The sequence below is a fragment of the Lithobates pipiens genome, unplaced genomic scaffold (genome assembly GCF_037356315.1).
Source record: "Lithobates pipiens isolate NorthernLeopardFrog02 unplaced genomic scaffold, aLitPip1_a1.2 Scaffold_35, whole genome shotgun sequence".
NCBI classification, from domain to species: domain Eukaryota; kingdom Metazoa; phylum Chordata; class Amphibia; order Anura; family Ranidae; genus Lithobates; species Lithobates pipiens.
The window spans coordinates 17,445,580-17,547,032 of record NW_027507811.1 but is presented as its reverse complement, the minus strand read 5'-3'; the positions used below and the strand labels follow the sequence as shown (position 1 = coordinate 17,547,032).

At 45.7% G+C, this 101,453-nt stretch overlaps 1 protein-coding gene and 1 pseudogene across 1 annotated transcript; both read right to left on the bottom strand.

Moving 5' to 3' along the window:
* Positions 1 to 11,923: 11,923 nt before the first annotated feature.
* LOC143955175 (uncharacterized) lies at positions 11,924 to 86,666 on the bottom strand. The gene is given in 19 exon segments (XM_077465267.1): positions 11,924 to 15,481; positions 31,254 to 31,395; positions 31,745 to 31,888; positions 32,011 to 32,108; positions 32,225 to 32,350; positions 37,376 to 37,516; positions 39,495 to 40,517; positions 53,140 to 54,441; positions 58,671 to 58,812; positions 59,147 to 59,290; positions 59,411 to 59,508; positions 59,625 to 59,750; positions 69,993 to 70,052; positions 70,159 to 71,880; positions 82,560 to 82,701; positions 83,036 to 83,110; positions 83,223 to 83,366; positions 83,489 to 83,586; positions 83,703 to 86,666. Coding segments are annotated over 19 exon segments (6,954 nt in total). The 5' UTR covers positions 83,737 to 86,666; the 3' UTR covers positions 11,924 to 14,288.
* A 4,816-nt stretch (positions 86,667 to 91,482) lies between these two features.
* Positions 91,483 to 100,513, bottom strand: LOC143955844 (uncharacterized; annotated as a pseudogene).
* Positions 100,514 to 101,453: the final 940 nt, after the last annotated feature.

The following is a 101,453-nucleotide window of genomic DNA, read 5'->3' as shown; positions in this document are numbered from 1 at the left end:
CCATATGTATTTTCATAAAGGTGGACACTTAATTTTAGAAAGAGATAGATAGCCATTTGATATAACGTCAAATGAATTTGGCTTAATAAGGAGACAGCTGGTTAGAAGTTTAGCAAAATGATGGAGACAATTTAGTATAGTTTATAGAAATGGTTTATAGCCTAAAGCAGTGATGGTAAACCTTGGCACCCCAGATGTTTTGGAACTACATTTCCAAGAGTGGATAAGCATCATGGGAAATGTAGTTCCAAACCATCTGAGGTGCCAAGGTTCACCATCACCGGCCTAAAGCATCGTTTAGGTCCAGGATATTTTAAAGCAGATAATACATGGATCCAGCTAACCTTTCGCTGCAAAGGGATCTTATCATAGTCTCCATACCTTTCATTTGGTGGAACATGTTCCAATGCATAAAACTGCATTTTGGAACAGTCAAAGCCATGATAAAGACCCATGTGTGGGCTTATTGGTGGTGTTTCCAATAGCTTTTTAGATACTAAAGATACATGATCCCGCATTCGGTGGCAAATTGGTCTATTTGTTTTCCCCACATAGTATGAACCACATCTGCAGAGCATAATATACACCACTCCAATAGATTGACACGTTTGCAAATACATGTGCGGAGAACAGCATATTACCCTCCCCAATGGCCGTATATTCAAACATCGATTTTTGGCCACGTGTGGCAGGATCTCAGAGAGCTTCCTGTTGCAACGTGGCATGTGCCAGGGATGCCCCCTCTCCCCTTCCCTTTTTTCCCGGGTGCTGGAGCCGCTGGCCATTTTGCTCAGGGCTTCCCAGCAGGTGGTGGGGATGTGGGTTGGCCCCTTGGAGGAAAAGGTATCACTATACGCAGATGAAACCCTGCTATATATATTTTTTTTATACTATTTTTTTTTTCCAGAATCCACTTTATACAAAATCACATACAATAAAAATTCAAGTTTAACACTGTTAATAACCAATCAGGTAAGCAACCATTCACCAATTTCCCTACTCTCCCGCCCTTTCCCACCCATCCCCCCTCCCTTGCCCTATTTGGCTATTGCTTTAGGGATTATCATTTAATTCAAAACATTCATTTTTTGTAACCATGAGTTCCATATTTTAGTAAACTTGCGATAATTTCCTTGTTTGGTTAAAACTTCTTTTTTCCAGCCGTACTACTTCATTCATTGTTTTCTCCCAATCCTCCGGCATTGGAGGGGTCGTGGACTGCCATTTTTGTGACACTAATTTACTTGCCGATGCTGATACAGGCATCTTACTATTGCTGTTGATAGGGTTGAAATAATGACTTAGAGTTCTACTTAAATTGTTTGTGCTTTTTCTTACCTGTGTACGTATCAATCTGTATCTAGATGGAAATTTGGAACTGCTGAATAATCATTACGTGTTCACTGATAAGAAACTCTTTGTACCTTAACCTCATCTGGTAATGCCGATAAGATAACTGCTTGTAGAGCTGCCTATAAAAGGCTTTTGAAAGAAGTAAAGGGCGCGGTCCTTCATTTGCTCCAGACGGTGACACAGACATATCTGACTCCGTGTCATTATTCTTATAGAAGCAATAATTTGACAAAGCAATATAAACTTAAAGCAACTTATTTAAGAGTTGCACCTAACACTGTCATTACGCCCGCTGGGCATGCCTCCTTTCTGACATATCCCAGCACACATGTTCTGGGTTCCAGTTCAAGGTTTACATTGAATGTAGCATTAATTATCTTTACTATCACAGTTCAATATCGATGTAACTTTGGACATCTCCAGAACATGTGTACTAGGTCCCCCGTCTCGGTGCATCTGGTGCACTTGTCGTCCAAGCGGCGGCCGAGCGTGTGCATTTTCTTGGGAGTATAATAAGTTCTATATAGAAGGAACAGATGGGATACTTTTTGCGAAGGGGAAACCGATACTAATGGTACGAGCCCATTGTTCTGCTGTTATTTCTCCCATATCCTCTTCCCATTTCATTTTTTTTTTTAATGCAGACTTTCATTGTTTTCTTTTTTCCACGTTAATTGCGAATAAGCCAGGGATATCAGTCCCTTATTGGAGTCAGCTCAGATAATGCTTTGGAGAAGGGGAATATTGCACCGATCGAGGGTGCTATTATTAAACTGTTTACCCAGCACATGTCTTATCTGTAAGTAACTATAAAACACCCTATTTGGTATATTATATTCCTGCTTCAACTCTGTACATGACTTTAAACTATTTCCTTCATAAAATTGGGTTACCTGGCATACTCCATGTTTTTCCCATTCCTTGTTCTTTTCGATTTTAAGGAGTTCTTGCCCCATACACACTATCAGATTATCTGCTGAGTTTTTCCTTCAGATTTACCAAAACCATGTAGTAGAAGGGCCTGCCTGATTGCAGACACATTGAAACTCCTAAGGTTTGTCCTCATATTATATGGTTTTGGTAAATCTGAAGGAAAAACTCAGCAGATAATCTGATAGTGTGTATGGGGCTTTAGTCTCTTGGCTATTTGCCATATTTTTGTCATCAATTTTGAAGTTGGTCATCTACAGTCCAAAGATCGTGCTTCTAATGCCTCTACTATAGAGCTATGTGGGGAGTCCAGCATCAGAAACTTATTGCTCACCTTCCCCCCTCCTACTGTAGCACATCCCCCTAAATGTTGCAACTGAGCAGCCAAGTAGTAGATATATGGTCGGGGGATGGCTAAACCTCCCTCACTTATTGGGCTTTGCATGGATCTTAAGCTGATCCTAGGCTGGCCTTTCTTTCAGATTAGTTCCCTAAAAAGAGTTTGTATTTTTTAAACCATTTCTTCTCAATTAAGATTGGGGAATTGTGAACTAAGTATATTAATTGTGGCATCCAGATCATCTTAATTAAATTGGCTCGTCCAGCTACTGATAAAGGAAGCCTCCACCAAATATCACATTTCTGTTTAATTTTTTGAAGTAGGGGAACTAGGTTATCCACAATGTATTGGTTCGGGTATCTTGAAATAACTATCCCAAGGTATTTCATTTTGTCAACTATTTTTAACTGGGGTATTCCTATTGGAATGGAATTCATTGGTGAATTGATTGGCATGAGGGATGACTTCTCCCAATTAATTACCAGACCCGAGAATCTACCAAACTCGCTCAATATGCGCATTACCTCGGTTAGTGACCCTTCAATATCCCTCAGGAAGAACAGGACGTCATCCGCGTACAGAACCATCCTCTCCTCCCCACACTTCCTTTGGAATCCATGCAACTCCGTTGAAGACCTTACTGTACACGCCAGGGGTTTCATCGCTAATGCGAACAGTAAAGGTGACAACGGGCACCCCTGCCTCGTCCCTCGTCCTAGCGGAATCTTTTCCAAGTACTCATTGTTTATTTTTAACTTAGCGGTTGGATGTTTATATAAAATTTTTAATAATTGAATAAATTGCTTGCCAAAGCTGAACCCTTTCAGGACCCACTAGAGATAGCCCCACTCGAGGCTATCAAACGCCTTGGCTGAATCCAAGGACAAGACAGCTCTTGAGTCAGCGACCTCTATCGGGACCTGAAGGTTCGCGTAGACCCTTCTGATGTTAACACTAGTAGATCTTCCCGGGACAAACTCCGATTGATCCTCATGAATAAGTTTTGATGTACATTTGTTCAACCTGGTTGCTAACACCTTTGCCACTATTTTAATATCAGAACACAATAGAGAGATTGGTCTGTACGCAGATGCTTCCAGGGGATCTCCCCCCTCCTTCTGTAGAACTATGATGGTAGCCTCCAACATTGATAATGGCAGTCTCCCCTCCTTGTTTGCCCCTCTTACTATCTTTAGGAGTTCTAGGAGCAAGACCCCCCAAATTTTTTGTACATTTTCGATGGCAGCCCACCAGGGCCCACAGATTTACCATTGGCCGTGCCTGCTACTGCCCATGTCAATTCCTCCAGCTCTATTGGGGAGTCAAGCATGTTCCTATCGTTCTCCAAGAGAGCGGGTAATTTTATTTTCCCCAGGAACCTCTCCATCTCTCCACCATCTAAATCTTGTCGTGAGTTATACAATTCTCCACAGAACTCTGAAAATGTATCCATAATCAACCCGAGGTCAGATTTAACTTCTCCTCGTAGGGTCCTAAACAGAGGTATACCAGCGGAGGTGGAGTTAGTCCTCACCAAAAGTGCCAGTAAGCGGCCCATTTTTTTCCCCTTCTCCAAAGGAATTCTGTCTCCAAAATAATCTCTTATTTTCAGCATTTCTTATTATGCCCTTCCTATATTCCTGCTGCCTATCCAGCCATATTTTTTGACTCTCTGGGGTTGGATTTAGTACATACTGTCTCTCTAGTTCCCTCACTTCCTTTCTTAAATTTTCTTCCCACATCTTAGATTTCTTCTTGATTCTTGCAACCTGTTCTATCAGCAGTCCCCTAAGAAAAGCCCCCCATTGAGCCTTGACTCCTTCTGTCTCCTGTGCTGCTTGTCTGGGACTTAACTTGCGATGTTTGTTTAGCTGGTGATTGGTTTGGGGTATGTGCATATTTCTCTAGTTTAGCTGCCGCAGCTGCCTGGCCCCCTTTTTCCTTTGCTAAACAAGCGTTTTGAGAGGCTAAGTTCTCCTGATGCTGCGACTCATCTCCTTTTACCCCTTTGTCATGGCCAGTATACTAAGCGTTGTCCAGCTGATTGTAGATAGGATAACCAAGTGTACAGAGTGGCAAGAGCTGAGCAGTTTCCTCCTTCCTCCTCCCTTAGTATACCTCGTAATGCACAAATATTGGGATTTACTTTAGTCCTTCTGCCTTTTGCCTGCGTGACCTGCGAAGCCCCCTTATAGCATTTACAGTGCGATATACTCTATCAATTTTTTTTTCTCCCATACTGTGACTCCCTTCCTTTGCTAAGCCACTGGGCTCCAAAATGCAGAAGCAATTGCCTCATATTTGTGCTGTCAGCTGTGATATTCAGCCTCAGTCTACCGGTCTGCAGAGAGCCTCCCAGGTTCATTTCACCGCCGTCACTGCTCCTCTCACTGCGTTCTCTGCTTACAGCAGCCGCAGCTCCCGCTCTCTGTCCTCCTCCTCGCGCGGGGCTGGGCCAGGGTGGTTTCCACTGAGACTGGATGCCGACAAGCCACTCGGCTTCCCCTTGATTCAGCGGCCACTCGGCGCCCAGCTAAACCCTGGTAAGAGACACGGGGGAGACAAGGGTGAGCACGGTCAGGCTTCAGCAGGCACAAGGGGGCTTCAGCAGGCACACGGGGGTATAAAGCACGCACTTATGGGCCAATATTCGGCCACTGTTAAGCTGGCATAGGATCCTTTGCGGGGAGCCGGAGGGAGTTTAACCTTCATCCACTCACACTCCCATCGCACTCTCGTCCGGCCACGCCCCCCAACCTGCTATATTTACATGACATGGATTCTTCCTTGAGGGCCTCATTGGTCCTCTTTGATGAATTTGATCTCTTTTCTGGGGTCCGAATTAAGTGGTCCAAGTCTTTCCCTTAGACCCTATGTCACAAGCTACTGTAGCTCATACTCCTCTACAATGGGTAGATAGCTTTAAATATCTTGGTGTTCATATTCAATACGATCCAAATAAATTCTATGACCTTAATATACATCCTGTGCTGGTGCAACTGAGGGCTAGGTGCGACTCCTGGGGTCTCTTCCACTGAATCTGCTTGGACGCATCAATCTTATAAAAATGGTATTCCTCCCTAAGTTTACTGTTCTATTTAAGAATGCTCCAGTTTGGTTACTGGGTTCTTTTTTTCCGGGACCCTAACAGATGCATCGGGGCCTTTATCTGGGGGGGTTCTACTCCTCGTTTGGCATGAGCCACCTTGTCTTCTGGTGCGGTGTGGGGGGCTGGCATTGCCCAATTTCCAGGTATACTGTTGGGCGGCCATATAGGTCTGGGTCCACTGGTGGTTCGTCTGCTCCAGAGCCAACGTGGCTGTGTGCCTGGAGGTGGCCTTACTGGGCTCCCTCAATTATTTGGGGAACTTGGTGTACCGTGGAACTGGGGCCTACGTCAGCCTGCCGCACCCGACTAGGACAACTCTCAGAGTATGGCTGGTAACTAGGAAGAGGTTGCACAGGCAGAATTCCTGGATGCCCTTTCAACCGCTATGGGGTAACCCTAATCTTCCACACTTTCAGTCCATTCCAAACCCACAAGTCTGAGCAAAACAGGGTATCAAAACCCTTAGGCCGCGTACACACGCGCGGACTGTTCGCCCAACTTTGTCCGTCAAACAGTCCGCTCAAAATTAGCATGGACGGACATGGCCACACACGACGGACGAACAGTTTGCTGAAACCGTGCGCGATGACGTGAACGGCACGTATGATGGGACGAAAAATACGACGTCCTATACACTGCATTATAACTTTCGGCGTGTAAATCCTTTCTGAGCATGCGCGGAACTTAGTTTGACGAACAAGCCTACACACGAGCGGACTGTTCGCTGAAACAAGGTTTCAGCGGACAGTTTTTCGGAAATTCCGTAAAACCTTGTTCGTCAAACTGTCCGCTGAAACTGTCCGCTGAAAGCCCACACACGAGCGGACTGTCCGCCCAAACACTGTTCAGCGGACAAAGTTGGGCGAACAGTCCGCGCGTGTGTACGCGGCCTTAGGGATATTAGGCCGGCAGGGACGTTACTCAGATACGGGGACCTAGTGGCCAGGTTTCACCTACCTAGATGGATGTACTTCCACTACTGCCAGCTGCACCATGCTGCTAGGGCACAATTTCCTGGACCTATTGTCATGGCCATGGATCCCATAGAGGAACTCCTGGCCCAGGAGTCCCTGGCTAAACCCCTCTCTTCCCTCTATATGTCACTACTTAGCTTGGAACCCCCTAAGATGGAGAGGCTCTGGGAGGTCTGGAAAATGGATATCCCTACATTGGAGAGAAAGGAATGGAATGAATGTTTCGAGGACAGTCTGGTGCTGGTCTTCTCCTCTAGGGATAAACTTTTCAAACCAAGTTCCTACATACGGTATATTATACTCCTCAGAGATTGCACAGACTGTACCCCCAAAGGGATCCCTTATGTAAAAGAAGGGCAACAAAGCTAATAAAGGGTCTGGAGGATATTAGTTATGAGGAAAGGCTGCGAGCTCTGAACTTATTCTCTCTGGAGAGGAGACGCTTGAGAGGGGATATGATTTCAATATACAAAATACCGTACTGGTGACCCCACAATAGGAATAAAACTTTTTTGCAGAAGAGACTTTAACGAGACTCATGGCCACTCATTAAAATTAGAAGAAAAGAGGTTTAACCTTAAACTATGTAGAGGGTTCTTTACTGTAAGAGCGGCAGGGATGTGGAATTCCCTTCCACAGGCGGTGGTCTCAGCGGACAGCATCGATAGTTTCAAGAAATGATTGGATAAGCACCTGAACGACCCCAACATACAGGGATATACAATGTAATACTGACATATAATCACACACATAGGTTGGACTTGATGGACTTTTTTCCAACCTCACCTACTATGTAACAGATGTCAGCTGGGAATTGATTTCTAATTCCATATGTTTTGGAGCTGCCCCAAGGTGGCGCGGTTTTGGGCGGCAGTTTTCAAGGTTATTAACCACTTGCCGACCGCCTCACGCCGATGTACGTCGGCAGAATGGCACGGGCAGGCATAAGCACGTACATGTACGTGATTTGCCTCCCGCGGGTCGGGGGCCCGATCGGGCCCCCGCCCGGTGCCTGCGGCGGTCGGTTTTCGTTCGGGAGCGATCCCGGACGAGGGGACGGCCATTCATTCATGGCCACCCCCTCGCGATCGCTCCCGACGAATGGAAATCCCCGGTGACATCACTTCCTCTCCTGTAATGTAAACACAGGAGAGGAAGTGATGTATTCTCTCCTCCGTGTCGGTATTTTTCGTTCCGACACGGAGGAGAGCGGATCAGTGAGTTGCACCAACACATCCCACACACAGTAGAACATGCCAGGCACACTCACACCCCCCCTTTACCCCCCGATCACCCCCCCAATTACCCCTGCCCCCCCAGTCACAGTGACACCAATGTCATTTTTTTTTTTTTTTTTTTGCATTGGTGTCATTTGTGACTGTAATAACTGTTAGGGCAGTTAGGGTTAGCCCCCTTTAGTTCTAATGTACCCCCCTAACCCCCCCAATAAAGGTTTAACCCCGTGATCACCCCCCGTCGCCAGTGTCACTAAGGCTGGGTTCACATTGCAGCGGTTTATGAGAACGAATGTGATTCGCACCGCACTGCAGTGCAAATCACATCCGATCTCTGTGCGATTCGAGTTCAGCCATTCGCCGCACCCGCCGCACCCGCCACACCCGCCGCACCCGCCGCAAATTCGCACGGGACCCTTTTTTTGGCCCGCAGCAGAATCGGATCGCATGGGTGTTCACACCATGCGATCCGAGTTTGCAGATCGCACTGCGATATGCGAACTGATCTGGGGGTGTCAGTAACATTTCACTGACACTCCCAGCAGTTCGCATAGGGCAGTGTGAACTGCCGCCGGGAGGCATGCGATGCGGGAACCCGCCGCGGATTCGCGGCGTTTCCGCATCGCTCCAGTGTGAACCCAGCCTAATAAGCGATCATTTTTCTGATCGCCGTATTAGTGTCACAGGTGACGCTAGTTAGGCAGGTAGGTATTTAGGTTCGCCGCAGCTTTTTATAGCGCTAGGGACCCCCATATACTACCGCATAAAGCCCCCTGATTGCCCCCTAGTTAACCCTTTCACCAGTGATCACCATATAACTGTTACAGGTGACGCTGGTTGGTTAGTTATTTTTTTATAGTTTCAGGGCACCCGCCATTTATTACCTAATAAAGGTTTAACCCCCTGATCACCCGGCAGGTGTCATTTGTGACTAATAACTGTTAGGGCAGTTAGGGTTAGCCCCCTTTAGTTCTAAGGTACCCCCCTAACCCCCCCAATAAAGGTTTAACCCCGTGATCACCCCCCGTCGCCAGTGTCACTAAGGCTGGGTTCACATTGCAGCGGTTTATGAGAACGGATGTGATTCGCACCGCACTGCAGTGCAAATCACATCCGATCTCTGTGCGATTCGAGTTCAGCTATACAGATAGTATGGCTGAATTCGTGTCGCACCCGCCGCACCCGCCGCAAACTCGCACGGGACCCTTTTTTTGGTCCGCAGCAGAATCGGATCGCATGGGTGTTCACACCATGCGATCCAAGTTTGCAGATCGCACTGCGATATGCGAACTGATCTGGGGGTGTCATTAACATTTCACTGACACTCCCAGCAGTTCGCATAGGGCAGTGTGAACTGCCGCCGGGAGGCATGCGATGCGGGAACCCGCCGCGCATTCGTGGCGTTCCCGCATCGCTCCAGTGTGAACCCAGCCTAATAAGCGATCGTTTTTCTGATCGCTGTATTAGTGTCACAGGTGACGCTAGTTAGGCAGGTAGGTATTTAGGTTCGCCGCAGCTTTTTATAGCGCCAGGGACCCCCATATACTACCGCATAAAGCCCCCTGATTGCCCCCTAGTTAACCCTTTCACCAGTGATCACCATATAACTGTTACAGGTGACGCTGGTTGGTTAGTTATTTTTTTATAGTTTCAGGGCACCCGCCATTTATTACCTAGTCTCACTAGTGTACCCCTAAATTTAGGGGTGTCTACTTTCTAAAATGGGGTCATTTGGGGGGGGGGGTTTGTGCCATCTTGGCATTTTATGGCCTTCAAAACTGTAACGCCCTTAGAAAGCCTGAAGGCGGTGCTTGGTTTTTGGGGCCCCGTACGCGGCTAGGCTCCCAAAAAGTCCCACATATGTGGTATCCCCGTACTCAGGAGAAGCAGCAGAATTTATTTTGGGGTGTCATTTCACATATGCCCATGGCATGCGTGAGCAATATATCATTTAGTGACAACTTTGTGAAAAAAAAAAAAAGTTTGTAATTTTCCCGCAACTTGTGGCAAAATATAAAATATTCCATGGACTCAACATGCCTCTCAGCAAATAGCTTGGGGTGTCTACTTTCTAAAATGGGGTCATTTGTGGGGGTTTTGTGCCATCTTGGCATTTTATGGCCTTCAAAACTGTAATAGGTAGTGAGAAGTGAACTCAAAAAATTACGCCCTTAGAAAGCCTGAAGGCGGTGCTTGGTTTTCGGGGCCCCGTACGCGGCTAGGCTCCCAAAAAGTCCCACATATGTGGTATCCCCGTACTCAGGAGAAGCAGCAGAATTTATTTTGGGGTGTCATTTCACATATGCCCATGGCATGCATGAGCAATATATCATTTAGTGACAACTTTGTGAAAAAAAAAAAAAAAAAAAAAAGTTTGTAATTTTCCCGCAACTTGTGGCAAAATATAAAATATTCCATGGACTCAACATGCCTCTCAGCAAATAGCTTGGGGTGTCTACTTTCTAAAATGGGGTCATTTGTGGGGGTTTTGTGCCATCTTGGCATTTTATGGCCTTCAAAACTGTAATAGGTAGTGAGGCGTGAAATCAAAAATTTACGCCCTTAGAAAGCCTGAAGGCGGTGCTTGGTTTTCGGGGCCCTGTACGCGGCTAGGCTCCCAAAAAGTCCCACATATGTGGTATCCCCGTACTCAGGAGAAGCAGCAGAATTTATTTTGGGGTGTCATTTCACATACGCCCATAGCATGTGTGAGCAATATATCATTTAGTGACAACTTTGTGTAAAAAAAAAAAAAAAATTTTTTTTTTGTCATTATTCAATCGCTTGAGGCAAAAAAATAAAATATTCAATGGGCTCAACATGCCTCTTATCAATTTCCTTAGGGGGTCTACTTTCCAAAATGGGGTCATTTGGGGGGGGTTTTGTACTGCCCTGTCATTTTAGCACCTCAAGAAATGAGATAGGCAGTCGTAAACTAAAAGCTGCGTAAATTCCAGAAAACGTACCTTAGTTTGTAGATGTGACAACTTTTGCGCAAACCAATAAATATACAATTATTGACTTTTTTTTTACCAAAGACATGTGGCTGAATACATTTTGGCCTAAATGTATGACTAAAATTGAGTTTATTGGATTTTTCTAATAACAAAAAGTAGAAAATATCATTTTTTTTCAAAATTTGCGGTCTTTTTACGTTTATATCGCAAAAAATAAAAATCGCAGAGGCAATCAAATACCATCAAAAGAAAGCTCTATTTGTGGGAAGAAAAGGACGCAAATTTTGTTTGGGTACAACATTGCATGACCGCGCAATTACCAGTTAAAGCAGCGCAGTGCCAAAGTGTAAAAAGACCTCTGGTCATTTACCAGCAAAATGGTCCGGTCTGAAAGTGGTTAAGGAGCGCCTTCAGCTGTCTTTGGTAATGTCTCCTGAACTGGCTCTGCTTGGTATACAAGAAGATGACCAGAGGCCCCGCTATACTAAACTACTGATATATTATCTTTTGTATTATGCCAAAAAATAAATCTTACTTAAGTGGACCTCCACATCACCTCCAACAGTGACTTTCTGTGAGAATTCCATTAATAGTGCCTTACTGTTGTACAAGCTGACCTATATGAACAGGAAATGCCCCAAAAAGTTTGACGGTATTCGTGGCTTACTAGCACCAATATAGGTATGTGGGTTATCCTTCCCCCCTATTTTTCCCCTCCCCCTATACCTCTCCTCCTACCTTTCCCCTCCCCACCATTCCCCCCTCATGGACCTACCTCCCCATCCTTCCCTTACCCTCCCTATCAGCCTCCATTGGGTGTTTCAGATTTGCAGATAAAAAACAAGTAATAACGGCTGGGAATTTCACAATTATCGTTGCCTAACTGACCAATCGGCTTCCTATATTGTTTATATTCTTTGCTCTACTATTTGTAATATGTATGCACAGACCTGTATGTACTATGAAAATTAGCAACCCCTTGTTGTATCATACTTGTCTTTTCCATAATAAAACATTTTCAACCGTGAAAAAAAAAAATCACACCTTTAATGTAATAGAAAAAACAAGTACAGATCAGAAACATAGTCAAAACATAAGCCAGGGTTAGGAAGCCAAAACCAGTAATCAGATGAGCAGGTAATCAGGAAGCCAGAGATCAGCGTAGTCGGAAGCCAAAGATCAGGAACCAGAAGGGATGTCAGCCAGGCAAAGTCTTTAACAGGAACTCAGCAGAGACACTCAGGATATGTTAAATGAGGTGAAGGCATGAAAGACATGAACAAGGCAGTTTAAATTGCCAGAAGGGGCTGGCTGTAGGCTGGACTGTTTAGGCAGGTAATGGTAACCAGGTGAGACACTGTGGTAACAATGAGTGGCTGGTAATTAACCGACAGCTGAGCAGCCTTGAGCACTGAGAAGAGCTTCTAGAAGCCCAGCCCTGACAAAGGGAAGGTCTACCTTAGAAAGAATGGGAGGATGTACTGGCCCCTTTCCTGACTGCAGATCCTCAACTGGCGAATTGTGATTTGGTCTCAGAGTCAGCATGGAACTATACTAGGGTTGTCTCCTCATCCCTTTAAACCTGAACACATATGAATTACACAGGTTCTGAGGCTAATTTAATGCAAATAATGGCTGTACACACGACTGGACTTTTAGGTCTGACGGAACGAATCCGTCGGATATTACGATCGTATATGGGCTCCAGTGGACTTTTTTTTCCCAAAAGTCTGACGGACCTAGAAATAAAACATGTTTCAAATCTTTCCGACGGACTCCAGTCCGGGTTGAAAAATCTGTTGGTCTGTATGCTAGTCAGATGGATGAAAACCGACGCTAGGGAAGCTATTGGCTACTGGAACTTCCTTGTTCTAGTCTGGTCGTACGTCATCACGTTCAAATGGTGTGCTTGTGTGTGGCCAAGTCCGTTCCTTCGGAGAGTCCTTTGGAACTCTGCCGAATGTCCATCGAGAAGACCATCGGACCTAGTCCGTCAAAAAGTCAGTCGTGTGTACGCGGCATTAGGCCCCGAGTTTAATTACCTCCTTAATCAGCCACAGAACATGTGTCATTAATATGTGTTCCGTTTTAAAGGGATGAGGTGACAACCCTAGATTATACATTGGTAAAGGCAGAAATACTAGTCAGGCTGGGAGTGAGTGTTGCTTTGAGGACGAGCCGAGTTCATGGCTGGGGCTTTGACAGGGATAAGCCTGCCTGTGTGCAGCTGTATCATCTAATGCAGGGGGTCTCCAAACTTTTCAAAGGGCCAGTTTTATTGTCCTACAGACTTTAGGGGGCCGGATTGTGGCCGGCAGGAGTAGAAAATGTCCCAGGCCCAGCATCAGTGAGAATAAATATGAACTCGGGGGTTGGTGGTCAATAAGAGGAGGAGGAGTACTGCCCCTATTAGTAGGAGGAATAGAATCCCATGATTGGTATTGGTGGAATAAATACTGCCCCATTGTTGGTGTCAGTGGGAGGAACAGTCCCCCTAGGGCTGGAGAAAGGCTATCAAAGGGCCATATTTGTCCCTCGAGCCACAGATTGGAGGCACCTGTTCCAGGAGGTCAGGACTCTGGGTAGGCCAGTCAAGTTCCTCCACCCCAAACTTGCTCATCCATGTCTTTATGGACCTTACTTTGTGCACTGGTCCAAATCATTTGGTGGAGGGGGGATTATGGTGTTTGGTTGTTCTTCAGGGGTTGAGCTTAGACCCTTAGTTCCAGTGAAGGAAACTCTTAAGACATCAGCCTATCAAAACATTTTGGACAATTTCATGCTCCCAACGTTGTGGGAACAGTTTGGGGATGGCCCCTTCTTGTTCCAATATGACTGCCCACCAGTGCACAAAGCAAAGTCCATAAAGACATGGATGAGCGAGTTTGGGGTGGAGGAACTTGTCTGGCCTGTGCAGAGTCCTGACCTAGACCTAATAGAACACTTTGGGATGAATTAGAGCGGAGATTGCGAGCCAGGCCTTCTCGCCCAACATCAGAGCCTGACCTCACAAATGCTCTTCTGGAAGAATGGTCAAACATTCCCATAGACACTCCTAAACCTTGTGGACGGCCTTCCCTGAAGAGTTGAAGCTGTTATAGCTGCAAAGGGAGGGCCAACTCAATATTGAACAGACATCCACCAGCCTCTCTGACCAGCTGCTTAATAAACAAGTACCCGCCCTCTACTATTAACCCGCTCCTAAACCTGCACAAGGCTGACTCGTCTACAACAGAGCTCTTCATACTATGACCCTCCAGATGTTCAGGAACTACAATTCCCACCATGCCTAGTCATGTCTGTACATGTCAGAGTATTACAATGCCTCATGGGACGTGTAGTTCTGCAACAGCTGGAGGACCGAAGTGTGGAGATCCCTGATCTACAACATCAATAAGGAAGCTCACTCCTATGAATTCTCTGGTGTTGCAAAAGGTTTCCTTTCCTAGTGAAAGATTTCCCGCACTCTGAACATGAATAAGGATGCTCACCTGTGTGAATTCTCTGATGTGTAACAAGGGCTGCTTTTTGAGTGAAAGATTTCCCGCACTCTAAACATGAATATGGACGCTCAGCTGTGTGAATTCTTTGATGTTTAACAAGGTTTCCTTTTTCAGGGAAAGATTTCCCGCACTCTGAACATGAATAAGGACGTTCGCCTGTGTGAATTCTAAAATGTTTAACAAGGAATCCTTTCTGATTGAAAGATTTCCCGCACTCTGAACATGAATAAGGACGCTCACCTGTGTGAAGTCTAAAATGTTTAACAAGGAATCCTTTCTGATTGAAAGATTTCCCGCACTCTGAACATGAATAAGGACGCTCACCTGTGTGAATTCTCTGATGTGTAACAAGGGTTCCTTTGCCAATGAAAGATTTCCCACACTCTGAACATGAATAAGGACGCTCGCCTGTGTGAATTCTCTGATGTGTAACAAGGGATGCTTTATGACTGAAAGATTTCCCGCACTCTGAACAAGGGAAAGGACGCTCACTCGTGTGAACGATCTGGTGCTGAATAAGGATTCTTTTCAGAGCGAAAGATTTCCCGCACTCTGAACATGAATAAGGACGCTCACCTGTGTGAATTTTCTGATGTGTAAAAAGGTCTGCTTTGCTAGTGAAAGATTTCCCGCATTCTAAACATGAATAAGGACGCTCACCTGTGTGAATTCTCTGATGTGTAACAAGGAGTACTTTTTGAGTGAAAGATTTCCCGCACTCTGAACATGAATAAGGACGCTCGCCTGTGTGAATTTTCTGGTGTCTAGTAAGTGCTCCCTTCTGAGTGAATGATTTCCCGCACTCTGAACATGAGAATAGATTGTCACCTCGGTGATCTGTTGATGGATCTGCAGTGTGAGATCTTACATGGATATTTCCAATCATAGTATGTGATTGATGAGAAGATTCCCCCTGATCAGAGGGATCCATTGATGTCTCCGGACAGGAAGGTCTGTGATGTATATTTTGTGTATTTGGATTTCCTCCTGGAGGATCCTGTGTGATGACATTATCTTCTGACTTACAATCAGCAGATAATAGAAGACGTCTCTCCGAGGAATTCCTGACATCACATCCATCTGTTGGAAAGAAGTAAAAAAATAGAATAAATCTCAGTAGATGATAAATAAGTGGAGTTTTGGCTCCTCCTCCCCGTCGGTGGAATAAGTGGAAATGCCGATCTCACAGCTGGGCTCCTGTTCTCCCTCCAAAATCAACCAGAAAAGTCTTCACACCGAGTCCATATATCATCTGCTAATTCTATAATAATAAATAGCTATGACTGAGGCTTCATTATCCAAAACGCGTGGATTGTTACTACATCGGATTGGCCGGATTTTATATTATGAAGAGTTTGCAGATCATATATGGACTCCCCCATCAGCGTGGAGACAAGCTAAGCTGTTAGTGCAATGGTTTATTAAAGGGTTAGATCACCTCTACAGAAAAACTGTAAAGCTTCACAAACACCAGATCCCCTCCCTGGACTCTGCTGTACATATGATGGCTCTGACCAATCAGAATCCATCTGGTCCATCCTGGCAGCTCAGTATGGAGAAGACAGAGCAGTGGGCTATTTCATATCCCCTGACCATTGGAGTAGTGAGAGAGTCCTGATAGCAGAGAATGGCTGACGGTAAGTACAGTGAGGACCGGGGGTGGGGGGGGGGGGGGGGGTGGGGTGAAGGGGGTCCGGTGTTAGGTCACCTTTACAGTTTTTCTATATTAGGAAAACGAACCCTTTAATGTGACTTTAGGGGTCTGTTTGACCAGTGATGTCTCATCTGCCTTCCATTGAAGGTAATGAAGTACATATTGTGCTCCATTCACTTTCTCCAACCACAGCAACCCGGGAAAGTGACAGCCGGACCCGGAAGTGACGTCATCCACATACAGTGTATCTGGAAATTATTCACAGTGCTTCACTTTTTCCACATTTTGTTGTTATGTTACAGGCTTATTTCAAAATGGATTACATTCATTAATTCCTCAAAATTCTTCAAACAATCCCCCAGAAAGACAACGTGAAAGAAATTTGTTTGAAATCTTTGCAGATTTATTAAAAATAAAGAACAAAAAAAATCCCATGTACATAAGTATCACAGCCTTTGCTCAATACTTTGGTAGAAATTACAGCCTCAAGACTTTGAGTATGAGTCTACAAGTTTGGCACACCTATTTCTTTATCGTACATCACAGGACACAGGGAAGCCATAGTAATTACTATGTGGGTTATACTCCACCTATAGGTGAATGGACACTGGTGCACTCAAAAGACAGGAAGTCCCCCTCTATATAACCCCTCCCATACTGGGAGTTCCTCCGTTTTTTCGACAGTGTCTAAGGTGTTGGTCACAGTTAATGAAGTGCTAAGAAGAGTTCTGTGCTCAGAAGACTGGACAACTGTAACGCACTTCTTATTGGGATTCCTAGAAAGAGTCTACAGAGGCTTCAGTACATCCAAAACTCTGCAGCACAGATCCTGATGAGAGTGCAGAAACAGGAGCACATTACCCCTATTCACCACTCACTCCACTGGCTTCCAGTCTCCGCCAGGATTGAGGATAAGGTTTCCCTCCTCACACACCAATGCCCTTCTCAAACCACAAAACCCAATACGTTCCCTCCTCAATAGTGATGGACGAACTTCCAGCGGGACGTTTCGCGAACGCGGCCAATAGTTCGCGAACCGTAACGTTCGCGGCGGGCCCCATTGACTTCAATGGGAGGCGAACTTCGCAAACCTACAGGTCAAATTTGCAGCCACAAAATAATTAATAGCTGTGCAAACATAGTCCCACCACATGGCCAATGACATAACACATGTATGAGGTGAATCTGGGATCGACAACTACAAGCCTTCTTTTTTTATATGGGAAATTGTTGTGACAATTCAGGACTGTGGAGCGCATGAAGGCAATGGAGGAGAGGGAAGGTCAGGCACCAGGATAGGCAAAGAAGAGGGTGCAGGAGATGATCACCAGCAGCGTGACATACAGCAATGACACCTGCATCGTGAGAGTCATCTGACAACAGCACCGTGATAGAGAGCACTGACATCAGCAGCGAGACATAAAGCACTAACACCTGCACCGTGATAGAGTCATCTGACACCAGCACCGTGATAAAGAGCACTGACATCAGCAGCGTGACATACAGCAATGACACCTGCACCGTGATAAAGTCATCTGACAACAGCACCGTGATAGAGAACACTGACATCAGCAGCGTGACATAAAGCACTCACACCAGCACCGTGATATACAGCACTGACAGCAGCACCGTGATAGAGAGCACTGACATCAGCAGCGTGACATAAAGCACTCACACCAGCACCGTGATATACAGCACTGACAGCAGCACCGTGACAGAGAGCACTGACATCAGCACCGTGATATACAGCACTGACACCTGCACCGTAAGCAGCCCCAGGAGGAAGTCAGCATAGCACAGGGATGGTGGGAGCCCCTCATAATGAGCATAGCACAGGGATGGTGGGAGCCCTTCATAATGAGCATAGCACAGGGATGGTGGGAGCCCCTTATAATAAGCAGCCCCAGGAGTAAGTCAGCACAGCACAGGGATGGTGGGAGCCCCTCATAATGAGCATAGCACAGGGATGGTGGGAGCCCCTCATAATAAGCAGCCCCAGGAGGATGTCAGCATAGCACAGGGATGGTGGGAGCCCCTCATAAAAAGCAGCCCCAGGAGTAAGTCAGCACAGCACAGGGATGGTGGGAGCCCCTCATAATGAGCATAGCACAGGGATGGTGGGAGCACCTCAAAATATGCACAGCAGAGGTACAGCCCCAGGAGGAAGTCAGCACAGCACAGGGATGGTGGGAGCCCCTCATAGTATGCACAGCAGAGGTACAGCCCCAGGAGGAAGTCAGCACAGCACAGGGATGGTGGGAGCCCCTCATAATAAGCAGCCCCAGGAGGAAGTCAGCACAGCACAGGAATGGTGGGAGCCCCTCATAATAAGCAGCCCCAGTAGAAATATGACACCGCTCAACCTCTTCAAAGAGGAGGGTACGGGCATATAGTACGGTGTGCTTTTTTTGGACAAGGAAGTGAGCCAAATGAAGAAAGAAGGTCTCTGTGCTCAATTAAAAAAATTGTTTATAGACATATACATGGTCTACTGGTCACATGTGTTGAATTCACTGTCGTGAGCTAGGCGAGTACGCTTATCGGTCACGATCCCCCCTGCTGCGCTGAACGCCCTTTCGGACAGGACACTGCATGAGGGGCAAGCCAACAGTTCGATTGCAAATTGGGCAAGCTCTGGCCAGAGGTCAAGCCTGCCCACCCAGTAGTCCAGGGGTTCATCACTCCTCAGAGCGTCCACATCGGTCGTTAACCCGATGTAGTCGGACACCTGACGGTCTAGGCGTTCCCTGATGCTGGATCCGGATGACACCTGTCGATGGGTCGTCTGAAAGAATGACCTCATATCCGAAGTCACCAACACATCTTCAAACCGGCCTCTTCTTCCAGGCGCTGTTGGATTGGTACCCGCAACTCCTTCAATGGGGTTGGGAATTGCTCCTCTGCCAGCGCATGCAAAAGCAGAATGCAGCATTTCTCAAAGCAAGGCCTGGAAGTGCTGCATTCTGACAGCCCTCTGTGACGGCGGTAACATTTCCGCCATTTTGTGTTTGTACCGGGGGTCTAAGTACGTTGCCACCCAGTACTGGTCCTTGACCCTTATGCTTTTTATAGGGGGGTCCCTATTAAAAACACTGGAGCATGAAGGCCCCCATTTGCACTAAAGTGGAAGCGGTGTGGTGGCCTGGCTCCTGCTCATCATCCAGGATAATGTCATCCTCTTCATTCTCCTCTCCCCATACACGCACAACAGGGATCCCAGAAAGGTTTAAAGCATGCTCTTCTTGCTCCTCCTCATCCGCCCCGGCACCATCCTCCTCTGACTCCTCTTCAGACTCCTGTTGTTGACTTGTCTCAGATAGAGTAGCCCCCCCTGGGAATTCATCCAGCATTGCGACTTCCATCATCTTCCCGCTCCTGCTCCTCCACAGCTTGATCAATGACACGACGCAATGCACGCTCCATAAAGAAGGCATAAAGGTACCATGTCACTGGTGGCGCCATGGCTGCGACTGACCAGTTTGGGGATATCCTCAAATGGGCGCAGAAGTCTGCATGCGTCGCGCATGAGCAGCCACTGGCGCAGTGAAAAAAAACCCAGTTCCCCAGAACCGGTTCTGCCGCAGAGTTCATACAGGTAGACGTTAACTGCACGCTTCTGCTGGAGCAGCCCATCAAGCATATAGAAGGTTGAGTTCCATCGCGTCGGGCAATCACAAATAAGACGTCTGACCGGCAGATTGTGTCACCACTGAATGTCAGCAAGGCGAGCCATGGCCGTGTAAGATCTTCTGAAATGGGCCGAGATTTTCCTTGCCTGCCGCAAGATGTCCTGAACCCCAGGGTATTTGACAACGAATCGCTGCACGACCAAGTTTAAGACATGTGCCATGCATGGCACGTGCGTGATTTTGCCCTGTTTCAATGCGCTAAGCAGATTGGCACCGTTGTCACACACCACTTTACCAACTGTCAAATTGAGCGGTGTTAGCCACTGATCTGCCTGTGAACGCAAAGCTGAAAGGAGTGCCGGGCCAGTGTGGCTCTTGGCTTCCAGGCACAACAGACGCAGCACGGCATGGCAACGTCTCACCTGGCATGTCGAATAGGTTCTGGGGAGCTTGGGCGGTGCAGCGGAGCAGCAGAAAAGGAGGAGTCAGCCGAGGAGGAGAGGGAGGAGGATGGAGTAGGAGGAGGAGAAGAAGAGTCAGGCCTACATGCAATCCGTGGCGGTAAAACCAAATCTACACGGGTGCCACGGGTTACATGCTTGATGGCCGTCAGAAGGTTCACCCAGTGGGCAGTAAAAGTGATATACCTTCTCTGCCCGTGTTTGCTAGACCACGTGTCTGTGGTCAGATGTATCTTGGCACCGACACTGTGTGCCAGAGATACATTCACTTGCCGCTGAACATGGCCATATAGCTCTGGGATGCCCTTCTCTGAGAAATACTTCCTTCCTGGGACCTTCCATTGGCGTGTTCCAATGGCCACAAATTTGCGAAAGGCCTCCGAGTCCACCAGTTTATATGGCAGTAGTTGGCGGGCTATGAGTTCTGACAAGCCAGCCGTCAACCGTTGGGCAAGAGGGTTATCCGGCGTCATAATTTTTTTACGCTCGAACATTAGGCCCACGGAAGCCTGCCTTTTTGCAGAAAAACGTGAGCTTGGCGTGATGGAAGGTGGAGTGGAGGACAATTGTGAGGAGAGAAGAGAAGGAGAAGTAGAAGACGAGGCTGGACGGTGAGAGCCTGCAGTGTGGCTTTGTGTGTTCCGTTGCTCCCACTGGGCTCGGTGATGGCTGCTCATGTGCCTTCTTAAGGCGGTCGTCCCTAGGTGAGTGTTGGGCTTACCGTGACTAATGCGTTGACTGCAAAGATTGCAGATGGCAACGCTATTTTCAGCAGCGGACACGTTAAAAAAAGCCCACACTGCGGAGCCATGTACCGGTGTCCTGGGAGCGCCAGATGTGACCGTACATGGTCGATGACTCGCTCCTGATACATTTGCAGTCTGCTTTGTCCCTCCTGTGCAATGTAAGTTATTCCTGCTTCTCCTCCCTATCTGCTGGTCCATATTTCCCTCTGAACTCCCCTCCTCTTCCTCTCTTGTGGGCACCCACGTGACATCACTAGACACGTCATCATCAACGTCACCTTCCCCACCGCTATAAGTAGAGATCTCGGAGTAGGCAGCAACACCGGGGACCAACCTCCTCATTGGGCTGATCTGGGTACTGTCGTCAGACTGCTGAGTAGTGGTAGTTGCTACCTCCTCTTCCTGATCCAATACCAAGAGTGGCTGCGCATCAGAAAATGTCTTCTTGATATGGATCGGAAAATAATTCCTGTGACTCAAGCGGAAGGTATGTGGTGGTGGTGGTGTTGTTGGTGGTAGTGTCTTTGGGGGTGCACATAGCAGAGAGTGAAGAAGAGGGTGCAGATCGAGAGGATGAGGAGGGTGCAGAAGAGTAAGGCTGAGCGAGCCACTCAACCAAGTCTGGTGCGTCCTTTAAAGTAATTGAACGTACCTTCTGCAACTTCCCACTTTGGCTCAAGCCTGTTGCTCCTGCCCTACCCCTACCACCCCTGCGGAAGGGCCTGCCTCTTCCTCTGCCTGTCATTTTTTAAATGACCCTGTGACAAAACTCTTAGTCCCTATACCGATGAAGGACTGCTGCAGTATAGGGCAGCGGTCAGCAGTAGTGCACCTCAACCCTATGTACTGTGGACCTATACCAGTCCTTATAGAATGGCAGACTGTACCTCACTCAACCCTATGTACTGTAGCACCCTAGACAGACCAAGTTACCAGTCCTTATAAGGACTTTTGTGGACCAAGTAGGTTGTGTGTGAGTGATTAGCAGACTGTATGTCAGTCCTTATACCAATGAAGGACTGCTGCAGTATAGGGCAGCGGTCAGCAGTAGTGCACCTCAACCCTATGTATTGTGGACCTATACCAGTCCTTATAGAATAGCAGACTGTACCTCACTCAACCCTATGTACTATAGCACCCTACACCAGGTTATTACCAGTCCTTATAAGGAACTTTCTGGAACAATTAGGTTGTGTGTGAGTGATTAGCAGACTGCAGCAGAAGGGCAGCAGTCAAGTATAATATTCTTTCTATATTTGGAAGAAAGAATATTATACGTGTACAAGCCTATTACCATACCAGTCCTGAAAAGAACCTTTGTGAAACTAATAGTAACAGCTACTGATTAAACTGACCCTCACTGCCTCACACTGCTTCCTGCCTGTCCCTATATAAACTGACAAAACAGAGGCTACTGGAACAATAACTGGAATAGCACTTTTGTGGACCTGATAGTAACAGCTAATGATGATGACTAAACTGATTGTCCCTACAGCAGACACACCGTCCTGTCCCTTTCTCTAAACTGACAAAAGACACTCAGGCTGCTGCAACAATCAGTAGCACAGCAAACCTATATACACCTAACACCTATACCAGTCCTGAAAATAACTTTTGTGTACCAAATAGCTAGCGATTTATCTCTCCCTGCTCCACACAGCAATCTTTCCCTATAGTGACAGAAGAAAGAATGTAAAATAGCCGCCGGATCGGGTGTATTTATAAGTTAGGGGGAATGTCCAAGTGTCCATGTGCTGTAATGTCTCAATTGGCTGTCCTGTACCCCATGATGGATGTGTCATCAGGTCAAAGTTCTTTTACACAGTAAAAACACGGAAGTCCGCTGGGCGAACGGCGGCAATAGTCCGCCGATCGGGCGGACCGCAAACAGCCTGTCAGGGAAATAGCCGCAATCTCACGAGGTACGTTCGTGTTAACGCGCGTCGGCGCCTACGTAAGCGCAAAGTAGTTTCCAGACGAATGACCGACGCGACGTCTAACCGGGCGTGCATACGCAGTGATGCCACGAATACACAACGTACTCGACGTAGACGTACGATCGCTTCGACGCGCTCGCGACGTGACCCGGTCATCTCGCCCATTTAAACGATCGCCTGACACTCCTGCATTGCTGGATTATCGTCAGCTCTTCTGTGAACCTGTACCCGTGCTTCCTGTTATCTGATCTCCAGTGTACCGACCCGGCTTGTTTGACCTGTTCCTGTTGTTCTCCTGGCTCTGACTCCTGGCTTATACCCGACGTTCCTGATCTGCTTCCTGCACCTGATCCCGGCCTGTTTGACCATTCTCTGGACTTCCGCTGCCTACTCTCGGACTTCCTTGCACAGTTGCCCATCTAGGCTTGCTTACCCAGTACCTGGCCTCTACTACTGCTACCTGGCAACCTGTGCTACTGTGGGCACTGCATCCCTGTGTCAACTTCAGGGTTGTGCTGCGCTCGGCCGCAAGGGGAGCCCTCTCAGCATTTCGGCCTCACTCCTGACCGTGACAGTATAATCCAGCCATGTGAGAGGTCGACAGAGGTGTCTCCCCATTGGAGGCCGTCTTACAAGAACTTACGGCCCTTACTCCAGCCATTCAGGAGCTCCGAGAGAAATATCACCGGCTGAAGGAACGCCTTCAACACCCGCTTGAACCATCCACCCTCTCTGGCCAAGTTCCTGCTTCTACAATCTCAGCCGCCCCAGAACCACGAGTCCCGGCCCCGGAACGCTTCTTCGGGGACCGAAGAAAATTCAGATCCTTCAGAAACTCATGTTTCCTCTACTTCTCCCTGCAACCTCAGACCTTTTCTTCAGAAGCAACCAAGGTGGGGTTCACCATTTCATTACTGAGGGACGATCCCCAGACGTGGGCCCATGGCCTGCTGGAGCAACGCAGTCCTTGCATGGATACTTTGGACCTGTTCTTTGAAGCCATGGCCCGCTTGTATGACGACCCTCTCCGGACAGCTACAGCCGAAGCAACTCTGTACACCCTTCGCCAGGGTGGGCGACCTGCAGAGGACTATTCAGTAGAATTCCGTACCTGGAGCTCTGACTCCGGCTGGAACGAAGCAGCACTAAAATTTCAGTATCGTATGGGGTTGTCCGAAGCCCTTAAGGACGAGTTGGCCAGATTGAAGATTCCCACCACTCTTGAGGACCTCATCTTACTCGCCATCCAGCTCGACAGGCGTCTACGGGAACGTCAGTCCGAACGCTCTCAGACTACTTGCTCCATCCAGGCCCCACCTTCGGCTCATCCAGCAGTAGCCCCCGTTCTGAGGGGCATTCCCCGTCCCGCTTTAACCTCCGAAGAGAGACTCTTCAGCCGTCAGGCACACCTCTGCTTTTACTGTGGGAAATCGGGACATTTCATTAACAACTGCTCCACAAGGCCGAGTAAGCCAGTCCCAAGCACCCCATCTCATCTTCAGGTAGCAAAGTCAGCTTCTGCCCACATCACTCTTCCAGTCACATTGATGGTGGCGGGCAGCAGGATCCCTCTACAAGCAATTATTGACTCTGGAGCCTGTAGTTGCTTCCTGGACTTAACCTTGGCTAGGAGTCTGGCTCTCCCACTGAACCTTAAGGAACAGAGACTGACCGTTCGTTTAGCCGATGGCTCCTTACCTAGTTCAGGTCATGTCACCAAGGAAACTAGTCCCATCCTGACGATCACTGATTCGGGTCACCAGGAATTCCTAAAGTTCGATGTTCTAAGCTCCCCGATGTTTCCTGTTATCCTGGGGATCCCTTGGCTACAGGCTCACAACCCTCAGATCGACTGGCCCACAAGGGTGGTTTCCTTCACATCTGCCTACTGCCTGCAGCACTGCCTAGATTCCGTCCCTCGCAACCTGCCCAGTTGTTTGACTGTACAACCTGCACCCAGTCCGGCTCCTCACATACCAACAGCCTACCTGGAATTCAGAGACGTGTTTGACAAGAAGAAAGCCGATATCCTACCTCCACACCGCCCCTATGACTGCCCCATTGAATTGTTACCCGGGGCCCCCATTCCTTTTGGTCGGATATTTCCCCTTTCGGAGACTGAGCTGGAGGCTCTGAGACAATACATCGATGAAAACCTGGCCAAAGGATTCATTCGTCCCTCTTCATCCCCTGCCGGAGCAGGTATCTTCTTTGTGGAGAAAAAAGATAAGACCCTAAGGCCATGTGTGGACTATCGGGAATTAAATAATATTACCCTCAAAAAACGTTATCCTCTTCCGCTTATCCCTGAACTCCTCCAGAGGTTCCATACCTCACGTATCTTTACAAAACTTGATCTACGTGGGGCTTATAATCTTGTCCGTATCAGGGAAGGGGACGAGTGGAAGACCGCCTTCAGAACAAGATTTGGTCACTTTGAGTATTTAGTCATGCCCTTTGGACTATGTAACGCCCCGGCAACCTTCCAGCATTTCATTAATGATATCTTTTGGGAGCACCTTGACCACTTTGTTGTCGCCTACCTTGACGACATTCTGATTTTTTCAACCTCACTAGAGCTTCACAGGGTACATGTTAGGAAAGTACTTGGTATTCTTAGAACTCACGGGTTATATGCCAAAGCTGAGAAGTGTGATTTTGAGAAGGAATCTATCCATTTCTTGGGACTCATTATTTCCACAGGTGGAATTGCCATGGACCCGCAGAAAGTAAAATCTATCCTGGATTGGCCCGCTCCTTCTGACAAAAAGGGTGTACAGAGGTTTATCGGGTTCGCAAACCTTTACCGAAGGTTCATACGGGGATTCTCCACCATCGTAGCCCCTATCACCTCGACCACTCGCCAGCACACCAAGTTCCACTGGCCCCCAGCAGCTCAGTCCGCCTTTGATCAGCTCAAGATCCTTTTTACCTCTGCGCCCATCCTGCAGCATCCAGATCCCGCCTTGCCCTTCGTGTTAGAAGTTGATGCCTCGGAGGTGGCCACCGGGGCGATCTTATCCCAACGCCAAGGTCCCAAAGCTTTACTGCATCCTGTAGCTTTTTTCTCTCGGAAGATGAGCCCCCCAGAGAAGAACTATGATGTAGGGGACCGGGAACTCCTAGCGATCAAAACCGCCCTTGAAGAATGGAGGTACCTCCTGGAAGGTGCCGCTCACCCTATTCTAATTTTCACGGACCATAAGAACTTGGAGTATCTCCGTACGGCCAGACGTCTGAGACCCCGACAGGCCCGGTGGGCCTTGTTCTTTTCAAGATTCAATTTTCACATCACCTATCGCCCAGGATCCAAGAACAGCAAAGCAGATGCTTTATCCAGGATGTTTCCTGATACCCCAGAAGGAGCCCCACCCGGTACAATTTTGTCCCCCCAAAATTTCCTGTTGTTACAACCAGACCTAAGGTCTTCTATTGAACTGGCTACTAGGCAGTGTACAGAGGCCGAAGTTTCTTCCCTGAAGAGCCAAGGAGGGCTTCTATGGCGCCAGGACAAGATTTTTGTTCCCCAGCAGGCCAGGTTACTGGTGTTGAAGACCTTCCATGACCACCAACTTGCAGGCCACTTTGGAGTGCGGAAGACGACGGACCTTGTACGGCGGTCCCTATGGTGGCCTACCCTGGGAGCGGACTGTAAGGTATACGTGGATTCCTGCACCATCTGCCAGCGCAACAAGGGATCTAACACCAGACCCTGGGGTTTGTTAAGGCCACTGCCAGTCCCGGAGAAACCATGGAAAGAAATTTCCATGGATTTTATTGTGGAACTACCTCCCTCTGAAGGATTTACGGCCATCTTGGTGGTCGTGGACCGCCTGTCCAAGATGGCGCATTTCTTGCCGCTAAAAGGGACCCCTTCTGCCCTAGATACGGCAAAAACTTTTATTAAGGAGATTGTCCGGTTACACGGGGTACCTGATAGCATTGTATCAGACAGAGGGGTACAATTCACCTCCAAATTCTGGAAAGAACTGTGTAAATTGCTCTCAATTAAGATATGTTTGTCATCTGCCTATCACCCACAAAGTAACGGACAAACCGAGAGGACCAATCAAACCTTAGAGCAATACCTGCGATGCTTCTGCTCCTTCTCCCAGGATGATTGGGTTTTCTTGTTACCTTGTGCGGAATTTGCTTATAATAACTCTGTACACGCCTCCACCAACCAGTCACCCTTCTGGGCAAACTACGGATTCCACCCTTCATTCCTGCCTAACACTATTCCTGAATCGTCTGTCCCAGCTGTCCAAGACCGAGTAAATCTCATCCACTCAAACTATCAAGTACTACAAGATACCATGAGAAGGGCCCAGGAGGAATACAAGAAGCAGTATGATAAGAGGAAGAGAGTCAACCCTACCTTCAAGACAGGGGACAAGGTGTGGCTTTCAGCAGCAAATCTCAAACTGCCTTGTCCTTCCCGGAAACTGGGACCTAAATTTCTGGGTCCTTTTGAGATCAAACGGGAGATTAATCCTGTAGCCTTTGAACTTGTCTTGCCCGAATCGTTTAAAATCCACCCTATATTTCATGTCTCCCTCCTTAAACCTGTTACCTTTAGTCCATTTTCAGGAAGAGAAGAAATGCCCCCGCCTCCAGTTCAGGTTGGTGAAGAAACCGAGTACGAAGTTGAGTCCATCCTCGACTGTCGTCGGAGAGGTAGGACCATCCAGTTTTTAATTAAATGGAAGGGGTATTCTGCTGAGGAGAACTCGTGGGAACCTGCCAATCATGTACATGCTCCTAAACTTTTACGTAGGTTCCGCAGCCGGTATCCTGAAAAATGGGCTCGGTTGGGCATCCGGAGGCTGCCCCTTGGGGGGGGGCACTGTCAGGGAAATAGCCGCAATCTCACGAGGTACGTTCGTGTTAACGCGCGTCGGCGCCTACGTAAGCGCAAAGTAGTTTCCAGACGAACGACCGACGCGACGTCTAACCGGGCGTGCATACGCAGTGATGCCACGAATACACAACGTACTCGACGTAGACGTACGATCGCTTCGACGCGCTCGCGACGTGACCCGGTCATCTCGCCCATTTAAACGATCGCCTGACACTCCTGCATTGCTGGATTATCGTCAGCTCTTCTGTGAACCTGTACCCGTGCTTCCTGTTATCTGATCTCCAGTGTACCGACCCGGCTTGTTTGACCTGTTCCTGTTGTTCTCCTGGCTCTGACTCCTGGCTTATACCCGACGTTCCTGATCTGCTTCCTGCACCTGATCCCGGCCTGTTTGACCATTCTCTGGACTTCCGCTGCCTACTCTCGGACTTCCTTGCACAGTTGCCCATCTAGGCTTGCTTACCCAGTACCTGGCCTCTACTACTGCTACCTGGCAACCTGTGCTACTGTGGGCACTGCATCCCTGTGTCAACTTCAGGGTTGTGCTGCGCTCGGCCGCAAGGGGAGCCCTCTCAGCATTTCGGCCTCACTCCTGACCGTGACACAGCCGAAATTCGACACGAAACGACCGCCGGGCGAACCGTTCAGCCATCACTACTCCTCAATCCACTGACTGTTTTAAAAAAGGTCTTAAGACATTTCTTTTTAGTAAAACCTTTTGCCTCTTTTAGATGTTTTGTTTAATTGTATAAACTACTATTTTTTCTGTTTCTTTTAATCTGGTCATCTTGTTTAGGGGTTGGTTGCTGGGAGGTGTCTACACTCATGACCCTGTCCCAGCTACACTTTGTGATACATATCAATATCTCTGCCTCTCTACTGTTTATAGACGGCAGATATCCATTTTAGTGATCAGCGTGATATTTGCTTCAAAACAAGTCCACACATGACAGGTTTCCCATTTCAGGGTTACCTAGGAGGAATAAGGGGTCCCAGTAATTTCCCATATGACCTGATATAGGGGTGTCTGGACTTGAAACGTTACAAATTATCTGAGGAAACTAAATATGTCCATATTATGGCTGTGCTATTATTACTTTGGAAGTTATGAAACATGCTGAAGTTTCAGAACTATACTAATCTGTCTGCACTCTATGTGGTTTGAGGTATTTACGACACGTATCTGTTGGTTCTCTGAATGGAGAGGGTGACAGTTGTATGACAGGCCTGAATATCCTGCCAGGCAACCTGAGCCTTGTTTACGGACCTAGCCTGGTTCTGCTTCCTCTGCTGAGATAACCTTTCTTTCCTTTTGAAAAGCTTTGGATTCCTAAGACAAGGGAGGAGGGAGTTCAGATTCTTCTGTAATGTTACAAGGTTAGCCAAGCTGTCATGGCTGCGTTCCAAACAACATGGCAACTAGTTACAACATTTCCTGTCCCGTACATGATATCGTTACACTCTGGAGCTGGTTTTCTTCAAGGATGTCTCTGTACATTGCTGCATTCATCTTTTTCTCGATCCTGACTAGTCTCCCAGCCACCACCATGCTTCACTGTAGGGATGGTATTGGCCAGGTGGTAAGCGGTGCCTGATTTCCTCCAGACATGACGCTTGCCATTTAGGCCAAAGAGTTCAATATCAATCATTTATTTTCTCATGGTCAGAGTCCTTCAGGTGCCTTTTAGCAAACACCACGCTGGCTGTCATGTGCCGTTTACTGAGGAGTGGTTTCCATCTGGCCATTCTACCATACAGGCCTGACTGGTGGAGTGCTGCAGAGATGGTTGTTCTCCTCTCTCCACAGAGAAATGCTGTAGCTCTGTCAGAGTGACCATCGGGTTCTTGGTCACCTCCTTGATTAAGGCCCGTCTCCCCCGATCGCTCAGCTTGGTGATCCGCTCTAGGAAGAGTCCTGGTGGTTCCAAATATTTTCAATTTACAGATGATGGAGGCCGCTGTGCTCATTGGGACCTTCAATGCTGCAGAAATGTTTCTGTACCCTTCCCCACATTTGTGCCTCGATACAATCCTGTCTCGGAAGTCTACAGACAATTCCTTGGACTTCATGGCTTGGTTTGTGCTCTGACATGCACTGTTAACTGTAGGAACTTATATAGATAGGTTTGTGCCTTTCCAAATCATGATTTCAAACAAACTTCTTTCACGTTGTAATTTTGAAGAAGATAATGAATTTAATCAATTTTTGATTAAGGCTGTGACATAACAAAATGTGAAAAAAGTGAAGGGCTCTGAATATTTTCCAGATGCACTGTAGCTTCCAGGTTCTTATTAGGGAAGGGAGATCAGTAAATTAACATTCAATCACTCCCCTCTATGTGGTGATACCCACTATTGAGGTCCTGGACCCACAAGTGGGGTGAAACATGGCAGGGGTGCACGTGGGGAGAGAGGTGGTGTGGAAGTTATACAGCCACCTGATCACTTCCTCCTGACCGACAACAGTCGGCTTGTCAGTGCCTAAAATCTGCTGCCGATGTATATCATATATTAGTGGCAAAGAAATGGTTAAAGAAGGTGGTACTCTGTATATACACCTAAATACACTGGTGTACCACTATCTGTGACAAATAAACTATTCATAGATATTAAATATTGTAAAGCTCTGCACTCCAATAAATGGAATACATAGAAAAGGTGGTAGGGAGATTTCACTCACTTATACCGGAACATAAGGAAATTAATCTGATAGAAAATATGCAATCATGTGAAGCGTCCAGTACAAGAAGCATGTGTTCAGTGAAAAATTACATGGGCAGATCAATACTCCAGATGTGCCAACTCCAGTGCACCACCAATGAGGTCATACACACTTACAGGTACTGACAATTGCATTTCCTCTCTCTAATAACAATGTACCAGATTTGGCTGTGTGGCGTTGTTCATAACTTTTTATAGCTTAGTTACATCCCAGTAAATAGCATCAAAAGTCCAGTCCTTGGAACCAGTGCTGGGACAAGGTCAACCAGTGCCCAGGGCAAAGATGCCAAACTGCACCCACTCCTCATTCATGATGTGCAAGTTTAGGGAATCCTACACCGATCAGTCACTCCCTTGTCTAAATCACTGTCACTATCACTACTCCTATCAGCCTTATAATATAAGGAAGGTGCCCCCATCCCTACAGTAAACCATTGTGCCCAGGGCAGCTACACCACCTGCCCACCCCTTGTCCCGACCCTTCTTGGAACCCATCCAGGGGTCCCGCAAAGGGGAAACTCCACCACAAAGTTCAGTTCAACTCTTTATAGTTTCCTTACTGAACACCTCCCATACAGGAAGAGACCACGAGGTCCGATCCGGTTCAGAATCAGGAAGTGACACATGCAGGGGAAGGAACATCACAGCACCAAGTATTAACTCTTACCACACCACACATTAACCCTTTAGTAGGCAAAAACATATTTTACCTTTTAGAACCTGCCTATAGGATGATGTGAAGATCTCATAATTATCCAACATTTTTTTTTACACTACAATCCTTATACTTAGAAGTAAAATGAGACTTTGACCTGTTTTTTTTCCACAATGTCTGTTACCTACCTGTGTCAAAAGGTAGAGAAATGTCCTTCTGTTCACTTTTCATAATCATCCCAACCTCCTCCGTGAATGGCTGATCACCCCCCACATACGTCTCTACTTCTTCTTCTTTAACCTCAGCTTTTATATTAATCCGTTCTTCACCCTACACCAAAAATAATAGAAAACATCTATTAAAGTCAACTCAAGGCAGACATCAAGGACACAAATGACACGTCATTCAGTATGTACCCTCTGTTGGAAGAACACAAGGATGAAGAGGACCAGCGATGTGTCTGGGCTTAAGACCCACAGAGGAAAGGAATGTATATTAAAAAATAAAAATGGGGGGTGAAAAACGTAGGGCGTTCAAAGTAGCGATAAATGGGGATGGGGGGGGGGGGGGTAACAAAGGCTGCACTTCAGATGTTGAAGTAAAACAAGAGACTACACAGAAGAACGTCATCTCATGGCTTAGAATATATATTTAGGTCTAGATGCCCAGCCCCACCTACCTGATGATGGTGGGGGATGGTGTGATCTTCCTGTGTGGAAACCCGGGAATACAGAGGACCTCCCTCCTCCATAGACTGCGGATCCCCGGACTTCTCTTCTTTTTCTACTTGAACCTTAACTTTGATGTCTTTCAGTTGTTCACCCTAAACCCCAAATATGATAAAATGGATTTATAAAAGGAAACAAGAGATTAAATAAAAGAATGTTATTTTGAAGCGTATAATTGTATAACATATTTGAGTTCTAATTGCTCAGCCCCACCTACCTGATGATGGTGGGGGATGGTGTGACCTTCCTGTGTGGAATCCCGGGAATACAGAGGACGGGGACATCTCTCTGGTGGGTTCCCATTACTGGATCCATCTGTAGGAAACACACACACTGACTGAATACATTGTTTCTATGTGTTTATCAGATGATGGGGGATCTAGGTGGAGCCTCCGTACTGCTCTCTCCTTTACAATAAAGTCTCCTCTTACCCGGTGATGTGAGGGGCGGCTGAGTCTCCATCATGACGTCCTTGTAGAGATCCTTGTGTCCTTCTAAATAGATTAATATTAGTACTTCCTCTGCTGTCAGTTCCAACAATGTTTTCTTTTTACTTCCTCACAACTCACCCCTCACCCAGGACGTCCTTTTTAGACCCCTACATCACTTCCTGTGCATCTATCACTTCCTGTCTACACCTGACATCACTTCCTTTCCAGCTATGTTTTCACTTCCTGTGTCTGTACAATCACACTCTTCCTGTCTCTGTGTTCCACTCAATATAACAGGAAAAGATCTCCATCTCTATATTTATTATGTGTCTGTTCTACAATCCAGCAACTCCAGATGCATAGTTGGATAAATAGCTCAATATTCACAATGTATTTGGTTTATAATTCAGAGGCTCTGGGTGGACAGATTTTTTGGTCTATAACCCCCTTTATGCCTAAGCCTTTTCTTTTGTTGCTTACAAGTTAAAATCAGTAATTGTTGCTAGAAAATTACTTATAAACCCCAAATATATATATATATATTTAGCAGAGAACCTAGAGTAGGGATGAGCCTGTTGTTGGAGACGAACACAAGTTCGACTCCAGCATTGGGTGTTCCCTCGTTCATCAAATTGTGGATTTTATGGGGTGTTCGTGGCAAATTTGAGTGCCACGGAACACCCCATAATGTACTGCGAGATCGCAGTGCATTGACATCTGATGATTGTCCAAAGCATGCACCTGACCTGCATGCTTTGGCCAATCACAGCAAGCTCTGCTGCGAGAGTCATATCTGGCCAAAGGCAGGGTGCCTTTGGCCAATCATGGCTCAGGTGGACTAAGTACATACCCCACACTATGTTATACAGTGCCTTGCAAAAGTATTCGGCCCCCTTGAACTTTTCAACCTTTTGCCACATTTCAGGCTTCAAACATAAAGATATAAAATTTTTATTTTTTGTGAAGAATCACCAACAAGTGGGACACAATTGTGAAGTGGAACGAAATCTATTGGATTTTTGAAACTTTTTTAACTAATAAAAAAATGAAAAGTGGGGCGTGCAAAATTATTCGGCCCCCTTGCGTTAATACTTTGTAGAGCCACCTTTTGCTGCGATTACAGCTGCAAGTCGCTTGAGGTATGTCTCTATCAGTTTTGCACATCGAGAGACTGAAATTCTTGCCCATTCTTCCTTGCAAAACAGCTCGAGCTCAGTGAGGTTGGATGGAGAGCGTTTGTGAACAGCAGTTTCAGCTCTTTCCACAGATTCTCGATTGGATTCAGGTCTGGGCTTTGACTTGGCCATTCTAACACCTGGATACGTTTATTTGTGAACCATTCCTTTGTAGATTTTGCTTTATGTTTGGGATCATTGTCTTGTTGGAAGATAAATCTCCGTCCCAGTTTCAGATCTTTTGCAGACTCCAACAGGTTTTCATCCAGAATGGTCCTGTATTTGGCCTCAATTTAACCATCTTCCCTGTCCCTGCTGAAGAAAAGCAGGCCCAAACCATGATGCTGCCACCACCATGTTTGACAGTGGGGGATGGTGTGTTGAGGGTGATGAGCTGTGTTGCTTTTACGCCAAACATATCGTTTTGCATTGTGGGCAAAAAGTTGGATTTTGGTTTCATCTGACCAGAGCACCTTCTTCCACATGTTTGGTGTGTCTCCCAGGTGGCTTGTGGCAAACTTTAGACTTTTTATGGATATCTTTGAGAAATGGCTTTCTTCTTGCCACTCTTCCATAAAGGCCAGATTTGTGCAGTGTACGACTGATTGTTGTCCTATGGACAGACTCTCCCACCTCAGCTGTAGTTCTCTGCAGTTCATCCAGAGTGATCATGGGCCTCTTGGCTGCATCTCTGATCAGTCTTCTCCTTGTCTGAGCTGAAAGTTTAGAGGGACGGCCAGGTCTTGGTAGATTTGCAGTGGTCTGATAATCCTTCCATTTCAAATTGATCACTTGCACAGTGCTCCTTGGGATGTTTAAAGCTTGGGAAATCTTTTTGTATCCAAATCCGGCTTTAAACTTCTCCACAACAGTATTACGGACCTGCCTGTTGTGTTCCTTGGTCTTCATGATATTCTCTGCACTTTTAACAGAACCCTGAGACTATCACAGAGCAGGTGCATTTATACAGAGACTTGATTACACACAGGTGGGTTCTATTTATCACCATCAGTCATTTAGGACAACGTTGGATCATTCAGAGATCCTCGCTGAACTTCTGGAGTGAGTTTGCTGCACTGAAAGTAAAGGGGCCGAATAATTTTGCACGCACCACTTTTCAGTTTTTTATTTGCTAAAAAAGTTTAAAATATCCAATAGATTTCGTTCCACTTCACAATTGTGTCCCACTTGTTGGTGATTCTTCACAAAAAATAAAAACTTTATAACTTTATGTTTGAAGCCTGAAATGTGGCAAAAGGTTGAAAAGTTCAAGGGGGCCGAATACTTTCGCAAGGCACTGTATAGTGGCCATGTATAGTGTGTGGATGAAGGTAGATTGAGCTACATTGGGCAGGCAGGTTAGTTAGTGGTGCGCAGCCAGTGTATTATATATATATATATATATATATATAAATACACCCCTCACATTTTTGTAAATATTTTATTCTATCTTTTTATGTGACAACACTGAAGAAATTACACTTTGCTACAATGTAAAGTAGTGAGAGTACAGCTTGTATAACACTGTAAATGTGCCATCCATTAAAAATAACTCAACACACAGCCATTAATGTCTAAATCCCTGGCAACAAAAGTGAGCACATGCCTAAGTGAAAATGCCCAAATTGGGCCCAATTTGCCATTTTCCCTCCCCGGGTGTCATGTGACTCATTAGTGTTACAAGGTCTCAGGTGTGAATGGGGAGCAGGTGTGTTAAATTTGGTGTTATCGCTCTCATATTGGTCACTGGCAGTTCAACATGGCACCTCATGGCAAAGAACTCTCTGAGGATCTGAAAAAAAGAATTTTTGCTCTACATAAAGATTGCGAAGACCCTGAAACTGAGCTGCAGCAAGCTGACCAAGACAGAGGTTTAACAGGACAGGTTTCACTCAGAACAGGCCTCACCATGGTCCACCAAAGAAGTTGAGGTCACGTGCTCAGCGTCATATCCAGAGGTTGTCTTTGGGAAATAGACATATGAGTGCTGCCAGCATTGCTGCAGAGGTTGTAGGGGTGGGGGGTCAGCCTGTCAGTGCTCAGACCATCAAATTAGTCTGCATGGCTGTCATCCCAGAAGGAAGCCTCTTCTAATGAGGATGCACAAGAAAGCCCACAAACAGTTTGCTGAAGACAATCAGACTAAGGACGTGGATTACTGGAACCATGTCCTGTGGTCTGATGAGACCAAGATATGCTTATTTGGTTCAGATGGTGTCACGTTTGTGTTGCGGCAACCAGGTGAGGAGTACAAAGACAAGTGTGTCTTGCCTACAGTCAAGCATGGTGGTGGGAGTGGAATGGTCTGGGGCTGCATGAGTGCTGTCAGCACTGGGGAGCTACAGATCATTGAGGGAACCATGAATGCCAACATGTACTGTGACATACTGAAGCAGAGCATGATCCCCTCCCTTCAGAGACTGGGCCGCAGGGCAGTATTCCAACATGATAATGACCCCAAACACACCTCCAAGATGACCACTGCCTTGCTAAAGAAGCTGAGGGTAAAGGAGATGGACTGGCCAAGCATGTCTCCAGACCTAAACCCTATTGATCATCTGTGGGGCATTCTCAAATAGAAGGTGGAGGAGCAAAAGGACTCTAACATCCACCAGCTCCGTGATGTTATCATGGAGGAGTGGAACAGGACTTCAGTGGCAACCTATATAGCTCTGGTGAACTCCATGCCCAAGAGGGTTAAGGCAGTGCTGGAAAATAATGGTGGCCACACAAAATATTGACAATTTGTACATTTTTACTTAGGGGTGTACTCACTTTTGTTGCCAGCGGTTTAGACATTAATGGTTGTGTGTTGAGTTATTTTGAGAGGACGGCAAATTTACACTGTTATACAAGCTGTACACTCACTACTTTACATTGTAGACAAGTGTCATTTCTTCAGTGTTGTCACATGAAAAGAGAGAAGAAAATATTTACAAAAATGTGAGGGGTGTACTTTTTGGGAGATACTGTATTTATATATATATTGTTGTGGAAATGTTATTAAGATGTATTTAATATGTAATGTCACAGTGTCTCCCAGTGTTGGTTCTCCTGCAGTGGACTGGGGCAGACTGACTCTGGGTGAGACCTGTTTTGGTAGTGGAAAGCTTCTTGAGGATGCAGAGAAGTGTTTGCAGAGTGGGGATATGTCCGCCAGTGAAGGGCCCCTGTGCAATGCACAGACGATCCTCTGGGGGGAGGTGTTCACTCTGCAAAGACATTATCGGTTATGGGGGATGTACGCTCGTGTGTCTCTGTGTGTCTGATCAACACGTAGGGAGGCTATGGCGTGTTCCTGCAGATAATCTTCCATCCTCAGGAATGGTATTATAATCCGGGTATGTGTTGTTCTCTGAATAATGCAGAATAAAGGTTCACGCCAATGGTGAAAATGGCAGTCTTTGAGTGCGTTATGGTCGGGGACAGCATCCATGATTTCAAGGCCAGCCATGCGGCTTCCTTTGTCTTACTGAAGAGCATGGGTTACATGAAAGGGCACTTTATTAGGAGACATGGATTACACACCGTGTATAGTGGAAGTTCCGTGACAATGTATATACTCTGCATTTAGTATAGACTAGGTATTCAGTGTAGACGCTATATTCAGTCAGTGCAGGCAGTGTAGTCTATATAACACAGTGTATTGAAGTGGTTAAGGGAACCAAGTTTTAAAAAAAACTGTCACGGGGTCCCCCCAAAATACATACCATTCAGGCCTGGTATGGATTTTAAGGGGAACCCTGCGCCAATTTTTTTTTAAATTGGGGTCTCCCCAAAACCCATACCAGGCCCTTATCCGAGCAAGCAGCCTGGCAGGCCAGGAAAGGGGAGGTTGACGAGAAAGCCCCCCCCCCCCACCTGAACCATACCAGGCCATTTGCCCTCAACATGGGAAGGGTGCATTGGGGTCCCCCCAAAGCACCTTGTCCCCATGTTGATGTTAATTGTCCTCAGCAAGAGACAAACTGCTTACTGGTTGAACAGACAGTGGGGTTTACAGAAGGCAGTGACCCATCAGGCTGGGAGGGTGGGAAATGGCTCCGGTGTGAAGCAGTGTAGTGGACCATGTTTAAGATGACAGCCACAGATAATGTTGAAGCTTCTTTGGCAATATCTGAGTGGATTGCAACAAGAGTGTCAGGAACCATGAATCAGACTGAGACAGGAAATGCAGTAGAAAAAAAAAAATCACACCTTTAATGTAATAGAAAAAAATAGTACAGATCAGGAACATAATAAAAACACAAGCCAGGGTTCGGAAGCCAAAACTGGTAATCAGGAAGCCAGAGATCAGCGTAGTCGGAAGCCAAAGATCAAGAACCAGTCAGGACGTCAGCCGGGCAAAGTCTTTAACTCAGGATATGTTGATGAAGGTGAAGGCATGAAAGACATGAACAAGGCAGTTTAAATAGCCAGACGGGGCTGGCTGTAGGCTGGACTGATTAGGCAGGTAATGGTAACCAGCTGAGCCACTGTGAAAGCAATGAGTGGCTGGTAATTAACCGACAGCTGAGCAGCCTTGAGCACTGAGAAGAGCTTCTAGAAGCCCAGCCCTGACAAAGGGAAGGTCTGCCTGAGAAAGAATGGGAGGATGTACTGGCCCCTTTCCTGACTGCAGATCCTCAACTGGTGAATTGTGATTTGGTCTCAGAGTCAGCATGGGACTATACTAGGTTTGTCACCTCATCCCTTTAAACCTGAACACATATGAATTACACAGGTTCTGAGGCTAATTTAATGCAAATAAGGCACCAAAAGAACATGTGTCATTAATATGTGTTCCGTTTTAAAGGGATGAGGTGACAACCCTAGATTATACATTGGTAAAGGCAGAAATACGAGTCAGGCTGGGAGTGAGTGTTGCTTTGAGGGTGAGCCGAGTTCATGGCTGGGGCTTTGACAGGGCTAAGCCTGTCTGTGTGCAGCTGTATCATCTAATGCAGGGGGGTCTCCAAACTTTTCAAATAAAGGACCAGTTTTATTGTCCTACAGACTTTAGGGGGGCCGGATTGTGGCCGGCAGGAGCAGAAAATGTCCCAGGCCCGGCATCAGTGAGAATAAATATGGCCTCAGGGTTGGTGGTCAATAGGAGGAGGAGTACTGCCCCTATTAGTAGGAGGAATAGAATCCCATGATTGGTATTGGTGGAAGAAATAGTGCCCCATTGTTGGTGTCAGTGGGATGAACAGTCCCCCTAGGGCTGGAGAAAGGCTATCAAAGGGACGCATTTGTCCCTCGAGCCACAGTTTGGAGGCAACTGTTCCAGGAGGTCAGGACTCTGTGCAGGCCAGTCAAGTTCCTCCACCCGAAACTTGCTCATCCATGTCTTTATGGACCTTGCTTTGGTCCAAATCATTTGGTGGCGGGGGGATTATGGTGTTTGGTTGTTTTTCAGGGGTTGGGCTTGGACCCTTAGTTCTAGTGAAGGAAACCCTTAAGAGACCCTTAACAGCCTACCAAGACATTTTGGACAATTTCATGCTCCCAACATTGTGGGAAGAGTTTGGGGATGGCCCCTTCCTGTTCCAACAAGACTGCCCACCAGTGCACAAAGCAATGTCCATAAAGACATGGATGAGTGAGTTTGGGGTGGAGGAACTTGACTGGCCTGTGCAGAGTCCTGACCTCAACCCAACAGAACACCTTTGGGATGAATTAGAGCGGGGATTGCGAACCAGGCCTTCTCACCCAACATCAGTGCCTGACCTCACAAATGCTCTTCTGGAAGAATGGTCAAACATTCCCATAGACACTCCTAAACCTTGTGGACGGCCTTCCCAGAAGAGGTGAAGCTGTTATAGCTGCAAAGGGAGGGCCAACTCAATATTGAACAGACATCCACCAGCCTCTCTGACCAGCTGCTTAATAAACAAGTACCCGCCCTCTACTATTAACCCGCTCCTAAACCTGCACCAGGCTGACTCGTCTACAACAGAGCTCTTCATACTATGACCCTCCAGATGTTCAGGAACTACAATTCCCACCATGCCTAGTCATGTCTGTGAATGTCAGAATATTACAATGCCTCATGGGACGTGTAGTTCTGCAACAGCTGGAGGGCCGAAGTGTGGAGATCCCTGATCTACAACATCAATAAGGAAGATCACTCCTATGAATTCTCTGGTGTTGCAAAAGGTTTCCTTTCCTAGTGAAAGATTTCCCGCACTCTGAGCATGAATAAGGACGCTCATCTATGTGAATTCTCTGATGTATAACAAGATGTCCTTTCTGAGTGAAAGATTTCCCGCACTCTGAACATGAATAAGGACGCTCACCTGTGTGAATTCTGTGATGTTTAACAAGGCCTGCTTTGACAGTGAAAGATTTCCCACACTCTGAACACGAATAAGGACGCTCACCCGTGTGAATTCTCTGGTGTTCAACAAGTGCTGCTTTCCGAGTGAAAGATTTCCCACACTCTGAACAAGGGAAAGGAAGCTCACTTGTGTGAACTCTCTGGTGCCAAATTAATTGTCCTTTCCGAGTGAAAGATTTCCCGCAGCCTGAACATGAATAAGGACACTTGCCTGTGTGAATTCTCAGATGTGTAACAAGAGGTCCTTTATATTTGAAAGATTTCCCGCACTCGGAACATGAATAAGGACGCTCACCTGTGTGAATTCTAAGATGTGTAACAAGAAGTCCTTTATGATTGAAAGATTTCCCGCACTCTGAACATGAATAAGGACGCTCATCTGTGTGAATTCTCTGATGTTTACCAAGGTCTGCTTTGTCAGTGAAAGATTTCCCACACTCTGTACATGAATAAGGACGCTCACCTGTGTGAATTCTCTGGTGTACAGCAAGTGCTCCTTTCTGAGTAAAAGATTTCCCGCACTCAGCACATGAATAAGGACGCTCACCTGTGTGAATTCTCTGGTGCTGAATAAGTTTTCCTTTCCGAGTGAAAGATTTCCCGCACTCTGAGCATGAATAAGGACGCTCGCCTGTGTGAATTCTCTGGTGCTGAATAAGTTTTCCTTTCCGAGTAAAAGATTTCCCGCACTCTGCACATGAATAAGGACGCTCGCCTGTGTGAATTCTAAAATGATTAACAAGGTTTACTTTTTGAATGAAAGATTTCCCGCACTCTGAACATGAATAAGGACGCTCACCTGTGTGAATTCTAAAATGATTAACAAGGTCTACTTTTTGAGTGAATGATTTCCCGCACTCTGAACAAGGGAAATGACGGTCACTCATGTGAATTCTCTGGTGCTGAATTAGTTTTCCTTTCCGAGTGAAAGATTTCCCGCACTCTGAACATGAGAATAGATTGTCACCTCGGTGATCTCCTTCATGGGGTGAGGAAGTTTCCTCGGGATTAGAAGGATCTGTTGATGGATCTGCAGTGTGAGATCTTACATGGATATTTCCAATCATAGTATGTGATTGATGAGAAGATTCCCCCTGATCAGAGGGATCCATTGATGTCTCCGGACAGGAAGGTCTGTGATGTATATTTTGTGTATTTGGATTTCCTCCTGGAGGATCCTGTGTGATGACATTATCTTCTGACTTACAATCAGCAGATAATAGAAGACGTCTCTCCGAGGAATTCCTGACATCACATCCATCTGTTGGAAAGAAGTAAAAAAATAGAATAAATCTCAGTAGATGACAAATAAGTGGAGTTTTGGCTCCTCCTCCCCGTCGGTGGAATAAGTGGAAATGCCGATCTCACAGCTGGGCTCCTGTTCTCCCTCCAAAATCAACCAGAAAAGTCTTCACACCGAGTCCATATATCATCTGCTAATTCTATAATAATAAATAGCTATGACTGAGGCTTCATTATCCAAAACGCGTTAGTGGATTGTTACTACATCGGATTGGCCGGATTTTATATTATGAAGAGTTTGCAGGTCATATATGGACTCCAAGCTGAGTCAGCAAGAAAAAAAACGTCACTTTGGTCTAACAGTCACTTTCACAGAGCTCTGGCATGGAACCGGGTACAACTGTAACATCAAAATATGGAGAAATAATCTTCCTCCAAGATTTACAATGCTGGTGTCCTGGGGTGGCTCCATCCCTCCCCCATCCGTGTGGAGACAACCTAAGCTGTTGCAATGGTTTATTAAAGGGTTAGATCACCTCTACAGAAGAACTGTAAAGCTGAACTAACACCAGATCCCTCCTGGACCCCGCTTTACATGTGATGGGTCTGACCAATCAGAATGCATCTGGTCCATCCTGGCAGCTCAGTATGGAGAAGACAGAGCAGTGGGGTATTTCATATCCCCTGCAATGGTTTATTAAAGGGTTAGATCACCTCTACAGAAGAACTGTAAAGCTGAACCAACACCAGATGTTATATATACACAAAACTGGGATATAGATATAATATATATAAAATATATATATATATATATATATATATATATATATATATATATATATATATATATATTTTTTTTTTTATATTTAATGGATGCAATGGAGGTGATTATAGAGTTAATTGATAGACATTTTATTTCATATGTTTTGATATCTTGCTTAGCAGCCTTGACCACATTCACTATATGTCTGCAAGCTCACCCCACCCTACTACTAACCCGAACCGCAAGAATTGAAAAGAAGGCCTGCACCTGTTTCTACATGCAAGGAAAGAACAGCAAAGTTTCAGAAACAAGAATTTCCCTACATAGCCATGAGCAGCTGCTTTTCCCTATATAGACGTAATCTAGCTAAAGCTTATATCTTGTCATATTTAGTCAAAACACGTTGTTTGTGGTTGATCTACGCTTGCCTCGTTAGATAGCGAAATATCCGGCTATCCAGTATATAAAATGGTAGTACCAGGAAATAAAATCAGTAGTGACTTATATACCGACTCGTAGCCGGTCTCAGTGATTTGTATTGCATCCTTGTGTGCACACATCAAAGACTAATTTGGCCAGGGGGGCAGATATTAATTCATCAGACAGTTCAGTTCTGATGCAAAACATACATACATATATATGTAGTGCCGGTACTCCTGATGAGTACGTGCTATGTCTGTAAATTTAATTTTTCCCCCCCAAGACTGTAGTTGAGTCTTGGGGTTAATTGTGCGAAATTGTGGTTTAGCTGGGCTGGGCTAAGGTTCTGCCTGGTCATAGGTGGGGGTTTGCACCTGGGAGAGGCATTAGAACGCAGTCTGGTTGGACTCATTGGGTACCAATCTCTCTCTCTCTCTCTCGAGCCAATCAGTGGGCACGTTTGTCTCACTGCGTAATCCGAGAGAGGGTACTTAAGGTTCTGAAGTCACGTGGTTCTGGGTTTCCGGTCCAGAAGTTGTTGCTGGTCCTCCTGACTAGCCATGGCCTGCTGTGCGGATCCATTAGTTTCCGAGCCTCCGAAGTGGCTAGTCCGAGGCACAGTAACTGGGGAGGAGGATTCTAAGGTGTTCCAGTGCCGTATCGGGTTTGAAGAGGCCCAGCAACTCTACATGCAACCAGGGGAGGACTCTTCAGTAAGAGGGCCACGCATGAGGCTATACAAAAGAAAAAAGGGGAAAAAAACTGCGCTAAGGTAAAAGAAATATATGACAATGTGTATAAAAAATATGTGTAAAAAAATTTGAAATATTTGTGAAATAAAGATATTCAGCTGCGGCTCAACTGTGTCACATAAATACAGGATGGATAAAACAAAAGAATCATAAGCCGCGCTAAACAAATGCTAGCAACTAAAAAGGCAATGTGTAATAATATTAGAATGAATATTATACAGGGTATGGCAACCCTATATATATATACGTGATGCAAAGCACACATGTGTAGATATTTCAAAACCCAAAATCTAGCTAGTATGATTTAGCATATACAATAAGGTTTCCTAGCATAAACCTCTAAAAACATAAAAAATTAAAGAAAAACATAAACACCCAGTGTGCAAATAATAAGTCCGTGCATAAGAGCCACCAAAATAGTTGACGTAGAGCTGTACATAGAAATCTTCTATAGATAAACCACAATATTCATAGAGGTTCACTGTTAGATCCAAACTGGAAAACGTTGTGTTCAATCCACCACCAACATATGGTCAGGTTTACTGCTTACCAGATAGGTATGACCCCCCCCCACTACAGAGGGTCACACAAGGCTTATGGAGTTAGACGCCACTTCTAGCCAAGGAGGGGTTCCTCGATATCCTCCTGATTCCACTGCTCCAAAGGATCTTGAAAAGGGGACTCACTCCCAGATACTTCACTTTGAGGTCCAGAGGAAGAACTCAAAGGTAGGGGCAAGGTATATAAAAGAAAATAAGCCTTAAGTCCATGGCGCCGGCCGGACGCACACAGACAGACCCGTTCTCCTGGGACCTGTCACAAACACGAGGTGATAAGTAGCGTACCGTTCAGCCCATGCATGAGGCTGGCTGCTCGGTAAGAGCCTGGAAGCTGAGCTGTTATGGACACTAATTGAATCCGCATTTCTTACGATATTGCCGGACCGGCTGCAAGATACCAGTACAGTAAGAAAGTTCCTCTATCCTTTCCTTTGCAATGAAGTTCCTGTGAGCATCTAAAGTTTTACAACCAAGTCTGTGGCAAAGACTTTGCTAAGCTAAAATTACTTGTTGGCTGCTAGCTCTAGGAAGAGTCCTGGTGGTTCCAAATTTTTTCCATTTACAGATGATGGAGGCCGCTGTGCTTATTGGGACCTTAAATGCTGCAGAAATGTTTCTGTACCCTTCCCCACATCTGTGCCACGATAAAATCCTGTCTTGGAGGTCTACAGACATTTCCTTGGACTTCATGGCTTGGTTTGTGCTCTGACATGCACTGTTAACTGTGGGACCTTCTATAGACAGGTGTGTGCCTTTCCAAATCATGATTTAAAAAAAAACTTCTTTCACATTGTCATTTTGAGGAAAATAATGAATTTAATCAATTTTGGAATACGGCTGTGAAATAACAAAATGTGGAAGAACTGAAGGGCTGTGAATACTTTACAGATGCACTGTAGCTTCCAGGTTCTTATTAGGGAAGGGACCATGTGAACACGCCTGAGCTCACCCCTAATGAATACCATATCATTGATATTGATTTAAAGCAGCTGTGCAAAGTTAAAAAAAAAAAAAAAAAACACAACCTGAAAACATGGCCTGTTGTGGGTACTTGAGGACTGAGGTTGAGAACCATACATACAACATACAGGGATATACAATGTAATACTGACATAAAATCACACACATAGGTTCGATTTGTGTCTTTTTTCAAACTCGCCTACTATGTAATCACTGCTTTGGTGAATAAAGTTATATTTACCATTCTATCCAGGTTCTATAGAAGTACATTTGAGCGATATACAGAATCACAACTGCATTTTCTCTCTCTCTCTAATAACAATGTACCGGATTTGGCTGTGCGGCACTGTTAATATTTTTTTACAGCTTAGTTGCATCCCAGTAAATGGCATCAAAAGTCCAGTCCTTGGAACCAGTGCTGGGACAAGGTCTTCCAGTGCCCAGGGCAAAGATGCCAAACTGCACCCACTCCTCATTCATGATGTGCAAGTTTAGGGGATCCTACACCGATCAGTCACTCCCTTGTTTAAATCACTATCACTACTCCTATCAGCCTTGTAACAGAAGTAGGGCGCCCCCATCTCTACAGTAAACCATTGTGCCCAGGGCAGCCACACCTCCAGCCCACCCCTTGTCCCGGCCCTGCTTGGAACCCATCCAGGGGTCCCACAAAGGGGAAACTCCACCACAAAGTTCAGTTCAGCTCTTTACAGCCTCCTCACTGATCACCTCCCATATAGGAAGAGACCACGAGGTCCGATCCGGTTCAGAATCAGGAAGTGACATATGAAGGGGAAGGAACATCACAGCACCAAGTGTTAACTCTTACCATACCACACATTAACACTTTAGTAGACAAACACATATTTAACCTTTTAGAACCTGCCTATAGGATGATGTGAAGATCTGATAATTATCTAAAAAAAAAAAATTTACACTACAATCCTTATACTTAGAAGTAAAAATGAGACTTTGACCTGTTTTTTCCACAATGTCTGTTACTTACCTGTGTCAAAAGGTAGAGAAATGTCCTTCTGTTCACTTTTCATAATCATCCCGACCTCCTCCGTGAATGGCTGATCACCCCCCACATACGTCTCTACTTCTTCTTCTTTAACCTCAGATTTTATATTGATCCGTTCTTCACCCTTCACCAAAAACAATAGAAAACATCTATTAAAGTCAACTCAAGAAAATCTCTCACCCTAAACCCCAAAAGATGACAGAACAATATATAAATAGAGCAAGAATTTTGATAGAAAAATATCTTCTCATGGCTTAGAATACTTTTATGTTGTAATTGCTCAGTCCCACCTACCTGATGATGGTGGGGGATGGGGTGATCTTCCTGTGTGGAATCCCGGGAATACAGAGCATCACCCTCCTCCATAGACAGCGGATCCCCGAACTTCTCTTCTTTTTCTACTTTAACCTCAACTTTGATGTCTTTCAGTTGTTCACCCTAAACCCAAAATGTGATAAAACAGATTTATAAAAGGAAATAAGAGACTATTTTGAAGCATAGAATTCTACAACGTATTTGAGGTCTAATTGCTCAGTCCCACCTACCTGATGATGGTGGGGGATGGTGTGACCTTCCTGTGTGGAATCCCGGGAATACAGAGGACGGGGACATCTCTCTGGTGGGTTCCCATTACTGGATCCATCTGTAGGAAACACACACACTGACTGAATACATTGTTTCTATGTGTTTATCAGATGATGGGGGATCTAGGTGGATCCTCCGTACTGCTCTCTCCTTTACAATAAAGTCTCCTCTTACCCGGTGATGTGAGGGGCGGCTGATTCTCCATCATGATGTCCTCATAGAGATCCTCGTGTCCTGCTCCGACAATGTTTTCTCTTTACTTCTTCATAACTCACCCCACACCCAGGATGTCCTTTTTAGACCCCTACATCACTTCCTGTCCATTAGTTACATCACTTCCTGTGCATCTATCACTTCCCGTCTGCATCTGACATCACTTCCTCTCCAGTTGTGGTATCACTTCCTGTGTCTGTACAATTACACTCTTCCTGTTTCCGTGTTCCACTCAATATAATAGGAAAATATCTCCATCTATATATTTATTATGTGTCTGTTCTACAATCCAGCAACTCCAGATGGACAGTTAGATAAATGGTTCTATATTTAGGATGAATCTGGTCTATAAACCAGAGACTCTGGATGGACAGATTTTCTGGTCTTTAACCCTCCTTCATGCCTAAGCCATTGTGATTTAAGATGCATGGACATTTCGGGACACTTTTTTATTTTATTTTTTAATAAAGGAATTGTCCAAAAATTTGACCCCAAAGCACCATCCCCATGTTGAGGGCAAACGGCCTGGTATGGTTCAGGGGGGGCAGTCACCTGGTATGGATTTTGAGGGGGACCCATGCCATTTTTTTTTATTTGGAGTGGAGTTCCCCTTAATATCCATACCAGACCCAAATGGACTGGGCGGGACTGCATGCTGTTTTTTTTAAAAGTTATTTTAATATATATTGCCAGGATCTGATAATACATTACAGCCGCAAGCAATTTTAAATGACATTTTTCCTTTAGAAATCTAATTTTGCTGTGGTATTGTAATAAACATCGGAAAGACTACTTTACAGGCAGACTAAAGGAATATTTCATTTTTATTGTTTTACCTTAAGCATTATGAAACTCACTGCTCCAGAAAAAAACGGTTGCATTGTTGCATTGATACATGTCCCCCTGGGCTGAACCCGGGTCCCCAAACACTTTTTATGGCTATAACTTGCATATAAACCTTTAAAATTAGTACTTTTGATTTTTTATGTTCCTGTCCCATAGACTTTAATGGTGTTCAGATGTTCAAACATATTTTTTTCTTGTTTGCATGTTCTGGTGCAAACCGAACCGGGGGTATTTAGCTCATCCTTACCCTAGAGCAGGGATCTCCAAACTATGGCCCTCCAGTTGTTCAGGAACTACAATTTCCATCATGCCTAGTGATATCTGTGAATGTCAGAGTTTTACAATGCCTCATGGGACGTGTAGTTCCTCAACAGCTGGAGGGCCCTAGTTTGGAGATCCCTGCCCTAGAGAATAAAATGGCGATTGTTGTATTTTATGTCTTTCAAATGAATTTTTTTTTGGAACAAATACACTTTCATGAATAAAAAAACAAAGTTAGCCCAATATTTTTGTATGATGTGAAAGATGATGTTATGCTGAGTAAATAGATACCCAACATGTCAAGCTTTAAAATTGCTACGGTACTTAAAAATCTCCACAGGCGATCAAAAACTTCTACAGGGGAGGGCTTGTACTATAATTATTGCTCTCACGCTAACGATCGCGGCGATACTTCACAAGTGTGGTTTAAACACTGTTTACATTTGGGGGCGCTACTTACGTATGCGCTCATTTTGCGCGCGAGCATGGAGGGATGGGGCACTTTAATTTTTTTTGTCTTTTTTAAATTTTTACACATCCCTCTTAATTATTTTTTTCTGATCACTTTTATTGTTGTCACAAAGAATGTAAACATCTCTTATGACAGTAATAGGCAGTGACAGGTCCTCTTTATGGAGGGATCTGGGTATCTATAAGACCCCAAATCCCTCCTTAGCACTTATAAGCATTCAAAACGCCATGTTTGGCAGTTCTGAATACTGTCATATTTTTATAATTTGGCGCCTTTAAGTCTTCTGTAAACTGAAAGTGATGTCATAACATCGCTTCTGGGTTACTAGATCCAAGATCTGATCAAAGCTGATTCCAGTGACAAACAGGCAGAAAAAAAACAATTGGCCTACATGTTTCTGCAGCCTACTGCCAAATTGTATGCAGTTATAGGCATTATCAGAGCCACTGATCAGGAAGTACAGCCAGCCCTCCTGTACTGGGCCCATAACCCATCAGATCAATGGGGGGGCCAAGGCACCTGCTGAGCAGGAGGTCCAGCTGTACTGTCTTATTGCAGACACCAATTCTCTTCTGCTTCCCCTTGCAGCTCTCCTCCTCTTCCCCCCCTCTGGCTGCATTGCAGGGGGGATTGGTTCTAGCACATAGGGCCGCTAATAGAGGGGACCACTGATCCTCTTGTAGGGGGCCCACGCAGAGAGGGGGGATTAGTGATGGATGGCAATTGCAGAACTCTTCCTCCAGCAGCTGAAAGTTGGTCTCTCCAGCTCTCCCCGCTGCCAGCTTTTATCTGCTGAGAAAGAAACAGTCATCCCTCACTAATCCCCCTCCCTGTGCGCTGGCTCTAATGTTAGCTCTGTTCCTGAGTTTGTTATCTCTGTAATTTTGTTTCTCTCCCTCTGTCTCTCCGATCCCAGAGCCCAGCCTGTAGATTTTTTTTCATCTCATCCTTTTATTTATGAACTCAGTTTTATCTTTTAAATTTAGCTGGGATTCTGTGAGTTATGTTATTGTATTTTTAGTGAAATATAGCTTTAATATTTTCTGAATGGACACAGTAAGCGATCAGTATCAATCACTCATGTGTCCATTCATCGCTGAAGCATAGTAAACTGTGCTTACTATGCTTCAATTTGGGAATGAGCAGGAAGCCTTGGAGCACTTCTTATTCCTTCATCTGTGCAGCTGAGGCTACAGAGAAAAGGACTGATAATTCTATGTCCCCAGTCACTTCTGCTTGATGAGGTTTCCGTCCTTGTAAAATGGTCAAAAGTAAGGCGCTAACATGTGCTCACTAGTAAATGAAAAAAAAAGAATTAAATAAACCAAACAAAGTCCATCAAATCATATAAAATAATCACTCAAAAGAAATCCAATCACTGTCATGAAAGTATTGGCGCGCTATAAATCAACTCATTCTTATAGTGCTCCACTGTCATGTACCTGAAGGGAGACTGAAGTGACGAGGTCGGCCTTTCTTGTATCTCCGGTCCAGGTCCCGCTGAGAGTGGAAGAGAAGGAGCCCAAGGACCGGAAGCACACAAGTGCCTGTAGGTGAAAACCTAAAGACTTGCAGCAGGAAGTCGCAGCTGGTCGCAGGACTGTAGTGGCAGATCAGGTCGCAGGTGGCAGACACTCAGACCGTAGTGCTGAGCCGAGCAGGGCACAGAAGCAGGGTCATCAAGAAAGTCGGGCTTGTCAACAGGCGGGCAGCAAGGTACAGGCACATCAGGCTGGAACAGGTCAGGGAGGAAGCTGGGGTTGTCAGCAGGCGGGCAGCGAAGTACTTGAGCATCTGGCAGAGATAAGTCGGGGAGAAGGCCGGGATCAGGAACCAGAGATCAGACAGAGTCCAGAGGCAGCGTCAACGGAAGCCAAGGTCAGCAACGGGTATCAGCAGGACAACACGGGTTTCAGAGCAACAGGACAACAGCTAAAGACCGATCAGCAGGAATTGGTAGTTAGGAGCCCCTAAAGTAAACTATCTGGCGGCGACTGGCGCCAAGTGCGCATTCCCATGCGCCAGCGAGCTGCGTCTGTGTGCAAACCAGCGCGTGCGCCAGTGCGCCCATGTCGGTTTTCCGGCATTTCCTTACATCCACCAACCATGTGTGTAGAATGCGCACTCACCAACCCTCCATGTAAAACCAGCCTTTCGATTATATCAACTCCTGCATCTCCAATAATGGACTGGGACTAAGAGGTCTCATAGTGGCACAAAAGGGTTCACCAACCTTGACTCTCCAACCTTCATTAGCATTTGCTGAACCTTCGCTGAATAAAAACCCATGCACATTTGGCTCATCCCTCTTTTTAATTATGGCAAAATAAAAAACAAAGTGAAATTGATGCACAAATATATGAATTTTTAACAATGTTCTAAAACCATTAGCAAAATACACCACACTCATTTAATTAATATCCTTCATGCCTCTTCATAGTAAACTTACACATTAGACATCACTATAAATCATTCTGGTCTAGTGTTAGAGAAATTAGATGCAGGCTTTATAATCATTTATGCATGCTTGCAAAAGATTGCTTAGACTCAGAGTTGTTTCGAGTCCTTGAAATGAATATAAATCACAGAGATAAGATAGTTCATTTTATGCCGCGTACACACGGGCGGACTGTATGGCGTACTTAGTCCGTCGAAACACATTTCAGCGGACAGTCCGCTCGTGTGTGGGCTTCAGCGGACTTTTTCAGCGTGCAGTCTGGCGTACTAAGTATTTCAGATTTTTCTAAATCCTGTCCGTCGTACTTTGGTTTCAGCGGACAATCCGCTCGTCAGTAGGCTAGTTCGACGGACTAAGAATGGCGCATGCTCAGAAAGGATTTACACGGCGGAAGGGTGCTTTGCTGTGTATTGGACTTCCTATTTCTAGTCCCGTCGTACGTGCTGTACACGTCATCGCGCAAGCTTTCGACGGACTGTTTGTGCATCCGTGTGTGGTCAAGTCCGTTCAGTCGAAAGTATGACGGACTGTCCGTCGGATTGTATGACGGACTAAGTACGCCATACAGTCCGCCCGTGTGTACGCGGCATTAGTCTTTAAGTTCACTAATTAGAAAAGAAACATTTTGACAGCAGTTGAACTACAGCTTGATAAGATAAAACATCCAATACAGGTGGTTTAAAAATAATTATGTGGCATATGGGAAAGTTATGTACAGTACCTTAAAGAGGAAGTAAACCTTGATGGGTTTACTTCCTCTTTCATTACCTGCAAAGGCAAAGCATAATGGACTACTATGCATCAAATAGTAGTCCATTATGTGTCACTTACCTGTCACCGCTGTCCCCTGTAGTCCGGCACATCCATCTTCTCGGTGGGGTCTCGCAGCTCCGCCGCTGTCATTGGGCGAAGCGGCGATGACGTCACTCCCGCGCATGCGCACAGGAGCCGACACGTGCGGCATCTCCGTCGTTGAAGATGCCACGCTCAGTGCGCCTGCGCGCTGTAGACAACGGTGCCTGTCTTCGGGCAAATATCTCCTAAACCGCATAGGTTTAGGAGATATTTCTTGGACCTACAGGTAAGCCTTAATCTAGGCTTACCTGTAGGTCAAAGTGTGTTGTAAGGGTTTACAACCACTTTAAGTTTGACAGGGTCAAAAGGTCTGCTTGTGCCCTCATTTAAACTGTTAAGACATAATACATAAGGTGGGGTCATTGCAAGTTCATCCTCCCAAAATCATAATTCTGTTATCCTTGAGTTGGTGGAGTCTTATCAGGACCAGGAGGGTTTGATTTAACACGGCTGGGTGCCATACCGTCTCTAAACAGGTGTTTTTAATTGGACAAAACCAGTTATAAATCACTTTAATGAACATATAGGAATTCTGGGAAAGAATACGTTTGTCTGGTTGAAGGACAGGTGTCAGATATATGGTTAATTACATTGAAGTAGATCTTAGCAACCAATCAGATCTAGGAGAGATGGCTAAGATAAGGCTTTTAAAGTTATATAAATGCAAGTTTTACAATTGTTAGGCAGACAGGAGCCCATAAGGCTGAACTCTATGTATGCTGCCCTATTGCAGGGGTCATAGAGATCAGAACCAATGGGTAAATATCTGTCCTTTTGTTGTAACTTGTCTCCTCATATGAGTCAAATAAAGAAAACTTCTTAACTTGATCCAGAGTGTGGTCTCAGGTGAATTTCCCTCACATCTAGTTACTCTATTTGGTGGATAATATACTGTAAGTTCACATTTTTATTTCAATCTGATCGTTTTTCCAAACAAAATTATAATAAAACATATCGAAATCTTTCAATACTACAGTATTAGGTCTTCAATATATAGTAACAAATACAAATATAGAATAATAGTATATATACTATTTATATATTTATATATAAATATAAACAATATACTCGCTCGCAATATTCTCACCTAATATGGTGTTGGACAGCCATAGGCATCAAAGACGGCCTGAATTCTCCTGAGATTTGACAAATATAATGGTGGAATGGTGGATAATAGAATCTGATACCACCCTTCATGCAAAACCCATCCCAGTTCCTGCAGAGATGCCGGAGGCGGATATATTCTTAACTCTTAAGGCATCAGCCTACCAAGACATTTTGGACAATTTCATGTTCCCAACGTTGTGGGAACAGTTTGGGGGTGGCCTCTTCCTGTTCCAACATGACTGTCCACCAGTGCACAAACCAAGGTCCATAAAGACATGGATGAGCGAGTTTGAGGAATTAGAGCGGAGGCTGCGAGCCAGGCCTTCTCGTCCAACATCAGTACCTGACCTCACAAATGCTCTTCTGGAAGAATGGTCAAACATTCCCATAGACACTCCTAAACCTTGTGGACGGCCTTCCCAGAAGAGTTGAAGCTGTTATAGCTGCAAAGGGAGGGCCAACTCAATATTGAACAGACATCCACCAGCCTCTCTGACCAGCTGCTTAATAAACAAGTACCCGCCCTCTACTATTAACCCGCTCCTAAACCTGCACCAGGCTGACTCGTCTACAACAGAGCTCTTCATACTATGACCCTCCAGATGTTCAGGAACTACAATTCCCACCATGCCTAGTCATGTCTGTGAATGTCAGAGTATTACAATGCCTCATGGGATGTGTAGTTCTGCAACAGCTGGAGGGCCGAAGTGTGGAGATCCCTGATCTACAACATCAATAAGGAAGATCACTCCTATGAATTCTCTGGTGTTGCAAAAGGTTTCCTTTCCTAGTGAAAGATTTCCCGCACTCTGAACACAAATAAGGACGTTCACTCTGATGTTCAACAAGATTATTTTTCCTAATAAAAGATTTCTTACACTAAATGTGATTATGGACGATCACCTGTGTGAATTCTCTGATGTTTAACAAGGACTCCTTTATGAGTGAAAGATTTCCCACACTCTGAACATGAATAAGGACGCTCACCTGTGTGAATTCTAAGATGTGTAACAAGTGCTCCTTTGTGAATGAAAGATTTCCCGCACTCTGAACAAGGGAAAGGATGCTCACCCGTGTGAACGATCTGGTGCTGAATAAGTGCTTCTTTCCGAGTGAAAGATTTCCCGCACTCTGAACATGAATAAGGACGCTCACCTGTGTGAATTCTAAGATGTATAGCAAGAGGTCCTTTATGATTGAAACACTTCCCACACTCTGAACATGAATAAGGACGCTCACCTGTGTGAATTCTAAGATGTGTAACAAGTTCTTGTTTCCGAGTGAAAGATTTTCCACACTCTGAACATGAATAAGGACGCTCGCCTGTGTGAATTCTAAGATGTTTAACAAGGTCTTCTTTGCCATTGAAAGATTTCCCGCACTCTGAACATGAATAAGGACGCTCACCTGTGTGAATTCTAAGATGTGTAACAAGTGCTCCTTTATGATTGAAAGATTTCCCGCACTCTGAACACGAATAAGGACACTCACCTGTGTGAATTCTCTGGTGTGTAACAAGGGCAGCTTTTTCAGTAAATGATTTCCCGCACTCTGAACATGAATAAGGACGCTCACCTGTGTGAATTCTAACATGTTTAACAAGGTCTACTTTTTGAGTGAAAGATTTCCTGCACTCAGAACAAGGGAAAGGACGCTCACTCATGTGAACTTTCTGGTGCTGAATAAGGTTTCCTTTCTGAGGGAATGATTTCCCGCACTCTGAACACGAATAGGGAAGGTCACCCATGTGATATTTCTGATGTCGCAAAAGGTTATGTTTCTGAGTGAAAGATTTGCCGCACTCCGAACATGAATAAGGACGTTCACCTGTGTGAATTTTCTGGTGTCTAGTAAATGCTCCCTTCCGAGTGAAAGATTTCCCGCACTCGGAACATGAGAATAGATTGTCACCTCGGTGATCTCCTTCATGGGGTGAGGAAGTTTCCTCGGGATTAGAAGGATCTGTTGATGGATCTGCAGTGTGAGATCTTACATGGATATTTCCAATCATAGTATGTGATTGATGAGAAGATTCCCCCTGATCAGAGGGATCCATTGATGTCTCCGGACAGGAAGGTCTGTGATGTATATTTTGTGTATTTGGATTTCCTCCTGGAGGATCCTGTGTGATGACATTATCTTCTGACTTACAATCAGCAGATAATAGAAGACGTCTCTCCGAGGAATTCCTGACATCACATCCATCTGTTGGAAAGAAGTAAAAAAATAGAATAAATCTCAGTAGATGACAAATAAGTGGAGTTTTGGCTCCTCCTCCCCGTCGGTGGAATAAGTGGAAATGCCGATCTCACAGCTGGGCTCCTGTTCTCCCTCCAAAATCAACCAGAAAAGTCTTCACACCGAGTCCATATATCATCTGCTAATTCTATAATAATAAATAGCTATGACTGAGGCTTCATTATCCAAAACGCGTTAGTGGATTGTTACTACATCGGATTGGCTGGATTTTATATGATGAAGAGTTTGCAGGTCATATATGGACTCCAAGCTGAGTCATCAAGAAAAAAAATCTATTTGGTCTAACAGTCACTTTCACAGAGCTCTGGCATGGAACCGGGTACAACTGTAACAGTGTGGAGACAACCTAAGCTGTTAGTGCAATGGTTTATTAAAGGGTTAGATCACCTCTACAGAAGAACTGTAAAGCTGAACAAACACCAGATCCCCTCCCCACCCTCCTGGACCCCGCTTTACATGTGATGGGTCTGACCAATCAGAATCTATCTGGTCCATCCTGGCAGCTCAGTATGGAGAAGACAGAGCAGTGGGGTATTTCATATCCCCCGACCATTGGAGTGGTGAGAGAGTCCTGAGAGTAGAGGATGTCTGACAGTAAGTACAGTGAGGACCGGGGGTGGGGGTGGGGGGTGAAGGGGGTCCGGTGTTGGGTCACCTTTACAGTTTTTCTGTATTAGGAAAACGAACCCTTTAATGTGACTTTAGGGGTCTGTGTGACCAGTGATGTCTCATCCGCCTTCCATTGAAGGTCATGAAGTACATATTGTGCTCCATTCACTTTTCTCCAACCACAGCAACCCGGGAAAGTGACAGCCGGACCCGGAAGTGATGTCGCCCACATACAGTGTATCTGGAAAGTATTCACAGTGCTTCACTTTTTCCACATTTTGTTGTTATGTTACAGCCTTATTTCAAAATGGATTACATTTATTAATTTCCTCAAAATTCTACAAACAATCCCCCATAAAGGCAACATGAAAGAAATTTGTTTGAAATCTTTGCAGATTTATTAAAAATAAAGAACAAAAAAAATAATACCATGTACATAAGTATCACAGCCTTTGCTCAATACTTAAGTACATATTAGAGCCTCAAGACTCTTCATCGTACATCACAGGACACAGGGAAGCCATAGTAATTACTATGTAGGTTATACGCCACCTATAGGTGAATGGACACTGGTGCACTCAAAAGACAGGAAGTCCCCCTCTATATAACCCCTCCCATACTGGGAGTACCTCAGTTTTTTCACCAGTGTCTAAGGTGTTGGTCACGGTTAATGAAGTGCTAAGAAGAGCTCTGTGCTTAGAAGACTGGACAACTAACGCACTTCTTATTGGGATTCCTAGAAAGAGTCTACAGAGGCTTCAGTACATCCAAAACTCTGCAGCACAGATCCTGATGAGAGTGCAGAAACAGGAGCACATTACCCCTATTCACCACTCACTCCACTGGCTTCCAGTCTCCGCCAGGATTGAGTATAAGGTTTCCCTCCTCACACACCAATGCCCTTCTCAAACCAAAAAACCCAACACGTGCCTGTCCATTCACCTATAGGTGGCATATAACCCACATAGTAATTACTATGACTGCTCTGTGTCCCGTGATATACTCCAAGAAAAGAATTTTACAGATAAGCTGTTATAAAGATCCTATTTTTTGGGCAGTTTCTCCCATTCTTCTTTGCAGGACCTCTCAAGCTCCATCAGGTTGGATGGGGAGCATCGGTGCACAGCCATGTTCAGATCTCTCCAGAGATGTTTAATCGGGATCAAGTCTGAGCTGAGCCACTCAAGGACATTCACAAGGTTGTCTCATAGCCACTCCTTTGTAATCTTGTGCTTAGGGTCATTGTCCTGTTGGAAAATGAACCTTCATCCCAATCTGAGATCCAGAGCGCTCTGGAGCTGGTTTTCTTCAAGAATGTCTCTGTACATTGCTGCATTCATCTTTCTCTCGATCCTGACTAGTCTCCCAGCCACCACCATGCTTCACTGTAGGGATGGTATTGGCCAGGTGATGAGAGATGCCTGATTGCCTCCAGACATGATGCTTGCCATTTAGGCCAAAGAGTTCAATCTTTGTTTCATCAGACCATTTTATTTCTCGTGGTCAAACTCCTTCAGGTGCCTTTTGGCAAACACCACGTGGGCTGTCATGTGCCGTTTACTGAGGAGTGGCTTCCGTCTGGCCACTCTACCATACAGACCTGATTGGTGGAGTGCTGCAGAGATGGTTGTTCTTCTGGAAGTTTCTCATCTCTCCACAGAGAAATGCTGTAGCTCTGTCAGAGTGACCATCGGGTTCTTGGTCACCTCCCTGACTAAGGCCCTTCTCCCCCGATCGCTCAGCTTGGTGACCCGCTCTAGGAAGAGTCCCGGTGGTTCCAAATATTTTCAATTTACAGATGATGGAGGCCACTAAGCTCTGTCAGAGTGACCATCGGATTCTTGGTCACCTCCCTGACTAAGGCCTTTCTCCCCCGATTGCTCAGTTTAGTGGCCCGCTCTAGGAAGAGTCCCAGTGGTTCCATTTTTTTTCCATTCATGGATGATGGAGGACGCTGTGCTCATTGGGACTTTCAATGCTGCAGAAAGCTTTCTGTATCCTTTCCCACATTTGTGCCTCAATAAAATCCTGTCTCAGAGGTCTACAGACATTTCCTTGGACTTCATGGCTTGGTTTGTGCTCTGACATGCACTGTTAACTGTGGGGACCTTATATAGACAGGTGTGTGCCTTTCCAAATCATGATTTCAAACAAACTTCTTTCACGTTGTCATTTTGAGGAAAATAATGAATTTAATCAATTTTTCAATAAGGCTGTGACATAACAAAATGTGGAAAAAAGGAAGGGCTGTGAATACTTTCCAGATGCACTGTAGCTTCCAGGTTCTTATTAGGGAAGGGAGATCAGTAAATTAACATTCAATCACTCACCTCTATGTGGCGACACCCACCATGGAGGTCCTGGGCCCACAAGTGGGGTGAAACATGGCAGGGGTGCACGTGAGGAGAGAGGTGGTGTGGAAGTTATACAGCCACCTGATCACTTCCTCCTGACAGCCAACAGTCGGCTTGTCAGTGCTTAAAATCTCCGATGTATATCATATATTAGCGGCAAAGCAAGGGTTGAAGGAGGTGGTACACTGTATATATACACACACCTAAATACACCGGTGTACCAGTATCTGTGACAAATAAACTATTCATAGATATTAAATATTGGAAAGAGCCGCACTCCAATAAATGGAATACATAGAAAAGGTGGTAGGGAGATTTCACTCACTTATACTGGAACATAAGGGAATGAATCTGATGGAAAATATGCAATCATGTGAAGCATACAGTACAAGAAGCATGTGTTCAGTGAAAAATTAAATGAGCAGATCAATAATCCAGATGTGCCAACTCCAGTGCACCACCAATGAGGTCATACACACTTACAGGTACTGACAATTGCATTTCCTCTCTCTAATAACAATGTACCTGATTTGGCTGTGCGGCGTTGTTCATAACTTTTTATAGCTTAGTTGCATCCCAGTAAATGGCATCAAAAGTCCAGTCCTTGGAACCAGTGCTGGCACAAGGTCATCCAGTGCCCAGGGCAAAGATGCCAAACTGCACCCACTCCTCATTCATGATGTGCAAGTTTAGGGGATCCTACACCGATCAGTCACTCCCTTGTCTAAATCACTGTCACTATCACTACTCCTATCAGCCTTGTAACAGAAGGAAGGTGCCCCATCCCTACAGTAAACCATTGTGCCCAGGGCAGCTACACCCCTTGCCCTGCCCATCCCTTGTCCCGGCCCTGCATGGAACCCATCCAGGAGTCCCACTAAGGGGAAACTCCAACAAAAGGTCAGTTCAGCTCTTTACAGCGTCCTCACTGATCAAATCCCATACAGGAACAGACCCACCAGGTCCGATCCGGTTCAGAATCAGGAAGTGACACATGAAGGGGAAGGAACATCACAGCACCAAGTGTTAACTCTTACCACACCACACATTAACCCTTTAATAGGCAAAAACATATATAACATTTTAGAACCTGCCTATAGGATGATGTGAAGATCTGATAATTATCTAACTTTTCTTTTTTACACTACAATCCTTATACTTAGAAGTAAAATGAGACTTTGACCTGTTTTTTCCACAATGTCTGTTACCTACCTGTGTCAAAAGGTAGAGAAACGTCCTCCTGTTCACTTTTCATAATCATCCCGACCTCCTCCGTGAATGGCTGATCACCCCCCACATACGTCTCTACTTCTTCTTCTTTAACCTCAGCTTTTATATTAATCCGTTCTTCACCCTTCACCAAAAATAATAGAAAACATCAACTCAAGGGAGACATAAAGGATACAAATGACACGTCATTCAGTATGTACCCTCCATTGGAAGAACACAAGGATGAAGAGGACCAGCGATGTGTCTGGGCTTAAGACCCGCAGAGGAAATAAATGTATATTAAAAAATAAAAATGGGGATGAAAAATGTAGGGCCCCCAAAGTAGCTAGAAACGGGGATGGGGGATGGGTAACAAAGGCTGCACTTCAGATGTTGAAGTAAAACAAGAGACTACACAGAAGAACGTCATCTCATGGCTTAGAATATATATTTAGGTCTAGATGTCCAACCCCACCTACCTGATGATGGTGGGGGATGGTGTGATCTTCCTGTATGGAATCCCGGGAATACAGAGGACCTCCCTCCTCCATAAACTGCGGATCCCCGGACTTCTCTTCTTTTTCTACTTTAACCTCAACTTTGATGTCTTTCAGTTTTTCTCCCTAAACCCCAAATATGATAAAACAGATTTATAAAAGGAAACAAGAGATGAAATAAAAGAATGTTATTTTGAAGCGTAGAATTCTACAACGTATTTGTTCTGGTTGCTCAGTCCCACCTACCTGATGATGGTGGAGGATGGTGCGACCTTCCTGTGTGGAATCCCGGGAATACAGAGGACGGGGACATCTCTCTGGTGGGTTCCCATTACTGGACCCATCTGTAGGAAACACACACACTGACTGAATACATTGTTTCTATGTGTTTATCAGATGATGGGGGATCTAGGTGGAGCCTCCGTACTGCTCTCTCCTTTACAATAAAGTCTCCTCTTACCCGGTGATGTGAGGGGCCGCTGATTCTCCATCATGACGTCCTTGTAGAGATCCTTGTGTCCTTCTAAAAAAATTAATATTATTACTTCCTCTGCTGCCAGTTCCAACAATGTTTTCTTTTTACTTCCTCACAACTCACCCCTCAACCAGGACGTTCTTTTTAGACCCCTACATCACTTCCTGGCACATCACTTCCTGGCACATCACTTCCTTTGCATCTATCACTTCCTGTCTACACCTGACATCACTTCCTTTCCAGCTATGTTTTCACTTCCTGTGTCTGTACAATCACACTCTTCCTGTCTCTGTGTTCCACTCAATATATTAGGAAAAGATCTACATCTCTATATTTTTTGTGTCTGTTCTACAATCCAGCAACTCCAGATGCATAGTTGGATAAATAGCTCAATATTCACAATGTATTTGGTTTATAATTCAGAGGCTCTGGGTGGACAGATTCTCTGGTCTATAACCCCCTTTATGCCTAAGCCTTTTTTGCCATTTGTTGCTTACAAGTTAAAATCAGTAATTGTTGCTAGAAAATGACTTATTAACCCCAAATAAATATATATATATATGTAGCACTAACCCCCAAAGGAGCTGCTGGTTATTTTTGGGCTTACCCTTACCTTCCGTTCTTCTTATTGCACGTCTAGGGGATGTCCCGTGGTAGATGGCCCAGTAACTTGAGCCTGACAATAGATCCACTTGAATGGATTTTATTTGCAAAACTCAAACCATTAAACAGTCTTTCAACTTGGGATCAGAGGGTTGGAAAAAAACTAAATTCAGGAACTCTCAATGTCAAAGTCCAAAAAAGTTAAAGAACTTTCTTACTTTGACTGCATCCAGAGAATAGCCATTCGCAGCTGGATGAACACCCAGGTTGGACAGTCCCTCTCTCACAAGGTCTAGCAGCCAACAAGGTGCTTACTCAGGAACAAAGTCTTTGTCACAGACGTTGTTGCAGAACACGTAGTGAAACTAAGCTGTAGAACACTTGTAGGATACCTGAATCTTTCAGCCTGCTTGGCGATATCCACAAGACCGGATTCTCTCGGTTACTTCAGCCCTTCCAGACTCTTGTTAAGAAAACCAACCCGTACGTGGTGTTCTTCTAAAGAGTCCTCCCCTGGAATGCTTGACGTACAATGGGTACAAATATACCCAAGAAAGAAATTGGGGGAAAGCACTGCGCTAGGGCTAAAGGCTGGGGGTCAGCTAACACCCAAACAAACAAAGTTCAGTGGAAATAGGGGAAAAGTGGTGTAGCGCTAGTAAGGGAATTGGTGAAAAACTCAAAAACTATATATTAAAAGGGGATAATAATGAAACCAATACTACAACACATACATGTGACAGAATGTGCGAAAATACGTGAAATCAAAAATAAGTACAAATAATGATTCACTAAGTATGTAGATACAATATATATATATAAGTGCACGTGAATCTTGGTGGATATCAGTAGCTGAAATATAAGTCCTAACAAAACAGTCCACATATATTGGGTAATGAAAAGTGTCAGTGTTGGTCTTCCCAGCAATAAAATCAGGCTACCACATAATTCAATAGAACCTGGAACAGCGACTTGTCTGGAGTGATTTAGAGAGAATTAAATACTCTTACCAGAGGAAATGGACACATCTGTCATATGACAGTGGGTCAAATACGCTTGTAATCCCAGGTGGTGTCAATCAGGTGTTGTGCGTTGTTGGTAGGTCCCCGTTGATCACCGCACTGTCTCCGGATTTCACGGACTCCCGATATCAGTGGCTGAAACGTACGTCTTTACTGCAGTGGGTCGGCTGGCATCTGTTGTCCACTGTCTGGTGTTTAGCTCTGTGCACTCTCCAGCTATGGGTGAAATCCATAAGACATTATCGGTTATGGGGAATGTACGCTCGTGTGTCTCTGTGTGTCTGATCAACACGTAGGGAGGCTATGGCGTGTTCCTGCGGATAATCTCCCATCCTCAGGAATGGTAGTATAATCCGGGTATGTGTTGTTCTCTGAACAATGCAGAATAACGATTCACGCCAATGGAGAAAACGGCAGTCTTTGAGTGTGTTATGGTTGGGGATAGTGATGGACGAACATCTGATGGGACGGTTCGCGAACGCGCGCAAATGTTCGCAGACCGCAGGTTCGCAGTATGTCCCATTCATTTTAATGGCAGGCGAACATGAAAAACCTCCAGGTCATATTTGCAGCCACAAAATACTTACTAGCTGTGCACACATAGTCCCACAACATGGACACTGACATACCAGAAGTATTAAGCTAATCTGCGATCAACAAGCATTCTTTTTATTATCTGCAAAATTTTGTCAATTCAGGAGTGCATGAAGGCCATGGAGGAGAGGAAGGCCAGGCTATGAAGGGGGTGCAGAGATGATCCTGCTATTGGAAAAGTTGCCATAAAAGTTTTATTTATTTATTTTTTTATAAGTTATATAAATCGTTTCTACAGTTATAACGTGTATTTAGTTTTTTGTAATATTGCTCGGTTTTAGTATAATAGCTCGGCCTAAATCAGCCAGAACTGACAGCAGGTAAATACATGTCAAATACATATAGGGTCCATTCACACGTCTGTAAAATGGGTCCGCATCCGTTCCACAATTTAGCGGAACGTTTACAGACCCATTGATTTTCAATTCCAGTCTGAAAAATTAGGCATTCACAGCCTGGATAAAGAAGTAAGTGTCAGCCAGTACATCCCCCAAAAGATGACAGCTGTCGATGGGTCGGCTGAAAGAATGATCTCATATAAGAAGTGACCAACACATCTTCAAACCGCCCTCTTCTTGCAGGCGCCGTTTCTCTGTGAGTGGAAATTCCTCTGCCAGTGCACTTAAAGGCAGAATGCAGCATTTCTCTAAGTAAGGCCTGGAAGTGCTCCATTCTGACAACCCTCTGTGATGGTGGTAACATTTCTGGCATTTTTTGTTTGTAACAGGGGTCTAAGTACATTGCCCCCCAGAACTGGTCTTTGACCTTTATGCTTTTTTATACGGGGGTACCTCTTAAAACACTGGAGCATGAAGGCCCCCATTTGCACTAAACTGGAAGCGGTGTGGTGGCCTGGCTACTGCTCATCATCCAGGATAATATCGTCCTTGTTCTCCTCCACATCCACGGACAACAACAGGGATCCCAGAAAGGTTTAAAGCATGCTCTTCTTGTTCCTCTTCATCTGCCCCGGAACCATCCTCCTCTGACTCCTCTTCAGACTCCTGTTGTTCACTTGTCTCAGATAGAGTAGCCCCCCTGGGAATTCATCCAGCATTGCGACTTCCTCATCTTCCCGCTTCTGCTCCAACACAGCTTGATCAATGCAATGCCCGCTCCATAAAGAAGGCATAAGGTACGATGTCACTGATAGCGCCATGGCTGCGACTGACCAGTTTAGTGATCTCATCAAATGGCCACAGAAGTCTGGATGCATTGTGCATGAGCAGCCACTGGCTCCCAGAACCTGTCCTGCCACAGAGTTCGTACAGGTAGTTGTTAACTGCACGTTTCTGCTGGAGCAGCCTATCAAGCATATACAAGGTTGAGTTCCATCGCGTCGGGCAGTCACAAATAAGACATCTGACGGCAGATTGTGTCACCGCTGAATGTCAGCAAGGCGAGCCATGGCCGTGTAAGATCTTCTTAAATGGGCTGAGATTTTCCTTGCCTGCAGCAAGACATCCTGGACCCCAGGGTATTTGACAACGAATTGCTGTATGACCACGTTCAAGACGTGTGCCATGCATGGCACATGTGTAATTTTGCCCTGTTTCAATGCACTCAGCAGATTGGCACCGTTGTCACACACCACTTTACCAACTGTCAAATTGAGCGGTGTTAGCCACTGATCTGCCTGTGAACACAAAGCTGAAAGGAGTGCAGGGCCAGTGTGGCTCTTGGCTTCCAGGCACAACAGAAGCAGTACAGCATGCCAACATCTCAACCGGCATGTCAAATAGGTTCTGGGGAGCTTGGGCGGTGCAGCGGAAGAGATGGTAGCAGCGGAAAAGGAGGAGTCAGCCAAGGAGGAGAGGGAGGATGGAGTAGGAGGAGGAGAAGAAGAGGCAGGCCTGCATGCAACCCGTTGCGGTAAAACCAAATCTACATGGGTGCCACGGGTTACATGCTTGATGGCTGTCAGAAGGTTCACCCAGTGGGCAGTAAAAGTTATATACCTTCTCTGCCCGTGTTTGCTAGACCACGTGTCTGTGGTCAGATGTATCTTGGCACCGACACTGTGTGCCAGAGATACATTCACTTGCCACTGAACATGGCCATATAGCTCTGGGATGCCCCTCTGCGAGAAATATTTCCTTCCTGGGACCTTCCATTGTGGTGTTCCAATGGCCACAAATTCCCGAAAGGCCTCTGAGTCCACCAGTTTATATGGCAGTAGTTGGAGGGCTATCAGTTACGACAAGCCAGCGGTCAACCGTTGGGCAAGAGGGTTATCCGGCGTCATAATATTTTTACGCTCGAACATTTGGCCTACGGAAGCCTGCCTTTTTCCAGAAAAATGTGAGGACGGCATGATGGAAGGTGGAGTGGAGGACAATTGTGAGGAGAGAGGAGAAGTAGAAGACCAGGCTGGACGGTGAGAGCCTGGAGTGTGGCTTTGTGGGTACTGACGCGTTGCTCCCACTGGGCTCAGTGATGGGAGTTCATGTGCCTTCTTAAGGCGGTCGTCCCTAGGTGAGTGTTGGGCTTACCTCGACTTATGCGTTGACTCCAAAGGCTGCAGATGGCAACACTATTGTCAGTAGTGGACATGTTAAAAAAATCCCAGCCATGTGCCGGTGTCCTGGGAGTGCCAGATGTGACCCTACATGGTTGATGGCTCATTCCTGATACATTAGCAGTCTGGTTTGTCCCTCCTGTGCAATGTAAGTTATTCCTGCTTCTCCTCCCTATCTGCTGGTCCATATCTCCCTCTGAACTCCCCTCCTCTTCCTCTCTTGTGGGCACCCCCGTGACATCCATAGACACGTCATCATCAACATCACCTTCCCCACCACTAACATTAGAGATCTCGGAGTAGGCAGCAACAGCGGGGACCAACCTCCTTGGGCTGATCTGGGTACTGTCATCACACTGCTGGCGGTTGTTGCTACTTCCTCTTCCTGATCCAATGCCAAGAATGGCTGCACAATAGAAATGTCTTGTGATGGATTGGAAAATAATTCCTGTGACTCAAGCGGAAGGTATGTGGGGGTGGTGTTGTTGGTGGTAGTGTCTTAGGGGGTGCACATAGCAGAGAGTGAAGAGGGTGCAGATCGAGAGGATGAGGAGGGTGCAGAAGAGTAAGGCTGAGTGAGCCACTCAACCAAGTCTGGTGCGTCCTTTGACGTAATCGAATGCACCTTCTGCAACTTCCCACTTTGGCTTCGGCCTGGTGCTCCTGCCCTACCCCTACCACCCCTGCGGAAGGGCCTGCCTCTTCCTCAGCCTGTCATTTTTTAAATGACCCTGTGACAAAAGTCTCTAGAGAAGTGCAGTATGTATGTGGAAGAAGGTATATAACACCCCGCTTCAATCTGTCGTTTTGGGGGCCACTGGTCTATCACACCAGTTATAATACTTTTTTCTAATTGGGTTTGTCATTCTTTGTAGATGTAGTATCGCTGCAGAACTGCTCGGCAGTCACAATGCTGAACAATACAAATCCATTATAATATGCTTTCTATATTTGAAAGTATATTATAAGTGTATTACACCCCGCTATACTGCACGCCAAACAATAGTACACCTATACCAATCCTTAACAGGACTTTTGTGGACCTATTAGTTAGTGATTTGTGTCACTACAGTCTGTCCCTGCTCCACACAGCAACCTTTCCCTACACTGACAAAAGACAGAATGTGAAATGGCCACCAGATCAGGTCTATTTATAAGGTAGGGGGTATGTCCATGTGCTGAAATGTCTCAATTGGCTGGCCTGTACCACATGATGTATGTGTCATGGGTCAAAGTTCTTCACAATGTAAAAGAATATGGCGGCCGCGAATAGCGCCATATGTTCGCCGGTTTGGCGAATAGCAAACGTGCATCGTTCACTGCGAACCACAAGGCCATCTCTAGTCGGGGGCAGCATCCATGTTGTCAAGGCCAGCCATGCGGCTTCCTTTGTCTTACTGGAGAGCATGGCTTACAGGTACAGGGGGCGGAAAATCATACACACTGCCCCTGCCCGGACACACCCCTAGACTCCCCTAGTCATTGTTCATTGATGGATATTTGTATAACTCCTCCTGTTTGAAGGAATGCATGTGCATGATTGGCTGATTGTGAGGCTAACAAGCTCTATTGTTATAGAAATAAAAAGATTTTTCCCATTATCGACAAGTCTGCCTGTGGAGCTAAGCATGTGAGGATGGTGGTCATGTCTGTTTACTTGGAAAGATATGAGAAACAGGGTTGTACACAGATGCATTATACCAAAAGGCTGAAAGGGCGCCTTATTAGGAGACATGGATTACACACCGTGTATAGTGGAAGTTGCATGACAACGTATATACTCTGCATTTAATGTAGACTAGGTATTCAGTGTAGACGCTATATTCAGTCAGTGCAGGCAGTGTAGTCTATATAACAGTGTATTGAAGTGGTTAAGGGGAACCACGGGCCAAAATTTAAAAAAAAAAAACTGTCATGGGGCCCCCCAAAATCCATACCTTTCAGGCCTGGTATCGATTTTAAGGGGAACCCTGCACCATTTTTTTTTAAACTGGTGTGAGGGTCCCCCCAAAATCCATACCAGACCCTTATCCGAGCAAGCAGTCTGACAGGCCAGGAAAGGGGAGGTTGATGAGCGAGCGCCCCCCACCTGAACCATACCAGGCCATTTGCACTCAACATGGGAAGGGTGCTTTGGGGTCCCCCCCAAAGCACCTTGTCCCCATATTGATGTTGATTGTCCTCAACAAGAGACAAACTGCTTACTGGTTGAACAGACAGTGGGGTTTACAGAAGGCAGTGACCCATCAGGCTGGGAGGGTGGGAAATGGCTCCGGTGTGAAGCAGTGCAGTGGACCATCTTTAAGATGACAGCCACCAATAATGTTGAAGCTTCTATGGCAATATCTGAGTGGATTACAACAAGGGTGTCAGGAACCATGAATCAGACTGAGACAGGAAATGCAGTAGAAAAAAAAAAAAAATCACACCTTTAATGTAATAGAAAAAAATAGTACAGATCAGGAACATAATAAAAACACAAGTCAGGGTTTGGAAGCCAAAACTGGTAATCAGGAAGCCAGAGATCAGCGTAGTCAGAAGCCAAAGATCAGGAACCAGACGGGACGTCAGCCGGGCAAAGCCTTTAATAGGAACTCAGCAGAGACACTCAGGATATGTTAAATGAGGTGAAGGCATGAAAGACATGAACAAGGCAGTTTAAATATCCAGACGGGGCTGGCTGTAGACTGGACTGTTGAGGCAGGTAATGGTAACCAGGTGAGTCACTGTGGAAACAATGATTGGCTGGTAATTAACCGACAGCTGAGCAGCCTTGAGCACTGAGAAGAGCTTCTAGAAGCCCAGCCCTGACAAAGGGAAGGTCTGCCTGAGAAAGAATGGATGGATGTACTGGCCCCTTTCCTGACTGCAGATCCTCAACTGATGAATTGTGATTTGGTCTCAGAGTCAGCATGGGACTATACTAGGGTTGTCACCTCATCCCTTTAAACCTGAACACATATGAATTACACAGGTTCTGAGGATAATTTAATGCAAATAAGGCACCAAGTGAGTTTAATTACCTCCTTAATCAGCCACAGAACATGTGTCATTAACCACTTCCCGACCGCCGCACGACGATGTACGTCGACAGCATGGCACGGGCAGGCATATGGGCGTACATGTAAGTCCCTGCCTTCCCGCATCACTCCAGTGTGAACCCAGCCTAATAAGCGATAATTTTTCTGATCGCTGTATTAGTGTCACAGGTGACGCTAGTTAGGCAGGTAGGTATTTAGGTTCGCCGCAGCTTTTTATAGCGCCAGGGACCCCCATATACTACCGCATAAAGCCCCCTGATTGCCCCCTAGTTAACCCTTTCACCAGTGATCACCATATAACCGTTACAGGTGACGCTGGTTGGTTAGTTATTTTTTTATAGTTTCAGGGCACCCGCCATTTATTACCTAGTCTCACTAGTGTACCCGTAAATTTAGGGGTGTCTACTTTCCAAAATGGGGTCATTTGGGGGGGGTTTGTGCCATCTTGGCATTTTATGGCCTTCAAAACTGTAACGCCCTTAGAAAGCCTGAAGGCGGTGCTTGGTTCTCGGGGCCCCGTACGCGGCTAGGCTCCCAAAAAGTCCCACATATGTGGTATCCCCGTACTCGGGAGAAGCAGCAGAATTTATTTTGGGGTGTCATTTCACATATGCCCATAGCATGTGTGAGCAATATATCATTTAATGACAACTTTGTGTAAAAAAAAAAAAAAAAAAAAAAATTTTTTGTCATTATTCAATCGCTTGAGGCAAAAAAATAAAATATTCAATGGGCTCAACATGCCACTTATCAATTTCCTTAGGGGGTCTACTTTCCAAAATGGGGTCATTTGGGGGGGTTTTGTACTGCCCTGCCATTTTAGCACCTCAAGAAATGAGATAGGCAGTCGTAAACTAAAAGCTGCGTAAATTCCAGAAAACGTACCTTAGTTTGTAGATGTGACAACTTTTGCGCAAACCAATAAATATACAGTTATTGACTTTTTTTTTACCAAAGACATGTGGCTGAATACATTTTGGCCTAAATGTATGACTAAAATTGAGTTTATTGGATTTTTCTAATAACAAAAAGTAGAAAATATCATTTTTTTTCAAAATTTGCGGTCTTTTTACGTTTATATCACAAAAAATAAAAATCGCAGAGTCAGTCAAATACCTTTAAAAGAAAGCTCTATTTGTGGGAAGAAAAGGACGCAAATTTCGTTTGGGTACAACATTGCATGACCGCGCAATTACCAGTTAAAGCAGCGCAGTGCCAAAGTGTAAAAAGACCTCTGGTCATTTACCAGCAAAATGGTCCGGTCTGAAAGTGGTTAATATGTGTTCCATTTTAAAGGGATGAGGTGACAACCCTAGATTATACATTGGTAAAGGCAGAAATACTAGTCAGGCTGGGAGTGAGTGTTGCTTTGAGGACAAGCCGAGTTCATGGCTGGGGCTTTGACAGGGATAAGCCTGCCTGTGTGCAGCTGTATCATCTAATGCAGGGGGTCTCCAAACTTTTCAAATAAAGGGCCAGTTTTATTGTCCTACAGACTTTAGGGGGCCGAATTGTGGCTGGCAGGAGTAGAAAATGTCCCAGGCCCGGCATCAGTGAGGATAAATATGGCCTCAGGGTTGGTGGTCAATAGGAGGAGGAGTACTGCCCCTATTAGTAGGAGGAATAGAATCCCATGATTGGTATTGGTGGAAGAAATAGTGCCCCATTGTTGGTGTCAGTGGGATGAACAGTCCCCCAAGGGCTGGAGAAAGGCTAGCAAAGGGTCATATTTGCCCCTCGGGCCGTAGTTTGGAGGCACCTGTTCCAGGAGGTCAGGACTCTGTGCAAGAAGAGTTGAAACTGTTATAGCTGCAAAGGGAGGGCCAACTCAATATTGAACAGACATCCACCAGCCTCTCTGACCAGCTGCTTAATAAACAAGTACCCGCCCTCTACTATTAACCCGCTCCTAAACCTGCACCAGGCTGACTCGTCTACAACAGAGCTCTTCATACTATGACCCTCCAGATGTTCAGGAACTACAATTCCCACCATGCCTGGTCATGTCTGTGAATGTCAGGCCGCGTACACACAGGCGGATTATCTGCCCAACTAAGTTCGTCAGACAATCCGACAGACAGTCCGTTCAAAATTTGCATGAACGGACTTGACCACACACGATGAGCAGACAGTCCGCTGAAAGCGTGCGCGATGACGTGTACAGCACGTACGACGGGACTAGAAAAAAGACGTCCAATACACTGCAATGCAACCTTCGCCGTGTAAATCCTTTCTGAGCATGCGCCATACTTAGTCCGTCCAACTTGCCTACACACGAGCGGACTGTCCGCTGAAACCAAGTTTGGACGGACAAAACCAAGTTTGAACGGACTGTCTTACGGAAATTCCGTAAGACTTTGTTCGTCAGACTGTCCGCTGAAAAAGTCCGCTGAAGCCCACACACGAGCGGATTGTCCGCTGAAACACGGTTCAGCGGACTAAGTTGGGCAGACAATCCGCCCGTGTGTACGCGGCCTCAGAGTATTACAATGCCTCATGGGACGTGTAGTTCTGCAACAGCTGGAGGGCCGAAGTGTGGAGATCCCTGATCTACAACATCAATAAGGAAGCCCACTCCTATGAATTCTCTGGTGTTGCAAAAGCTCTCCTTTCCTAGTGAAAGATTTCCCGCACTCTGAATACAAATAAGGACGCTCACCTGTGTGAATTCTCTGATGTTCAACAAGATTATTTTTCCTAATCAAAGATTTCCTACACTAAACATGTTTATGGACGATCACCTGTGTGAATTCTCTGATGTTTACCAAGGTTTCCTATGTTAGTGAAAGATTTCCCGCACTCTGAACATGATTATGGACGCTCACCTGTGTGAATTCTAAGATGTTTAACAAGGCTTGATTTGGCAGTTAAACATTTCCCGCACTCTGAACATGAATAAAGACGCTCGCCTGTGTGAATTCTCTGGTGTGCAGCAAGTGTTGTTTTCTCTGAGAAAGATTTCCCACACTCTGAACAAGGCAAAGGACGCTCACCTGTGTGAATTCTATGATGTTTACCAAGGGTTCCTAGGTTAGTGAAAGATTTCCTGCACTCTGAACATGAATAAGGACGCTCCCCTGTGTGAATTCTCTGATGTGTAACAAGGATTACTTTTTTAGTGAAGGATTTCCCGCACTCTGAACATGAAAAAGGACGCTCCCCTGTGTGAATTCTCTGATGTTTATCAAGGGTTCCTAGGTTATTGAAAGATTTCCCACACTCTGAACATGAATAAGGACGCTCACCTGTGTGAATTCTTTGATGTCTAACAAGAGTTCCTTTAGTATTGAAAGATTTCCCGCACTCTGAACATGAATAAGGAAGCTCACCTGTGTGAATTCTAAGATGACTAACAAGAAGTCCTTTATGAGTGAAAGATTTCCCGCACTCTGAACATAAACAAGCATGCTCATCTGTGTGAATTCTAAGATGTTTAACAAGACCTTCTTTCAGAGTAAAAGATTTCCCGCACTCTGAACATGAATAAGGACGCTCGCCTGTGTGAATTCTAAGATGTTTAACAAGGCTTGATTTGGCAGTGAAAGATTTCCCGCACTCTGAACATGAATAAGCAAGCTCACCCGTGTGAATTCGAAGATGACGAACAAGAAGTCCTTTATGAGTGAAAGATTTCCCGCACTCTGAACATGAACAAGCATGCTCATCTGTGTGAATTTTAAGATGTTTAACAAGACCTTCTTTCAGAGTAAAAGATTTCCCGCACTCTGAACATGAATAAGGACGCTTGCCTGTGTGAATTCTAAGATGTTTAACAAGATTTTGTTTCAGAGTGAAAGATTTCCCGCACTTTGAACATGAAAAGGGACGCTCACCGGTGTGAATTCTCTGGTGCTGAATAACATCATATTTGTTCTTGAAAGATTTCCCGCACTCTGAACAAGGGAAAGGACGCTCACCTGTGTGATTTTTCTGATGTTGCAAAAGGTTTCCTTTCAGAGAGAACAATTTCCCGCATTCTGAACATGAATAAGGACGTTCACCTGTGTGAATTTTCTGGTGTCTATTAAGTGTTCCCTGCCGAGTGAAAGATTTCCCGCACTCTGAACATGAAAAGGGACACTCACCCGTGTGAATTCTTTGGTGTGTCACAAGGCTTGATCTATAAGTAAAAGATTTCCCGCACTCTGAACATGAGAATAGATTGTCACCTCGGTGATCTCCTTCATGGGGTGAGGAAGTTTCCTCGGGATTAGAAGGATCTGTTGATGGATCTGCAGTGTGAGATCTTACATGGATATTTCCAATCATAGTATGTGATTGATGAGAAGATTCCCCCTGATCAGAGGGATCCATTGATGTCTCCGGACAGGAAGGTCTGTGATGTATATTTTGTGTATTTGGATTTCCTCCTGGAGGATCCTGTGTGATGACATTATCTTCTGACTTACAATCAGCAGATAATAGAAGACGTCTCTCCGAGGAATTCCTGACATCACATCCATCTGTTGGAAAGAAGTAAAAAAATAGAATAAATCTCAGTAGATGACAAATAAGTGGAGTTTTGGCTCCTCCTCCCCGTCGGTGGAATAAGTGGAAATGCCGATCTCACAGCTGGGCTCCTGTTCTCCCTCCAAAATCAACCAAAAAAGTCTTCACACCGAGTCCATATATCATCTGCTAATTCTATAATAATAAATAGCTATGACTGAGGCTTCATTATCCAAAACGCGTTAGTGGATTGTTACTACATCGGATTGGCCGGATTTTATATGATGAAGAGTTTGCAGATCATATATGGACTCCAAAAAAAAAGTCACTTTGGTCTAACAGTCACTTTCACAGAGCTCTGGCATGGAACCGGGTACAACTGTAACATCAAAATATGGAGAAATAATCTTCCTCCAAGATTTACAATGCTGGTGTCCTGGGGTGGCTCCACCCCTCCCCCATCAGTGTGGAGACAACCTAAGCTGTTAGTGCAATGCTTTATTAAAGGGTTAGATCACCTCTACAGAAGAACTGTAAAGCTGAACTAACACCAGATCCCTCCTGGACCCCGCTTTACATGTGATGGTTCTGACCAATCAGAATCCATCTGGTCCATCCTGGCAGCTCAGTATGGAGAAGACAGAGCAGTGGGGTATTTCATATCCCCTGACCATTGGAGTGGTGAGAGAGTCCTGATAGTAGAGGATGATGACGGTAAGTACAGTGAGGACCGGGGGTGGGGGGTGAAGGGGGTCCGGTGTTAGGAAAATTAACCCTTTAATGTGACTTTAGGGGTCTGTGTGACCAGTGATGTCTCATCCGCCTTCCATTGAAGGTAATGAAGTACATATTGCGCTCCATTTGCTTTTTCCCCTCAACCACAGCAACCCGGGAAAGTGACAGCCGGACCCGGAAGTGATGTCGCCCACATACAGTGTATCCGGAAAATATTTACAGCGCTTCACTTTTTCCACATTGTGTTGTTATGTTACAGGCTTATTTCAAAATGCATTAAATTATTTTCCTCAAAATTGTACAAACAATCCCCCATAAAGACAACATGAAAGAAATTAGTTTGAAATCTTTGCAGATTTATTAAAAATAAAGAATTAAAAAAATCCCATGTACACAAGTATCACAGGCTCCTCCCATGTACACAAGTATCACAGGCTCCTCCCATGTACACAAGTATCACAGGCTCCTCCCATGTACATAACTACCTCGGCCTTTGCTCAATACTTTGGTGAAGCCCCTTTGGCACCAATTACATCCTCAAGTCTCTTGGAGTATGATTGAATGAATGAATGAATGAAATACTTATATAGCGCACAATGCGAACTGAATCGCCTCTAGGCGCTGTGGCAAGCTTTGATCATCTGCTAAAAGAGGAAGGTCTTGAGTTTTTTCCTAAAAGCCAGGTGATTTTCTTCCAGGCGGATGTTGATTGGTAGAGCATTCCATAGCCGAGACCCTTGGACAGCGAATCTCCGATCCCCCTTGGATTTATACCGGGCTTTGGGCACGAGGAGGAGGTTTTTGTTGGCTGATCGAAGACTGCGGTTTGGTGTGTAATGATTTATTTTCTCCATTAGGTATTGCGGAGCTTCTCTATGCACACATTTGTGGGTGAGGCAAAGGGTCTTGAACGTGATCCGATTTTTTACGGTTAGCCAATGTAAGCTCCTCAGTGAAGGAGAAATGGATTCCCAGGGTTTTTTTCCTGTTATCAGCCTTGCCGCCGTGTTTTGGATCAGTTGTAATCGCGCAAGTTGATATTGTGGATTCTACAAGCTCGGCACATATTTTTGGCCAGTTTCTCCCGTTCTTCTTTGCAGGACCTCTCAAGCTCCATCAGGTTGGATGGGGAGCGTCTGTGCACAGCCATTTTTAGATCTCTCCAGAAATCTTCAGTTGGGTTCAAGTCCGGGCTCTGGCTGGGCCACTCAAGGACATTCACAGAGTTGTCTCGTAGCCACTCCTTTGTAATCTTGGCTGTGTGCTTAGGGTGGTTGTCCTGTTGGAAGATGAACCTTCATCCCAATCTGAGATCCAGAGTGTTCTGAAGCTGGTTTTCACCAAGGATGTCTCTGTACATTGCTACATTCATCTTTCCCTCGATCCTGACTAGTCTCCCAGTTTCTGCCACTAAAAAAACATCCCCACAGCATGATGCTGCCACCACCATGCTTCACTGTAGGGATGGTATTGGCCAGGTGATGAGTGGTGCCCGATTTCCTCCAAACATGACACTTGCCATTTAGGCCAAAGAGTTGAATCTTTGTTTCATCAGACCATTTTGTTTCTCGTGGTCAGGCTACTTCAGGTGCCTTTTGGCAAACACCACGCGGGCTGTCATGTGCCGTTTACTGAGGAGTGGCTTCCGTCTGGTCATTCTGCCATACAGCCCTGATTGGTGGAGTGCTGCAGAGATAGTTGTTCTTCTGGAAGGTTCTCCTCTCTCCACAGAGAAATGCTGTAGCTCTGTCAGAGTGACCATCGGGTTCTTGGTCACCTCCCTGACTAAGGCGCTTCTCCCCCAATCGCTCAGCTCGGTGACCCGCTCTAGGAAGAATCCCGGTGTTTCCAAATTTTTTTCCATTTATGGATGATGGAGGCCGCTGTGCTCATTGGGACCTTCAATGCTGCAGACATTTTTCTGTATCCTTCCCCACATCTGTGTCTTGATAAAATCCTGTCTCGGAGGTCTACAGACAATTCCTTGGACATCATGGCTTGGTTTGTGCTCTGACATGCACTGTTAACTGTGGGAACTTATATAGACAGGTGTGTGCCTTTCCAAATCATGATTTCAAACAAACTTCTTTCACGTTGTCATTTTGAAGAAAATAATGAATTTAAATCAATTTTGGAATAAGGCTGATAGGTGGCATTAATGAGCAATGATAGGTAGCACTGCTATGCTGCACTGGTAGGGGGCATTAATGAGCAATGATAGGTAGCACTGATATGCTGCACTGGTAGGGGGCATTGATGAGCAATGATAGGTAGCACTGATATGCTGCACTGGTAGGGGGCATTAATGAGCAATGATAGGTAGCACTGATATGCTGCACTGGTAGGTGGCATTAATGAGCAATGATAGGTAGCACTGATATGCTGCACTGGTAGGGGGCATTAATAAGCAATGATAGGTAGCACTGATATGCTGCACTGGTAGGTGGCATTAATGAGCAATGATAGGTAGCACTGATATGCTGCACTGGTAGGGGGCATTAATGAGCAATGATAGGTAGCACTGATATGCTGCACTGGTAGGTGGCATTAATGAGCAATGATAGGTAGCACTGATATGCTGCACTGGTAGGGGGCATTAATGAGCAATGATAGGTAGCACTGATATGCTGCACTGGTAGGGGGCATTAATAAGCAATGATAGGTAGCACTGATATGCTGCACTGGTAGGTGGCATTAATGAGCAATGATAGGTAGCACTGATATGCTGCACTGGTAGGGGGCATTGATGAGCAATGATAGGTAGCACTGATATGCTGCACTGGTAGGGGGCATTAATGAGCAATGATAGGTAGCACTGATATGCTGCACTGGTAGGGGGAATTGATGAGCATGTATGTTAGCCCAACATTGAAAGAAGAATTACACACTTTGAATCTAAGTGGCTGCCTGCAGCTGCAATGTTCAGCTAACATCTTTCTTTCCAACAAGACCTCTGGAGTGCATTCTGTTCTTGAAATATATATATATTTATGGTCAAAGCCCTATGGCCGATACGGATATGAACAAGTAGCCTCTACCATAAGATTAACCACATGAAATGGACCTGAAGTGTGCCCTGATCTGATGGTCGGTATACCAAAATAAGGGGGCATACCCTAGATTAGAAATTAATATGTGTGAAGAGAAATGAATTTGAGAAATGCCCTGAAAAGGGGAAGGGAGGGTGGGTGCCGCGCACCGGAAACCGACAAAGACCACAGGCGAGCGGGCTGGTTAAATACCCTCCGGGCTCCTCCCATAAATTCAGGCCACCACACTGGCCTTCTTACTTATGGTCAAAGCCCTATGGCCGATACGGATATGAACAAGTAGCCTCTACCATAAGATTAACCACATGAAATGGACCTGAAGTGTGCCCTGATCTGATGGTCGGTATACCAAAATAAGGGGGCAAAACATTCAGGTAGGGGTGCAGTTTATTAGTTTTAGCTTAATTAGTTGAGCAAGTTTGGTGAACGCTTGTGCCATTTCCACCCGAGGATTGGGAATGTACCGGGCGAGGTAGGCAGGGTCCCAACTGCTTAGTCTTTCAATGACGTGACTTGGGACCCACGCCAACATGCTGCCAAGGGTGCTCAAACACTAAGAGTGTCCAGGGTATGGACCGGGGTCGAGGTGTAGGCTGTGTAGAAGAACCCCATGTGTTCGGGAAACTGGCAGGTACACAAGTGTTGGCACGAAAGCAACAGGGAACAAGAGTCTACGCGTTCCGGTAGGAGTGACAGTAGGTAGTCGAGTACGGTTACTTGATACCAAGCTCTGCTTCTCTATAGAAATGGACGTCCATCCTGGAGTCAGATTGCTGGGTTTTAGACACTGCAAGGAGGAGGATGAAATGAAGTTGGTAGCGAGCCAAGTGACGACTATGCAGAACTTGGCCTGCGGGATTGCTAAAGGCCTGGAATGAACATACAATGGACATTAAACTGGTGCCACCGGGCTAACTGCAGCAGTCTGTGCAGGAAGGACACAACCGAGAGCGGTCCAGACCTGGCTTCAATAACCAGATGAGCCTCGGCCCAGTTGTCGGTGGTGAAAACCACCGCCTGTCCTGTCCTGACATGACCCCAGATACGAGAGGCTGTCATGACCGGGTATAGCCTGAAGAGGGAGGAAGTCCAGGTAAACCGGGGTTTAGGAGTATCCCTGATGCCATGGTCCTGTAAACCAGTGGTGGCCAAAAATTCCCGCGAAGCCTGTGGAGGCTGTGGCATCTGTCACTACCGGGGGCGACAGGGGCATCGTAGACGGTTTAAACACCGATACATCGATCCATGCAGTAAGGAACCTTCCGACATTGACAGGTCTGCTATTGCCACGGCATCTAAATTAAGGATCTGAGAAGGGTCCTGTGTCCGTGAGAGGAGGACCAGGAGGCGTGACATAAAGATCGATCCTGGGGAATGGCCCGTATTGCAGATTTGAACATTCGTCAGGTAGTGTCTGTGTAGAACCTGGCTGCCAGTGCTCCCAACACTAAATTGGCTAGGCCATGGAAAACCACAAAGGGCCACGTAGATGGCCGCTTAGATGACCAGACTGGGAAATATGCGAGGATTTCATGTCCCTAAAGATGGCAGTTGTGATGGGCGAGCGTTTCCGTTGGCTATGGGTGATGCCTCTGGATGCCTCGAAGTGGGGATCTTGCTGTATGAGCCATAAAGACAGGTGGCTCTCCGGGCCCTGTAAGGATGAGAAATGCTGAACGCTGGCTAGGTAAAGCCTGAGCGTGTTACAGGAAGAAGCCAGTTGCGTGTGTCGACACGATCCAGGTGCTGGATGGAGGTTGAACTCAACTATCCTATTTAAACGTGTGCTTGCGACAATTGCGTGGGAGTTTGTCACTGGAAATGTGTTCATAGTGACTGTGAGAAATTCGTATTATCGCATGTGCTTTGCGAAGACTGCAGGAGTTGTGCTTGAACATGTGATTGGGTGCATGCTTGCCACGATTGTAAGATGTTATGCCAAGATGCGTGCTTGCAACGATTGCAAGATGTTATGCCAAGATGCGTGCTTGCAACGATTGCAAGATGTTATGCCGAGATGCGTGCTTGCAACGATTGCAAGATGTTGTGCTAGGATGCGTGCCTGCAACGATTGCAAGGAGTTACACCAGGATGCGTGCTAGCCATGATTGCAAGATGTTATGCTAGGATGCGTGTGTGCAATGATTGCTAGAAGTTATGCCAGGATGCGTGCCTGCAATGATTTCAAGGAGTTATGCCAGGACGCGTGCCTGCAACGAATGCAAGAAGTTATGGTAAGATACATGGGTAGCCAGGTCGGAAAAGACGGAAGTCCATCCAGTCCTAACCACAAATCAAACAAATAAATATCGCCCAACCCGACACCCAATTCTACACCCACAGCTGATCCAGAGGAAGGCAAAAAACCCCAGCAGAGCATGGCCCAATTTGCTACAGCAGGGAAAAAATTCCTTCCTGATCCCCCGAGAGGCAATCGGATTTTCCCTGGATCAACTATACCTATAAAATAAGCACCCCGTTACAATGTACATTTAGGAAAGTATCCAGGTTTTCCCAAAGCAATCTATTGAGCCAGCCGGAACTGCCTGCTAGCAATGATTGCAACAAGTTTGTGCCTGGACATCTGCTCGCAATGATTGCAAGAGGTCTTATGCTCGAATGCGTGCTAGCAATGATTTGCCAGAGGTCTATGCCTGAATGTGTGCTTGCAATGATTGCAAGAAGTCTATGTTTGGATGCGTGCCTGCAACGATTGCAAGAAATCTACGCTTGGATGCATGCTTGTAATGACTGCAAGAAGTCTACGCATGGATGCGTGTTTGCAATGATTGCAAGAAGTCTATTATTGTATGCGTGCTTGCTATGACTGCCAGACTTCCATGTTTGAATGCGAGCTTGCAACGATTGCACGAAGATTATGCTTGATGCGTGCTTGCAATGATTTGCAAGAAGTCTATGCTTGGATTCGTGCTTGCAACGATTGCAAAAATCTACGCTTGTATGCGAACTTGCAATGACTGTACGACGTCCATGCCTGAATGCGTGCTCACAACGGTTGCAAGAAGTCTACACTTGAATGCGAGCTTGCAACGATTGCAAGAAGTCCAGGCCTGTATGCGTGCTCGCACCAACTGCAAGACGTCCATGCTTGACTGCGTACTAGCAACGATTGCAAGAGGTCCATGCTAGGATGCGTGTTTGCGATGATTGCAAGAAGTGTACGCTTGTGTGCGTCCATGCTTGGACGCGTGTATGCAAAGATTGCAAGAAGTCTATGCTTGAATGCGTGCTTGCAACGATTGCCATAAGTCCATTTAATGAAAACCTGTTATGACAGAGGCATAAGCCGGTCATGCCGTGACTGTGACTGATGACGAACCGGACTCTGGAGCATGCACTGAAATGAGGCTAAAGCACTGGGGCACACCGTAACGAATCGGTGCATGTATGCAACTGGATTCGAAACGGAGCGCGGTACGCGGTGGAGAAATTTATTTGATTGCCATGACAGAGGCACTAGTCGGTCGTGCCGCTGTTGCGACTATCCGTTAATCGTGCATGCTCTAAAGCAAGTACTGGAATGTGGCTGAAATACCTGGGCGCGCCGGGACGAATCGGTGCATCGTAGATGCGACTGGATTCGTATCGGACGTCCTACGTGACAGTGAAATTGATTTCCCATGACAGAGTCATGAATCAGAGAACCGAAACCTGCAACCAATAATGAATCCTGACTCTGGAGCATGTACTGAAATGAGGCCGTAACCAACTGGGGCACACCGAAACGAATCGGTGCATCACGGATGCGACTAGATTCGAATCGGAGCGCGGTAAGTGACAGTGAAATGAGTGACAAAAGTTTGCCATGACAGAGGCCCGAATCGGTCGTGCCGCGATTGCGACTGACAACGAACGGGGCTCCGGAGCATGTACTGAAATGAGGCCGAAATACCTGGGGCACGCCGGCACGAATTGGTGCGTCGTAGACGCGACTGGATTCGTATCGGAACGTGATACGTGACAGTGAAATGATCCCATGACAGAGACCCGATCGCTTAGCAACGAGCGGGCTCTGGAGCATGTACTGAAATGAGGCCAACGTAACTGGGACACGTCGATCGAACCTGTGCGTTTTCTTGAGAAATGTGACTGGTTTCGACTCGAACGTACTAGGTGACAGTGAAATGATTCCCATGACAGAGACCCGATCGATTAGCCACGAGCGAGCTCTGGAGCATGTACCGAAATGAGGCCAACGTAACTGGGACACGTCGATCGAACCTGTGCGTTTTCTTGAAAAAATGTGACTGGTTTCGACTCAAACGTACTAGGTGACAGTGAAATGATTCCCATGACAGAGACCCGATCGATTAGCCACGAGCGAGCTCTGGAGCATGTACCGAAATGAGGCCAACGTAACTGGGACACGTTGATCGAACCTGTGCGTTCGAGAACTGCGACTGGTTTCGATTTGAACGTACTAGGTGACAGTGAAATGAATTCCCATGACAGAGACCCGATCGATTAGCCACGAACGAGCTCTGGAGCATGTACTGAAATGCGGCCAAGCAGTTAGGGGCACACCGGAATGAATCGGCGCATTTAGCGGATGCGACTGGATTCGAACCGGAGCGCCGTGCGTAACAGAAATGAGTGAAATGATGAAATGACCTACGTGAGCCAGCTATGGCAGAGGTAGGAGTCGTTGTGCCGTGAGACACGACTGGCAATGATTTTGACTGTGGAACACAGTAACGAGACTATATAACAAGTACTAAAACAGTGCAGTTTTTCCTACCAGCAATATCTACCGAAATGACGCCCGTGAAATGAAGGGCGCTGCGAAATAGGAGCGTATTGAGTGATAACAACCGGTATCATAACGAACGATTCGATATTTCAGGTTTTAACGACACTAAAAATAGTACAGGAAGGTCAATCGAGACCCTTACCTGCGGCAGTCGAGCTGGCGACGTTGTACAAAACGAACGGGAAAGAAAACCACGAGAGAGACGTTTTGTCCGGATGGAAACGAAACACGAGCCGTCGGCCTAGTGACGTAGTGCCGCGCACCGGAAACCGACAAAGACCACAGGCGAGCGGGCTGGTTAAATACCCTCCGGGCTCCTCCCATAAATTCAGGCCACCACACTGGCCTTCTTACATATATATGAGTTTTATAGTTTGCCCCCCTACTTTTGTCCCTGTCCCCCCATGTGTCCCCCTAAAAATGAAAGCTGGAGATGTCACTGCTTACAAGTACTGAAAGTGTCCAAAGGATGGAGATGGCCAGCTTGGCACGGATCACAACCCAGCACATGGAAAAGATGGGAACCACCACACCCACTCTGCAAGGCCTTGCACACTGTGGTTCTAAGCATAGCCCCTAGGAGGGTTCTGGTCTGCAGTGAGCCCAAATATAGGAGCCCAGTCATGTGCCAAGCTTCCCTTACCTACAGAACCTCTGTCACCCGTCACCACCAATCTCTCTGCTGCGAACTGGAAGCTCCTTCTTATCACTCTTCACTCCATGACATCAAGACTTAACTGAATTGTACATTCTATTCCCCAGTTCTCCCCAATACATTGTAAAGTCCCTTCTCTTCCAAAGTAACACAGACGGTTACTCTTAAACAATAGGTTCTTTAGTGCAATGGTTCTCAACCTCAGTCCTCAAGTACCTCCAACGGGCCATGTTTTGGGAACTTCCCTTAGATAAATTAGCTCTTATCAATACCATGTCATTGATATTGATTTAAAGCAGCTGTGCAAAGGAAAAAAACAACCTGAAAACATGGCCTGTTGGGGGTACTTGAGGACTGAGGTTGAGAACCATACATACAACATACAGGGATATACAATGTAATACTGACATAAAATCACACACATAGGTTGGACTTGTGTCTTTTTTCAACCTCGCCTACTATGCACCTATGTAATCACTGCTTTAGTGAATAAAGTTATATTTACCGTTCTGTCCAGGTTCCATAGAATATACAGAATCACAATTATATTTCCTCTCTCTCTCTCTCTCTCTAATAACAATGTACCGGATTTGGCTGTGCAGCGTTGTCCATAACTTTTTATAGCTTAGTTGCATCCCAGTAAATGGCATCAAAAGTCCAGTCCTTGGACAAGGTCTTGCAGTACCCAGGGCAAAGATGCCAAACTTCCCCCACTCCTCATTCATGATGTGCAAATTTAGGGGATCCTACATCGATCAGTCACTCCCTTGTCTAAATCACTGTCACTATCACTACTCCTATCAGCCTTGTAACAGAAGGAAGGTGCCCCCATCCCTTCAGTAAACCATTGTGCCCAGGGCAGCCACACCTCCTGACCACCCCTTGTCCCAGCCCTGCTTGGATCCCATCCAGGGGTCCCGCTAAGGTGAAACTCCACCACACAGTTCAGTTCAGCTCTTTACAGCATCCTCACTAGGGATGAGCTCTGGCGTGTTCGCATACTCCATGTGCAGAGCCTGTCAGGAAGTCGGTGCAGTTCTGCGCTAATCACAGGCAGTGAGACATTACCCGATCTCAGCAGCCGTGCATCGGGGCAATGTCTCACTGCCTGTGATTAGCGCACCGCTGCGCCGACTTCCTGGCGGGGGCTCTGCACGCGGACCATGTGAACACACTTGAGCTCATCCCTAGTCCTCACTGATCACCTCCCATACAGGAAGAGACCACGAGGTCCGATCCGGTTCAGAATCAGGAAGTGACACATGAAGGGGAAGGAACATTACAGCACCAAGTGTTAACTCTTACCACACCACACATTAACCCTTTAGTAGGCAAACACATATTTAACCCTTTAGAACCTGCCTATAGGATGATGTGAAGATCTAATAATTATCTAACATTTTTTTTACACTACAATCCTTATACCTAGAAGTGAAATGAGGCTTTGACCTGTTTTTTTTTTTCATAATGTCTGTTACCTACCTGTGTTAAAGGGTAGAGAAATGTCCTCCTGTTCACTTTTCATAATAATCCCGACCTCCTCCGTGAATGACTGATCACCCCCCACATATGTCTCTACTTCTTCTTCTTTAACCTCAGATTTTATATTAATCCGTTCTTCACCCTACACCAAAAATAATAGAAAACATCTATTAAAGTCAACTCAAGGCAGACATAAAGGATACAAATGACAACGCATTCAGTATGTTCCCTCCATTGGAAGAACACAAGGATGAAGAGGACCAGCAATGTGTCTGGGCTTAAGACCCACAGATGAAATAAAAAAATAAAAATGGGGTGAAAAAATGCAGGACCCTATAAGGAGCTAGAAGCGGGGATGGGGGATGGGTAACAAAGGCTGCACTTCAGATGTTGAAGCAAAACAAGAGACTACACAGAAGAACGTCATCTCATGGCTTAGAATATATATTTAGGTCTAGATGCCCAGCCCCACCTACCTGATGATGGTGGGGGATGGTGTGATCTTCCTGTGTGGAATCCCGGGAATACAGAGGAGGGGAAAATCTCTCACCCTAAACCCCAAACATGAAAGAACAATATATAAATAGAGCAAGAGATTTAATAGAAAAATATCATCTCATAGCTTAGAATACTTTTCTGTTGTAATTGCTCAGTCCCATCTACCTGATGATGGTGGGGGATGGTGTGATCTTCCTGTGTGGAATCCCAGGAATACAGAGGACCTCCCTCCTCCATAGACTGCGGATCCCCGGACTTCTCTTCTTTTTCTACTTTAATCTCAACTTTTATGTCTTTCAGTTGTTCACCCTAAACCCCAAATGTGATAAAACGAATTAATAAAAGGAAACGAGAGATGAAATAAAATAATGTTATTTCAAAGCTTAGAATTCTGTAACGTATTTGAGTTCTAATTCCTCACTCCCACCTACCTGATGATGGTGGGGGATGGGGTGATCTTCCTGTGTGGAATCCCGGGAATACAGAGGACGGGGACATCTCTCTGGTGGGTTCCCATTACTGGATCCATCTGTAGGAAACACCCACACTGACTGAATACATTGTTTCTATGTGTTTATCAGATGATGGGGGATCTAGGTGGAGCCTCCGTACTACTCTCTCCTTTACAATAAAGTCTCCTCTTACCCGGTGATGTGAGGGGCGGCTGATTGTCCATCATGACGTCCTTGTAGAGATCCTTGTGTCCTTCTAAATAAATTAATATTATTACTTCCACTGCTGCCAGTTCCAACAATGTTTTCTTTTTACTTCCTCACAACTCACCTCTCACCCAGGAAGTCTAGTTCCTATCCTGTAGATTGCTCTGTGATGTCACAGGAAACATGTGACCAGGAAGCAGGAAATGGAGGGCTGGAAAGTAAAGTGAAACAATCTGCAAGCAGATCACACCTTATTACCCTGAAGGTCTCTCCCTCCCTCCGTCCATCTTCATTTATATTATATCCTCTTTGTAACTTTCTCCCCATATATACCCCTCTCTGTGTATAGCTCCCTGTATACCTCTCTCTCTATATATCTCCCTGTATACCGCTCTCTCTCTCTCTCTCTCTCTGTATAGCTCCCTGTATACCCCTCTCTATATATATATCTCCCTGTATACCGCTCTCTCTCTCTGTATATCTCCCTGTATACCGCTCTCTCTCTCTGTATATCTCCCTGTATACCTCTCTCTCTCTCTCTCTCTGTATAGCTCCCTGTATACTCCTCTCTCTCTTTACATTTATCCCCTGTATACCCCTCTCTCTGTATATCTCCCTGTATACCTCTCCACCCATCTCTGTATATCTCCCTTTCCTGGTTACCTCACGTCAGCACACCATGGGCCAATCCTCCGTAGGTAACCCCAAGGAGCACCTCCAATAGATAGAATAAAAGACCCACCCTCCTAATCCCAGTTGTTCTTCATTTTTGGTCGCTCCAGGCCACCTTCCAAAAGTTTCCAAATCGGATGGATGTTGGTGAGCAGTATCCCCCCTACCACACCTCCCCCCTAGGTTCTCTGCCTCTCCTGGGTTGAAAGACCCTATGTGTGTGATAAATCCCCCGTAAGCCAGGGTACCCTTGTTCCTGGGTCGCGGGCATTGTTGCTTAGATAGCACATTATTTACTGACCTATGCGGTGCTTCTCAGGGACACTGTGGCTGCACTCCTTGTTTTTCTCCCATACTGTGTCTCCTTAGCAGCGTGACGGGCTCTCTCTCTCTCTTCCTTATCCTGTTTGGAGGGCGGTTACCCTCCAATCACCTGACAACTGATTTAACAAAATTCAGAGAGCCTGATGGCCTGAGCGGCTGTGCTTCCTGTCTCTCTGCATGTCAGTTCCAGGTAAGACAGTCTCTCTCTTCCTCCTTTTTCTTATCAGGCTGGCTGTAGTGTAAGTAATCTTTCTTTTCTTCTTTTAGTCTTTCACCGATTAGTGACCTGCCTGTGGACTTAGCAAGCCGCCTGTTGCACCCTGCCACCCTCCTTCACTGTAAGCTGCTTAAAGGGGACATGACACAAAAAAATTCAAGGAGAACACAGGGGGTGGGAAGAGTTTTTCTCTCTGTGCTCCCTGTCTCATGCAGTGATTCTTGTTTGTTTTTTCTTTTTTTTCTTTTTTTAGATGAGCACACCGCACAGGTCAGAAGCACTAAGATCTACAGAAATGTGCGAGGGGGCGGCGTGGGACGATGGGGGAAAAGAGTGCTAACCGTTCGCTCACAGTTGTTTGTCTTGGCTGTTTTGCAGGAGCCGAAGTCCAAAGCGCCGACGCTCATCAAAGCATAAGTCCCACCAACGTTCTGTGTCACCGCGGCGCCATGAATCCTGTCTATCTGTATGGAGGCTCTCGCTCTCTCCTGACCCACATGAACTGGGTGTCCAGACTTCTACCCCTGCCCAGACCCAAGTGCAACATCCTCCACAGGGTCTGTGCTGGGCCTGCAAACTCCCAGCCTTGCCTGGGAAGCTTATCTGCAAGGGTTGCCTTGGAGAAGTGGCAGCAGATAAAGAGGATGATGCAAGGAGGTTTAAAGATTATATCTGCAAAGCGGTACAGGAGAGCCTCCAGGACATGGCTATTCCACTCTTCGCATAGGCTTACACAGCCCAAGAAATCTCATGCCTCATCTGAAGAGAGCGTATCAGAGTCATCCTCAGATCCAGAGGGTGCAGGGCCTGGGACCTTTGATTATAATCTAGTTGGCTCCTTTGTGCAAGCAATTAGGGAAGCCCTGGATTGGGCGTTAGAGTCACTACCACCACAAAAGATCCATAGGTTCTTTCCTAACCTGAAAAAGGAGGGACCTACCTTCCCAGTTTTTCTGGAGATTAAGGAATAAATCGGGGATGAATAAGAGAAACTGGATAAGAAAAAAACGAATTTGCAAAACAAACACTCAAAACTGTATCCCATGCCTTCTTCACAGGCTAGCCTTTGGGAGACCCCACCAAATGTGGATGAAGCCTTGCAGTGTTTGATACAGCATGTGTCCTTACCTTTGGAGAACTTGGTTACTTTCAGGGATCCAATGGATCGCCGGGTAGACGCAGATATTAAAAGGATTTATTCCGTGGCTGGGTGGGCCCTTCGCCCAGCCATTACCTTGACGGCCTTGTCAAGGGCCTTGAAGACATGGTTTGCCGACGTTGAGACTGCTTTAAATGCAGGGGTAGACCCCTCAAAGATTGTTACAGCATTGGAGGAGCCAAACATTTCAGCAGATTTCCTTGCAGAGACATTGGTAGATTTAGTAAAGCTGTTAGCCAGATCTATGGCCAGTGCTGTTACAGCAAGGAGGGCCATGTGGCTCTGCCTTTGGATGGCAGATGGGACTTCCAAACATGCCTTGTGCAACATACCATACAATGGCAAACTACTGTTTGGAAAGAACTTGGATGATGCAATAAAGAGAGTCACGGGAGGCAAGTTGGCTTGTCTCCCTCAGCCTGAAAGAAAGCAACCACTTGGACAACCCAGTCAGTCAACCTACAAACGCTTCCAGAAGGCAAAATGGTACAGGCCAGGATGGGAGAGACTTCAATGGAGAGGGACTCAATGTTCCTTTCTCCGGGGCATCAAGTCTAAGGCAGTACAGGCAGCCAAGACAAATGAAAAGTCCTTTTGAGGGTGCACCCCCCAGGCTTGTCCGGTGAAGCCTATTGGAAGGTCTGGGCGGTGAAGGTTACCGATTGCTGGACCCTGGACACTGTAAAAAAACAGATACTCTATAGAGTTCTTACACCACCCTCCAGATTCCTTTGTGAGAACTCAGTGGCCAGAGTGTCCCAAGAAGAGACAGTCCTTGGGAACCTATATAGACTAACTCTTCTCCAAAGGGGCCATCAAGCATGTACCGACAGAAGAGAGAGGGGGAGGTTTTTATTCCCAAATCTTCCTGGTGCCAAAATCTTCAGGGACCTTGAGGCCTGTGTTGAATTTAAGAAGTCTAAACAATTACATCCTTGACGGGCGATTCAAGATGGAGTCCCTCCAGACCATAATGAAGGTGGTCCAGGAGAACGACTGGCTCATTTCGGTGGACCTGTCGGGCGCATACCTTTCCCTATAAGGGAAAGCAACATCAGAGATATTTGAGGTTCACAGTATGCGACCATCATGATCAATTCACATGCCTCCCTTTCGGCATCTGTAACGCACCAAGAATATTTTGGAAGATTCTCCTCTCCATCATTTCTCTAATTCGCCTGGAAGGAATAAAAATGTACCATTACTTAGACGATATCATCATTCTGGGAGACTCAGCTCAACAACTCGGAGAGTATCGGGACCGGGTCCTTCTGACTCTAAACAGTTTTGGTTGGATAATAAACAGTCAAAAGAGCCAACTCCATCCCTCCCAAACAATGGAGTATTTGGGGGTAATTTTCTCCACTTCTCAGGGACGGTGTATCTCCACAACAGGAAGATTTATCAGTTGTGCCAGCGTACCCTAAGCACAATGAGGTCTACCTTTCTCTCAGCCGAAGACTGCATGGTCCTGATCGGGATGTTTACCGCCACAATTCCGGTAGTCCCATGGGCCAGGTGGCACATGAGGGCATTCCAGGTAAGCTTGAGCCAATGGGATGAGTCATTCATGAACCAGAAGATGTACAGCCCAGAGGGGGTACGTTGAGATCTAGGCTGGTGGACCGTGCCAGAGAACCTATCCCATGGGTACCCCTCAACCCAATCGTCACCTCAGACGCCAGCCTCCGGGGTTGGGGGGCCCATTGTCAGGGGAAAGAAATCCAAGACCATTGGAACCCACTATACAAACAATCAAACTATTTGGAACTCAAGGCCGCCTTTCTTGCTCTACAGGCCTTTCAGGAAGATCTGCAGGGAGCACGGGTCAAGATGCTACTAGACAACAAGACCGCAGTAGCTTACCTTGCCCACCATGGGGGGACAAGGAGTCTAACGCTCCTTCACCTGTCGGCAGACATCTTTGCCTGGGCAGAGGAGCATCTTGAGGACCTGACAGCAGCATATCTCCCAGGAAGTCAGAATCAACTGGCAGATCAGCTAAGCAGACATTTCCCTGAACAAAGCGAGTGGTCACTCCAACCGAGGTACCTCCAGACAGTTTTCAGGAAGTGGGGCACACCCCCATGGTCGATTTGATGGCTACCCCTCAAAATGCTCAGCTTCCCCTGTTTGTGACAAGATACAGTTACACATGAGCACTAACATAGGATGCATTTTTGATCCGCTGGGCCTTTCCAATGGTGTACATTTTTCCACCAAATCCATTATTATTGAATCTCCTGTTGAAGATCAGAGCAGAGAAGGTCCACACAATGTTGGTGGCTCCCCGATGGCCTTGGTTTCCTTTTTGATCATACAGATGTTGTCAGCCCCACCAATCCCGTTTCCAGCCAAGAGGGACCTGTTGAACCAGAACCAGTGGCGACACTCCACCCAGTAAAACTAAAACTAGCGTCATGGCTGCTGAATCAGCCCGATTAAGGGCTCAGGGACTTTCCTCACAGGTGGCACAGACTCTAATGAAGGCCAGAAAGACCTCAACCAACCGGACGTATGAACGTGTTTGGACAAAATTTGTAGAGTTAGCTGAACGCAAGCACTTTTCTCCTGAATCTCCTTCTCAGCCAAACATACTGGATTTCCTGCAGTCAGCCCTAGATAAGGTGTTAGCATATAACTCAATTAGGGTGCAGGTCTCTTCCCTATCATCTCTCACCGGGCAAAGGGTTGGCTGAAGATCCCCCTAATCAGGTGTTTTCTGCAGGCTGCAATTTGCATTAAACCACCAAAGAAAGGCCTTATACCTTCCTGGGATCTCGGCTTGGTCCTCAGGTCACTCACACAACCTCCATTTATACCTCCGGACTCTTGCTCCTTATGGTTCCTGACCTTAAAAATTGTGTTTTTGGTTGCCATAGTCTCGGCAAGGAGAGTTTCAGAATTTGGACGGCTCTGTCCTGCAAAGAACCTTACTGTGTGATCCTTCCACAAAAAGCCATTCTCTGACCTGTTCCAAGTCTGATGTCTAAGGTCGCATCTAGCTTCCATGAGAATTGGCAATCCTCCCAAGTTTTGACCAAATACCTTCATCTGTACTAACAGAGGATTTCAGCTCACTGGATCTGGTGAGCCTGCTGGCCATGTATCTGAAGAGATCCGCTCCTATTAGGAAGGTGGATAACCTTTTTATCCTCCCAGTGGGCACCAAAAGGGGTGAGGCAGCAAAGTCAAGAGTGATCTCTTCCTGGGTATCAAGGGTCAAAACCCTAGCCTACAAGAACCAGGGTCTGGCTCCTCCGTAAGTGACACATGCTCATTTAACGCGAGGGATGGCAGCCTCGTGGGCAGCATACGCTAAAGTTCCGCTAGAAGACATTTGTAGGACTGCCAGTTGGAGTCCCTGCACAACCTTTGCGCGCCACTATAGCCTGGATATTCAGGTCACATCATCCACAAAGTTCGGGACAGCGGTGGTCTCGGCAGCCTTACAAGAGAAATAAAATTAGTTTTTCCTTATTATGCAGCATATCTTAGCTAAGTGTCCTTTTTCTTTTTCCCATCCTTCTTCTTTATTGCTAGTTAAATTACATGGTGTGCTGAGGTGATGTAGCCAGGTATATGGAAAATTGTTATCAAATACTTACCGTAATTTTCCTTTCCTGGCGTACCTTCACATCAGCACAACTTTCCCGTCCTGGTGGCCTGTCGCTATCTAGTTAAAAAAACACTGGGGATTAGGAAGGTGGGTCTTTTATTCTATCTATTGGAGGTGGTCCTTGGGGTTACCTGCGGAGGATTAACCCATGGTGTGCTGATGTGAGGGTATGCCAGGAAAGGAAAATTATGGTAAGTATTTAACAATTTTCCATATTCCTGGAGATACCTCACGTCAGCACACAATGGGTTAACGCCTCCTCCGGAGCCCCACATGATCACCTGTATCTAGCAGAATAAAAGGCAGCCCCTCCCCCACTGACTTGTTCTTTTTTTTGGTCTGCTCCAGGCCACCTGTGGATTGCAGTGGTAAGTACTTGTTTGCTGAAAGGATTTCCACCTACTGCACCGCCCTTCCATGTTCAGCCTCTCATGGAATTGGAAGACCCAGAATGTTGGATGGTAAAGCCTCCTGAAACTGGGTATCCCTTGTGCCGGGCTGCGGGCAAAGTTGCTTAAATAGCACAAATATTTTACAGGTGTGGTATTCCTAAGCTCTGCAATGTCACCATTTGGAGTTTTCCTGTCTTGTATAGGCAGCGTGCCGCTCTCCTGGCTTTGTCTTCAGTCTGAGAGCGGCGGTGGATGATGTCACAGAGGTCCTGCCAGTTTTCTCTTGTATGGTAAAGACTTGTTGCTGTTTGCTCCCCCTACTGTGCTGTGTGTTCCCGGGGGTTAGACAGTCTGGTTTTTGTCTCAGATTCCGTGTCTCTTGTCTGCCTCTGGAAGGCTGTCTGACCTCACCTGCTGCCACTTAAAGCGGTCCTCCACCCTGAAGTGGAAGTTCCGCTCATCTGATCCCTCCCACCCTCCGGTGCCTATCGGCACCTTTCAGGGGGGGAGGGGGGTGCAGTTACCTGGATAATCCAGGTATCTGCACCCATTTCCGGGACAGACCGCCGCAGATCCCCCTCCCCCCCCCCCCGTTGTGTTCTGGGAAACACACAGTTCCCAGGACACAGCGGGGACCAGCAGAGACGCGCAGCGCGACTCGCGCATGCGCAGTAGGGAACCGGGCAGCGAAGCCGCAATGCTTCACTTCCCGATTCCCTGACAGAGGATGGCGGCGGGGGCAGCAGAGAGACGAGCGATTGCTTGTCATCTGCCACCGACATCGCTGGACCCTGGGACAGGTAAGTGTCAATTTATTATAAGTCAGCAGCTGCAATATTTGTAGCTGCTGGCTTTTAATATTTTTTTTTAAAGGTGCAGAACCACTTTAACTACCGTAAGTAGATAAAAGTGAATGGGTCTTAAAGAGACAAGGTACCTGCTTTTTTCTTGGTGACAGAATTTTGTTTTTTTTTCCATATTTTTTTGCACATATGAGCTCACCACAGCTGTCAGTGGCACAGAAGATTAGCGAAGGTACGAGGGGGCGGCGTGGGACATATCTTCAAAAGAGTACTCAAGGAATGATCAAGGAATGCAGTTTGGTGTTTTGCATGATTTTAGGAGCAGATGCCCTAAACGCAAACACTCTAATGCCCCGTACACACGGTCGGAATTTCCGATGGAAAATGTGCGATCGGATCATGTTGTCATCAGGCTGGGAGGGTGGGAAATGTCTGCGGTGTAAAGAGTTGACCCACGGAAAGCAGTGCAGTGGACCATGCAAAAGATGACAACCACGGATAATGTTGAAGCTTCTATGGAAATATCTGAGTGGATTGCAACAAGGGTGTCAAGAACCATGAATCAGACCGAGACACAAAATGCAGTAAAAAATAGCACACCTTTTAATGTCATAGAAACAAATAGTACAGATCGGGAACATAGTCAAAACATAACCGGTAATCAGGAAGCCAGAGATCAGCGTTGTCGGAAGCCAAAGATCAGGAACCAGAAGGGACGTCAGCTGGGCAAAGTCTTTAACAGGAACTCAGCAGAGACACTCAGGACATGTTAAAAAAGGCAAAGGCATGAAAGACATGAACAACGCAGTTTAAATAGCCAGAAGGGGCTGGCTGTAGGCTGGACTGATGAGGCAGGTAATGGTAACCAGTTGAGCCACTGTGGAAACAATGAGTGGCTGGTAATTAACCGACAGCTGAGCACTGAGAAGAGCTTCTAGAAGCCCAGCCCTGACAAAGGGAAGGTCTGCCTTAGAAAGAATGGGTGGATGTACTGGCCCCTTTCCTGACTGCAGATCCTCAACTGGTGAATTGTGATTTGGTCTTAGAGTCAGCATGGGACTATACTAGGGTTGTCACCTCATCCCTTTAAAACCGAACACATATGAATTACACAGGTTCTGAGGCTAATTTAATGCAAATAAGGTACCAAGTGAGTTTAATTACCTCCTTAATCAGCCACAGAACATGTGTCATTAATATGTGTTCCATTTTAAAGGGATGAGGTGACAACCCTAGATTATACATTGGTAAAGGCAGAAATACTAGTCAGGCTGGGAGTGAGTGTTGCTTTGAGGACGAGCCAAGTTCATGGTTGGCGCTTTGACAGGGCTAAGCCTGCCTGTGTGCAACTGTATCATCTAATGCAGGGGGGTCTCCAAACTTTTCAAAGGGCCAGTTTTATTGTCCTACAGATGTTGGGGGGGCCTGATTGTGGCCGGCAGGAGTAGAAAATGTCCCAGGCCCGGCATCAGTGAGAATAAATATGGCCTCAGGGTTGGTGGTCAATAGGAGGAGGAGTACTGCCCCTATTAGTAGGAGGAATAGAATCCCATGATTGGTATCGGTGGAAGAAATAGTGCCCCGTTGGTGTCAGTGGGAGGAATAGTCCCCCAAGGGCCAGAGAAAGGCTAGCAAAGGGCCACAGTTTGACAACACCTGTTCCAGGAGGTCCAGGGCTCTGTGCAGGCCAGTCAAGTTCCTGCACCCCAAACTTGCTCATCCATGTCTTTATGGACCTTGCTTTGTGCACTGGTCCAAATCATTTGGTGGAGGGGGGATTATTGTGTTTGGTTGTTTTTCAGGGGTTGGGCTTGGCCCCTTAGTTCCAGTGAAGGAAACTCTTAAGACATCAGCATACCAAGACATTTTGGATAATTTCATGCTCCGAAGTTTGTGGTAAGAGTTTGGGGATGGCCCCTTCCTGTTCCAACATGACTGCCCACCAGTGCACAAAGCAAGGTCCATAAAGAGACGGATGAGCGAGTTTGGGGTGGAAGAACTTGTCTGACCTGTGCAGGGTCCTGATCTCAACCCGATGGAACACCTTTGGGATTTCTTCCGTGTCATTGGTTTTAAAATACAATTCCAATTCCTACCTAATCCTCTTTTCTGCTACCTTATCCTGTAATAACTCTTCGTTTAATCCTCAGGGAGTTATTCTGTTTAACTCTCCCTCGAGCTTAATTCCCATCGTTACCGACGCATGATCAGAGAACATGTATAATGAGATTAAAAAGGAAAGGTATCTGTGGGGAAATAAAATTGGTAAATCTCTGGGAAGGATGTTAAAAAAGAAAATAACAGCGAATTATATAGAAAAAATACAAGACAGTGCAGGAAAAATGGTATGTAACACAACAGGGATAGCAGAAATTTTTCAAGAATACTATGCGAAATTATAAGCCATTAATAAGAACGAAACACCTGAGCAAAAAAATAAAAGAAAGGATAAAATAAGAGCTTTTTTGGAAGAGACAGATCTAAAAGGAATCTCGGAGGAGCAAAGGAATGGGTTGGAGGAATCGGTAACAGAGGAAGAGATAAGGAAAATATTAAAAGAAACCCCCCTGGGTAAGAGTCCAGGCCTGGATGGCCTAACAACACTATATTACAGAAAGTTCAGAGATATTCTGGTCCCAAAGTTATGCACATATATTAATGGGATAGGCACAAAGTGTGCAATAAGGAAGGAGGCTAGAGGCGGCTGTAGCCATAATACCGAAAGAGGGAAAGGATGCTACACTTTGCTCGAGTTATAGGCCAATTTCATTGTTAAATGACGACATCAAGTTGTTTGCCAAGGTAATGGCGGGAAGGTTGAGACCACTAATGGGCGAGCTAGTACATGCTGATCAGACTGGTTTCATACCCAGAAAAGAGTGTCGGGACAATGGAATCAGGGCATTGTTGGTGATGCATTAAATAAAGGAGGCCGGGACCCCCGGTCTACTCCTGTCAATTGATGCTGAAAAAGCATTTGACAGGGTAGACTGGGGGTTCATGGGAGAGGCCCTTGTGGGGAGGGGTATAGGGAAAAGATATATGAAGTGGCTGGGCGCACTTCACGAACACCCCACAGCAAGGGTGAAAGTGAATGGCGCCATGTCAGGACTCTTTGAAATGTATAATGGTAATAGTCAAGGGTGCCCCCTGTCCCCCGTACTGTTTGAACTGTCACATGAACCATTGCAGGCGAAAATGCGACAGGATGTGAACATTAGGGGGCTTAGGTTGGGAGAAGTGGAACATAATTTAGCCGCATATGCCGATGATATACTGTTTTTCGTGACCTGCCTGAGGATAACTCTGCCCAATTTAATTAAAAAACTGAAACAGTATGGAGAATGCTTGAACTTTAGAAAAAAAAACAGCGAAGTCTGAGATCCTGAATATGGGGGTCCCCCTAGAGGAGGCACTGATATATCAGAAGGAGTTCCCATTTATTTGGAGAGAGAAAGAGTTAAAATATATAGGGGTTAAGATTACAACGCACAGGGATACGTTGTACTAATCAAACTTCCTGCCATTGCTGAATGAAATTAAGAAGGATTTAAGCAAGATAGCATCAAGACGTGTCCTGTTGGGGAGAATTAATATATTTAAAATGAGTCTATGGCCAAAGATCATGTACCAAGTTAAGATGCTGCTGATCCCTCTCCCACAAGTATACTTTAAAACTTGAAAAACAATACTCCTTAGGTACATCTGGAAGGGGAAAAAAAATCAAGAATAATGCCGCGTACGCACGATCGGAATTCTGGTTGGAAAAAGCTGATGGTTTTCCTGATGGAATTCCGCTCAAACTGTCTTGCCTGAACACGGTCACACCAAATTCCAACCGTCAAGAACGCGGTGACGTACAACACTACGACGAGCCGAGAAACAATAAAGTTCAATGCTTCCGAGCATGCGTTGAATAGTTTCCGAGCATGCGTAGGAATTTTGCGCGTCGGAATTGCTACAGACGATCGGAATTTCCGATAGAAACCTTTTCCGTCTGAAAAATTGAGAACATGCTCTCAATTTTTTGCTGCCGTAAATTCGGCCAGCAAAATTCAGATGAAGCCTACACACGGTCGCGTTTTCCGATGAAAAGCTCTCATCGGGTCTTTTGCTGGCCAAAATTCAGATCATGTGTACGCGGCATTAGTCTACAAATACTAACTAGAGATAGAAAGCTAGGGGGTCTGGGAGTTCCAGATTCCAGGGAATATGTGAAATCCCTGGTCCCCTCACTCCTGAATGCAGCCAAAAGTCTAATTCCCAAATATTTTTAGTATTTGTTTTGGGGCTTATATATTCGGATGTGTCATTGGTTGCTGATGGGGGGGGTTGTGACACAGTTTATCATCTGATCATTTTCCCCAATTATTGATGGAGAATTGTGATTGGTGTAGACCTTTTAAAAGATATCTATTTATATATGAGCAATATGGTGAGCTGTTCGATGCCCTAGTAGAAGTCCTTTTTGGACGAAACGCGTATGGCCCGGTTTCTCCACTCCCCATATTGCTTTTTAATCTCGTGATCACTATTTTATTCAGTTTTTTATTTTTTGTTCTGTTGGTTTTTATGGAAATAAATAGCCACTTTGCGTTTTGACTTGCACCATTGGGAGCTCGTGTTCCTTTATGTTTCACATATCACCTGCTCCAAGGGCCCGTTGGTTTTCTTTGGGTGATATACTATTTGCTGGCCATCCCTGCACTTCCTGGATTCCATCGTATGAAGATTCGGTTTGCTGAGGACACCGCAGATTGGTCCATATTGATGGAGGATCATTCGTGACCTGTTACATCGTTCCTGTATGGTCGTAGCCAGAGGCGGACTGACAACTCATGGGGCCCCTGGGAGTTTTTTAGTTATTTGTAGGGGGAAATAGATGGGGGTTTATTCTTTGGACTATCTGAGGTTTAGTGGGGAGGAGGGTTGGGAAGGCTTTCAGGGAAAAAAATGGAAGGACTGGCATATATTTAAACAGATAATGAATTTTGCAGAAATGCTGAATAGTTCATAAATAGGTACATTAAAAGAGGTAGGAAATAGAAGATCCAGAGCAGTGGAGGGGTTCAGAGGAAAATTGTATGTTTCTATAGAGAAGCAGGAATAGGTAGGATGGAAATGATGTTATTACATCTGACTGAATCCTGTAAACGTTTTAAAAGAATAATAACAATAAAAGAAATTGAAAACAAAAAAAAATAACACCTTTGGGATGAATTAGAGCGGAGATTGCGAGCCAGGCCTTCTCATCCAACATCAGTGCCTGACCTCACAAATGCGCTTCTAGAAGAATGATCAAACATTCCCATAGACACACTCCTAAACCTTGTGGATGGCCTTCCCAGAAGAAATAAAGCTCTTATAGCTGCAAAAGGAGGGCCAACTCAATATTGAACAGACATCCACCAGCCTCTCTGACCAGCTGTTTAACCACTTACACCCCAGACCAATTTGCAGCCAAAGGACCACTTTTTGCGATTCGGCACTGCGTCGCTTTAACTGACAATTGCGCGGTTGTGTGATGTGGCTCCAAAACAAAACTGACGTCCTTTTTTTCCCACAAATAGAGCTTTCTTTTGGTGGTATTTGATCACCTCTGCGGTTTTTATTTTTTGCGCTATAAACAAAAATAGAGCAACAATTTTGAAAAAAATTCAATATTTTTTTACTTTTTGCTATAATAAATATCCCCAAAAAATATATAAAAATTATTTTTTTCCCTCAGTTTAGGCCGATACGTATTCTTCTACATATTTTTGGTAAAAAAATCGCAATTAGCGATTATTTATTGGTTTGCGCAAAAGTTATGTCACAGCGTTTACAAAATAGGGGATATTTTTATAGCATTTTTATCAATATTTTTTTTTTTATTGTAATGGCGGTGATCAGTGATTTGTATTGTGACTGCGACATTATGGCGGACACATCGGACATTTTTGACACATTTTTGGGACCATTGTCATTTATACAGCAATCAGTGCTATTTAAATGCACTGATTCCTGTGTAAATGACACTGGCAGTGAAGGAGTTAACCACTAGGGGGCAGTGTAGTGGTTATGTATGACGTGATATGTTTTTTTTTATTGTAGGGGGCGTGGCTTGGCTTGTGATGTCACTGAACGTCCTTCCCTATAAAAGGGAAGAGACGATCGGTGACAGCCACACTAGGACGCACGGGGGAGAGGTTTGTTTACACAGACCTCTCCTCGTTCTTCAGCTCTGTGACCCGATCGCGGGACACCAGCGGCGATCGGGTCCGCTGATCCAGCGGCCACGGAGCACAGGACCGGGTCGGGAGTGTGCCGCCGGCAGCGCGCTTCTGACCCACGGCTGGGCACTTAAAGAATGATTACCGGTATGTGCTTGTGCCCAACCGTGCCATTCTGCTGACATATAACGGCATGAGGCGGTCCCTAAGTGGTTAATAAACAAGTACCCGCCCTCTACTATTAACCCGCTCCTAAACCTGCACCAGGCTGACTCGTCTACAACAGAGCTCTTCATACTATGACCCTCCAGATGTTCAGGAACTACAATTCCCACCATGCCTAGTCATGTCTGTGAATGTCAGAGTATTACAATGCCTCATGGGACGTGTAGTTCTGCAACAGCTGGAGGGCCAAAGTGTGGAGATCCCTGATCTACAACATCAATAAGGAAGCTCACTCCTATGAATTCTCTGGTGTTGCAAAAGGTTTCCTTTCCTAGTGAAAGATTTCCCGCACTCTGAGCATGATTATGGACGCTCTCACCTGTGTAAACTCTCTGGTGCTGAATAAGATTTATTTTCTGAGTGGAAGAATTCCCGCACTCTGAACAAAGGAAATGGCACTAATTTGTGTGAAGTTTCTGGTGTCCAGTAAGTCCTCCCTTATAGGTGCAAGATTTCCCGCACTCTGAACATGAATAAGGACGCTCACCTGTGGGAACTCTCTGGTGCTGAATAAGATTTTCGTTCTGAGTGAAAGATTCCCCGCACTCTGAACAAGGGAGATTACACTCATTTGTGTGAAGTTTCTGGTGACTAGTAAGTGCTCCCTTATAGGTGAAAGATTTCCCGCACTCTGAACAAGAGAAAGGACGCTCACTCATGTGAATTCTCTGGTGCTGAATAAGGTTTCCTTTCACAGCGAAAGATTTTCTGCACACTGAACACGAATAAGGACGCTCGCCTGTGTGAATTCTCTGGTGCTGAATAAGTTTTCCTTTCAGAGTGAAAGATTTTCCGCACTCTGAACAAGGGAAAGGACGCTCACCTGTGTGAATTCTAAGATGTGTAACAAGGTCTTCTTTCCGAGTGAAAGATTTCCCGCACTCTGAACAATGGAAAGGACGCTCACTCCTGTGAACTCTCTGGTGCTGAATTAAATTTTCATTCCGAGTGAAAGATTTCCCGCACTCTGAACATGAATAAGGACGCTCACCTGTGTGAATTCTAAGATGTCTAACAAGAAGTCCTTTCTGAATGAAAGATTTCCCGCACTCTGAACATGAGAATAGATTGTCACCTCGGTGATCTCCTTCATGGGGTGAGGAAGTTTCCTCGGGATTAGAAGGATCTGTTGATGGATCTGCAGTGTGAGATCTTACATGGATATTTCCAATCATAGTATGTGATTGATGAGAAGATTCCCCCTGATCAGAGGGATCCATTGATGTCTCCGGACAGGAAGGTCTGTGATGTATATTTTGTGTATTTGGATTTCCTCCTGGAGGATCCTGTGTGATGACATTATCTTCTGACTTACAATCAGCAGATAATAGAAGACGTCTCTCCGAGGAATTCCTGACATCACATCCATCTGTTGGAAAGAAGTAAAAAAATAGAATAAATCTCAGTAGATGACAAATAAGTGGAGTTTTGGCTCCTCCTCCCCGTCGGTGGAATAAGTGGAAATGCCGATCTCACAGCTGGGCTCCTGTTCTCCCTCCAAAATCAACCAGAAAAGTCTTCACACCGAGTCCATATATCATCTGCTAATTCTATAATAATAAATAGCTATGACTGAGGCTTCATTATCCAAAACGCGTTAGTGGATTGTTACTACATCGGATTGGCCGGATTTTATATGATGAAGAGTTTGCAGATCATATATGGACTCCAAAAAAAAAGTCACTTTGGTCTAACAGTCACTTTCACAGAGCTCTGGCATGGAACCGGGTACAACTGTAACATCAAAATATGGAGAAATAACCTTCCTCCAAGATTTACAATGCTGGTGTCCTGGGGTGGCTCCACCCCTCCCCCATCAGTGTGGAGACAACCTAAGCTGTTAGTGCAATGCTTTATTAAAGGGTTAGATCACCTCTATAGAAGAACTGTAAAGCTGAACAAACACCAGATCCCTCCTGGACCCCGCTTTACATGTGATGGCGATGACCAATCAGAATCCATCTGGTCCATCCTGGCAGCTCAGTATGGAGAAGACAGAGCAGTGGGGTATTTCATATCCCCTGACCATTGGAGTGGTGAGAGAGTCCTGATAGTAGAGGATGATGACGGTAAGTACAGTGAGGACCGGGGGTGGGGGGTGAAGGGGGTCCGGTGTTAGGAAAACAAACCCTTTAATGTGACTTTAGGGGTCTGTGTGACCAGTGATGTCTCATCCGCCTTCCATTGAAGGTAATGAAGTACATATTGTGCTCCATTTGCTTTTTCCCCTTAACCACAGCAACCCGGGAAAGTGACAGCCGGACCCGGAAGTGATGTCACCCACATACAGTGGCGGAATTATAGGGGTCACTGAGATTGCCATGGCGACTGGCCCTTTGCTGCAGGCCCCCTGTACTCTTCAAGAGGAGGAACAGCAGGGGCGGGCAGAGACGAGCTCCCCGATCGTCAGCCAATCGTACTGTAATCAGCACTGTGCAGGGAGCGCGTCATACTAACCTAAAGTGAAAGTCGTGTGTTCTGTGCTCTTTGTCTCCCCCTACAGTGCAGTACCTGGCAGGAAGAGGTAAGGTAAAGGACTGCCTTTTTAATAAGACTATCTATCTACTGAATGTGTTTTTTTTATCTCTGTGTATGCATGTGTGTGTGTGTGTGTGTGTGTGTGTGTGTGCATGTATGTATGCCTATGTATGTGCATGTATGTGTGTGTGCATGTATGTATGTGCATGTATGTGTGTGTGCATGTATGTATGTGCATGTATGTGTGTGTGCATGTACGTATGCATATGTATGTTTATGTGCATGTATCTGAGTGTGCATGTATGTGCATGTGTTTATCAGTGGCGGTGCATCCATAAGGGCGCACAGGCGCCGCCCCCTCTCTCCAGCCACCCCCTCTATGACCAATGGATAGATTCATGCATAGCATATGGATGCCTATCAGGAGGAGAGGACGGGAGGAGACGCATGGAGGACCCCGCTTGTAGTCATCACCCACTGCCCCCCCAAGACAGGGTAAGTGCTTGTCAGACGGCGAGCCAGATTCACAGTGGCAGCATTTGATGGCACGGTGGCAGAGTTTGATGGGCACAGTGGCAGCATCTGATGGGCACAGTGGCGGCATTTGATGGTACAGTGGCAGAGTTTGATGGGCAGAGTGGCAGAGTTTGATGGCACAGTGGTTGCAATTGATGGGCACAGTGGCCGTAACTGATGTTTTTTTTCTGAATATTTCCATTTGCTTGCGCCCCCTATACATTTTGAGCACCAGCCACCACTTGTTTATATGTGCATTTATATATATATATATATATATATATATCAGAGTCACTGCCAGACACACCAGAGGTCCCAGGTTCAAGCCCAGGTCCTAACAACTGCATTCTCACACTTGCCAGTGGTGACAGCGACACCTGTGGCCAAGTACAACCCATGGCAATCCAGCTAGACTGGTATTGAAACCATAATTTGGTATAATTGAACCTAAAACCCAACTGTGGTTTTAGGAATTTTAAATAGAAAAAACACATAGCGCATGCGCTTCAGGAACCGGCGCTACATACTCTCCTTTCCCATTTAGACGATGTCCTCATCATTTGGAAAATAAAGGAAAAACTTCTAATCCTAGAAAAATTAAGTACTTGAACTTGAACCTGAATTCATCAATGTAAAACGTTTAACAATTTACACAGGCAGGTTATATGTTATACAACCCAATTCCTGACTATCTATACCACCCACTCTCCGGTAGCTTGATAGATGCTCTTCATGATTCCTGGAAATAAAACACACACAAAAACACAACAAAACCCGCTCTGTTTCTATGTCTTTAGAAGGCAGGGTCTCGCTCACAAATAATGAGACTCTCTCTCCTAAACTTAAAAGATCTAACAACTAGCGAGCAAGAAAGACTAAATGTTTTGTGCAAACCCACACCACCTAGTGGCGAGAGTTATTAAGTGCCAGTCCTTTCCTTGTGATAAGTACTGTGGTCTGTGGAAGATCTTGACACGGAGCTTCTTTATAAACTGAAACATCTAAATAACTACCCCACAGTCCTTGTATTCAAGTAAAAAGGAAGAAAAAAAAGAAAAAAACTCTTTTGAGGCAAGAGAAACAGTTCCGGTAGCTCTTTTACCAGTAAAACCTCGGGCCT